Source organism: Haliotis cracherodii, unplaced genomic scaffold, assembly GCF_022045235.1.
Source record: "Haliotis cracherodii isolate W230 unplaced genomic scaffold, xgHalCrac1.p SCAF_5, whole genome shotgun sequence".
Classification (NCBI taxonomy): domain Eukaryota; kingdom Metazoa; phylum Mollusca; class Gastropoda; order Lepetellida; family Haliotidae; genus Haliotis; species Haliotis cracherodii.
In genome coordinates, this window is record NW_027266308.1 from 48,876,455 (window position 1) to 48,993,349 (window position 116,895).

The 116,895-nt window shown below is 39.8% G+C and overlaps 6 protein-coding genes across 13 annotated transcripts; 2 read left to right on the plus strand and 4 right to left on the minus strand.

The window, feature by feature from the left end:
* Positions 1–33,388: 33,388 nt before the first annotated feature.
* On the minus strand, positions 33,389–39,159 carry LOC139443524 (lysoplasmalogenase TMEM86A-like). The gene is made up of 2 exons (XM_071224511.1): positions 39,090–39,159; positions 33,389–34,205 (listed from the first exon to the last, which is right to left on the minus strand). Exons 1-2 carry the CDS (start codon positions 39,101–39,103, stop codon positions 33,491–33,493), a joined length of 729 nt encoding a protein of 242 aa, XP_071080612.1. The 5' UTR covers positions 39,104–39,159; the 3' UTR covers positions 33,389–33,490.
* Positions 39,160–43,159: 4,000 nt separating this feature from the next.
* On the plus strand, positions 43,160–46,643 carry LOC139443231 (lysoplasmalogenase TMEM86A-like). 2 transcript variants are annotated; one of them, XM_071224203.1, is made up of 3 exons: positions 43,160–43,284; positions 43,522–43,638; positions 45,175–46,643. In XM_071224203.1, exons 2-3 carry the CDS (start codon positions 43,610–43,612, stop codon positions 45,848–45,850), a joined length of 705 nt encoding a protein of 234 aa, XP_071080304.1. In that variant the 5' UTR covers positions 43,160–43,284; positions 43,522–43,609; the 3' UTR covers positions 45,851–46,643. The 2 variants fall into 2 exon arrangements, with proteins under 2 accessions (XP_071080304.1, XP_071080305.1); XM_071224204.1 differs by having other exon boundaries at positions 43,525–43,638.
* A 2,524-nt stretch (positions 46,644–49,167) lies between these two features.
* Positions 49,168–59,016, minus strand: LOC139443437 (mitochondrial amidoxime-reducing component 1-like). 2 transcript variants are annotated; one of them, XM_071224427.1, is made up of 7 exons: positions 58,328–59,016; positions 54,760–54,936; positions 54,434–54,608; positions 52,199–52,339; positions 50,498–50,562; positions 50,224–50,298; positions 49,168–49,838 (listed from the first exon to the last, which is right to left on the minus strand). In XM_071224427.1, exons 1-7 carry the CDS (start codon positions 58,561–58,563, stop codon positions 49,727–49,729), a joined length of 981 nt encoding a protein of 326 aa, XP_071080528.1. In that variant the 5' UTR covers positions 58,564–59,016; the 3' UTR covers positions 49,168–49,726. The 2 variants fall into 2 exon arrangements, 1 of the variants encoding a protein (XP_071080528.1); XR_011651730.1 differs by having other exon boundaries at positions 49,750–49,838; positions 50,498–50,557.
* A 151-nt stretch (positions 59,017–59,167) lies between these two features.
* Positions 59,168–68,783, minus strand: LOC139443439 (mitochondrial amidoxime-reducing component 1-like). The gene is made up of 6 exons (XM_071224428.1): positions 68,470–68,783; positions 67,350–67,526; positions 66,121–66,295; positions 62,945–63,085; positions 61,969–62,105; positions 59,168–61,491 (listed from the first exon to the last, which is right to left on the minus strand). The coding sequence occupies exons 1-6, from the start codon at positions 68,709–68,711 to the stop codon at positions 61,386–61,388; spliced, it is 978 nt and encodes a 325-aa protein (XP_071080529.1). The 5' UTR covers positions 68,712–68,783; the 3' UTR covers positions 59,168–61,385.
* Positions 68,784–75,181: 6,398 nt separating this feature from the next.
* On the minus strand, positions 75,182–96,299 carry LOC139442273 (serine/threonine-protein phosphatase 4 regulatory subunit 3A-like). Of its 6 annotated transcripts, none has more exons than XM_071223066.1 (16): positions 95,804–96,299; positions 95,205–95,260; positions 94,639–94,737; positions 93,700–94,323; positions 86,379–86,528; positions 86,116–86,160; positions 84,344–84,460; positions 83,093–83,147; positions 82,636–82,724; positions 81,100–81,202; positions 80,517–80,675; positions 79,882–80,051; positions 79,373–79,470; positions 78,275–78,468; positions 77,701–77,957; positions 75,182–76,793 (listed from the first exon to the last, which is right to left on the minus strand). In XM_071223066.1, the coding sequence occupies exons 1-16, from the start codon at positions 95,952–95,954 to the stop codon at positions 76,695–76,697; spliced, it is 2,466 nt and encodes an 821-aa protein (XP_071079167.1). In that variant the 5' UTR covers positions 95,955–96,299; the 3' UTR covers positions 75,182–76,694. The 6 variants fall into 6 exon arrangements, with proteins under 6 accessions (XP_071079167.1, XP_071079166.1, XP_071079165.1 ...); XM_071223065.1 differs by having other exon boundaries at positions 78,275–78,483; XM_071223064.1 differs by having other exon boundaries at positions 79,325–79,470; positions 82,636–82,712; positions 95,804–96,298.
* Positions 96,300–107,082: 10,783 nt separating this feature from the next.
* Positions 107,083–108,729, plus strand: LOC139444143 (uncharacterized). The gene has a single exon (XM_071225044.1). It carries the CDS (start codon positions 107,083–107,085, stop codon positions 108,598–108,600), a length of 1,518 nt encoding a protein of 505 aa, XP_071081145.1. The 3' UTR covers positions 108,601–108,729.
* Positions 108,730–116,895: the final 8,166 nt, after the last annotated feature.

Genomic DNA, 116,895 nt, shown 5'->3' on the forward strand with positions numbered 1-116,895 from the left:
TTCAACATTCAATGCCTCAGCAAATCTTTCAAGAGGTTTAATGGAGACATGTGGACGAAATTTCCAAATTTGAGGATGTCTGAATCTATCTCTAATTTGACTTGTACCAAAAGTTCCCGTCTGTTTTCCCGTGAACAATTGACTTGCCTTCGCATGTGTTTGTGACGGGTGACACCAGTGGGCAGGATACGTTCACCTTTTCGCGAACACCTGGTATCGTCGCTATTTGATACTGGTTCATAAACCGACACACTTCTCATATAGTCGGATTCGTGCAATGGCTGAGATGTCTTATGGTGATGGAGTCTTCAGCAACCCATGCTTGCCGTGAAAGGCGACTATACTTGTCGTAAGAGCTGACTAACGGGATCGGGTGGTCAGGCTCGCTGACTTCCCAATTTTATGGATCGATGCTCATGATGTCAAACACTGGATTGTCTGGTCAAGACTCAACTATTTACAGAGCGCCGTCATATGACTGGAATTAATATTGCTGAGTATGGCGTGAAACAACAAACAAAACTTATGGTGATATAAAATATATATATAATTTTATTTTGAAAGAAACCCTTTCCCTTGGGGGATCGAAACCTGATCATTGGCGTAAGGAGCGAAGGCTTTAACGACTGGGCTACCCCACGGATCCTTTTATGTAGAAATAGTATATATGTACTATCAACCATGCAAAGACAAAACATTTCATGTACGCTGCTTTAAACAGAATTCCAGTTATATCACGATCCTGGGGGAGATAGAGATTTGATTTGAGGAATTTGATCAAACATTAATTAAAATGGATATTGTCGGTTGACATCACGTCTTACAAAGGTTTCAGTTGCTGGTGGATTGATTAGATAATTGGTGAGACATTCTCTTCCCGGTTGGGAATAGCTGTCACATATCAATAATACATGTATTTCACCCTCAAGATTATCACGGACCCAAGCAGCATAAACAGTGACGTTCTTTAATTTATATTATGGGGTCTTTATACGACGGCAACGTTCAACTGCAAGTCTGAAGATATTACACCGAAACATGATTTCCGTTGACAAGGAAGGTCACAGGTTAAATAGGTTTTCACATTTAGTTAATATCAAAACTGAAAATAGTAATTGTATTTTGATGAATCCCAGAGGGAGTGATAATGCCAATATTGAAAGAAGCAGTCATAAAATCTATGTTTATAGATTACCATAAAGGATGAGATGCAACAATGTGTTGAGTCAGCCATGTAAATTCAAAACCAAATTTCAAAATATAGTTTGTATATATACTACTCAAAACAAGTTAAAGAACACCCGATTCTTTCATATCACCGTAATTAATCTGTCATGACATGACACAATAACGATGGTCATATGAAAGAATTGGGTGTTCGTTATCTTCTTTTGAGTAGTATATATGTTTACCATTATCATCAAAAGTTCAGTGGAAGCTGAATCAATCTGCACCAGCCCTTGACTGCTCTGAATGTTCAATGATATTGCCGATTCTGCCACATTCGTCCAGGGCCACACTGTTGTTGGTATAATTGTGAACTCTCAGAAATGGTTTGCAAACATGTCTGAACAATTGTCCATGACACGATAGGTGAAAAACAAAATATACCAAGATCTGTACATGTTGGCAACTTTTATTTCTTCCTCATTTAGGAGCCATTTTCATTTCTGCGGAGAGGACAGCACTAAATACCATAATTTTAGTCTTGTTGATATTTACTTCCATTTCAGTTTCTGCCCCAAAATATTTTTTGAAGCTGTAAAGCAGTGTAAAATACAGATATTACATCACCTGCAAAATAATAATGAAAACACATCAGAGATATGAGGACATGTAAAACACCTCCCCTACCTTCCTCTCCCAACATTGTCGTAAGCTGTTTGATGAAAATGATGAAGATTTGCGGGCTTAGGATACACCCTTGGGGGTGCCACTGTTACATTTGAAGTGTCTTGATAAGCCAGAATCAGCTCCCAATAAAGCACACAGTGATGAATGCAAGTCCACAAGAAAGATTTTTCCTTTAACACCAAAGTCTTAGAGGCTTTTGTAATAGCTCATCATTTATACTGTCAAAGGCTTTGGAGAAGGCAATAAAGAGAAAATATGTTGATTGACCTTCCATTTTCTTGGCAATATGTGTGTTGATCAAGGCTTGCAATGTAAATATATGGTCAGTGGTGGAATTATATAAGCTATAATAATATAGTACAGTCCGGGAACTTGGTATTTTATTGTTGCAATGTTGCAATCTACTGTTTATAACTGAAGTCGAAATCTTGCACAGGGAGTTGATCAAAGAGATACCTCGAAAGTTGTTTGAGTCTAGTTTACTGCCAGGTTTATGTAGAAGGCAACTAAAGCTTCTTCCCCAACTCTCACTTTTCACTAAAACACATTCTCTTTGTCTCCAAAGTTTAGTGAGTGAGTGAGTGAGTTGGGTTTAACACCGCTTTTAACAGTATTCCAGTTATATCACGGCGTGGCAGCTTAATGTGGCAGGATAGCCCGAAGTGATGCAGGTTTCTGACGTTTACCACTTCGGTGAAACGCATAATTATATTATCATATTATTATAAGCGTTCCCCTCCAAAGTTTAGCCATAGCCGACTTTTGCCATGCCATTGAGCACTCGGGGATCTATGTCGACTAAGATGAAATTTGCTTATTTTTTTAAATACAAAATATTTCAAAATATATAGACTTTTGGGTAGTGCTAAGAGGTTTGGGTGGCATGGGACTTTAACCCTCACTTACACATATGTTGGTCATCGAACATGAGCTATGTCGAACTATTCATATGTTGACTGATCGAATTTGAATGAAATCCCATTGAATCTGTTCACATAAAATTCCGGAAATAGAGGAGACAATAGGCGGATAAATTGTGCATCAACACAAAGGCTTCGCCTGAAGGAGATAAGCACAAGACGATCTTAAATTACGAATTTATTAGACTTCCAGTGGTCAAGAAGGCTTCAGTGTTTCTGTCTTATCCTGACCTGCCAGCTTAATTTGATTCTGGCCTAACATGTTTAACACTTTAGTGGAACCAGGGATAACGGAAGAGTACCGACAAACCAAGGATCACAATCAGGACGAATCTAGCGAATATTGGATGCCGTTGTAGAGAGCGATCTTAGCGCTAAGATGATCGTGAAACCATAGAAAAAGTGTTTTTTTTAATCCAGACAAGTTGACTCAGTGGCGACTCCGGTGTAGGAATGATCCCCCGTATATTATGCTTGTTATAAGATACGGCTCCCTAAGGATCAGCTTGTTGCAATGTCTGCATCACAGGTTGTGGTCACAGACTGGCATGATGGCACTCTCAAAGGGAGGTGTATAAGCTGGATCTACTTTCAATTTAACCGTCCCGTCCAGATAACACACAACACATCTTCCTTTACAAGTTCCCTCTATGATGCGATGATCCTCAGATACCGTGACGTTGATGGACCCTTCCCCTGAAACAACCCATTTTCCAACAACAGCAACAATGAATCCAGTTCCAGAGAGATTGAGCTTGAAGAAACTTCGGTCAACATCACAGATGGCTTTCTCATTGCTGCAATCCCCAGTGATCAGAGGTGGATACTTGCCGTTGCCATCATGAAACATATTGTTGACATAACTAGATACTTTCATATGAAGAACAATAATCTTCGATATATTCTGTTGTCCAGACACAACTGTGCCGGTTTTGTTGGCTTGACATTGGTCTGGAGGTCCTGCCACGACCGAGTTGTAGTTTTCTAACAAACTCACATATGGTGTCCATTTCCCAGCTTTGTTGATGCAGTACACCTTTACTGTGCTATCCCCATTGTTCTTCATGAATAGCCAGTATTCACCGTCTGTGTAAGAGGAATTGCAGTCAGGTAATTGATAACAATAGTGTAATTTACGACATTTAAAACGTGACCAGGTTTCATCCTCACGACATTGACGTTTGCCAACAGGTAGATGCCCGTCGTTGCACCTGTACTCCACCACGTCACCAACCGAGTAATTCAAAGCGTTGTTTTCTTCGAACAATGGATCAGAATCTTTTACTGAATTTGGGGGTGGGCATTGAGGTGTATAACAACTGTATCCGTTTTCATGAGCCTGACAAATCGTGTCCAGTGGACAGTCATGATGAGCACATTCACCAGCCATCCTTTGCGGCCAGGAAGTGACGCTACTGAATACGTCACCGTTCTCTTGGCCTTCAGCTATTACAGCATCTGACTTGTGGAGAGCACATGTAGCAGTCGTGGTATTGTAGGAGATATTCCCACAATGTGCCCTCAGTAGGCACTCCTTGACACACGTCAAAGGACCAATATCTTCAAATGTTCGAAATGGTTCACTTGCAGCCATCACATTGTCAGTAAACTGCGGTAAGCGTCGTGTGTCTGTACACACCAAACAAGCTGATGAGAAAAAATGACATAAACCAAATATCAAAACTTGAAGGCTTCTTAATTCCATGTTTCCTTATCTTAATTGAGGAAAAGGCAAAGGCGTTTTGTCTTCTGTAGCCAACCCAGTGAATAAGGTTTTCGCTGGAAACTATTCTACACCAATGCGATTTATGAGTGCTCTTGAAGGATAACTGGTATTTATGTAGAGATATTCAGTTTGTTTGTTATGACCGTGGCTCTGGTTACCAAGGAAACGAAGCGCAAAATCAGTATTTACTTGTTGATACTCGTTTTTTATACAAAGAACTTTTGTGAAATCGAAAGTGGCCTTATTTGGTTTACAAAAGCAATTGTCAAATAATAAACCTAATCATTCAATAATCTTACAATTCTTAAATGTTTTTGTCCTTGTTTAAACATCTGCTATCATACGATCTTTTGTTGGGTCATTACCTATTATTGACTGATTCCTGTCAACGTATCGTGATAGATTTTTAATATTTCCATCGTCAGCGCAGGACGTAACTGGATAGTGTTGAACACATAATACCTCCGTACGTTTTGCGTTTATTTGATCAACTGTTCAGCTCATGTCTCATGTCTTGTTATCCAATTTAATATTGCCCAGTTGTCACTTGTAAACATCATTCCATTTGAGGCGATCCCTTGGAGGTGAAACTTGTGAGATGTGTTAATGTTTTTTCATCTGCCCTTCATTAAATGAGGATATGCAGAATAATTATACATATATTTTATTGGATATGGGTTCCAGTAAACGACATTGATCAAATATATAGTTAATGGTCATACGGACCAGTAGCCGTTGAAGTACAAGACGACTGGCGCTATAGTTTATGTTATGTTTACACCACACTATTTCAAGTGCCTCCAATTGAGAAATTGTTTTTTTCTTAAAAGTTGCTTTAATTACCAAAGCTACAATGATTTTGTTACTATTGAACTGGACACTTTGTCAATATCCTAAAAGTAATATCACAAGTTCCGTGTTTTAAATCGATTTATTTCGATTATTGCTTCTACCATACCAGTGTTAGTAGTTTGCGCCGTAACAAAGTAACAAACGTCTGATACATCACCCTCTGACGTTCCTCCCACAGTTAACTGCCATGACGTGATATAACTGAAATACTGTCCAAAGCGGCGTTAAAACCAACCAACTCATTCACTCACTCATTCACTCACTCAACCCACCCACTCACTCGTTCATACAAACACAGTTCGGACGATTACTTTATAAAACTATCTGACATACAAAACAGTTTCATATCATTACTGCAGTCAACCCATTATATTAATATTCATGCTTCTCACGAATACTTAAGCAGTAAAAGTCAGCTTAATAGTTTGTATGAGTTTTTAAGGTGTGCGTGCTTGTTAGGACAACTACATTCTTTTTTAGAAACCTCGCTTATTTAGATGTATTTATTGAGGCAAGTTTGACTTAATTGGTTGCCGAACAATAGATCAATATTATGCCTGTCAATAGATATGTGTGCACTCGAATCGCATTATCAGCTCCCTGTGGAGAATGCAAACCATGCTGTCTTATATATAAATTAGATTAGAGCTGGAGGAATTTATGAAGATGGAAATCACAGCTTGATCGCTTGATCATTGTACTTTCGGTGACAGATTAGTAATCTAAAACATTTTTGGGGTATTTAGTTTAGTATTACCTGTTTTTCAAGAAGAGGAGATAATCAAAAGAATGTTACTGTGTATATAGTTTAGACTAGGTTAGACTATTTCTTATAACATGGCTTGTGACAGGATACGCTCTTCAGTGATCTTCTTCTAGACCATCAAAAGTATATTTGTTTACACCCTGAAGCACACTCATTCTAAAGTATAAAATTAACAATGCCAGCTGGAAATCACAATTACTCAACACCACAATTGCTGTCAGTACCAGTTTCAATTAATCCTCGTAATCTCAAAAATGTATTGTTCGTTACAAATCCTTTTTTTCAGAATTACAAAATTAACACGACAGCTGATTGTATTGACCATTGTTTTCAACACACACAAAAGTCAGTTCGTTATAATGATAAAAATACATTCGTGATTAACGCTACGACGTTATGCTCATCATGTTATTAATTTTATTGACTGATTGAGCAATATATTGTCAGTAACAGCTGCGAAGCTGTATCAAACGCAGTTGCCATGTTGAGGAAGTACATGCGGCAGTGTCTCGTGCTAGATGTTCACAGTGAAAATCTATTTAACTCAACCCCTTGCTTTGATGGATAGAATGTGGTGGCAATATAAACTGAGAGGACACATAGGAATCTCAGAATCGACTCAAATTTGTCCTGTATCATAATGCCAGCCCCCCTGAAACTTTGACATGAAAGGACAACATTGGGGACAACGTATGAATTAATTCCAAAACGATGTGAAGTATAATTGAAACATTACCTGGTGGCAACTGACACGATAAAGGATATATGAATAGCTTTCTGGACACTATATAAACAGATAATGTCTTCCAGTTATTAGTAATGGGGTTTATTGACTGTTCGCTCTGAATGAACATGACCGAGAAAGACATTTTGGTCTCTCGGTGATGATCTTGTAGAGCGGAAAGGAACAAAATACATGTAACTCCATCAATGATAACTGGAAGACATAACATATTTAAATAGTGTCCAGAAATGTCTAAGTTACAAGGGTACTGACATTTGATACAAAACCACACTAATGTGCCGGGCAAGACAAAGTATAGTGAGTGAGTGAGGGAGTTGGGTTTAACGCCGCTTTTAACAGTATTCCAGTTATATCGCGGCGTGTCAGCTTAATGTGGGAGGAAAGCCCGAAGTGATGCAGGTCACAGACGTTTACCACACGGGCACGGGTAGGGTGCTGACCTAGAAACATAATCGGGGCGAACCGGGATTCGAACCCACAATCATAGATTTCTGGCGTGCCAAAGGGACGCAACTCTGCACATCGAATCGTGGCGCCTTAGACGACTGGGCCACCCGTGCCCCCAGACAAAGTATAAATGATGGTGGCTAAAATAACACAAACAAGAAATTATTATTAGATTGTGATGTATCGAGGTTTTACACCTTAATATTGCAGTGTTTCAGCGACGGTTTTCAGCCTTTTTATAACGTTTGTATATGTTCAGTCAAATTCATTTTTCAAGTGTACACTTTCTTGTTCTTGGAAGTGTATTACTTCTATAATATATCAAAATCATAGGTTGAGGAATATAACTACACTGGTCAGACGTGCCAGAAACTTATGATCGTGAATTGGAATCCAAGATTCGCAGCAATTATGTTCTAGCCTAGTCAGCACCATGTCCAAGCTCGCGGGTTTCACCCGTGGTACCACACAGACCTGCATTTAGCTGAAACGCCGTGATATAACTGAAATATTGTACAAATCGATTTTAAACAAAACTCACTCGCTGAACATGCTGAATGCATCTGCTTCTTGTTATATTCCTTAGGACTTCGGAACGGGGTCATACTGGTGCTATTCTGATGTAATAAAAGAAACCCCCAAATATTGTTTGCATATATTATATGTTATTTATCGTCGTATTAAGTATGTATGCATTAATATTCATAACAGAAATATGTTGGTTTTCAGTAGCTACAATTATGTTTTCTACCATACAATGTAACTATTTTTGTGTGTTAATTATAATTCCGCTGTTGATGAGGTGTACGTCGGCTGATTATATGGATAAGTGAGTAAACATCATACAAAAGCATTCCTCACATTTCTATAGTACTATATATACAATTGTATAAGGTAAAACAAGTTGGCTTCATCACCTTTTATTTGTGGAATTATACAAAAGTATATGTGAACATTTAACACGAATTTACTTCTGGAACTGTACAAAAGAATGTGCCAAGATATACATATCACAAATATGTCATAATGGTACGCAAATCCCCAATATTTCAAATAGTCACATACACTTTGGTGGTGCTAAGCTGCTTGTGCGATGTGCGCCATCATCATGCGGCCTTTACCCTTCTTCACACATGTGTTGGCCAGTGTATCACCACAAAGGCCTAACCTGAACGAGCTGTTTTTCAGTGTGTTTGAGGGTTGAATATCACAGTTCTAAATGATAGAGCTGAAAGTTAGATGACTAAAACAACTGCTTTTTATGTGAGCTATAATTTTTGTCTCAATACAGGGTTTCCATTAATTTAAATATCGCTCGGGTGGTGGAGTTTCCGGACACCTTACGTCCGGATAAATGTAAATTGATATTCACTTCATCAGGTTTCAGTGTTAACAACACTGAAACAGTAGTCTATTTGTCTTTAATATTTGTCTTAAAATTAATATTTTGCCACGATGAATCCCATTTTTAATTAATCGAGAACACGTTTGTACTCACCCACAGTTGCCAAGAAGGGCTAATGAAAGTACATTATAACAGTATGCACATTGATAAACAGCTTATCGTGGTTCAACAAAAACAACACATAGACAGACTATTTGTGAACCTTATCACCTACTGTTGTAATATATGCAAACATCCCACTATTGTCCTCATTTAAATGAAAGCGACAAAACCCTTTCCATAAGCAAAAGAAATATCTTCTAAAAACAGAGCCAATTGTGTGCTTCCGACGATATATATATATATATATATATATATAGATATAGATATAGATATATAAAGAGATATAGATATATAGATATATAGATATAGATATAGATATATAGATATAGATATATATAGATATATATATATATATCTTTATATATATCTATCTATCTATCTATCTATCTATCTATATAGATAGATAGATAGATAGATAGATAGATAGATAGATATAACGTCAACGCCAGAGGAAAACTAGTCTCGTCTACCACCCAAAACAGATTCCGTTAGGTGTAGACAAAATAGCGGTGAAAATAATATGAATATATTACTGAAAATCAGTGATAATACCAGGTGTACGCGAAAAGGATAAACACACCCTGCCCTACAGAAAAGCATGTGTTTATGTGATCACCGTCAGGAGGAACCGTCATAAAGACAAGTAAAAGGCAAGTATTCAACACGGGGAACATAGTTCAAATTTGGATATTGCATCGGACATTTTTTTTATCGGATACCAATCCATTTATATCTACAGTAAAATTCTTATTTGTCCTGGTTCATTGATTGCCACTCAAACCTTGCTCAATCATCAGTACATATAATGCACATTACAGGAATACATCACCACTTTAAACAGCATGTCTGTCCTTTATCTAGTGTGCCATCTTAATCTGATGCTGTTTACCACCAAAGTTAAACCAACGATAATGGAATAGTACTGACAAACAAAGGTTCACAATCAGGACAAATCTGGGATTCGAACATGAGATTAAAGTATCCAAGTATATCAATTACTGTTCACAGTGAATTGCGGTACCTTAGAATACTTGGTGTAGTTGTACAAAGATATTCTACTGCTAAGATCATCGTAATTGCCTTACCTTCACATTGACCTACAACAGTCGTAGCGCTAAGCTGGTTTTGTACAACGGCACCCTGGCCACCAGTGCCCATTCATAAGCCATACAGAACACAAATCGATACAGAAAGTATCCAGACAAGTTGGGGATTCCGGCGACGGAATGATACCCTATAGATTATGCCTCCTACAAGAACTTCCTAAAATAAGGATCAGCTTGTTGCAATGTCCGCATCACAGGTCGTGGTCACAGACTGGCATGATGGCACTCTCAAAGGGAGGTGTATAATCTGGATCTACTTTCAAATTAACCGTCCCGTCCAGATAACACACAACACATCTTCCCTTACAAGTTCCCTCAATGATGCGATGATCCTCAGATACCGTGACGTTGATGGACCCTTCCCCTGAAACAACCCATTTTCCAACAACATCAACAATGAATCCAGTTCCAGAGAGATTGAGCTTGAAGAAACTTCGGCCAACATCACAGATGGCTTTCTCATTGCTGCAATCCCCAGTGATCAGAGGTTGATATTTACTGTTGCCATCATGAAACATATTGTTGACACGAATAGATACTTTCATATTAAAAGCAGAAATCTTTGATATATTTTGTTGTCCAGACACAACTGTGCCGGCTTTGTTGGCTTGACATTTGTCTGGAGGTCCTGCCACGACCGAGGTGTAGTTTTCCAACAAACTCACATATGGATTCCATTTCCCAGCTTCTTTGAGGCAATACACCTTTACTGTGCTATCCCCATTGTTCCTCATGAATAGCCAGTATTCACCGTCTGTGTAAGAGGAATTGCAGTCAGGTAATTGATAACAATTGTGTACTTTATTACAACTGAAACGTGACCAGGTTTCATCCTCACGACATTGACGTTTGCCAACAGGTCGATGCCCGTCGTGGCACCTGTACTCCACCACGTCACCAACCGAGTAATTCAAAGCGTTGTTTTCTTCGAACAATGGATCAGAATCTTCTACTGAATTTGGGGGTGGGCATTGAGGTGTATAACAACTGTATCCGTTTTTATGAGCCTGACAAATCGTGTCCAGTGGACAATCATGATGAGCACATTCACCAGCCATCCTTTGCGGCCAGGAAGTGACGCTACTGAATACGTCACCGTTACCTTGGCCTTCAGCTATTACAGCATCTGACTTGTGGAGAGCACATGTAGCAGTCGTGGTATTGTAGGAGATATTCCCACAATGTGCCCTCAGTAGGCACTCCTTAATACACGTCAAAGGACCAATATCTTCAAATGTTCGAAATGGTTCACTTGCAGCCGTCACATTGTCAGTAAACTGCGGTAAGCGTCTTGGGTCTGTACACACCAAACAAGCTGATGAGACAAAATGACATAAACCAAATATCAAAACTTGAAGGCTTCTTAATTCCATGTTTCCTTATCTTAATTGAGGAAAAGGCAAAGGCGTTTTGTCTTCTGTAGCCAACCCAGTGAATAAGGTTTCCGCTGGAAACTATTCTACACCAATGCGATTTATTGATGAGCTTGATGGATAATTGGTACTTCGGTGGAGGTGATCAATTTGTTTGTTATGATCGTGGCTCTGGTTACCAAGGGGTGATGCGCAAAATCATTAATTTGTTAACCCATGTTCTCAGAACTAAGAGCTTTTGTGAAATCGGTAGTTTAATTTTTTAGTTTTTATTAGTAATTATCAATTAATTGACGCCTGATTATTCAATAATCTTTTCTTAAATGTCTATAATTTCTTTTGAAAAACAGAGGCTGTAGTACGATCCATAATATTTCAATTGTAAGCGCACGACGTCACTGTAACAAATAATAATTCTGTACACTTTACCTGTCAGTGATCAGTTCCTGATGACAGACTGATGGATGACAACTTCTGTATTTGTTAACTACAGCCTCTCGGTGTTGATTGAAACATATCCAGTCATGTTAGCTATTTTAATATTATTCAGTTGTTTCTTATATCATATGCCATTTGAGGTGATCCTTTGCAGGCGAAACGTGTAAGAAGGTTCAGGTGTCCTTGATTAGATGAGTATATGCAGAATAATTAGCTTCTGTTGTTGAAATTACACAAATATTTTATTTGATATGTGTTCTTGTGTACGACATTGCTCAAATATGTAATTTTTTTGTCATACGGATCAGTAGCCTTTGAAGTCTAGGACGACTGCTTCTATTGTCTTTGTTACTACACTATTTTGAGAGTACCTATACTTGAGAAATTTCTCTTCTAAAGAAATGCTTTCATTCACACAATACACAATGACTTTGTTACTTATAACTTGCACTCTAACAATCATGTCACAATTTAGTGCTTTACATCAATTAATTCATTTCGGTTATTTAACTGCCTCGAAGTGATACAGCTGAAATACTCCTCAAGCGATGTTAAAACCATCTCACTTATTAAACCAATACACTCACTCACTCACACACAAATAGGCCGAATACTTAATAAATATCATACACAAGATAATAATCATAATTTGAGTGAGTGAGAGAGTGTGATTTTACGCTTTTAGTAATATTCTCGCAATATCACGGCGGGGACACCAGAAATGGGTTCCACACATTTTACCTATGTCGGGAATCGAACCCGGGTCTTCGGCGTGACGAGCGAACGCTTTAACCACTAGGCTACCTCACCGCCCCTTTTTTCATAATTTGACTGCAGCATACCTAATACATTAATGAAGCAAATTTAGAATACTACTAGTTTTAAAGTTGTTGGTGCTTCTTAGGACAAATACATTCTTTTTTTAAACATCGTTCATTTACATGTTTCTGCTGAGACAAGTATGAATAATATGGTTGTCGTAAATAGATCAAGATGTTCAAAGCTTTACATTATTATCCCTATCACTCGATAAGTGTGTACTCGACTTTCATTCTCAGCTCTTGCTTGACAATAGTGTAAGGATCTATACGGTAACGTTGCATCATAATAGAAAAAAGAAATTGTCATTAGTGGTACATTGGTAACATCTCACTGTGTTAGCTGATATGACCCCCTTGTCAGTTCAGTAAGATCTGGAAAAACACAATAGTGGAACCAGTCGATTGTATGTGGTATACTGAGATGGCTGCCTGACCAGGTTGGATGGCTGAAAATTGTGTCGTACAAAAGTGTTCGCTGGATCAGGTTTGTTGTGAGAAGAGAAGCGGATTTTATTGCGAAAGTGTCGCCACCTGGAATCGGCAACCCAAATAGTTACCACTGGATAGTTATAATGAAAACTATTGGAATATTTGGCCAGCCATTCTTTGCGGCCAGGAAGTGGCGCTACTGAATACTTCACCGTTGCATTAGATTGTCGAATAACATTTATGTGAAATTTGCGGATAGAACATAAAGGTGAGTATCCCCATGGGCTCCCCTTCTTGCTGATTTGTTTCCTTATGAAAAAAATCGGTATTTCTACTCGGATTGGCAAAATCAAAATATGGGAATTCTTGTCAAGAAGAGTAACATTAGCTTCGGGTATAATTGTTATCTGATATTGTTCAACAATGGTCAAATAGCCAATTCCCTTCAGCTGATTTATCCATCTGAGTTAACAACAAAGGAGAGCATAAATATTTATTTGTTTAGATATATGCATCAGGATTCAGAGTGACAAAACAAATTTACAATATTGTTTGACAAGCCTTTCCAAATTTGACGCATCAGTGACCAAAGTGATGTTTGATACAAGTCCTTACTCTGACTTGTACTGTATGTTCCCGTGTTCCCGTGTTAGTTGGACGCTTGACTGGCCTTGGCATGTGTTCGTGATCCTGCCATCGGTGAGGCAGGATATGCTAACCTAACCGAGAACACCTCGTATTATCAGTATATCGTAGTATTGTAGTTAAAATCGATAGAATTAGGAGATAAACATACTGTGTTTTCAATGTAGAGCTAGGTTACCTGTAGATTTAACCCCGCTAAATTGAATTTGGAACCGAACGCGCAGCGTGAGGTTTCAAATGTTAAATTTAGCGCGGTTAACTCGAACTCGAACTCGAACTCTTTGGTGTTAGCAAATATACTGAGTGAAGCGGCACGGGTTAAGTTCAGTGTTTTGAGTGGGTTATCGATCTGAATTACAGAATCGCCGAATATAATATGGTGATGTATATACTCAAGCAGTTTGTTTACACCGTAATACTTCACTCGAACATATGACAAGGCATTGAAAGCATATGTAACCACAGCAACTTGGTAAGCTAACATGAGGTGGGCATCCCTAAAGAAAACAAAGCAAGCTTTGCAAGGCTTTCGCACCACATCGCACGTCACTATTATGACGTCATATCGCTCATTGTGACGCAAAAGATATGACATCACGGTCGTATATAGAAAAGAGCCAAAATTCCAAGCTCTCTGTTGTCTCCAAAATGTAAATACATTCCCTTTGTTGATTTCTGTCGTGTTTTTCTGCACGAAATGTATTGCCACACATCCTTTCAATATTGTAGTAACCGCATCTGTGCATTTTGTAACCTGTAATTTTAGATATAATTATTTAAATATGCCTACCGACAATGACTGAAAATAGTACTATTCTATGAATATTAGCTTCCGCGGTGATGCGGCCGTCAAACCAGCTGTTTCAATCAGAGGGGGTTTATTGTGATTTAATAGCCTCTGATTGACCAATCAGAATCGAGTAAATTCCAAATTCATGGTAGAATTATCATTAAACCGCCCGCATGTTTTCAGAAATGAGCGTGCCACTATAACTTGATAATGCCCTCATATTGTTTGATGACGGGCGATTATCACGCCCATTGTTAGGAGACGTCAAGTGGATAGTGACGTCACGTTCAATAGTTTGTTCTATGACGTTTCTATATTTGCAAAAGTGGGTCAGTGACATTCGTGTTGATTGCAGTAACTGTTTCAAAACCGTAATTGTTGTTTATTTTTATTTGATAACAAATTCTATCCATTTTAGCTATAATAACGGTAACGGTATTTTTTCAGGGCATTATCATTTGCAGAAACCCTAGGTCATTTGGAAGACCTCGGGCTTATGCAAATGAGAATGCCCTGAAAAATAGCGTAACCCTTATAATAATTATTCATGAATACATGTTTATGATATACATGTATTCGGAACCATACAATTGTCTCTGTTATTAGCAAAGGTTTATGACAAATTATTTGTCGTTTTTATTTGTATTCGATGAATTTTCATTCATTTAGATTTGATTTACAACATAATTGTAACAGTGGTTGTTAATTTTATATATATATATATATATATATATATATATATATATATATATATATATATATATATATATATATATATATATATATATATATATAATATATATATACTTAAATACTTAAATATACACCTAGTCTGAACAATCATGAGTCAATAACCAATTTGTAAAATCCAATTTTAAAGTGTATACAACTTTTTCCGGCAGTTTGTTACTTCTGTGATATATCAATAAGTGGGTTAAAAAATAGATTTACACTGGTGAGACGTGCAAGAAACCTATGGTGGCGAATTCTAATCCAAGATTCGCAGCAATTATGTTGTCGGCACCATGCCCAAGCTCGTGGGTTTCACTTGTGGTACCACTCAGACCTGCATTAAGCTGACACGCCGTGATATAACTGAAATATTGTACAAAGCGGCGTTAAACCAAACTCATCTGCTTCTAGTCATATTCCATGGGACGCGGAACAGGAGCATAATGGTGCTATTCTGATGTTATAAAATTGCTGTTTACATACTTTATATTTTATTGATCTTCGTATTCACTATGTATGCATTAATATTCATAATTATAGGAAGGTATTTTAGTATTCAGAACTCACAATAATGCATTCTATCATACAATGTAACTATTGTCGTGTATTTATTATAATTGTGCTGTTGATGAGGTGTACGTTGGCTGAACATATGGATAAGTGAGTAAACATTTTTACAAAATCATTCCTCACATTTCTATAGAAATATATATATAACTTTATAAGGACAAACACGGTGGCTTTATCACCTTTTATTTGTGGAATTGCACAAAAGAATGTGCCAAGATATATATCACTAAAAACTCTTAGCGGTACATAAATTCCAAATATTTCAAATTATTCCCAAGCTCTTTGGTGGTGCTCAGCTGCTTGTGTGGTGTGCGATCTTGACCCTGCTTTACAAATGTGCTGACCATCGAACATGAGTTATTTTGAACAATTCAAATATAACGGAGAGGCGAGAGAATGGATGAATGGCGCATCACCACAAAGGCTTCGCCTGAAGGAAATAGGCACAAGACAACGTTACATTACGAGTTTATTAGACTTCCCAAAGCCAAGTCCGAAAAAGCTCATTAATGCCATGGTACTGTGGCTCACCTTCTTATACATATAAAACAGTTATTTCCTTGTAAGGAAGCAAATAATTGGGAGCTGTTTTAAGAGTATTAGGAGTTGAATAACAGATTAGCACGATAGAGCTCGTTAAAGTAAGATGACTGAAACAAATGCTGTGATTAGTTTCTCCTCAGACCTCCCGTGTTGGTAGTTATTGCATAAGCACTGGCTCTGTCTGAAGTGAGTCAAAAATTGCTTGTTATTACTTTAAGGTAACTAGTAGATGTTTCTAGCAATTAATCGATATTTTTATATTTATCTTTAATTAACAAATTTGGTGTGTTAACACTGTTTCCATCAATTTCAATATTACTCGGATGGTGCAGTTTCCCGGGCGACTGACACTCGAATAAAAGGGGGTTCGCGGAAATATGATCTTCACTTCAGCAGGAGTAAATTAAGAAAAGAAATATGCTTACATAAGTATATTTGCTTTAAATATCAATAATTTGCTTCGATGATCCCATTATACCTTCAAATGAGAACAAGTTTGTATTCACCTACAGTAGAAGGGTTGATAAAAGTACATTATTACAGTATGCACCTTAATAAACAGTTTATCGTGGTTCAATAACAAAACAAAGAATATTTATGAACTACTGTGGTAAAAAAATTGCCCAATTTGAATAAAAAAAACCATAAGAAAAAGAAATATTTCTTAAAATCATTGTATGATTCCGATGATATGTAAACATGGACTTCTCCCTGAAGATAAAGCTGAAACATATTGGAGAACAATCCGTGTCGTAAATTTGTGAAGGCTGCAACTGCTGGAATATTGTCCGACATATAGGAAAAGTGACTGTTGCAGTTGAAATCTGACTTGTCCTGATTGACGGATTACTACTCAAACCTTGCTCAAGCATCGGCACATTACAGGAATTGCGTTTGTTGGGTTCAACCTCGCTTTGAGCAGCTTAATGTACTGCATGTCCTACAGGTTTACCACTATATTGAAACCTATATTGAAACCGATAACGGAATAGTACTGACAAAATAAGGATTACAACCAGGGCGAATCTGGGATTCGAACATGTGATAAAGGTATCTGGCACGCCATGGAACGCAACAATTACTGTGCGCAGTGAATTGTGGCACCTTGGACAGTCATGGCGCGAAGCATCCTGACAACCAATGCCTCAGCATACATCACATACACCGAACACACATACATGTAAATACAGAAAGTATTTCTTGAACCCAGACACGATATGACACCCAGTGTATTGTGCTTGCTAAAGAAGAAGCTAAAATAAGGATCAGCTTGTTGCAATGTCCGCATCACAGGTCGTGGTCACAGACTGGCATGATGGCACTCTCAAAGGGAGGTGTATAAGCTGGATCTGCTTTCAAATTTACAGTCCCGTCCAGATAACACACAACACATCTTCCCTTACAAGTTCCCTCTATGATGCGATGATCCTCAGATACCGTGACGTTGATGGACCCTTCCCCTGAAACAACCCATTTTCCAACAACATCAACAATGAATCCAGTTCCAGAGAGATTGAGCTTGAAGAAACTTCGGTCAACATCGCAGATGGCTTTCTCATTGCTGCAATCCCCAGTGATCAGAGGTGGATATTTACTGTTGCCATCATGAAACATATTGTTGACACGACTAGATACTTTCATATTAAAAGCAGAAATCTTTGATATATTTTGTTGTCCAGACACAACTCTGCCGGCTTTTTTGGCTTGACATTTGTCTGGAGGTCCTGCCACGACCGAGGTGTAGTTTTCCAACAAACTCACATATGGTGTCCATTTCCCAGCTTTGTTGATGCAGTACACCTTTACTGTGCTACCACTATTGTTCCTCATGAATAGCCAGTATTCACCGTCTGTGTAAGAGGAATTGCAGTTAGGTAGATGTAAACAATTGTGTAATTTATTACAACTGAAACGTGACCAGGTTTCATCCTCACGACATTGACGTTTGCCAACAGGTCGATGCCCGTCGTGGCACCTGTACTCCACCACGTCACCAACTGAGTAATTCAAAGCGTTTTTTTCTTCGAACAATGGATCAGAATATTTTACTAAAATTGGGGGTGGGCATTGAGGTGTATAACAACCGTATCCGTTTTCATGAGCCTGACAAATCGTGTCCAGTGGGCAGTCATGATGAGCACATTTACCAGCCATCCTTTGAGGCCAGGAAGTGACGCTACTGAATACTTCACCTTTGCCTTGGCCTTCAGCTATTACAGCATCTGACTTGTGGAGAGCACATGTAGCGGTCGTGGTATTGTAGGAGATATTCCTACAATGTGCCCTCAGTAGGCACTCCTTGACACACTTCAAAGGACCAATATCTTTAAATGTTCGAAATGGTTCACTTGCAGCCGTCACATTGTCAGTAAAGTGTGGTAAGCGTCTTGGATCTGTACACACCAAACAAGCCGATGAGAAAATATGACATAAACCAAATATCAAAACTTGAAGGCTTCTAAATTTCATGTTTCCTTATCTTAGCTGAGAAAAAGACAAACGCTATTCGTCTTCTAAAGCCAACGCAGAGACGAAGGTTTCCACTGGAAACTTTTCTACGCTAATGCATTCTATTGATTCACTTGATGGACCATTGGTACTACGGTGGAGATATTCAGTTTGTTTATTATGATCGTTATTTTGGTTACCAAAGAGACGATGCACAAAGTCATTCATTGTTTTTAAATCTTTCCATTTTTGTGGAAACGGAAGCATCGTCATTTGGATTATAAAAGCTTTATCATACAATAACCTGAAAAGCCTTAAACGTTTTTTGATTTTAAAGAGAGTGAGGCAGTAATTGGATCTTCTGTAATTAACTTATAGAGACCGATTCAATATTATCTTAACATCATGATTGATTTTAATACTTCCATCGTCAGCGCAGGACGTAACTGGATGGGTTTAGAACCAAAATAAATCTGTAGTGTTTGCCTGTCAGTGATCAATTGACCTTGTTTATGTCATGTGAAATACATTCCTGATGACAGACTGATGGATGATATCTTCTGTATTTGTAACAACATTATTTGGGTGTTGATTGAAACATATTCAGTCATGTTTGCAATTTTGATATTGGAACTTGTAAGAATGTGCATATTCTTTCAGCTGTCCTTCATTAGATGAGCATATGCAAATAATTACCTTCTGTTGTGATAATGATGCGTACACTGTATTGCATGTATTCCAATGTATGACATTAATCAAATCTGTAAATATTGGTCATACGGACCAGTAACTTTCGAAGTACAAAATGACTGCCGCTATTGTTTTTGTCATGTTTGCATCAAGTATTTCAAGACTACCTACCTACACTTGAGCAATTGCTCTTCCTTAAGAACTACTTACATTCACACAATGGCACAATGACTTTGTTACTTATTACTTGCATACTTTGTCACTCAATCAATCCACCCGCTCACTCACGCACACACAAAAAGTCTGAATAGCTCAGAAAACTATCTTAAATACAAAACATTTTCATAAGTTGACCACAGCCTACCCAGAACAGTAATGTAACAATTTTATTAATACTAAAGCATGACTAGTTACAATAACAGTTTGTTGTCGAATGTAAATCAAGATCAAAACTTTACATTGCTATCCCTATCAATTTCATTCTCAGCTCCCTAGCGAGTATACAAACCATGTTATATATATATAAGCGATCGCCTCAATTGGCATATATGAATAAAAACTGGGCAATATTAAAACAGGTAACATGACTGGATATATTTCAATCAACACCGAAAGGCTGTAGTAAACAAATACAGAAGTTGTCATCCATCCGTTTGTCATGAAGAACAAACAATACTGACTATTATTTGTTATTTTCTTTCAAAACCCATACAGTTACATCATGTCCTGACGATGGAAATATTAAAATCACTAAACTTGATATGGATTTGTCAGTATTAGGTAATGGCTCAACAAAAATCAAACTACGTCCTTAGTTTTTAATAGTAAAAGACGTTTAAGCATTTTAAGATTATTGAATGATATAGGTATCGGTTTTTAGAAATAAAATTTTATAGACCCAATAATGATATATTTTTATAGACCGAATAAAGAGCCAAGACTCGCTAAATACAATGCTTATTCCTTATACAGCTTATTTACCATCGCCAAACATACTCGCGTGATAACACCTCTCTCTCTCTCTCTCTCTCTCTCTCTCTCTCTCTCTCTCTCTCTCTCTCTCTCTCTCTCTCTCTCTCTCTCTCTCTCTCTCTCTCTCTCTCTCTCTCTCTCTCTGGCGAATTATACGTATATTTTATTTGGAATGTGTTCCAGTGTACGACAAAAGCTCAAATGTGTCATTATTGGGCACACGGACCAGTAGCCTTGACGTACAAGAGTGAGTGAGTGAGTTGGGTTAAACGCCGCTTTTAACAGTATTCCAGTAATATCACGGCGTGTCAGCTTAATGTAGGAGGAAAGCCCAAAGTGATGCAGGTTTCAGACGGTTACCACTTTGTTGGAACCCACGAGCTCGGGTTTGATGCTGACAAACCTAGAAACATAATTGGGGCGAACCGGGATTCGAACCCACAATCATTCGAACTCTGCACATCGAATCGCGGCGCCTTAGACGACTGGGCCACCCGTGCCCCCTTGAAGTACAAGACCGCTATGGTTTATGTTATGTTTACACCACACTATTTATGTGAGTACCTACACATGAGAAATTGTTCTGCCTTAAGAATTGCTTTGATTATAAAACACAAAGCTCATAATTATATCTAAATAAGTCAAAAAAGTCTCGACCGCAATCTGGCCTCAAATAACAGTATTCCTTGTGCAAATCCATAATCTTTGACATCGAGACATGAGCGTGGTAGACAGAATCACTGTGTTGACAAGGCTATTGACTCCACCTGTTCCGCTGGGATATGGGTGAAACCATTGTTGGCTGTGATCTGGAAAATGTCCATCAAGAATCATTCACCGTTATTTGGAAACAAATACAACATATATTGTAATAACCAAAACTGACGAACAAAAGAATCGTTACCAACCAACATTGTTTGTTCCTGAAAACAGTACAAATGTCAAGTAAGATACTTGTATTGTAAAAAGACAAGAATTATGAAAATCATGCATGTTCTGCCGTGAAAAAAATATGGTATTGTGTCAACAGTTTGTAGCCTGGGATCAGTTGTTCAGTAATCTAACAACCATCAATGCTGAAATCAGCACATGAAACACCCTTATATTTTTCAGAATGTCACAAATGTCAGTATCGTGTATGCCTTCTATGGGCACCAATGCACGACCCAAGTCGGTGACGAGCAGAAGATGTGAGACGTCTGTTCACAAGAAATGGGATTCGACGCCATCCTTTACAGAGGGCCACAGCCAACTGATCCTTGTTTTTAGGGCAACCTGGCCGTGCTCTAATTTGACGATCAGGGTGATCCCACAAGTCTTTTATAGGTGATAATATTAAATCTGGCGATTGTGTTTGCCAAGGAAAGATGTTGTATTGGGCCTTGTGTTACCTTATTGATACATGACATGGTCCTGAGATGGGTGATGTTTCCTTACAGTATCATCAGACCTGTCTTTACTTGTATACATATGCCGCGTTGACTTGGCTACAGATGTACGGTGTGAATGAACAGTGCATCGTTCCTTTTATACCCACATCTTTGTGGGTTGGTAGCCAAAGTTTCACTTCAAACACAAGTTCCTCTGTTCTGGCTACTGTAGCATGTACATTCCTCAGCAAATTATGTTGGTTGTGTTTGAGCGATTGATTGTCAACCTTGTCGTAGCACTATTCAGGGTTTGGACCCAACGTGTCCAAATTTCAGTTTGTTAACTTTTCTTCGTCAGTTTATATCAAAAGTTATGCTATCCATAAGTCCATCATTCACAATTTTAGTAATTGAAAAGTACATTCCTTCAACAGTTGGGAGTAAAAACATGTCAAGTTGACCAGGTTTCTGTCATTTGGAAGAAAAATACATACTCACCTTTTGCTACACATGGTTTTGTAAATATAAATTGTCAATGCAAGAGAATAACCAGTCTAGCCATTCGGCGTGAAAAAGTGCAAAACGGCTGTGAAACTTATATGAATGGTAAAAATGACATGCTTGATTATACTGCTATTCTCATTGTTATGTTTTAAGAACACCTACATCTGCACTGTTTTAGTGATCATTGAGAAAGTTTTAACTTTCTTTCCATCCATATGTTGAAATTTGAATGTTAGGCCAAAAATCTTAGTCCCTAAAAATGAAGAAAAACGAACATGACTATGTTTTCAATACACACAAAAGTCCTTTCGTTTGACGTCATAATAGTACATGCATGGATAACGATAACGCTATAACGTTTGTTATGATCTTTATGTCATCGATTTACTCAAATATTTCATATATGTAATAATAAACAAAATATCGTCAGTAATATACATCAGTGAATCTATATTGAACGCAGTTGTCATGTTGAGGGGGTAAACGCGACATAGTCTCGTGGTAGAGGTTTACAGTGAAAATATATAATAACTCTTCAAAGTGTTTTGTGGGATATATTATGGTGGCAATATAACCCGAAAAGACCCGAGTAAAGAGAGTCATTGGGATCACACAATCGAAACAAAATTTAACACATGGGTCAGAACGCATAACGATAAGTGCTACATAGAAAATATATTGACACCATAACCGTTTAAATTATTTTTTGAAATTATACAAGATGGGCTCCCTGAATGGCTTGATGATTTGGTGATCGTTTTCGTCATATTTGGATCACTTGGGTGTCGAGATATACAGCAGATGTGTACAAAGAGTCCCGACTATCTCTCATTGTTTAATAGGATGCAGCGGATGTCTTCGCCAGAACCAATCCTGATTCTTGAAACTGAAGGACCTTTGTCCTGTGTTCTGATATGTCTTCACTATCTGACTTGTCACTCTGTGTCATACAATGGTGACACTTCGGTTCTGGGGGCTACTGAAGTCATGTTAATGGCACAATTATTGGTGACTATATTGTACAAACTCACGGTCAGGAAAAAACAGTCATTTTATTTAGATATGACAAGGAATGTGAACACAGGTCTGAAACTGTACCACCAAAACAATTGCTGCTATGGTTCCTACTGTATCTGTTCCAGATGAATGTTATTCTGAATTTACCAGTGAGCATGTTAAGTTTGATGATTTGGGTGAGAAGGGTAGCCCTGTCTTAAACATTTTGAGGTGTAAAACAATCTTGATGTGAATGTCATTCGCCTTACTCAAGAACAACAGACAGTTGCCAGATGTAATTCACGACCTTGTCCATTTGTTTCTGGATGCTCTTGGTCGTACTGACTTCGTTAGTCATGACATACATGTAGGTGATGTATTGCCTGTGAAACAACATCTGTCTTGCATGAACCCACTCAGGTCGGAGCATCTCCTAATAGAAGTATATGATGGAGAATCAGCACAACATCATCAAACAGTGATAGGGGTTCACTATGCATCGCATGTTGTGTTATGGTATTACTAATGTAATGGTAATTACATTATGAATGGCTGAGTCAACTTTGTAATGTTGACCACATCCTCCAAAAAACAAGAAACTGGCTTAGTACTGAAGAGAAGAGAGAGAGCAAACTCGCTTTATACTCATTATTTAGGCTTCATATTATTGTGGGGTAGCCTAGTGGTTAAAACGTTCGCTCGTCACGCCGAAGACCCGGGTTCGATTCCCGACATGGGTACAATGTGTGAAGCCCATTTCTGGTGTCCCCCGCCATGATGTTGCTGGAATATTGCTAAACGCGGCGTAAAGCCATACTCACTCACTCACTCATATTCTTGTACAAGTGTGTAGTGTAGGCACGACAACATAAGTTGTCCATGATAGTTGAGACCTAGAGCCATACGTCAGCCTGCAGCATCTTTACCGTGTATGCGTAGATCAATTATGTACCGCCCGTGGATATTCCAGATTAGGATATGTCCCAAGAAACATATTGTAAAAGGAAACCTTATGAATCAGGTGGTCCAGCTGGGACTCTGCTGATGGGGTGCCATCGTACACCGTGGATCGTTGCTGATAATATTAACCACTCGGTTATTAACAGGCCGCTGTCATATAGCTGGAATATTGCTGGGTGCGGCGTAACATAACATACATGTACATTATGCATCTTAAAGAATAAGTAGGAAGTGAATAAGTCACTGAAATGTAAATTACTCCGGGTATATTTTGACGCGCACATGAACTACATCATACACGCGTTTCAAATTGCATGTATTCATCAACATCCAACAGATCTACATGTTTGTTAACTGGCATGTGTTAATTAGTTGTCCTGACCTTGGCTCATACAATAGCTGGCAACTATGAAAAGAGAAACTACTTTTAGGTTAAATAGCAAAATAGGAATAATGTTTTAAAAAACAAGTTAAGTGACAGAATGTTTTGCAGAATAACCTCATACGAGTGTTCTAGCTCTTTGATTGAAGAATAAGGAAGCCGCCAGTCAACGAAGGCTATCATCGCACGTCTGAATATACACATCGATGGCGCTTGAAGCGGTCGCTGTTGACGCCAAGACACAGACGAGGATGTCTTCATCATAAATGGCAACATTGCTACCTCCGCAGTCAGCATCTGGTGTGGTTTATTAACGCCCGCAGGGGCCAATTTACAACGTCTAGACAAGGAATAGCTCGTGAGGGCATAACATACACAATGTCCCGGTTTCCCCTCATTTCGTTAGAAATGACAAGCTCTCATTTTGAGATCTTCCAGTGTTAAAGTAGCTTTCGTCCATCAGAACCTCTGTGGGATATCGACTAAGTATATAGGTTCCCAAAAGCCTATGCTGGCCGTAAGAGGTGATTTAAGTCGTTGCTCACAATTTCGATGACTGGATTGTCTGGTCTGATTCTCAGATATCACATCCCACCGGTGGTACCCGTCGCAAACACATCCGAAGGGAAGTCGAGTTGTCATCTGAAAACAACACCTTGGAACTCTTTAAGTATCGGATATATTACGCCACGTGAAGCGACTCGGTGCTGCAAGCAAGGGTTGCTGTGCTGATCCATGGCACCACTCCTACTTTCCTTTATCAATGCGAACATAATGCGACCATAGGCAGCTACAGTAAAGTACGGTTATAACGAACTCAAAGGGACTACTAATTTTAGTTCGTTATAACCGTAGTTCGTTATAAGCATATATACAGCATAACTACAGCAAATAGTCGGGACCAAAAAAGTAAGTTCGTTATATCCGTCAGTTCGTTATAAGCGTGTTCGTTATAACCGTAGTTTACTGTTGTTCCAACCATCGACCCCGGTGAGAATCCTCGAAGGATGCACTCAACAAAGAATTATGTTTAAGGGTTAACAACACAGACAATGTAGTGCTTCAAATTATTTATTATTATGTATTGATTATTCAAATGACCAGAGGGTATTTACAGGTATGTAACGGTACTAAACTTATGTCTGAGGGAATAAATACTATGATTTTGTATGACATGTTCCTATACAAACTATCGCAAAATGATGTTATTTAATCATTACATTTGGTAGACCGCTTTTTTAGTTGTGATTGTTGTCAGCACCAAATATTGTTTTCAGTCACTTTCTTCACGATATAAAAAAATCCAACAATTTGTTTACAACCCTCTCTTGATGATATTCAGCATGTCCAGAAAACAAGTTTCTTTTGGGTACATCATTATACCTCCACGCAACCCAGTCTTCAGAATAGATCTGGCAGCCCATGCTTGTCGTGAGAGGTTGAGACCATGGTTGTGAGAGGAGACTAAAGGGATTGGGTGGTCAGACTCGCTGACTTGGTTGACGTAATCCCAATTGCGTAGATCGATGCTCATGATGTCAATCACTGGATTGTCTGGTCCAGACTCGATTATTTACAGACCGCCGTCGCATACCTGGACTATTGCTGAGTGCAAGAAACGATAAGAAAGAAACGAAAGGAATATCAAATAGTCGGTCCCAGAACAAAAGGAGAACATCCCCATCACTGCTAACTATAACACATTATTAGCCATGGTCACACACTGGCATTGTGGAACTCTCCAAGGGAGGTGTGTATGCTGGGTCCAATTTTAATGTAGCCCACCCTTTCAGATAGCACACGACACAGTCTCCTTTACAAACCCCCTTTATAACGCGCTGATCTTCGGACAAAGTGACATTGATTGATCCATTTCCGGTAGTTGCCCATTCTCCATTAATGTCGACAATGAATCCAGTCCCAGTGAGATTGAGTTTGAAAAAGCTTGGTCCATCATCACATTCGTCATGCCGCTCACTACAATCCCCAGTGGTAAGAATAGGGATGAAATTGCCTACTCGGAAAGCAGGATTAATTAGGCTGGTCACATCTGAACCCATTAAATTAATCTTCCATGCTATCATTTCACCTTTAATGGTCACATTGTCTCGGTTTACCCCAAATTTGTCTCGAGGTCCTGCCACGACCGAAGTGTAGTTGTCCAACAAACTCACATACACTGACTTTATAGAAGCCATGTTGAAGCAGTAGACCTTCACTTTTCCAAACACAGCCCCATTCCTGAATATCCAGAATTGCATCTGTATTTCACGACGTTACCTACTGCGTAGGTCAAAGTGTTATTGTGAAATGACGGCTCCGAGTTTTTTACAAGATCGGGAGGTGAATATGTAAGCGTTTAACAACTGTATCCGTCTTCATGAGCCTGACAAATCGTGTCCAGTGGGCAGTCATGATGAGCACATTTACCGGTCATCCTTTGCGGCCAGGAAGTGACGCTACTGAATACTTCACCGTTACCTTGGCCTTCAGCTATTACAGCATCTGACTTGTGGAGAGCACATGTAGCGGTCGTGGTATTGTAGGAGATATTCCTACAATGTGCCCTCAGTAGGCACTCTTTGGCACACTTCAAAGGACCAATACCCTCAAATGTTTGAAATGGTTCACTTGCAGCAATCACATTTTCAGTAAACTGTGGTAGGTCTCTTGGGTCTATGCATGACCACGCCATGACAATTGGGCACAGGCTACATATGAAAAACGTAAGCATTATGAAATTCATATTTTGTGACGTTAAATCAGTTTCCCTAATAATCTGGCACATCTTCTCACATGAAACTTTTATCAAGCGTTTGTTTGGAACGACAAACTGTACCCTAACAGTGTTAATTGATTACATTGTTTAAATTTCAATTAAATTGTAAAATAACGATCGACGTCATTTTGATAATTGCAACTGATGGTTCCTGTTATCTCAATATAAACAAACGTGATTACACAAGGAACGCCGCACATATAATCAATATATGACAATGGAGTTTGGATTACTGGATATGGTAATCGTAAAACATTATAGATTTATTTTTAATTCAGGTGTGTTTTATACAGCAAAAATCATGGGGGACTAAGAAGGGACCTGGGCCAATTTTCACAAAGCGATCTCAGCGCTAAAACGATGCTTTAAACGAGGTAAGCTTGTAACGCTAAGATTGCTTCGTGAAACGGACCCGGAGCTCGTTCAGCAAAATAACCTTAGCGCTAAGTCGAAGGATTGTACCCTTAGACCTTTTGTAAGTGTCACCGGGTCGTAAAATCAGTTTAGTAGTGGTCTATTGTCCACACTGCTTGGCCCGGTTTGGCCTCTTCTCGTTAGAAATGGTGCACGGGTGGCCCAGTCGTCTAAGGCGCCGCGATTCGATGTGCAGAGTTGCCTCCCGTGGACACGCCAGAAACCTATGATTGTGGGTTCGAATCCCGGTTCGCCCCGATTTATGTTTCTAGGTTTGTCAGCACCATACCCGTGCTCGTGGGTTTCACCGAAGTGGTAAACGTCTGAGACCTGCATCACTTCGGGCTTTCCTCACACATTAAGCTGACACGCCGCGATATAACTGCAATACTGTTAAAAGCGGCGTTAAACACAACTCACTCACTCACTCGTTAGAAATGACAAGCTCTTGTTTTGAGTTTTTCCATTGTTGAAGTAGCTGTCTTCCATCATAACCTCTGTGGTAAGTATATGAGGCTCCAACAAGCCTGTGCTGGTCGTAAGAGGCGAATTAATGAATACGGTGGTCAAACTCGGTCACGTGGTTTATTATGTGTCATTGTACCGTGCATCGTTTCTGACTATTTCGATCACCGGATTGTCTGGTCTGATTTACAAATATCCTCCCCCACTGGTAGCACTCGTCAAAACACATGCAAAGGGAAGTCATCTGAAACAATACCTCGGAACTATTTGATATAATACGCCAACGTGAAGGGATTCGGCTCTTCAGGCAGAAAACAAGGATTGCTGTACTGATCCCCGACACTTCACTTCATCAAAGCTTTTATGTGAACAATGGGCAATTAATTCAGCGCTTTGATCGCCATTGACCTCCCAGTAAGAAGCCCTGAAGGATGACACTCAACAAACGAATATGCTAAGGGTTGACAACACAGACAATGATGTTCTTCAAATCATGTATCATTATACATTGTTCTTCATTTATATGGCCATGACCAGAGGGTATTTTCCGATATGTGGAACAGTACTTAACTCATGCCTGAGTGTAAAAGATTATGACTTGTACGACATGTCCCTATGTGAACAGGGGGCACGGGTGGCCCAGTCGTCTAAGGCGCCGCGATTCGCTGTGCAGAGCTGCGTCCCTTGGACAGGCTAGAAGCCTATGATTGTGGGTTCGAATCCCGGTTCGCCCCGATTATGTTTCTAGGTTTGTCAGCACCATACCCGTGCTCGTGGGTTTCACCGAAGTGGTTGACGTCTGAGACCTGCATCACTTCGGGCTTTCCTCCCACATTAAGCTGACACGCCGTGATATAACTGGAATACTGTTAAAAGCGGCGTTAAACCCAACTCACTCACTCACTCCTACGTGAACATGTAAAACAAACTATCCCCAAATCGTGTTATTTCATCATTAGAAACGGTTACCGATTTTTAGTTGTGATTGTTGTAAGCGCCCAAATATTGTTTTCAGTCACTTTCTTCGAGACATACAAAAAATCCGAGGAGTCCAACACTTGTTTACAACACTTTCTTGACATTCGGCATGGCCAGGAAACAAATCTATTTTGGGTACATCATTATACCCCACGCCACCCACCCACCAGAATATATCCGAGTTAGAATTGGTCTTCAGTAGCTCATTCTTGCCGTAAGAGGATCGGGTGATTAGGCACACTGACTTGATTCACGCATGTCATCGCATCAATATTGCGTGGATCGATGTTCATGGTATTAATCACTGGATTGTCTATTGTTTATTTACAGACCGACGTCATATAACTAGACTATTGCTGAGTGCAAGAAACAAGAACCAAACAAAAATGTTGGGTTCTCAGGCAATAACGACTTACGCGGAAGTAGGGAGACCGGCCGTTTATTCAAGACTGTGACATAACAACACGTGATTGTGCTTACCTGCAACTAATCACATTACAAAAAAACGGACATCTGTTGGCCTATCATACTATCAAACACTTGCTAGTTTACAACTACTGTATTTCAATTACAGAAATAGGAATATCAAATAGTCGGTCCCAAAACAAACGGAGAAAATCGCCATCACTGCTAACTATAACACATTATTAGTCGTGGTCACACACTGGCATTGTGGAACTCGCTAGGGGTGGTGTGTATGTCGACGACGAATCCAGTCCCCAGTGAGATTGAGTTTGAAAAAGCTTGGTCCACCATCACATTCTTCATGCCGCTCACTACAATCCCCAGTGGTAAGAATAGGGATGAAGTTGCCTACTCGGAAAGCAGGATTAATTAGGCTGGTCACATTTCAACCCATTAAATTAATCTTCCATTTCACCTTTAATGGTCACATTGTCTCGGCTTACCCCACATTTGTCTCGAGGTCCTGACACGACCTAAGTGTAGTTGTCCAACAAACTCACATACGCTGACTTTGTAGAAGCCACGTCGAAGCAGTAGACCTTCACTTTTCCAAACACAGCCTCATTCCTGAATATCCAGTATTCACCGTCTGTGTAAGAGGAATTACACATTCGTACACCCACACAAGACTGTACTTTATTACAGAACTTTGTCCAGGTTCCATTTTCAAGACATTGCTTTCTTCCGACTGAGCGGTGGCCATCATTGCATCTGTATTTCACGACGTTACCTACTGCGTAGGTCAAAGTGTTATTGTGAAATGACGGCTCCGAGTTTTTTACAAGATCGGGAGGTGAACATGTAGGCGTTTAACAACTGTATCCGTCTTCATGAGCCTGACAAATCGTGTCCAGTGGGCAGTCATGATGAGCACATTTACCTGCCATCCTTTGCGGCCAGGAAGTGACGCTACTGAATACGTCACCGTTACCTTGGCCTTCAGCTATTACAGCATCTGACATGTGGAGAGCACGTGTAGCAGTCGTGGTATTGAAGGAGATATTCCTACAATGTGCCCTCAGTAGGCACTTTTCGACACACTTCAAAGGACCAATACCCTTAAATGTTTGAAATGGTTCACTTGCAGCAATCACATTTTCAGTAAACTGTGGTAAGTCTCTTGGGTCTATGCATGACCACGCCAATGAGTCCGACGCTACAATTGGGTGCGGGCTACATATGAAAAACAAAAGCATTATGAAATTCATATTTTGTGACATTACCTCAGTTTCCCTAATATCTGGCACATCTTCTCACATGAAACTTCTATCAGGCGTTTGTTTGGAATGACAGACCTCGCCCTATTTATTGATTACATACAATATCAGTAAAATTGTGAACTACGTCACACTGATAATAGCAACTAATGTTTGCCGTTATTTCAGTGGATCAAGGAATAAAGTATTTTCCTTCAGTTTTTCATGGGGGATAGTGGTGTACAAAGTTTAAAAATCATCACCAGCCGTCTATCCAATTCATTCCCCAGGTGCTCTATCGGGTTCAAATACGGGAATCTGGAGGGCCAGGGAGAACATCAACGCTGTTGTGTAGACAGGTTCTTGTGATCCGTGCTGTATGTGATCGACCGTTGTCCTGCTGGAATACACCGTTGCCGTTGGCTGCAATTAGGAAGACGGGTGGTAGGAGAATTTCGTTGATGTATCGTTGAGCCGTGACGACACCAATGCAGTTGTTGATGTTGTCGACTCAATATGACGCGTCGAAAGGACGCCTTGCTCGTAAACCTGCCGCTCTTAAACGTTTTCGTACAGTCTGGCCGGAGATTCGGTTGAGGTGGCTCTGGTCGTCCTTTCACGTTGGTGGCGCAGTCGGATGTAGCGATCTTGGGCGGGGCTGGTTACTCTTGGTCGTCCAATCCTTGGCCGATCATGTATTGACCGCTGCTGTTGAAATAGATCCCATAGCCATGTGATGGTGCTAGGCGCTACATTGAAAACCCTGGCTTCAGCTGATCGGGATTCCCCTGCCTGCAAGCGGCCCATGACGTTGTTTCTTTGCACTTCTGTTAAGCTTGGCATGTTGATGAACTGTCACTGTTCGATTGACGCAGATGCCAGGCAATCAAAACCTCTGCACTTTAATACCACTCGTAGTGCTGCTGCACGTGCAGTACGTGCAGCTCCATGGCCGTTTCGTTAATGCACTAGGTGCGTTTTTTCCCGATTCGTACGAGTTTCCCGACTAATGGTTTGCATGTCCTTGTTGTGATCATTTGGATCCGGGAAATTTGTCACTGACACTATAACACAGTAAACCTCTTCATTTTGCACATCTTGGTCCGCTAATTTTGCTTTGGCCAAAATATCCTTTTTCTTTTTCTTTTTTGGAAGAGTATATGTGGCACTATTTGATATGTCATTTATACCAAGTTCTTTCATCAAACAATTAATGCAGTGGTGCTTGCATATAATGGTTATGTTATTTGCTAGTGGGACCAACTACATACTTTTCATGTTGGGCAGCCAGATGACAGCTGAAACTTTGGTAGACAAGAGTGAAAACATTTCTGTTGATGCCAGATCTTTTCTGGCTGACTCGTGTCGATAATTTCCCACATAAATCAATCCACAATCTACATTCAATGACGTAAATGACCTTTTTAGTTTGACATGATAGGTTATAACATTATTTTAAAAGAGTCATCAAAAGATGACAAATCTCCCCGGCCCTCACAAATTCGAAAGAACAAACTATCTGATTGTGACAGTAATGTTCTGCAAGGGTGATTTTAGTTATACGACGATCGTAACATACACGTTAGCTAGGCGTAGCGCTGAGATTGCTTTGTGAAACGGAGCCCAGGGCCCCATTCCACAAAACAACCTGTCTGTACCATGTTCATTATTCCTTGCTACCGAAACGCCGCCCTCGTTGTAAATAAAGAACCAGTTGATGTTCTAATCCTTATACGGAAGCAGGTCCGCTTACGTGGAATCTCATATATCCAGATGGCCACTTAAAGATATGAAGAATTCTTGAGTTGCATACATCCGAGGTGCAAGACAATATATAGTCATATTCGACCAAGCGAATCAGCGTAAGGTTTCGATCGTAACTTAAGGTTAACAACCTCAGTTGAGATTGTTTCGTGAAAGTGGACATCAATGTTACCAAACGTCTAAGGTTAAAGCCTTTCGACTTAAGATTACATAAAATGTGTCTCCTTTGTCATATATCAACTTCTGTGTAATGCTTATCAAACAATTGATTCGAGGTTAAACCCAAGACCAACGTGTTTATCTCGTTATAACTTTGTGCTTGCGATTCGTTAATCTGGAAATTAAAGCCGATTTTACAGGAAAAAATGCCACGTGGATCAACTCAGTTTGGCGGAAGAACCTTGGTTCCTCGTAACACGACCAAAACTGTCCTCTGATTTGATGAACCGTTCAGGCATAAATTTGTCCGGTCCAGAGATTTCATTACTTACAGGCCGCCGTGACTTACCTTCAATATTGCGGGCCGCAGTGCTACACACCGTTCACTCGCTCAAATGCACATATTCATGCTGATTCGGTAAGATTGACGTTTGAAATCTGATAACACAAAAAAAGTGTTTCCGATGCTTCCGTCTCCTCAATCAAAACTTGGATAAATATTATCAAACACATTTAAAAAATTAAATTTACATTATGTTGACTTTTCGTGGGTGAAATTAATACATAGTCAAGAGTTCACAATCGTGCTTTATTCTTTAATCTTGATATTTTAAACAAACTGAAGAATTATCATCTCTCAGATCTAGTGAATCCTACCGGGTAAACAAGTTGTATAACCATAAATTATTTCTCTTTCGTATCCTTGTCTTCGGGTGAGATTTCGGTGACAGTGCTGATGGCAAAGCTAAGCTGAGCGCCATAGTAGAGGATCATCACGAGACACTCAAGGGATCCCCCACCAAGGGAATATGTATCGATAACAATGAGAGTATCTGATAGGATGAACAAGGCAGCGCCTACTATTCCCCACAAAGCAGAAACAGATCTCTCCTTCTCGTAGCGACATGACGTCATTGCTCCAACGGTCATAAGCAGAGCAAAATATCCAACAAGGGATAACTTCGTAAAAATAGAGTCAATTGATTCGTGGTAGCCAAGACACATTACAACGAGGAGGTTTACAAAGAGGTACACGGACTTCCGGTTGTCCGAGTCTTGCTTCCCGCTCAGGCCAACAATGTACATGAAATGCGCTATGGAGAAGACGAAAACACCAAGAGGAAGAAGTGACGAACGAAACAGCATGAACACGTCGCCTAAACTCGACACCAGCAGACCAATGAGCACTGAAGGGATGTAGTGGTCGTCAGTTCCGTTTGGGTGCAGGTGTTTCTTGTACACGAAGCCGGCTAGACACAGAACCGGAAGTGCTTTGAAGAAGGCGGCCACGACGGATTCCTCAGGCAGGTCAACAAATGGTTGGAAGACGACGAAGAAGATGGACGCTGAGAGATAGAAGGGAACAAGCAGAAGGTCGGAGGCCCGCGCAAACACTTCCCTGTAAAGACAAAAGGACACACTAATAAATACAGGTACTATAACAGTGGCAAAATTACTAATATTTCTCTTCAAGTTTTTATCAAATTCAAATATCAAATATACTTTATATCTAACATTGCCGAGTCAGTAAATGCTACATAGTTTTCGAACTTGTATAATAATACGTAACGCTGCAAGATACAAGCTGTAACAACCGGTCAAACGAGCTGGTAGGCACTTATCAGATGAGGCTATTGACATTCTAGACCCGGCTGACCAGTTCTAGACACGACTGACCAGCCTAGAACAACTAACAAAGCAAACCAGCACATCAAAACCTGCATAATATGACCAACATGTGGTAAGGCATTTGTAAAGATTCCAAACTGAACAGACGGGTATTGACTTGCTTTCAACCGTGGACAGAGGGTCTAAGGCATAGATACGAGAATGGCGAGTTGGGTGATTCCTGCTGTTTGCCCGAGAACCTGAAGGCGTGGAGATCCCGGAGTTAATTCCTCGCAACAATTCTAGGTATACGTGGTCCTTAAAACAGACCGTTTCAATACAAAGTGGGTGGTTCTGACGCTGTGTTACAGCGTTGTCACATGTACATGCAGCCAAAAAGGTAACTACATGGAATTTTATCCGCCGGATCTATATTCTTGGGGTAGGTGTAGAGCAGTCAGGCTCGGTCCTGAGTTAGTGCGCACGTCAAAAACGTCACCGGCGTATACGTAAAAAAACGTTGGGTTAACGGCATTGCATGAAGTCAATTTCGTGTCATTCTGGTGGTTGATGAAATGCAGTCTATTCCTGGAATACCCTTGAAAAACGTCGGCTGCGTACACGTCAAAATAGTCATTTGGGTAAACGACAATGCATGCGCCCGTCTGGTCAGTGATTAAACATATTTAGCTCTTTTTATGACAAACTAAACTACTGTGTAAGGAAAGAAAACACAAACATTACCAGGTTGAAAACAGTCAAAACACAACTTTGATACCCGTACCAAAACATAAAGCACAATATAATAAATATTTCTTGTTTGTTTCATTTTTAGCCACCATCAAACAGGGTTGTGTGCTTTCTTTCGCGCGGCGGTCTAGCTGAAGGTCACATGAAGTATAAGATTACAAGATCCGTGACGATCCGGGTTAGAATAAGTCGTCAGCAACCCATTCTTGCTGTAAAAGGCTTGAAAGAGGCGACTAACGGGATCGGGTGGTCAGGCTCGCTGACTTGGTTGATGCATGTCTTCGTATTCCAGTTGCGTGGATCGATGCTCATGATGTCAATCACTGGATTGTCTGATCCAGACTCGATTAATAAAGACGTTAAACAACAAACAAACAAACATAACTGTATGTTCTGGTCAAGCACTTGATTGTGTGGTTTGTTTACAGGCCGTCGTTATATAGCTTGAATATTGCTGAGTTCGGCGTAAAACAACAAACAACAAACAAACAAAGAGAGTAGAATAAAATAAACCGCAGACAGGTTAGCTACAAGCAAGTTCGGATAAGAAGAAGGCTTCGTCTGATGTTATTTATCTCACGAGAATCAATTACGCCCGTAAGTGAACGGGCACACCTCAAGTTAATGATGCAGGAGAGCAATGTGGTGGTGACTATGGTTACGACCTAAACAATCCATCTTCGTGTTTTCCTTCTAAAAAATCCCTGAGGTCGGAAACACAGTTGTGTGCATAGTGTACGAGTTCGATAGCGAAAATGTATAAGGGTAGGTATTCATGCTGTAACTAAGTAAACAATATCATCTGAACATCCCTGAACATCTTTCCAGGATACATTTTAAGCTAATGTGGGGGTATGATTGGCTCTGACGGGCCGCAATTCGCTGTGCAGAATTGCGTCCCTTGGGCACGCCAGAAACACAAATATGATCGAAGGTCCGAATCCCGGTATGCCCAGATTATGTTCTATTTTTTCCAACATCAAACTGACACGCGCTGATTTTACTGGAATGCTGTTCAAAGCAACGTTAACCCAACTCACTCACTCACTCAAATAAATCAGTACCGTAACATCGTAATATCGTAATATCAGTATCGTAATATCGTAATATCAGTATCGTTATATTCAGTCACGTATTAAGTGACCTGTAAGTGACATTTGCACTCGCGAGTGCGCCACTCATATCAGGTTCACCCAATGAGATACACATGTAATTAGACAAGAAAAGACAAATATCCTGTATTCGATGTCAGTAAATCTAAATATGCTGTCAAGATATAGGTGAAGTAATATCTAGAGGTCATATGAATACCGTTAGTTCCTGAACTTATAACAAATGTACATTTATATGACCGCGTCACCTATTAAGACACCATAACGACACATCAATCTAGCTCTTGTCTCATATTTCGGTTTACGAATGTGACCTACCGCTCTGTTGTCAATGGTGAGGTGAAATGGAGTCTAACGTCACGTTCAAGATTCCGAGCCGACAAGTTCTTGTGTTATCCCTTTAACAAGTACCATACTATGACGTCCTTTAGTATGACGCGTCCCAGTAACGAACCATCAACCATGCAGGCGCTCTATCCACTAGACCATTCACTTTAATGAGTTTACAAAATTAAAATATACTATCATACTTTTAAATTATATTGATATAGTTGCTTCAGTCGAATACGCTGCAAAGCGGGGTTGGGTCAGGGGGTGGGGGTGGTTGGGGTTGGTGTAAAATGGTGTGCATGCGATGGATGAGTCAGGACCCGCCTGTTTGGTTTGTACGAGTCTCTTATTGGTGGCAGAGGTGCTGAAGCTGCCAACGTGACCGCCTGGATCCCAGTGACGTAGTGCATGTTCTCTGTGTACGCTGGATTTAGATTCCAGAAATTGAAATGACGGAACATGAGCAATCCCTGGGCAACGATTACCCCATCGGCCTGTGCTTTGTCGCCGCTCTGAGCAAATTCCCTTAATTTATCAAACCCAAAATGCATTTTCCCAATAGTCAAAGGGGCTTCTTTAATAAATATGCACGAACTAATTCATATTTGCATACGACAAAATCAACACTCAACATGGTAGCTACGCTGTTGACATGAACTGGCTGGACCGTATGATACATGCTTTAAACAATTTTATATAAGTCGATGAGGATCGAGTGCTTATTTTCGAGTCGTGTCGAGTTGGTTTCATATTCGAATGATGATGATGATGATCCTTGTTTTGTCAGCAGCATCTCCGTGCTCATGGGTTAGCATCTAATGTCTGCCTCACTGTGGGCCTTGCCCCCAAATAACACTGACACGCCCTGATATAACTGAAATACTGTATATACCGATGTGTAAACAAAACGTAAAAGATATATATATATATACTATTTTTAATGTAGAGCTAGGTTGCCCGTATACATGTAACCGATAAATTGAATTTTGAACAGAAAGTGCAGTTTGAGGTTTCAAATGTTACATTCAGCGCGGTATAACTGTAGTGCCTTAACACTGCATTTTGTAACCTGTAATTGTATATATCATTATTCGTACTATTGAATTACAACAAATGCCCGATATCCATGATTGACCTAGTGGTTTCAGAAGCTGCAGAGGGACATGTAGTGCGCCTGTGAATATCATCATTTTGGCGTACACAAACCAGTGAACAACAACGTGAACATTTATCCAATTTGGGTACGATGACACACCAGTGCAGCCAGCTGCAGTTGGTGTTTTCATTTCTAGTACTGTTCACATTCAGTACCACCCAGTCCACGTTCACGACGTTGTCCCCTGTCGATATTCTGGTTAAGGGTAGGTTCGCAATACAATGTCAGTTTAGCATCAATTACGTAGCAAAAAAATTAAGTGCTTACATACTGAAATCGTTACAACAATTAAATAAACAGCTCGCTTGCTACAAGTTTGAAAATGTCCTACATTAGTTGGTTCGATATTGTTGTGTTTGCTTGCTGCATTAGTTGTTGATGATATCAAGGTTTGATCAACATGATTAAACATGTTCTACACATGTTGAAATTGTTGCTTCTGTTTGGGCTGTATTTGACAAGCCGCATAAGTTAAGAAATACATTTACTGCAACATGTTTGGTTACAATTTAAGTTAAACTAGACTAGACTAGACTAGACTAAACTAGACTAACTAGACTAGACTAAACTAGACTAAACTAGACTAACTAAACTAAACTAGACTAGACTAAACTAAACTAAACTAAACTAAACTAAACTAAACTGGGGAACGGTGGTCAGACTGTTTGATTTTATGTCATCGTGACCTATGGTGTGAATCATTGCTCGTGACTTCGATCACTGGTTTGTCTGGTCCAGACTCGACCATTGCCAGGCCGCCGTTATTTAGATGAAGTATTACTGAATGCGGCAGAAAACAACATTCACTCGCCTTTGCCTATAAAGCATATGGGACACGGGTATTTTCCTTCTCCGTATCCTACAGTGGGACTGTTAGTGTTCAAAATACCGTACGCCTGTTAAAACAAATGTATGTATGAGTATTTATATTTCTCATTCTTTTTGTAGGTGAGGTTATAATGGTCGTGTCAATCAGTTTGACAGATGAGTTCCTTTGTTAAACGCTGGGTGAAAATACGTGATGAATGTAGGTCACACATGCAGCTATAGGTTACAATGAAAATCGATATGTGTGAAAGTAGCCGAGAGAAACTAACTATACTACGAAATAAGCAGGCCAGCTGACTAGGAAACAGCCACGTGTTAACTCTATGTACACACTATGCCAGTGAGAACGAACAGCTGTCATATCGCATCACACATCTGTCAACCCTTGTTTTCTAATCGTTTTCGTTATTAACCTTCCTGCCATGAGCAAAAATCATTATGTATGTCTACCAATCAATATATCAAGTAAAATAGTTTAGACAATATAAACAACACTCACTTTAGGGAGAACATGTTTCCAGTAATGCGACGCCCGTCTCACTCCCGACTACAACTGGCCTGGATCTATTTTTAGCGCGTAAACTCGTCACAGCGACCCGTCAATGACCCGGTGTTTGCAGATAAATATCTACCTTAACATGTACTAATTGTGGCCTCTGGACGTCTTGTGTAACGGAAGATCACTATAACTGGTATGCTGACCTGTACTGAGGCAGTGAAATGTCGGCTCATTTATATCCAAATATTAAGCTGGACACGGACTCAGCTCAAAGGTCATGTTTAGAGGCACAATTTATTTCCTTTTTCGGTTTCAGAACATCCTATTTTCTGTAAAAAAAATAATTACAGAGAAGAAAATTTAATATGTGGTTGGGTTTACAATTTTAGTCAATATGTCCTAGGTGCACTCGGCTTTAAAATATAACACTGCGATAAACGGTGTAAAAACTAAGCCACCACACACCCTTAAAAAGTGGCACCGGGTGGTGTGCCGCAATGCTGTACAGAGTTGTATCCCTTACATGTGATAGGATCCGCTGAGCTTGGTTTCGAATCCCCCTGGTTACGATCCTTGGTTTGCCCGCATTATACCCATTTCACCAAATGGTAATTTAAGCGTCTAAGACCGGCATCACTTCGGACTTTCCTGCATTTATCTGCCACGGAGTGATACAAATGGTATACTGTAAAACACACAGTTCAAAGCGGCATTAAACCCAATTCACTCATTAATAATATAATTAGCACGACTTTGTGTAACATGTAAATATGCTCTTTAATCGATGTGGGGCGGTCGGGTAGCCTAGTGGTTAAAGCGTTCGCTCGTCACGCCGAAGACCCGGGTTCGATTCTTGACATGGGTACAATGTGTGAAGCCCATTTCTGGTGTCCCCCGCCGTGATATTGCTGGAATATTGCTAAAAGCGGCGTAAAACCATACTCACTCACTCACTCACTCACTTAGTCGATGTGTTAAGCTTCAGCTCGAAAAAATCAAAATATATTTATTATTGTGGGTCCAATGTATAGATCCCTTGTTCTGTATATGGAGCTATGAAGGAATGTGGACGAACAGGACTGAGCGAGTTTTCCTGCACATAATGATATAATGTGGTACCACGACATTTTCTGTGTGGGTTGATATGATTGTACATTCATTAATTACACAAAATTGTTTGTAAATGATACCATAATTACGTTGTTGAATGTCAAATATGCAGTTGGATATCCATATATCATGGGTGAACAATGTATTCATAATTAAAACATCTCGATAATAACGTACATGTAACGTCAACAATGGTGTCAGAGTTTATAAGATTTATACACTTCAGCTGCCCCCTAGATCATTTGACTGTCCTTACTATTGCAGACATATATACGAAAGTTCAAATTGTTTGTTTTGTTTGTTTGTTGTTTAACGCCGCTCTCGCTGTCATTCCAGCTGTAGGACAGTGGCCTGTGAACAATCGTGTCTGGCCTAGACAATCTAGTGATTGATATTGTGAACAACGATCCACACCTTTGTTGCTGGGGACCTATTCTAATTTGAAACCTTCAGGGAGCTACGAAATTTCAAAACTGAAAACACCAATTATGTGGTATTGTTAATGTATTCATGTGGGAGGACATTCCGAAATGATGCAGGCCTTAGAGATGCTATCCTCTTTGGTGTAACCACGAACGGACATGGTGCTGACAAACCAAGAATAATAATCAGGGCAAACTAGGATTCGAAACCACGATCCACGGATACAGGCTCGTTTAAGGGACGCAACTCTGCAAAATGAATTGCCGCGCTTTAGACGACAGGGCCACCCGACCCCCGAAATTCTTATTTCAAATATGCTACTTCATTCATGTACTGAATTCAGTGTGCAAACAGCAACATCCCATCTATATGACGGCGTTCTGTAAATGATCAAGTCTGGACGAGGCAATCCAGTGACTGACATCATGAGCATCGATCTACGCAATTCCTACATCATTAACTTAAGATGTGCCAGTTCACTCACGGGCGTAATGTACATATAAGAGCATTATTGATTCTTCGTGAGATAAATAACATCAGACGAAGCCTTTTTCTTATCCGACTTGCCTGTAGCTAACCTATCTACGTTTTATTTGAGCTTCGTACTCACTTGTTTGTTTCTTTGTTGTTTAATGCCGCACTCAACAATATTCCATCTAGTAGTATATGACGGCGTTACTGTAAATACTCAAGTCTCGACCAGACAATCCAGTGACTGACATCATGAACATCGATCGACATGCAACATGCTCTTACGCCTCTCACGACAACAAGAGTTGCTGAAGACCAATTCCAGACTGGATTTTCACGGTGAATAACTGTGAAAACACAGATCTTAACACGTTAAACGCCTTTTCCCGAGAAACCGTTATAACACCACTATTGAGGTTATCTTCTAAGCATTTAAGGTTCTGACAAACTATTTGAAAATATTCAAAATATCCGTAGCCGAGGTCAATTATTAGTGGAAACTCGACTTTTATAGTCAGTTAACGCCCTTGCCTCGGGAAGTTGTTTTGAGTGAACAAACAAAAATATTTCCGTCACTTCCAAGTGTACACTACTTGGAACACGATTCAGTATAATGTGGGTTTGTATAATTTACAATAACCTGTCGATTCTTGTAAATTATTGAATCGTTAAAACAATAGTGACGTCCCATGCATCTTTTCATTCCGTTCTCAGGCCTACTTTCTCTATCTGTTTATGTTCGATGATTACGGATTTGCAACATCATCTCGGCTGAAAAGTGGCGCAAAGTTCATTCAAGACATGCAACGTGCAGTGCTCTCAACATATACTCTTCAAAAAAAGAAACGCACTGGTAGTATGAGAAAGTGAGTGAGTGAGTTGGGTTTAACGCCGCTTTTAACATTATTCCAGTTATATCACGGCGTGTCAGCTTAATGTGGGAGGAAAGCCCGAAGCGATGCAGGTCTCAAACGTTTACCACTTCGGTGAAACCCACGAGCACGGGTATGGTGCTGACAAACCTAGAAGCATAATCGGGGCGAACCGGGATTCGAACCCACAATCATAGGTTTCTGGCGTGCCCAAGGGACGCAACTCTGCACAGCGAATCGCGGCGCCTAAGACGACTGGGCCACCCGTGCCCCCACTGGTAGTATGAAGTTCATTGAACACAAAAAATTCGGTATATAAATTGGATATATGTTAATGGAAAATGTTGGTCGCCTGTTAAACGACAAAACGCAGCCATTGTTGATTTGCATTGTTTTCAAGTTCTAAAATGCCGGACTCGGCGATGCCGATCGGAACATCGCCATTGGGCGTATCCAAAGAGGGGAATCGCAGTCTTCTCGCACGCCACTTCAACGTCCACCACAGCGCCATTATGACCGATACACACAGTTCAATTCCACTGCAGACCGTCCGAGAACCCAGATGACCAGTTTTCGTCCCTGATTTGTAACAGATCCATCGACAGCGACGTTTGCGTTGGTGCCATACCTTACAGCCTTTGAATTTGAGGAGCGGTTTAGCGATGAATCACGATTTCCTCTTCACCGGCGAGATGGAAGACAACGTGTTTATCGTCGTGCAAATGAACGTTTTGCCCCACATCGTGAACGTGAATTCGACAAATTCGGTGGCGGTAGTGTCATGGTGTGTGTGTGTGTGTGTGTGTGTGTGTGTGTGTGTGTGTGTGTGTGTGTGTGTTGGGCGAGGGGGGGGGGGGGGGGGGGGGGGAGATATCCTACACCAATATTCCAGCAATACCAGAAATGGGCTTCACACATTGTACGCATGTTGGGAATCGAACCCGGGTCTTCGGCGTGACGAACGAACACTTTAACCACTAGCCTACCAAAACCGCCCCTGTAACACGGACGGCAAGATAACCTTGGAGAGATAAACATCACTCAGCCGTCTCATAATCAAGTGAAATGTGTGTCAGTATATGTGAAATCCGTTCCCACACACCAACTATCAACGCGTTCTATTGCTGTTGATCAGCAGCTACACACACCGCCTACACTGAAATGTACATGCGACTTGTCCATCATTATGTTGATGAGCGCCAGTATCACAAGGGACATGCGCAACCCCGAGCTGCTAAAACAACACTCGTCTCCGGTTTTCTGTTGAACTCCAGGATCTATTAAGACAATGACGCTGTCACTTACAGGCTGTATGTTGGGTATGTACTGCACGAGAAGGCTTTATTCCAATCGTTAAATGTACAAAGTGCTATTTCGATGGTGGTAATGGTTGCAGTGTTTAATCAATACCACGTGTGGATGGAGGTATTGATCAGTGTAGGCATTACCTTGTGTAGAATCGTCTTGATGCGATATTACACAACACTAATTGGTGTGTGCCCTTGGAGTTAACATGTAATGATTGATAGTGTTATTGTTTTTAATTCCGAGGTCAGCAGACATTTAACCTTCGACCTGAGTGATTGGCAAGAAATCAGAGGAAAAATATCATACAAGGGAGACGACTCTTACAAGCTTATTGCCATGGGAGCTGGTTCGCAGATCGTTTCAAGGTTGGTTGAAATGGTCAATAAGTGTTACAGGTTTAAAAATAAGTCGAACTTCAAATGGTATCTCGATACTGATTAATATGCATGTCGAAACTGTCATTAATGGGTTTTCAAAAGCAAGTAGCGATATCATATCAAATCGTTTACACTCCAAGAACGAGTGCGCAAAGTGTAGCCTACTGGATTTATACCCGGAACCAAGGTCGGATGTAACAGCGCTTTATCAACCGGACTGCTATAACGCACTGAGTGTCCACCTTTAATGTTGCAGTTAGACATTATGTCATAACTTTATCAAACAGGGCACTAGGAATATAACTAAACATATCGCACGTTAGTTCGGCTTGACCTATTTGACGTGTATCTAATGTCAGGCATATTTGATTAATTCTCAGAGAACACGCCAGCCTTGTTTCTCTAAATCGATTCCAGAGTAATGAGGTTGTTGGTTGATGAAAAATATAGGGGTTTTTTTATTTTCTTGATTGCACGAACATGTCCAAATGAGTAACTAGAAGTGTTCTTTTTATTTTAAATATGTTTTAATCACATGCATAGGATGTTTACAAGTTATCACAATCGTCCCCTCTCCCTCTCTGCCCTTTGTGGATTTTCCGCCAAGCCTAATGAAATAATGTTGACGAAACATACAGCCATTTAGACATTTCGCACTTTTATTTACACGTGTCAATAGGAAACACAATTGTTACTTGTATCACGGTTTAACCGGACCAACAAATGCTTATTCACAAAATCCCGACTTACTCCCAGTATTAAATCATCTAAGGTTAAAAAAAAAGTAATGCTTTTTATTATTTTGTCCTCATCTAAATTAGTGCTGATTTTACGACAGGATATTAGTTGTTTGTTTTAATCGTGGAATTCGGTATGGCGGGGATACGGAGGGTGTAGGAAATGGGACTGGATGCTGCTGTGTACAGTAGGTCAGTTATATGATAAACTGCCAAAAGAAAGTACAGTAAACTACGGTGATAACGAACTCAAAAGGAACACTAATTTTACTTCGTTATAACCGTAGTTCGTTAGAAGCATATATACAGCATGTATACAGCAAATGGACAGGATCAAAACACATTTCGTTATATCCGTCAGTTCGTTACAAGCGTGTTCGTTATAAACGTAGTTTACTGTATACACCCATGAGTGATGGTAGCTAAAAATACAACCAACAAGAAATGGTTATCAAGTGTGAAGTGTTTCTGCGACTGTTTTCACAAGTATCTTTTTCATAAAGTATGTAAATATTTGGTCAAAACGAATGAGGATTCTTCTTTTGCCGGACAGTTCATATATGTCGACGACCACCACCCGCCAACATCGAACTACTTGCGCAAAGCTGTCTTAGCTCTAAGGTTTGATTACAAAGCTCCCCTTTCTGTCATTTAAAAGAAAAATCTGCTATGTCAAAAAAAAAGAAGAAGAAAAAAAAAGCGGAGTTTACCCCTTCAGTTTCACAATTCATATCAATTGACAACAAATACCAGAGTGGCTTTTATATTCAACAATTATCTTCTCCAGGGCAAGAATGGCGACTAGTCTGATGGACATCCGGCTCATTCCATTCTATCTAAGCGTGGGGGCGTATTTCGCCCTATACCGACCCTACCTGCAGTACCCACCGGAGACGATGGACGCGGCCATAGTCAAGGCCATCCCCATATGGTCGTTAGCATTTTTTATCCACACAACCAAAGATTCTCACCAGACGATATATGCCAGGCACTTCTTTGTGGGCCTGTTCTTCTCCAGCCTCGGGGACATGTGCCTAATATGGCGCGAAACGCTGTTCATTCCCGGCATGCTTTTCTTCGCCGTCGCGCATGTGTGTTACATGCTTGGACTAGCTACTGACTTTAACTTCAAGAGAACCAGATGCGGTGTGTTCTTCACGTTGCTAAGTATGTGTCTGTACCTCTTCATCTCAAGTGGTATCAGCTCCATTGTCATGAAAGTCTTAGTGCTTGTGTATCAAGGTCTAATTTTTGGGGTTGGGTGGCTGGCTGTGGAACACTTCGTGTATGATCGGACAAACTCGGCTTGTTTCGGAGCCTGCGGTGCTGCGCTCTTTATGTTTTCCGACTGTTTGATAGGGCTGGACAAATGGAAGTTTCGCGTTCCTTTGGCTGAAGTGGTAATAATGGCCACCTATTATGCTGGTCAAATGTGCCTTGCGTTGTCTACTGTAAGAAATTGAGGTTGCGAGTTCCGACTAGCTGCGACATCGTAACTGTACTGCCCAGTTTTTACTATTCGACATCTACTGGTCGCAAATTAATACGTACGAGGGTTGATTGATAAGCTCTGAACCTCACACGGAAGGACTTGCGTTATAGCGAAGCCTTTAGTTATAGACACTATATGATGCCATAGAGACTTGTGCGATCTTAGGAAAATGGACAAACTTGAGGGACGTGCAGTGATTCAATACTTGCACAATTAGGGGTAAACACTTAAAGTCATCCATTAAGATATAAGTACAACACTAGGAATGGGTGTCCCTCCCTATGACACCGTAAAGAGGTGGGCAGCAGCGTGGCAGAAAGAGCCTTGAAGACGACCCCCGTCCTGTGACGTCAACAACACTAGAGATGATCCAGTGAATCCACGATATTGGGATGACCGAACGACGAATGACTGAGGGTAATATTGCTAGATGGCCATTCTCAGGAGAGAGTACATCTCATCCATAGAAACCTTAGCAATGAAGAAAGTAACAGCTCGTTCTGTTCAATGGCTGGTGCCATCTCATCCAAACGCACCACGCACAACACGTCTCTTGGTAACGTAGCTCTGTTTGAAGCTGATCCATAAAGGTTCTTGCAGCAATTTGTGACTATTGATGATACCTTGGCTCACCACTTCCAGTCTGAGTCCAAACAGCATTCAAAACATTTGAAGCACTTGACATCAACACCATCAAAGAAAGCAACGACTGTCCCATCAGCTTGAAGGGTTATGGCATCTTTTTCTGAGATGCCATCATAAGAGATGTCATCATAATGGTCTACAAAAAAGACACTTACAGATTGTCGTTAACACTTTGTGTCCCCTAGTTATCCAACCATTTTCTTCAAGGACACCCGATCTTTCGACTGAAAATGTAATTGGTTAAAGGTAATGACTGTGAACACGAAGGTATCGCATTCACTGCCTCGGCCGCTGTGTCTACTAATGTCCACGATTTTCAGTAACTTGCACTCTCATGGAGCTTGTGTCCACGATATCCTGTAACTTGCATTCTCACGCGTGAATCGTATCCCTTTATTAGCGACCAGAACATATGTCGGATAATAAATGCGAGGCAGGACACAGCTACGGCTTGGCCGCTAGAGCTGGAGGCAATGCACACACATGCTTGAAGTCTTTCAACCTTTGCCTTATTGTGATTATGCACAGTTGTGAGCTTATGTGTGGTGTCAGTGTGCAAGAGGACGTCATACGGCGATTTCACATGCAGCAGCCTACAACTAACAGCCTACAGTGACGTACATCACCTGAACTTAAGGGTCGACATTTTGGGGGTTGGGTGGGAGATTCGGGGTCCTAGGATATAAAGAAGATTGTTTTTCCGTAAATGCTGGGGTAAATATCAATTGTTGTCATTTTTTGTACCAAGATATTAATCGTTATAAATAATGTTTGTTCTGAAAAATTTGCTGTTGGTATAAAATGAATTGTGATTAGATAAAGAATAAGTTGTACAATAAATAGTCATCCCTTTCAAGTGAAACGATCATGGAAATCGCCTTTGTAAAATGACGTCTTTCATGTTCCCTTGGCAATTTCGAGATCGCCTCCACGAAAACAGTTCATTTTGTTGACAAGACGATAGTGCTCAATAACACAAAATTACCGATTAGTAATGTATTAATTTTTGTTCTGTAAGAGGAAGAGTGGCTGCTTTGAGTTGTTGGTAGTGAATCCTGTTTGTTGTGATCCAGCAAATGTTCATCTCCCCGAGTCCATGTTGTGCCAGAAAGGATGCATGACTGCTAGAGATACCGAACCATCATCATTGTCAATACTTCATCACCCGTGAATACGGCCGCTATGCGGGGAGTGAGAGAGTGAGTGAGTTGGGTTAAACGCCGCTTTTAACAGTAGTTCAGTTATATCGCGGTGTGTCAGCTTCATGTGCATTCGTCAACACTCGCCCCTTTCCGTAACCTGCAAGAAGACTCGTCCCCCTATCGATGAATGTTATGTGCGAAAAAAAGACAAACCAATCAGAATGCGCGTATGATTTCAAGTTCTTCGTCAAAGAATCCCTCAGAAATAATTTTTGATTTTACATATGTCTTGCATCTAAAAATATACCAAAGACACAGTTTAATGTATGCAATCATACTGTATAATTCTGCACGTCCCGATGTGCTTTAAATTGCATCTAAAATATAAATAATATATGGGGAAAATGCGTGAACCATTATGCAACGAGTTGACAATTGTTTTAGGTATGCCCGTTTGCGCGAAGACGGAACCCGGTCGCAAAAATGGCCACGAGAGGGGCACGAGTCGCTATTCGGCTTGTCCCGGAATAACACGAGTTGGTCACGAATGCTTCATGTGGGAAGAAAGCCCGAAGTGATGCAGGTCTCAGACGTTTACCACTTAGGTGAAACCCATACGCACGGGTATGGTGCTGACAAACCTAGAAACATAATCAGGGCGAACCGGGATTCGAAACCACAATCATAGGTGTTTGGCGTGCCAAGGGACGCAACACAGCGAATCGCGGCGCCTTAGACGACTGGGCCACCTGTGTCCCCTGCTATGCGGGGAAATAGTGACGCATGTCAACTTTATGTCAGGTACTGACATGTGTCAATGTGTGACTAAGGGAATCCAAGTATGCTATACTCTTTGCATGGAGTTCCTGCGATCACAACCGTCACCTGATACTGAAACACGTGTTTCGTATATGTCTATGGCACATGTTGCATGAGAAATATTGCCCATGTGATCTGAGCGTTCAATGGTGGTTTTTGTTTGTTTCTTGGTTGTTTAACGGCACACTCAGCAATATTCCAGCTATATGACGGCAGTCTGTAAATAATCGAGTCTGGACCAGACAATCCGGTGATTGACATGAGGATCGATCCACGCAATTGGGTGGGATAAACAGCCAAAGGCATGATTCGACGGTAAATAAAGCGACTGCACCGCACACTGGCCACCTGTATTCACGGGGGGGGGGGGGAGGGGGGGGGGAGGAACGTATAGTGTAAGAGCCGTGAAGTATTGACACATGTTAGAGTGTAACGAGAGACCATGTAACTGTTCAAGGAATAAAGTTTTAATGTTGCTAATACATAACGTTGTTGATACTTTCACGTGCATAAGTGGACGGTGGGTTAGCCTAGTGGATAAAGCGATGGCTCGTTACGGCGAAGGTCCGGGTTCGGATCCCCACATGGGTACAAGCTCATTTCTGAATGTTATGAATATGTGTTTATTCATAATACTGAGAGGCCACAGGCCTATAGTACATGTTATAAAGTAATGGGTGTATATACATTTATGAGGTAACACGTTTGGAACTTCTTAGCTTCATAGCATGCAATATGTACATTGACAGTTTTTTCGTTGTTATTACATTCTTACTTGACATTAGTGAAACACATTTCTGTACACTTGATTGTCATAAAAACGAGATATGACGGACGGAAGACACTCTTATGTCAACCACACGGAATGGAAGGAATGGTAATGTAAATGCAAAACCTAAAGCGCATGACAGGCAGCTTGGTTTTGTTTGTTTGGTGTTTAACGCCGCACTCAACAATATTCCAGCTATATGATGGCGGTCTGTAAAAAATCAAATCAAGTGGATCACATCATGAGCATCGATCCAAGCAATTGGGATACGATGACATGCATCAGCGAGTCTGACCACCCGTTCCCGTTAGTCGGCTCTTACGACAAGCATAGTCGTCTTTTCCTGCAAGCATGGGTTGCTACGTTGTTAGTACTTAGTATTTAGCAAGAAACAGCGTTAATGTTAAGCCTACGTTTGCTTACACCGCTGGGCCAAAATAACATGTCCCTAACCAGGAAATATGCCCAATCTTTATTTTCTCAAAGCATATACTTGGTCGCCCACGTTGATCTGTCCTTCCACGTCCACGGCACAGTTAACACCGAAAATTGGAGACTCGCCGTATGTCGGGAAACATCGAACACTGAAACAAGCAGGGTATTATTAACACACACATACACAACCAGTGCCGTAGCCAGCCGGGGGGCAGGGTGGGGGTGATTGCCCCCACCCGCGGATTTTTTTTTATAGAAAACAGTTTTATTTGAATCATGAAAATACAAGTTGGGGACAAGTGATACTTGTACAAATACTTGCCAAGGTCCAAGTTACCAATGCTTGTCGTAATTGTTTATTAGGATTTTAACTTAGGATTGGGTGGTTGCAACGTCATCTTCCCCAGCTAGCGTCGAGTGTTGCTCATAATATCAACCATTGGTTTGTAAAACGCAGACTATGATTTATAGACCGCCGCGATAAAGCTCGGGTACAGATCAGAGCGGCATAAATCAACATCCATTCACTCTTACCGTTTAAGAGTCGCTAAGGGTTCGCGGTCTTTGGATTTCTCTCCCACTTCTCCGTTAACTGTTGTCATGGTACACCTACAGAACAAAGATCAAAGATGAAACGAAAACCTGCAGGATGTCAAAATTCAAAAAGAAAAATCTGAGCAGTGGGTCAAAATAATTATAATATATATGGCTGTCGCGGCCGCTTCGAATCGGATCGGAAACGTTATGACCAACATTAACATCCAGTTCAGGTGAGCTAACAACGGATCCATGTGGAGATCCCACTTACCTCGTACACGGGTCCAGCATTCTCATGAAGGCTGTGTCCCCTATCTTGATCTCGTGCCAGCTGTCCTGAACAGAAAGTCACATCGGAATGTTTGTTTGTTTGTTTGTTTGTTGTTTAACGCCGCACTAGCTAAATGACGGCGGTCTGTAAATAATCGAGTCTGGACCAGACAATCCAATGATTGACATCACGGGCATCGATCTACGCAATTGGGATAGAACGACATGCATCAACCAAGTCAGTCAGCCTGACCACCCGATGGCGTTAGTCGCCTCTTTCAACAAGCATAGTCGCCTTTAACGGCAAGCAAGGTTGCGGAAGACCTTTTCTACACGGATCTTCACGGGTGACATCAGAATGTACATTGTTAGGAGAACGGAGAACATCTCAAAAGGTATGCGTGTCAGTCTCGACATTGTATTGTCAACCACACATCCCGTGCATTATGAAATGTGAGCCTTGTCGGTGAGGTGTTTGTATTTTTATGACCGCTTCCTTGGATATTTAAATTTTACTCCGTAACTTGACTATGGGTGGGCGGGCTTCAATGTTAGAACTAAACGGCGATTGGTATTTCACGTAAACATGCCACAATTTATCATGGCGATACAGTTTGCGTCTTATAGCTTTTACGTGTTATAAACTACACGCCTAAAGAATGAGTGAGTGAGTTAAGCTTGATGCCGCCTTGAACAATGTATCAAAATATGTATCAGTGTGTGTGTGTGTGTGTAATGTAAGACATACACCACTTTGGGGAAACCCGCCTGCACGGGTATGGTGCTGACAAACCTAGAAACATATTCAGGGTGAACTGGATTCGAACCCACAATGTTAGGTTTCTGGTGTGCCTAAAGGACGCAATTCTGCATATTGAATTGCGGCACCTTGGACATTTTGGCCACCCGTGAGCCCTCTCCCATATCTCACTAGACATCCCTGGGGCGGTCGGGTAGTCTACTGGTTAAAGCGTTCGCTCGTCACGCCGAAGACCCGGGTTCGATTCCCGACATGGGTACAATGTGTGAAGCCCATTTCTGGTGTTCCCCGCCGTGATATTGCTCGAATATTGATAAAAGCGGCGTAAAACCAAACACACTCACTCACTCACTCACACCTCCTAGGCATTGACATTACTAGCAATCTTTGCCTAGACTGTAGACCCAAGAGCTACATATTCTAGTGAAATCGGGAACTATGTGTTTTCCCAGGATGCGTTTCTTAAACTGGTTGGGCCTAAACTACACATGTGCTGAAACTATGGCCACGCCACGTTTCTACCGACGTCGTCCATCCAAAACCAACTATAACATTAGTCCTAACGTCGCATCTGCATTTATGAGTGAGTGAGTATGGTTTTACGCCGCTTTTAGCAATATTCCAGCAATATCACGGCGGGGCAGCATTTATGAAAGGTTATAAACGTCGCGGGCAATAGTGTGCCTGCTATATTTCTCCAACCATGTACAAACAAACCATCGCTCGAATAAGGACGCCGTGCAATATCGGTACAAATATTTATCCTACATTGTCAGAGCTCAAAGGTGGTCGCTCAGGGGTTGCCCATTTTGACCATACTCAGCAGCCATTTCAGTCATCGATCATTTAGTCATCATCACCGATCATTTTAGTACTCGGTCAGTATGGGAACCGTGATCTGTGGTGGGTTTGAACCTCATTTTCTGGTGATCATGTTCATACCTCATCGAATGCTTCTTTGGCGCTGACGACGATGTTGGGTCTGAAATTCCGCATGGACACTGGCTTGCTGAGCTTGGTATTTAGGAAGCCGAGAGACTCATCCGAGAGAAGCATGTAGGCCCCAAAGTCACTGTAGGCCGCCTGTAACAAAAATGAGTGAGTGAGTGAGTTTGGTTTAACGCCGCTTTTAACAGTATTCCAGTTACATCGCGGCGTGTCAGCTTAATGTGGGAGGAAAGCCCGAAGTGATGCAGGTTTCAGACTGTAACAAAAATGAGTTTTTACGCCGTTTATAGCACTCTTCCGGGAATATCATCGCGGTCTGGACACTATAAGTTGTCAACCGATCTCGAGGGGTATACGGGGCACGGGTGGCCCAGTCGTTTAAGGCGCCGCGATTCGCTATGCAGAGTTGCGTCCCTTGGGCACGCCAGAAACCTATGATTGTGGGTTCGAATCCCGGTTCGCCCCGATTAGGTTTCTAGGTTTGTCAGCACCATACCCGTGCTCGTGGGTTTAACCGAAGTGGTACACGTCTGAGTCTTGCATCACTTCGGGCTTTCCTCCCACATTAGTGAGTGAGTATGGTTTTACCCTGCTTTTAGCAATATTCAAGCAATATCACGGCGGGGGACACCAGAAATGGGCTTCACACATTGTACCCATGTCGGGAATCGAACCCGGGTCTTCGGCGTGACGAGCGAACGCTTTAACCACTAGGCAACCCGATCGCCCCCTCCCACATTAAGCTGACACGCTGTGATATAACTGGAACACTGTTTAAAGCGGCGTAAAACCCAACTCACTCTCTCACTCAATCGAGGGGTATACGGTGTGATGTTTGTTTGTTGTCTAACGCCGCACTCAAAAACATCCCTGCTGTATAACAGCGGTCGGTGAAGAAACGAGTCTGAACCAAACAATCCAGCGAGTGACATCATAAGCATCGATCAATTGGAATACAATGACATGCATCAAGCAAGTCAGCCAGCCTGACAACCAAACCCGTTAGTCGCATCTTACCACAAGCATAGTCGCTTTTACGGCAAGCATGGGCTGCTGAAAACCTATTCTACCCCGGATCTTCAGAGGTCGGTGTGATGTACCCTGTGTGTGAGACTATGTACCCGAGCCGGGCTCACACACAGGGTACATCACTCCATATGCCCCGAGGGATCGGTTGACAACGAGCTTATCTTACCGTCATTCATTCATACAGGGTCACGAATGCTTGAGTTACTTCCCTTTACACAATGCTTTCGAATAAACATCGGTTCATTACAACTGAACGATACTTATTCGAGATATGCATGTTATCTGATAAAGGCCAAGCGGGACCACATGAACGGGCTACACGTTCAATAATTGCCCCCTCCTCAACCAATCAGAAGCTAGTGTTTTAAGGTGGGATAAAGAGAACTGGCTTCATCAATTGTACCTGTGTGATCGAATACCGGTGTTTTGTTAACATAACGAGACAACTCTTTAACCCCAGCGCAGTGGTCACTGCATGTAAATACCGTGAGTTGGTACGCTTTGAACAGTATTTGAGTTTTATCACGGTGAGTCAGCGTAATTTAGGAGGAAAGTATCGCAAGTCTTAGATGTTTACCACAATGTTGAAAATTAATTATCTCAGCAAATACCTTCCACATATGTAGTTATACCTCTTTATCTTCCCTCACATGTAATCTGCTTTGGTTATATTGGCCAATGACGTCTTGTTAAAATTCCTATGAACCCCGCTATAGCGTGTAGTACTGGAAAACATATTCCCCACCGTCAAGGAAACATACATTTTCCGATCTCTGTAAACTGAAGCTCCTTCCAGCTCACCTGGCAATATGGCATCAAACACACGCCTAGCATTTCAATCTTCAATCAATTTTCAAATTGTAATAAATGATAACCATGCGTACACACGGAGTCAAATAGCACCCAAGTCGTGATAAGCCAACAACTTATTATATTGCAACTACGCCTATCATGGCCATTACATACGTCAGTCTGTGAATGAGTGAGTGAACACTATTTCAGTTACATCACCGTGTGTCAGGTTAATTGGGAAGGGAAGGTGACGCAGGTCATTTAAGTGTGTTTTTAAACCAAAGAGTGAAAACAAAGGAAGGAGCAGTGCCAATCTGGAATTCGATACTAAAATCATCGGATCCTGACACGCCAAAGGGAGGCAACTGCACAGCAATCGACTGGGCACAATGTGAGGCTCAATATTACCTGGTCGCCGAGAAGGGCAGGGTTTCCCCATGGCTTGAACTCGTCGCTGGATTCCCTCTTGTGCATCCCCGGGGCCGAGAACAGTAGCCGGAGTCCCTCCAGTCCCAGGAATGAGCTGACCCAGTCTGCGGCCTCCTGCCCACAGTCCAGCCCCTCCGTCCTACACTCCCACACACTGCAAGCAGGAAGGGTGGCTGTCGGGTATGTGTGTGTATATACATGTGTTTGAAGTTAACAATTCAAATGTGACACACTGAACCCTCAACTGAAGTCAAGAATCTTACTCCCTCCTAACTGTAATACCCCCAAAATGCATTCATACAAACCGACATGTCTTCACTTGGGACGGGATAACCGGGGGATTGATGGGTACTTTCAGTGTTGGCACTCCTGGTCCGTCAATAAACACCTGGTCTCCATGGATACTGACTTTTAGCAACGACATCTTCGGGGCCTGCCTTTGAGACAGGAAGTCGCCATTCGGCCTCGTTACCATCCAGTGTCTGTGAACACGATAGACGAACACGTGTCATGATGTATCTATCGTTTGTTACCATGGGTTGCATCATTTTAAGAACGAGGAATAGAATGAGAGACAAGGGCACTTTTCGGCACACTCGAGCTACATAGTTCAGAAAACGTTTAGGAATCGCCATGAAAGTTATCGGATGTGTTCAAATAGAGTGAGTGAGTGAGTTGGGTTTAACGCCGCTTTGAACAGAACAGAACAGAAAGCCCGAAGAGATACAGGTCTTAGACGTTTATGACTTTGATGAAACCCACGAGCTAGGGTATAGTGCTGACAAACCTAGAAATTTCACCAGGGCGAGACGGGATTTGAACCCACGATAATAGGTACTAGCACGCCCTTTTTAAAAGGGGTGCAACTCTGCATAGCAAAATGCGGCCACTTAGATAATAGGATCACCTCAGCTCCCGTGTTAGTATAGAAGATGTTAAGATTAATTTCAGACTATAGACAAAACAAAATACAGAGAAAAGGTTAACATGTGTCAAACAAGTCGATATAAGGGCTTTTTGGGGAGCGTTTTTAACATTTGAACACGAGCAGGTCCTTGACGAATAGGACAAGTACAAACAGTATTGTTCGATTTTACCCAGAAGCTTGAAAAATCGCGTCCAAATCATAGTTGTGAAAACAAACGCGATAGAAGTCTAGTTGTCGGTCTTATAAACATTTGTAACACGCCCCAGACAATGTACTATAAGCCTTAGGCCTCATCAGTACCATGAATAAAGACTGATTGATATGAACATTACTACGACTTTCATGGAAATAATCTTAAGTGTCCCCTAACTTTAGATGGTGAGTGGGACTGGGTAGTCTCCTGCATATACCCCAGCGCATATATTTAACAAAACAATCACCCTCATTTCATGAACCCTCCAGTAGTGTGGACCCCTTGAGCTGAAAAGGGGGATGAGTATATGCTGCTTGAGCTGTGAAGGGGAAGAGCGGGAAACTGGTGAACGTAGTATTAAATAATTATATGTTCTGGGGTCTGTAAAAGAGACTACCTTCTCGGCTCTGGCAGCCTATTTACCCATTCTATACTTAGCTCTATCAGCCTATACTTATCCCATTCTCAGCTTCTTATAAGAAATACTCGAGGTTCTCTTAGAATTATAATTTAAGCAGGTTCGACTCAAATTATTCATTCACCCGTTGTTTGTCTGCTAACTCAAAGTTTTATCAATTTAACAGGTAATGATTGCTCTACTAAACAGATACAATACTTTAGTTTCACAAGCGGTATGTATTACAATGTCCAGGTCGCTACTGAATATGGGCGACAGACCGTCGAGCGGAGTCCATTTAATTGTGTCACTTCGGGGGGCCAAAGGACACATTTCGTCTTTCATTATCAGTTGAGGTGAAATGGGTTTTAACGTCGCGTCTGCTGATGTAATGTGTGTGTGGCTGCTTGTACTAGTCCGGACTAATTTATGGTGCTAGTACACTGAGACACCATGACGCAGTTTAACATGAATACCACACTCAGACACAGTATACTGACTCCAAGTCTACCAGTCCTTGTTTCGGCCCCATAATACCCCTTAAACCGAGCGCAAGACAGGATAACAACAAGTACTATCTTTTAACGTCTCTTGGTATGACGCGGCCGGGGATCGAACCCCGGACCTTCCGCTCTTCGGGCGGATGCTCTACCACTAGACCACGAAGCGCACATTATCAGGCAACAAGGTTATTTGTTTTCACATTCTCATCATTCTGATTCTGTGTTACCAAATTTGAGGCATTTTCCTGGATCGAATCATAACAATCTAACAAAAACATTCATTCAAATATCTACAAAACATTCAGTCACAATTTTTCAGGGAAGTGTTAATCATTGTTAGAGGTGAATTCTTTTCGTTATTTGTTTCACCATAAATATATTTATTTGATCCGAAAATGGTGCGGTGCTTTCTTTCGTGTGGCTGGATAATATTTCTGTTTAAATCATCTACCTAAACCTTCAGTATACTAAATAAATAAGTGATATGTTTATCTGGAGCGCTAGGTCAGCTGCTTAGACCAGTAGAATAACACTGTTGTCGTCTATTTCAGTCGACATCAGCAATTGACTCCACAATGTAGGACGAGGACACCAGGCCATGATGAAATAGACATGAAATAACAACACCGACATAACTCAGTCGTTGACAGAAATGCAGATGTCAAATAAATGGAACACAGTACAAATAAGAAAATTAAGTAAACCCCACTCTTTAAAATACTGAACAAAAGGTAAGACTTTCGCCCGTATCCCCCCTGAAAAATATATCTGCTTATAAGGATTGGGCGGCAATGCATACATATAAAACAGTTAATCCTACAAAACTTACTGACATCATAATCTGTTTCCAAGTTGTGGCAGGACATTTACAAGTCCGACAAAGCATTGACATAGATACGGCAAAACATGCACCTAACCACCAGGGTTATACATGATGCAGGAACGCGCGGCCAGTATGCACACATATATGGAATGGATCAGAGACCATATAATCTATTATATGGTCTCTGGAATGGATGCAATAAAAATGTGTCGCATCCAAAGGGACGCACAATAATATTCATTGTACCAAATTCTGGACACGAACTATTAAAGTCCAGTGATTTTAGTAAATATCAAATCTTGCAGTACACTACACCATTTCATTACATTGATCACGGGACCCTCATATTCCAGTGAAACCCTTGAAATTTAATATTTGGGGTTCCCTTGACCACTGACCTAAATAAATATATATTTAGATCAGTACCTAGTCTGTCTTACAGACCTTGATACAAATATATCAAATATAGCCCATGCAAGTCTATAAAGTTTGGCAAGTCTAGATTACTACAGTATCGGGAAATGAAGAGAGTCTCTGGGCTCCATTCTATTTTTATTAAGATATGTTAAGAACTGCTTTTTTCTATACGATATGTTCATTACAGAGACTAGATGTTAGTCTAGTCAGTGCCTAGACCCCTGATTTTGTTGGTCAAAGTAAAACCTTGTGCCACCTTGACACACATAAAACACTGTCTTTCTTAACTGGTTAATGAACCAAAGCATATCCATGTGGTGATACCATTATCCCTATTTATTAGCGTAAAGAAAACAGATTATTTTAAATAAACAACGTCCTTTGCTTTAAATTTAAGCAGCCAATTTCCAGCTGATGTGACACGGCTGACAAGTCAAATACAAGTATTTATATCTTATTAATAAAATCTAAATATTAATTTAAATATGAGATACGTTACATGATCTATATCACACGACAATGAATTACCATAAATAAATAATAAACAGTAATTACACAATGGGTATTGCAACAGAATCATGCAATCCATTCATAAAGTTCAAAGACTTTCACCTGTCTGTGACCCCTTGAACTTTCAACCCGAGGCGACTGCACAGCGCGCGCTGAACTGAGATTCCTCCGCACGATTTGACTGGGAACAGATTCAATGCGGTAACATGCCCCACCAGCTCAAACCGTTGTAATTTCTGCCATCTTGTGTAAGCGCCAAATGCATATTTTGCTGCGGAGGAGACGGCCAATGTTCCGAATATAAACGCTGACTCGCTGATCTGATCTCCCGAAACCATCTTCGAACCATAAGCCTCGTTATGCGTCTCTGTAAAATCCACGTGTCCAAGTTAGGAGACTGATCGATAAGTCCTATCTGTGTTGAGAGAGGGGCTCGGTAAATATGGGTTACAGGTGAAAACGCTGTCGGAACCCTGTGTGTGTTTGAAAGCTGAGCGGGTTGACCACGTGGTGTAACAAAGTGGGGTGGCGGATGTGGAGTTGGGGGATTGGGGTCAAGCTGACTGAGGGTAAACGTACTTGTGAAATGTAGGGCATAGGTATCATGATGGATTCCTAGCAACCTGTGCCTTCCATACGAGGCAACTGGTGGGTGGACAGGTTCGGTCACATCGTACGCGGGCATCGTGGGGGTGTTGCTCAAAATAGCTATCACTGGTCTGGTCAAGACTAAATTATTAACAGATTGCCGTCATGTATGATCATATATATTACTGCAATATTGCAGAGAGTGACACAAACAAACAAACTCGATAAAGAGGTGTTGTAGGTGTATGGGGTGGGTGCAATATCGCGATTGATCGATTAACAGGCATTATAGGTGGATAGGGTGGGTGAGTTTATCATTCATCGATAAAAGGTATATATACATTGAACAGAATCGAAAAAATCATAACATCAACGACTCCAAATATATATTTGTACAAGAGATAGTTAAACTTCATCAGAATATACAAACATCCCATCTGCTAAAATGTAAAATATTTAAAATAACAGCATTCACATATTGGTCCAAATCTCTGTCTATGTCACTTTGCTGTGAAGATTTCAGAAGCAAGCACCTTGGCTGTGGATCAAGCGTTGAATGTACACTCAGTTTTTCCTGCTCTTTATTTCGGCTTTATAATCATATGACATCACATACGAAGTAAAACATGCATAGCAGACGACATATTCCCCACCATTTTAACCGTAATTTCTGTCTTCGTTCCACGTGCATTATTCGCAAATTGTGAGATGAAATCCCAATCCAATTTGCACTTGTGACTATTTGAAAGTTTAGGAAATTATGTTCAAGTGAAATGAATATATATTTCAGGTTCTATAAGAATCCAGACTGATGTTCGTCTTTGAACATGAAAATGCATCGACATCGACGGAGAGTTGTGTGAGTATGTAATGAATGAGTGAGTGAGTGAGTATGGTTTTACGCCGTTTTTAGCAATATTCCAGCAATATCACGGCGGGGGTCACCAGAAATGGGCTTCACACATTGTACCCATGTCGGGAATCGAACCCGGGTCTTCGGCGTGACGAGCGAACGCTTTAACCACTAGGCTACCCGACCGCCCGAGTATGTAATGAACAAAAAGAACTAAACATGCACAGGACATGTTGTTTTTGTTGTGATGTGAAATATGTCAGAGAAACAGACTCACGTTGTTTTGTTGTTTTATTACAGAGTGCATTGCAGAAAATCTGTACCATGGACATTACTGAACACAGCACACGTCTACGCAAAGGAGGGAACGAAACAAGGAGTCAGTTTTGTAAATCAATTAAGGTACTTGTGTATATTTTGCTCTAGTCTATATCCCAGTAAGGGATAACTTTGTTAGTCAAATGTTGGCAAAACATTTGGCAACTTGTAAATAATGAAACAAATGTCATTGTCACGGTAATCCTTAGTTTACTACCGAACATTCATTAGAATAATGTCTTATGTTTGTTTGTTTGGTTGGTTTGTTTGATAAATAAATGACTGACAAAATAAATGTTTGGTGTTGTAGTAGAATGTTGCGGAGTCATATTTGGCATGAAGTTTCCTGAAGAATGCTAGGTCATGTCGCTGTTACGAACATCGTGTTTGGGGAGATTTACACACGAAACATCTGCGAAGTGCATGCGCTAAGTGAAAGACTTGAAAGTATGGAAGTATGTTTCAATTTGCTACACGACAGTTTGTAATGTTTCATGAAGAACTCTGACTAACATATTTATATGACTTGAATATCCACATGATCATGACAAATAAAGATAATAATGAATTCGTGGTTACAGTTCAGAATTTTGTCCGTGTGATTTTATGCCATAGAATATGAATGGATGTGAGGCTATGGTTTGAATTCCTACGCCTTGAAAAACCCTTATATTCGACACGCACGATGATTTGTCATTTCACTATTGTGGAAGCACGTGTCTGAGAACGTGGAGTGTTCTGAATCTCGGTCTAGAACACATTACAGGCGTTCTTAAAGTGTTACACCGACATAACACGTTGAAACGTTCTAAATATGTTTGTAGAACACTCCCATTCTGGATCGAGAACATGCCGTGATGGGCGTTCAGAATATTTTCAGAACACATGAACGCGTTCTAAAAGTGTTACATCCATGTGTTCTGTCTTGTGTTCTGAAGTAGAACACCTTGGTTTAGAGTGTATATAAAGCAGAAGAAAAAAATGATTAACTGTGAAATTGTTACACACAAAAAAAACCTTCTCTTGAAAAAATAATTTATGGTACCAATTCTCGATCTCTCGTATCTCTAAGATAAGCATGCAAAGTTTCATTCATGTAATGTCAGTAGATTCTGAGAATACGTGTGCCCATTGCAGACACTATGCACTAAGTTGAAAACATGTAGCAAGGGAAGTACCTCTGGAATAAAATAATTTACGGGACCAATTTTCGAATACAGTCTTGGATAGGAAACAGACGAGGATAAACACAAATTTGTAGGTATGAAGGGACACGGTTATCCTTCTGGTAGAAGACCTGGGTGCCATTACACAAAACAACCTTAGCGCTACGACTGTCGTAAGTCTATGTTAAGATATTACTTAAAGCATCCTTTGAGATTGAAACAAGGAAAGATAACTCTAAAAAGCGTATATCGGGTCCCCGACCCGGACCACGCCTGGCGTGACGAACGTGGCGTTTACACCAAAGGCAGGCTTCACTCCATATGGCTCCTTCCTACGGAATCTGAAACAGAAACAGACTGGACCTCATCTTTCTGAGCCAAAAAATAATACATCTCTTCGCTTTCAAGGCATTGATAACAACCGTCGATTATACGGCCACCTGTGAAGATCCGGATTAGAATAGGTCTTCAGCAACCCTTTCTTGTCGTAGGAGGCGACAAACTGGATAGGGTGGCCTGTCCCGCTGACTTGGTTCATGGATATAATCGTATCCCAACTGGATGGATCTATGTTCATGATATCACTCACTGGATTGTCAGGTCCAGACTCGATTATATACAGACCGCCGTCTTATAGCTGGACTATTGCTGAGTGCAGCGTTAAACAAAATGTACAGCCAAAACCAAACTTTTAGGTTCCTTAAAAAGGTAATAATAAATTCAAATTGAAAATATCGTTATGTTTCTCTATTTTGCTGATATTAATAATTAACTCACAAGGTTATTTTTAAACATATGTGTGCGATCACATGACTCACGTTCTGAGCGTTTTAAGAGGTTCCTCGTTTTTGTCCTTGACCCCTTTTATCTGGTCCACCGTGGTCAGGATACAGCGCGTGCAGGCGTCCAGCGTCCGCAGTCTGGCCTGACCAATACGTATCTCCTTCCAGTCATCCTGTTACAGATAGGTCATTATCACACGTTGCCACAATGGCATCAATGGCATGGAGGATGAGTGAAGAGGACTTCAGGCTTGAGTCGTCAGAATACCATCCTCGATTAGCCAGTGCATTAAAGTGAGTGAGTGAGTGAGTGAGTTTAACGCCGCCTTGAACAGTATTATATCAGGATCTGAATCAATGCTATCCCTAATGTTAAACAACAGTAACCCGCAACTGGTTCTACTGGAAATTGATGAATTTGGACATACAGTTTCACATTTGGAAATTTTGACTTCAAGTTTAAGGAGTTTCCATATGGATGGGGATGTCACATTGCAGCTTGTACATTCAGCCGGGGATCACTATTGTATACTATTCAAAAAGCTAAAGGCCACCAGGGTCTTTCATACTGCTATAGTTAATCTATCATCGCATGACTGATTAACTTTAGTGGTATAAAAGAATCGGGTGGTACTATTCAGTAGTATACATGAGTATTTCAATGAAACGAAAGTATCTTTCAGGTTGATGTTTTCTGTCATTGGGGTCTCCAATCCGACATGAGTGAGTGAGTGAGTGAGTATGGTGTTAACCTGCTTTAACCTGCAATATCAGATCGGTGGACACCAGAAATGGGATTCACACATTGTACCCATGTGGGGAGTGACGAGCGAACGCTTTAACCACTAGGCTACCCCACCGCCCCTCCCACCCGACGAACCCCACCTGGATTCCCCTGAATCCCCCGGTGAAACCGGTACAGGTACACATGGAAACTTGGGAACCACATAGGCACTGTTGCATCTTATTCAATCTCACGCTGTGAAGTACGTTTAGTATCTGCCTCAAGTACCTCTGCAAACGGATCACAGTCGTCCACGATGATGTTGGCTCTGAAGTTGAGGATGGGCACGGGGTTTGCCAGTCTGTCGTTGAGAGCTCGCAAGGAGGCGTTGGAGAGGACCATGTAGGAGCAGTAGTCCGAGAAGGCTGTCTGGAATACATTGAGAAAGACCGTTGTTAACCTCACAAATCGCATCGAAAACGAAATAATGCAAGTAGTTCCACTGTCAATGATTATTGAGCTCCAATACAGAAGAATTCTCTTGATATATATATCAATGAGTATATGAGTCATGCAGATATCCGCAATAATTGAGTTGAGATCTGGAGAGCATATTTCTCCTCGATAACCCAGTCACCATATCTCCACACTGACCCCCTCTAACAAGATCTTTAACAAGCCCAACCTCACCATAACTCCACACTGACCCCTTCTAACCAGATCTTTAACAAGCCCGACCTCACAATATCTCCACACTGACCCCTTCTAACCAGATCTTTAACAAGCCCAACCTCACCATATTTCGACACCGACCTCCTCTAACCAGATCTGTAACAAGCCCAACCTCACCATATCTCCACACCGACCTCCTCTAACCAGATCTTTAACAAGCCCAACCTCACCATATCTCCACACTGACCCCCTCTAACCAGATCTTTAACAAGCCCAACCTCACCATCTCTCCACACCGACCCCCTCTAACCAGATCTTTAACAAGCCCAACCTCACAATAACTCCACACCGACCTCCTCTAACCAGATCTTTAACAAGCCCAACCTCACCATATCTCCACACTGACCCCCTCTACCCAGATCTTTAACAAGCCCAACCTCACCATATCTCCACACTGACCCCCTCTAACCAGATCTTTAACAAGCCCAACCTCACCATATCTCCACACTGCCCCCTCTAACAGATCTTTAACAAGCCCAACCTCACCATATCTCCACACTGGCCCCCTCTAATCAGATCTTTAACAAGCCCAACCTCACCATATTTCCACACTGACCCCCTCTAACCAGATCTTTAGCAAGCCCAACCTCACCATATTTCGACACCGACCCCTTCTAACAGATCTTTAACAAGCCAAACCTCACCATATCTCCACACCGACCCCCTCTAATCAGATCTTTAACAAGCCCAACCTCACCATATCTCCACACTGACCCCCTCTAACCAGATCTTTAACAAGCCCAACCTCACCATTACTCAACACCAACCTCCTCTAACCAGATCTTTAACAAGCCCAACCTCACCATATCTCCACACTGACCCCCTCTAACCAGATCTTTAGCAAGCCCAACCTCACCATATTTCGACACCGACCCCCTCTAACAGATCTTTAACAAGCCAAACCTCACCATATCTCCACACCGACCCCCTCTAATCAGATCTTTAACAAGCCCAACCTCACCATATCTCCACACCGACCCCCTCTAACCAGATCTTTAACAAGCCCAACCTCACCATTACTCAACACCAACCTCCTCTAACCAGATCTTTAACAAGCCCAACCTCACCATATCTCCACACTGCCCCCTCTAACAGATCTTTAACAAGCCCAACCTCACCATATCTCCACACTGGCCCCCTCTAACCAGATCTTTAGCAAGCCCAACCTCACCATATTTCGACACCGACCCCTTCTAACAGATCTTTAACAAGCCAAACCTCACCATATCTCCACACCGACCCCCTCTAATCAGATCTTTAACAAGCCCAACCTCACCATATCTCCACACTGACCCCCTCTAACCAGATCTTTAACAAGCCCAACCTCACCATATCTCCACACTGACCCCCTCTAACCAGATCTTTAACAAGCCCAACCTCACCATTACTCAACACCAACCTCCTCTAACCAAATCTTTAACAAGCCCAACCTCACCATATCTCCACGGCGACCCCTTTTAACCAGATCTTTAACAAGCCCAACCTCACCATAACTCCACACTGACCCCCTCTAACCAGATCTTTAACAAGCCCAACCTCACCATATCTCCACACTGACCCCCTCTAACCAGATCTTTAACAAGCCCAACCTCACCATATCTCCACACTGACCCCCTCTTACCAGATCTTTAACAAGCCCAACCTCACCATATCTCCACACTGACCCCCTCTAATCAGATCTTTAACAAGCCCAACCTCACAATAACTCCACACCAACCTCCTCTAACCAGATCTTTAACAAGCCCAACCTCACCATATCTCCACACTGACCCCCTCTAACCAGATCTTTAACAAGCCCAACCTCACCATATCTCCACACTGACCCCCTCTAACCAGATCTTTAACAAGCCCAACTTCACCATATCTCCACACTGCCCCCTCTAACAGATCTTTAACAAGCCCAACCTCACCATATCTCCACACTGGCCCCCTCTAACCAGATCTTTAACAAGCCCAACCTCACCATATTTCGACACCGACCCCCTCTAACAGATCTTTAACAAGCCCAACCTCACCATATCTCCACACTGACCCCCTCTAACCAGATCTTTAACAAGCCCAACCTCACCATATCTCCACACAAACCCCCTCTAACCAGATCTTTAATAAGCCCAACCTCACCATATCTCCACACCGACCCCCTCTAACCAGATCTTTAACAAGCCCAACCTCACCATATCTCCACACTGACCCCCTCTAACCAGATCTTTAACAAGCCCAACCTCACCATATCTCCACACTGACCCCCTCTAACCAGATCTTTAACAAGCCCAACCTCACCATATCTCCACACCGACCCCTTTTAACCAGATCTTTAACAAGCCCAACCTCGCCATATCTCTGAATGACCCCAACTCATCAGATTTTTAACTGACCTAAAACCAGGCCTCTAACTGACCCAAACCCCTACTCGCCAAATTTCCAACCATGCACGACTCACCAAATATCCAAATGACCCCCTTTTTACCAGATCTCCAACTGACCCCCCTCACCAAATATGCAACTAAGCACAATTCGACACACTTCCAACTGATCAAAACTTATCAGATCTCAAACAAAGCCCAATAGGCCAGGGACCCGTTCCTCAAAGCGATCTTAGCACTAAGGCGATCGTAAGGCCCATACTTTAACATAGGCTTACCATCATGGTAGTGCTAAGATCGCTTTGAGGAACGGGGCTCATGTCTTCAATTGACCCCAGTTTATCCGATTTCATAATAAAATCAACTCACCAGATCTCCTGGTAATGCCGGATGCTCCCATAACTTTTTGCCATAGTAGGAGTCTCTCTTCTCCAGTGAGGGCGCAGAGAAGTGGAGCCTGAGACCGGCCCTGTTCAAGTACTTACACAGCCATTGGGCGGCCTCCGCCCCACAGTCTAGGGAGTCAACGGTGTCCGTCTTTACACTGAACATATCAAACGAATCGGCCGTAAGTTAATGCAAAAGGTGTAACTTTTTATCTTGACCCTTACGTTTGATGATAAATATCACATTTGAAATGATAAAGACATATCTTTTTCTAAACCACGCCCCCAAATAGGGTTCGTTTTGGAAGCCGATTTCCGAGCGTGTGATTTCAGCCCTTTCACTTGAGCAACTGAATACTTTCTATCAATGTTATGAATTATTTCCTCTGAAATGATCTTATGTATCCAGGAAAATTGGTATACCAATCAGTGGATTTTCTGGTTCAAACCTAGTCCTTGTGTTTTATAACGATTTCGTGTTATGTTTTGTGAGAGTGTTCTTTAAGGCCGCGCTCAGCCATATTAAAGGTAGATGACGCCGGCCTGTGGAGCCTCGAGAATGAAGTGAGGTGAAATGGGGTTTAACGTCGCGTCCAAGATTAGAGCACTTATATAGCGACGTACATGCACGTGTGTGTGTTGCTGCTTGTACTAGTCCGGACTGATGCCGATTTATAGTGCTAGCACACTGAGATACCATGCCGCAGTTTAACATGAATACCCCACTCAGACACAGTATACTGACTGCGAGCTGACCAGTCCTTGTTTTAGCCCCTTTATGCCGAGCGCCAGACAGGGTAACAACAAGTACCATCTTTTAACGTCTTTTGGTATGACGCGGCCGGGGATCGAACCCCGATCGAACCTTCCGCTCTCCGGGCGGACGCTCTACCACTCGACCACGCCTCGAGAATGATATGAGCAACGTCCCACGCCGTCGATGTCTGATGACAGGCGATGTGTGACGTCCCCGAGCAGCATGTCCGTCAGATCCAATTAGTCGCCTATGACGATCCAGGTTTCTTGGGGCCCATTCTTATACCGATTCCCAAACAGGATGTTTTCATGTTAAGTTATAGAGGAACTTTAAAATGGATGTTTTGAATGGTGGCACAGGTCTGATTCCTCACTAATAATGCACCGCCACCCACCCTCATAGCCACCTCCCCAACTACCAGAACAAACAAACACCACCTTCATCGGGTTACTCACGTGACTTTCTTGACCATAGTTGGCGTGACCTCGGGATTCATGGGTACTTTAAGAGTGGACATCCCCGGTGCGTTCAGGTGCATTATGTCGCCATGAATACTCGGCTCAATGAGCGCCATGGAGGGCACTTGCCGCTGTGTGAGGTACATGCCTGCCTCATCGGCCACCGTCCAGTGCCTAGAATAACAATCAAACTGACCAGTCCACGGACGTCTGCAGGAATAGTTGAGGACATTGTGCGAAGTCATCAATACGACGTTTAAGTCCTGACCCCTACCCCTTTTTGAAATTAAACTGAACTTTTTGCGTCATAAGTGACGAATCTTTTGATGAGAAATGAATGCCTTTGTTTAAGAGGAAAAGATGTGTGTATGCACCATTTGTGTTCTTATGCATAGTATGACATAAAATAGGAATTAACTTCCAGCATCCTAACCTCGATTAACCAGTTTATTATATCTACATTTATCATAATAATGAAGACGTTATACATTGGATGTATTATGAATGACGGATGTGCCTAACTCGAATCAGCTTAGTGTGCTTTTAACATATATATATATTCTGAAAAAAAAGAATTTTCATTTAACATTACATAAATACCACAGAACTTGCATGTGCATAATTCGGATAATTTTTGAAGCATGTATTAATCACGTATGTACAATGTGGTATAATATATTATATCATATTAATGCTAAAGGGGTCGTTGTCGGCACAGGTAGTACAGATATGTACCCTTCTGTATTCTGATTTTGGTTAGGGTACATTTCTGTATACAGAAACGTACCTGGGGTACATATCTGCAGTACCTTGTGCTGACAACGACACCTTCAGGCATATTACCGTTTCGTTTCATATGGTCTAGTCATGGGCCTTAATGACTTGGTCCCCATGACAACCACTCAATATAAGCACAACGAGATCGTGGCTTATCTTGAAATGTCAAACAATAAACACCAGGGCCCTTCGCGTGACCGTGAATAAATAACAGCACCCTCCTGGGCATGACCCACTTCCCCAAGCGCCCCGGTTATATTAAATAATTTGCGATTAAATATTTACAGAACGTAAAGAGTATCAGTTACATGAAAGTCTGCATTGGTGTAGAAGTATATACCTGTCGGTGAGGCCCTTGTACTTGAGCCCAAGACGGGTGCACTCAGCCTCCATAACATTCAGCCCCCGGAAGGATTTCACTGGGTAGACATATAGAGCGGACACCGTTCCGACTCGTCGAAGTTGATGGCGACGGTTGTATTGAACCCAGTAACCGATGGCGTATTTTAACGCCGCCCCAGCTGCTAGAGTTAGGAATATTCCTGATGAGGAGTCTGATGATATGCTGTCCAGGAACGTCATTGTCCAGATGCTGCAGGGAAACAAAACAAACGGCCAAACAGCCAGGTGCGCAAGCAGCGTGTGTTTGTTGAGTCCCCGGTGAATTAGTAAATAATTCCTGCGTTCTTATGCAGTGTCAGCGAGCAGCTCGGTCACGGATGATGAAGCGTGACTCATCACGTGACATTAAGGTTTATATGATCTGCTCTGAGTGAATGGCTACGTGTCAGATGTTTCGCAAATAAACTATCCAAGTTGGTTATTCCATATACTGTAGGGTGGGCCTTAGGAAGGGATTTTATTGTGCGTGTGTTGGGGGTGGAGGGGTGGGGGCTTTTCCTGACCCCATATTCATTCGTGTGGGACGTGTGGTGTCTGTGTGCACGTGTGTGTGAAGCCAAATCTGATGCCAGATCAGTTCAACTGACTTATCATTGAGAGTAGATCGCATTCGCTCTTTGGTCTCGTTTGTTGGTTAACGCCGCACTCAGCAGCGCGCTTTAGCTTTATAAGTGTCTCTGTAAAGAGTGAGTGAGTATTGTTTTACGCCGCTTTTAGCAATATTCCAGCAATATCACGGCGGGGACACGAATAATGAGCTTCACACATTGTAGACAAGTGGGGAATCGAACCAGTGTCTTCGGTGTTACGTGCAAACGCTTTAACCATTAGGCTACCCTCATCGCCCCTCTCTTAAAAGAAACGGTGTCTAAAATGCTCGGCTGGTTTGTCTGTCCCATTCTCTTTTATTTACAGACAGCTACCACATTTAGTCTACTGTCCTTGGCGGCGTCGAAATAACATGCACAGACCAAATAACCCAGTGAAGATTATGGGTTAGAATTGGTCGCCAGCAACCTTGATAACTGCATACTTGACCCCGAAGAAGAAGCTCATTGCTACAAAACAGTCGCTGGCTTATCTGGCATAGACAGGATTATTTGCGAGTCTCGGTTATAACGCCGCACTCTGCAATTTGCCACCGACGTGACGGCGACCTCTACCGGGGCTTCTAACAACTGCTGTATTTCAGTCAAGCTACGGTGGTATTTCTTTAATAATTGTTTAATGTAACATTTACACGGTACACGGATTTTCCATTGGACGAGAAGGCGGTCACGTGACCGTTAACTGACAATTTGACGTTCATACGTTTTCCTTTTTCACGAGACTTCTTAAAATGACAAACACTGATCGACTGGGCCTACTTTCACATTCGTGGGGAAAACCCAGGGAATTCCCTAGCACGTATACATACAGAAGCGTTGTTACTGAATCGTCTTGAATTTAGCGTTTTAGAATACATTTGTCAGTCTATCGGAGAGTTTGACAGCATGCCTGTGCACGAATAGCCTCGCTGCGACCGATCCTAGTGAACAACACGAAGAAACGCACACCCAAACTATCAACTTGATCCCTGCCTTGACTGACAGCCTACAACAGCTTCTGAATTTACCTCAAAATTATTTGACACAATTTTAAAATCACCTTTCAATGATCGGCCAACTGATCCATGACGACTATTTATAAATACCTAAATACAGGTTCATTACAATTGAGAAGTGCCGTGAAGATCCGAGTTAGAATAGGTCTTCAGCAATCCATGTTTGTCGTTAGAGGAGACTAACTGGATCGGGTGATCAGGCTCGCCGACTTGGTTGATGCATGTGATGTGTCCCAATTGCATGGATCGATGCTCGTGATCACTGGGTTGTCTGGTCCAGACTCGATTATTTACAGAACGCCGTCATATAGCTGGAATATTTCTGAGTGCGTAGTTAAACAAAACAAAAAACAAAAACAAAAAACAATCGAGAACATTGCCCGTCACTTTGATCTTGTCGGCCATCTTGACGTCCTGTGCCAGCATGAACTCATGTTGAAGAAGGGCGGCGGGGGGGGGGGGGAAGGGCTGGGGATTATGTTAGTCCCTGAATGGGCGATCTTTTTGTTCCAAAGGGCAATAACTCTCCTTTTGAAATGATATAAGCGACGGTCCCAAACTGTCGCTTCCGGTCTGGTTCCCGGATCAATGCGCGCTGCGACAACTACTGACATGTAGAGACGGAGCCAAGCTAAAGAGTTGTCCTGTTGCACCTTCGTTCAAAAACGGTCGTTTACAACTGAATATTTTTAACTAGTACATATTTCGTAGTGATTATTAGTTTATAATATCAACATTTGTTGGGTCTTCAACTACAAGACGAATTGTCACTCTGGAATATAGCGGGAAACACGTCATGAAAAATGGTATATTGCCACGGTATTTTCTACGTCAGAAAACAGCGAGGCATTAGTCAGTCTGGGCTTACATATTGCATCGATGAAATAATGCAAACTCATTTTATTTATCAGCCTTTGTGTTATTTCCCACAACAATTCAAGCATTCAAATCACAACAAATACTACCATGGACTTCAATTTAATAAAATTAGTGATACGCCAACATTTGCAGCACACAGACATCTTTGACAGGCCTTTACCAATGATCTATATAGTTTACATTCGTGCCTTTACAAATAATTTAAGAAGAAATAACGTTCAATATAATAAAACAACTGATTTTAAATGTTACTTTTTATATCAAAATTAAAGTTGCATCTGAATATTTAAATTTATGTTATTTTTTTTAGAAATAGGCCAAATGAACATCTATCATGCATCTATTAAGCACTCAGTTACAATATACATACCGCTCATCATACTTTGAAATAAGAGATTTACCCATATTATTCTGCCCCTATAACATGTGTTCCACCATTAAGCGCTTTGAGTCATCACAGGTGTTAATTCATTCATCCATCATTTCTTACAGAATTCTGATACTCATGCTCTTAAAATAGTAGTAAATTACAGAGCTACCCCACAAAATGTGTATGATGCATAAATAGATCTAAATCATAGTTTTATCTTCTTGTTTTAGTAACATAATATTTATTTTAATGTTGACAAATTATTTCCCATACAAACTCACACACTACCCTACTGTATCCAAATATCCTGATTTTCATTCAACAGTGCCTCAAGACACCTGTAGTATTAAGTATATTTTGTAGATATTATTATCATCTAGCAAATATGAATTTAGAAAGTTTATCATCAAATCTTCTGATGGTTAAATAAATGCAAATTGAACCCCACAGTCATTCCATGTAGATAAATAGATTTATTTGTGTTATTTGGTTTTGAATATAACAGATTATACTTACACATGTTACAGTCAGTGTCTATAATCAGGCCCAATATGTATTTTGACTAAAAATTTCAGCCAATATGCATATTGACTGATTCACTCAAGCAAGGTATATATTCTTTCTTAAATTTTCATTAATTTATTATTGCCTGAAAAATAGGACTGGATTTTAGACGGACTGGCTGAAATGAATTAGACTGTATAATTTAATCTCCTCAATTTAATTTGGATCTATTTTGATCTTATCAAGATCAAAGTAACTTATGTAAGAAATTAAAAATGTTTTCACAATGAATTGATTGATTCTCCAAACCTGAAAGTATACCAGAGTCCTTTTTTTATGTTACTTATCTTTATTGGCATACTATTCAGTTCAGAAACAGATGACTGCTAAAAAGTCATGCATGTGTAATCAAATACTAGTACACATGCACAAGTGTGCCAAGATATTAAATAAAATAAGAGTCATTGTGCAATGCAGATATCTTTTGGTGTGAAGAGAAAAAAGAATAACATTAATCATTTGTTTATGTTGGAATTTGAAACATCAGATTAGAACAAGGAAACATAAAAAGAAAGGCCTAATGAAGTTAAGAATCAGTTTTAACTGTGTCACAATCATATGATTATTTTCAATGCAAACTGGATGTAGACACTGCATTGTTAATACAATCAACATTATAGAGATTGACAATTAGTATGAATATATTGTTTTATTTTATAAAAATTGTAGTTGGTACAAATACTCTTGAATATGTATTTTAACTGAAATATATAGGGTCCTCTGTGTCTGAAATCTTTCTTTCTACTTTGTAAAATTCAAAAAAGGCCAAAATAATATATATCATTAATTGATCATATTGAAATATGATCATGGTAGTATTTGGCAACAAACAGCCACCGTTCATACATAAAATCCTTTTCTACAACATGCACCAACTAACCCTTAAATATCAAAACAGATTTCAGTTATTTCCATTTCTTTTATTTTGAACATTGTATCATGATATCTAGTTGATGACGTAATTTTACAGTGCCTGTTACTCTTACAATTTCTTGAGAACATTTCCCATTGCTCTCTGTTATATATCTGACAAATACTTACATGTGTTGCTGTCAATATTCACAACATTGAGGCAACGGGCAACGTTGCATGAGACCTTCACATTTCGCGTACCGTATCGCCTCACAGCTGTACTTACTGAAATTCATGCATATGATGTAGCCTGCTCGGCGATGCTACAACATAGATATAGGAGGAACGTATACAAAATTAATTTTTAAAAGTGTGATATTCATACATCAAGGGCAACACTTTCAGTACCGATTGCAAAACGTCAACAAAGCGACCTGGGATGAACGATCAGCTGATCTCACCGCATCGCTTCGAACGCCTATCTAGGAGTTAACTATACAATATAATCAGTCGTGGTCATCCCTGATGTATCATTAAATCAAAGAACATTTGTTTCCGGACATGGCAATAGATAATATTTTTTTAGGCGAAAAGATATACTGTCCACACACAAGCGTGACCGTTGCCGACAGAGGTGAAGGTTATACTAGTTAACTGTCTATAGGCGTCACAGTAACGTGTAGTGCTCGTATCGCGCATACCACATGCGCCGTCAGTTTAAGGTTGGACCGTCCGGGTCAGCGCACCTAGCGGGTTAGTGAAGGGAAGATAAATTGAAAAAGATCGCCCAATCCTCAAGAAATATATACAACTTCCAGTATTAAAACGATATATTCTTCAATGTTGTTGTGTCAGTATATAATTTCAGATGTTTCGACAGACCGTTATGTTTAACTGTGGCACTGCGAGGTGGAACAACTCGGCACAGATGCTTCCAGAGTACGGACATCGCCAACATTTTTTTCCCAAGGACCGTTCCAAAACATTCAAAACTGCATTGCATACACATGTTATTTTCACACTTATTGAAAATAATTTGCCATATAACGAAAATCCAGTATCTGTGTATATCCGCTGTCAAACAAAACAAGCGAGGAGTAAAGGGAAACAACTCCGCTTCGCTTAAATATTGGCATTTGTTTCGGCTTTCCATTCGAGAATTTGCCATGGATCACAAAACATTGCTTTTGTCGTTATTGTTCACAATTAACCAGACTGTTCCAAAAGAAATATTTATCACAGATCACAATTGCTACGAGACATGTTTCATATAATTTTGGTTGCCTTAATCAAAATCTCTCTGAAACATACAAAATGAGGTTTGTACAATCTTATTCTTTCGTGAGGAAAGGTGCAATACAATTGTTGTTAACAATGTTTCTGCAACTCAACAGAGGTGGATTTCGGAACTATCGAAATTCTTCTTTCTATTCCTATGCTTAGGTAGTTGACTGAATTTACCATTTTGACAGATGACCAAAGTAACGCGCACGGTTTACGTCAACGGCATCGTGGGAAATATTTAGGGAAACCAGAATTTAATAGTACGTTAATGAAAACACTTGCATTTAGCCGAGGTTGGGATTTTGGAGATAAAAGGTTCTTCGGAGGGGGTAGACATAATACCCAAGGGCGCAGTTAATATGTAAGGAGTCTGATAAAAACTGGGGGGAAACTGCGCAATCGCCCTTGTAACCAACATCTAATACACCAAGGGGTTTACTTGATGTGATACCTGCCGTTGTAGCGATTGTAAAGGGAAATATATTGCATTTCATCAAATGGGAGAGGAAGTTGTCGACCATATTGAATGATTTTATGAATGCTTTCTCTGCTGACTCGCACATGCAGTTGGTTCCTTTTAAGTCTGAAGTATGTTTTTGGCTTGTTTCGCCATAAATATTCAACTTACATAATAGATAAACTGCTGCCTTTGCTTGTATCACAACAGAACGCGACGCTTTCTTGATGGAACTGATCGCATGGAGATTCCTTGGCCCTTGATTCAAACCCTGGTCGTGTTTGTTGCCAGCAAATTTAATCAATAATCACTGGGTTGGACCTATTACTTTCAGAATCATATCTAAACGCACTAAATAAGCTTATTTTTTACCCATTCTTTAATCTGATGGCCACTTATGATGGTCTTTCCAATCAGCAAAAACCTCATGACATGATCTTGAAAAAAATTCTATCAATCCTTCCAAAACATATGTGTAAGATTGATCTTCCTTGCAAAATCTTACTCGTTTTATTTTTTTAAGTAGACGTACCCAGTAACCAAGTTGCAGATGAGAGGAAAAAATGACTGCAAATCATAATTACTTCACAGTAATTAACATTAGACCATTATTCCAATACAATACATGGCAGAAGACAGCAAAGCAAGATGTATATGAAAATCTGTTTATTCAGCCTTCAGCTTTTGATTGTTTCATTGTGGGTCAGTGTCCAAGTCATGAGCGTTCATTAAGAAGACCATGCACTTAAAATAACTAAACCACGCCTTCAGCATGGCATTTATTTAATTAAACATGAATATGTTACATGATAAAAATTTCAGTCAGCTAAAATGGATTTTCTACTTCACATGTATGGGGATACTCATCACTTTGAATTGTATTGTAATAAATTCTTCCACAAATCTGTATCCGCACTCATAATTACCCATTTGACTTCATTCCCCTGTCACAAAAATATATGTACAAAGACTTCATTCTCTCTGCAAGAATTAGGGACGCCGTCATCCCCAGGATATCTCATCCCTAAAATATGTTGTTGTCTTTTTACAGCTGCCTGGTCAAGGATCTTGGATTTAAGTAGCTACATCAGAAAGAGACATCCTTGCATGATTAGCCTCGATATTTCCAATATTTACCTTGCAACCCAGAAAAGAACAAATCCATATATATATTTCAAGAATATACACACAACCCTTCAGGTAATTTTTACATGATTCGAATGCCATTTCTACATAAAAATAAATCCTTTGTTGTACTGTAGGGTGCAAGTATTATCGTTGAAACAAGTGAGATTGAAGGAATTGGTGATGTCTGCTTTTCTAGGGCAACGTTTTGAGAAAATGTCGGGGCTGAAGAAATATAATTTTTGCTAATGCTAAAATTTGAGAAGTTAAGGATTATGTCGTCATACTTTGCATCTCTTGAAAATGGAGAACACTTATGCTGTATGAATGGTATGGATTCATATAAATAAATTCACACATTCCATTTACAACACATTTCAATGATGATGGCTGTTTCAGTGAATACAATGACAAATGCTGTAATCAATCACAATATAATAAAGTCTCTCCTTTAAAAAACAAAAAACAACGTCTTTGTGAATGGTCCGATCTTACAAGCACAGGTTTCAAACCTCAGAATCTGCATATCCTTTGATTTCTAAGACAAACCATTTTTATACAATCTATTGACATGTCTTTGGTTCACAATCACATTAAACACATGCACTATTTTGACCAAGTTCTACAAGTCGGATTCAGCACAGGTATTCAAACAGCTGGTCATGGAATTCCTGAGGCATGATCCTGATGCACTAGCAGCCTTCAGCAATATGATTGGTGGAAAACTTGTTCTGCAATGTTTCATCATGATTGGTTATGAACAGCTCTGCTTGTCACGCGCACCAGGATTGTTCAAGTACTACGTATACTCCCATTTGTCTGGTGTGGGAGGCCATCCAGTGAGGGATTGTGGATCTATCACCGACTTGTCTTTTCATCTGTGGAATGGTTGGTTGAGTGAGGTCAAGCAAAGGTCAGACAGGGCCCTCCCTCCATTGCGAGCAGGGCTGCGAGGTTGTGCATCATGCACGCAGTGACAAGCCCAGAACACAGTGTAAATCAAGTCCTCGTACTACTCTACTACAGAAGTTACGTCCCTAACCGCGCTCTCTTTGGAGAGGGTAATATTGTCTCATCTTCCTCCTCATCTGAATCTTCATCTGGGTAGTCAACAAGACCAACCAATGGCTGAAACACAGGAGTTCAACATCAGGTCTTGTAGTCATTTGTTAATGTGAAAGTCTTAAATTAACATCAGCTACAGCGAATTAAAGTCAGCATAGTATGTTTTATCCCAGCTATATCATGTAAGCAGTAGCAACAGGTAACATTTTCAACTACATCTCTGGCCATACATCCATTCACTTGCGTCATCTTTCACAATAATGATTCAGGATTCATTCTGTCAACCTCACATGAAGCATGATGATCTAACATTTCTAATGGTCAACATACTTTTAGAGCGTGTACTTCTACATTTATCATAAAAAAACTGGCTCCCACAGGAGATATCACTAGGGTGAGACCAAGCGAAATCTACATTGTAGATATCACTGCAATAAAATTGCATCACAATGCTTTGTAGACCATTGTGACATCATTGGTTACCATGATGTCACAATCAAACGACATCACTAATTGCTCTGCTACTGAAGCTGTTACCAGTACCTTTGACACTAAGACACTGCTTATTACTGTCTACAAACTGAAAAGTTGGAAGAATATTGGATGATAAATAAAACCTCACCCTTGTGTCTTTTGATATCAAATGTATTAACACTCATAACATCAACACTCATTAATAAAAGTGGAAAAACTCCTTCGCAAGCCTCAGACTTTTTCCACTTTTATCAACTTATGTTGATATATTTGATATCAAAAGGCACTTGGGTGATATTCTCTATATCTTTTATTGATACACAAGTGTGTAAGGATTTAAGCAGAATAGTCACAAGAGAAAAACAAAGAAATTGGCATAAAATATGGTTTATGTGGGATTCAAACTTCCAAAACCATACCAAGGAAAAAATGTACTTAAATACAGATGCCTTTTCAAACAAAGAAACCTGACAAAATAACAGGCTAAGTATAGTACCTTTTTGGCGATAGCATTTGGTTTAAGTTGTGGCGATGAGTTAGGTGAACAGTCTGGTGTGGGTGGAGGTGCTATCTTGGGTGTGTTAGGACTGCCAGGGCTTCCAGGTGGGGAGTAGGCGTTTTCGGGCGAGCCTGGGCTGCCTGGGGAGCTGTTGGGACTGGAGAGGGGACTACCACTGCGTAGATTGATGTTGATAGTGGAAGTCTTGTTGAGTAGTCTGGGTGGAGACTCTCGGAGCTCTGCCTGTTCTTTGGCTGAAAGGTGAAAGATATTTTCAAATAAAAGTCAGTATTCAGATACTATGTTAAAAACACATTTGTATTTAAAAAATAATAAATTACATATATTTTTTTAACCTCAATATCATTCAGTTCGATTGAAGCATAAAAGATTGACCACACTTCAAGCATGTTTTCAGTATAATTTGAATACATGAAGAATATAGAGAGAAAAGGGGATCCTCAAAAGCAACTGGTCAAACATACATGTCATAAAATATTGGTATTTTTAAACAAGTCTATTCACACGCATTACAACCTCTCCCTCGAGTCAAAGTCAATTTCTCTCTAACCTTTTTTATTTTCTAAAATTCTATTTATTTGGTCAAAGTCTGCATCCAGTTTTGTCCTGAGGATGTCTGACATGGGAGCATGGGCCTCAGAGTCATCCATTTCCTCATCTTCATTGAACCACATTTCCTCTTCTTCATCCATGATCCGAACATCTCGGCGGAAGCGGTTCATTCGCCCCAGTGATCCTGGGTGACTGAATACAGCAAATCTGTACATGAATACAACTTACATAACTTTCATACTCGCGGAAACCCTTGTATGCACTGTAAAACCATTTCATATTTTCTTTATTTCTCTTACTCATCATACAATTTGTCTCAGAATACATTCTACACTCATGTAAATTATGTTTTGCACATTTATATGATACTGTCCAAATCAATCGATTACACAGAGTTCACTTGTTGATTGACGATAAATTCATTTACCAGCTAGGATTCTTTGACAGAGTTTACACGTGAGCATGTGATAAGAGATTAGGGCTGGGACTATACACCAACTATGCGATCCGATACGTATCACAATACCTTGTTCACCATCCAATACGTATCACGATACTTGTATGTGCCCTTATCTGTGGTTCGTAAGACATCTTTTTCATAGATAGGATAGTCAAATACCTAGCACACTGACGATTTACAGTTGACAGTGTCAAGTATGACGCAATGGATGACCATATATACTTTTTCAACACTAATTTTCAAGACTAATTAAAGTTCTGTGTAACAGCCATTAAAGTAAACATTTAAGGTATGAATCGATAGTTTTCACTTAGTGTGCGACTGTGATCTATACTTGTATCGGGAAGAAAAATATGCATCGGTGTATCGTCCCACCACTAATAGAGATCAGTATTTATGTTACTGGGTCGTTTACATAACATCAAGTGTCTCTACAGCATGACCTTACATAATTACTTTTACCAAAATTAATTCACTTTTTCAGATCAATGCATGAAACAATATTTCCATCAAAGGACTTGACATGCCAGGTAATGCTGCATGATACACTTGCAAAGCAACAAAGTTGTAGATATCTGAGCAAATTACCTCTCAGTATTTGCCCTGTCTTTCAACCTGTCTTGCTGTTGTTCGTACCTCAGTTTTAATGATTCAAATGTCTTCACATACTTCACACCATCTAGATCTTTGATGAAGTTCTCTACTATATGTGAACACAGAGACTTCACATCCTCCTGTACAAATACATACAATTTATCAGTAAAATCACATTAGAGGCAGGCATCAGGGCTCTGCCCTCCATGTCCTCAAAACAAGGCATTAACTGATTTGCTACAGAATTACAAATACATGTACTTGAAAATGTCTCAATATTCATTATTTGTAGTGATATTTATAAATAGCGAATGAACAGTCACAAGGTAAACACGTTTTGAGGCTGTATCAGATGCTTTGTATTACAATCAATTATACTTTTGATTAAGCCATCAAATATGCTTTTCCAAATCAAACCAACAAAAGATAGAACAGAAAATCCAGCACCTTTAACTTAGTTAATCTTGTAATAGCTGCTATTTCTTCATTTTTGAAAATTGCTTACAGTTGCATAATGTTTGAATGTTAAATACCAATGTCCAAAAACTTACAGCTTTGACAAATTCAAACAATTCAATCATTGCAGAGTTAAGCAGATTATATCGGTCTCCATTGGCAACAAATGCCTCAACAATAGGTTTGAACAGGTTGCCCTTGACAATATATCGGTTGTAGAACTCTTCTTTCAAGCCAACAATCTTTCTCATAAACCTTAAGGCACCTGCAAAGAATAAAGAAATAATAGTCAGCATATATCCACTCAAGACTTTGCTGAGCAAAAATAATACCTGACCTGTTATCCTGATGACTATGTGAAAATGAAGAATATCAGATAAAGTTGAAGCAAGAAACCAAGTATTCTCGGGTCAGTGTTCATACAGATCTATAATCATCTGCAGTGTTTCGAATTCCAGCTTGAAAGTTGAGGGGTTCATGACAAAACTGAAGCTGTATGGGTTATCTTGATCCAATTTATTACAGCAAGAACCTCATGGACCCCCTCATTTGGAACATTTTGACTATTGATGTAGGGTATTCTGATTTCATCCAGTTGTCAGACACATTTCAGACAATTTACTCCAGAAATAAGCACTACAACAGTCAAATCCGCTTATAGCAATATTCCAGCAATATCATGGCGAGGTACACCAGAAGAAGAGTCAAATTAACATTGTAAACAACTTACAAAGAGCAAGAAAAGAGTGTCTTGACTTGAGCAGTACGAGCACTCTACCAAGGAGGTCCTTGCTAATAACATAGTTCTTGATGTGGTACGTGTGATGCTCCACACAGAAAGATAGCAGCTCCAAAATCAGGCCTAGCAGCTGAGCAGTCTGGTAATCATCTAGAAAACAAACATCATTAAATAAGTGACAAAGATAATTTAGATTGATGTGTTTTTTTGTTTAATGCTGCACATAGCCATATTCCAGCCATATGACAGAAGCAGAGATTTAATCAAGACATGTTCAGAGGCCAACATTTGACCCAAAGTTTGCAGCAGATATCTTTAAAAATTCCCAATTTGGAACTTAAAATTTCCCAATTCACATTACAATGTATTAACTAATAACTAATCATATTGCTTTGTACTTACTTGTAACAATACCATTAAATAGGGACAGGGTTTAATGCTTTGTTTTATATCATTGCATTAAAGGATGAATAATCCCAGAAAAATCCTGGAGAGGCCTATAAACAATCTAGTCTGGACCAGATAATCCAGCAATTGATAAAATGAGCAATTGAATAATTCAAATGTTGTTTACCTTTACTTGGCCTCTCATCCACTGTGTTGGCAAAAAGGGGAGCTGTCAAGACATGCATGCTGTGTTTGTAGAAGAAGCTCAGAAACTCAGTCTTCTCAGTCTTCTGTAATGTCAAGTGCAAACATTACATCCTACTTAGCCACCCCAAGAAGTACACTGGTACTTACATCTGGTAAAACATCTTTGTTACTGCATGTCATACACCATTTAACAGGTCTATTCCTACTGTTTATAAATACTGTTTATATAATTTTAATAATATTACTTAAATAATTCACTTACAACTTAAATTCGTTTTTAATAAAAATTAAGTTAACACATTCATAATGTCCAGATTAAGCAAAGAGGAAGCGAAATATTCAGCCATTGTAAGATTTTACAATATCCACTGATCTATTTCTTTTTAAATGTCATAGTTTCTGTGTGGAAAAGAATTATAAGAAGAATTTTAAATAATATCTATCAGCACCTATTTCCCGATACATGCGAAAACATGTGAAATACCTCGATTATCGAAGCCTTGTACAATAACATGTGTGAAGATTCCTTTGATGTTTGGTATTGTGCGAAAGCTCTGAACATCCACAATATTAAAGTAATCTCGCCAGGGGTATATTTGTAGTTGCAACATGCATTATTATTTAATTGAAATTGGTTTCTAATTGTGCTTTTTTGCCGTAATCTGCTACCAGTATCGTGATTGGCTTTCTTAGGTCACATGCTTAAATTTGACCAATCAAATTGCAGCAATGGATACCATCCTCATGTATGATGATTTCAGATATAGACGAAACATTTTGGTTAAATCGTGTTATTCTGAAAGTCTAAAGCATAGAATTGCGATCTACACTTAAAATATGGAACTTCGTGGACATATCGTGCTAGGTTATGAACTGTGAAAAAGATTTCTTATGTACATATTTTGTCATTAAACATCGTGTCCGAGCATGAAAATAGAAGCGACAAATGCCAAGATGTTGTTTGACTTAAAGAGCATCATCGCACAAAATGATGAAAATCTTCACTTAGATGCAAGTTTCACAACTTTAATAGATATTTTTGTTGATCATATATTGAATATATATAAGTATTTGCTTGAAATGTCTTTATTTTTCTCTTGACTTGTTCGAGAGGGATCTGTTGTCGAAGCATGTGTGCAGGAATTTTTTTTCAATAACACTGTAAGAAATCTATTGATAAAATATGATGAATAGATATGAAATATATGTTTTTTGACATTGAGAAAAGTGATCGATTTAATAAATGAATGTTATGACAGGTAAGTTCATAAAAGTTCATATTATTGTGACGTGGCTACGGCATGGATGTTTACCGGCCTGCGGTATCTGGGGACTAGTGACGTTGTGGCCAGTACATCGGCCTGCAGTGTTGAAAGGAGGCTGAAGAGAATATTACAGTTATTGAACCTTTCTCACAATCCATTTCACTTAAAAATAGTGCATAATGAACAAATTATCACATTTTTCATACTTGTCAACCATATCCAAATCAATGCATTAAGGGTATAAGACTTACATTGGCTGTTGGCATCATATTCTCGGGATCAAGCAGCAGCCTGATTACTGTCATGAGCTGCATGGCACCCCCCAGTTCTAGATAGCAGTCCACAATGATGAGAAACAGTATCAGATATAGTAGACAGAAGAATCACAGACACAACATACAACACTATTACTATCCCACCTAAGGGGGATTTACTTAACAACTTAATTCCATAATATCATACTTTCCAGATCTAGTATTCAATTGTGTATCTGCTTCATTCAAGTATTTGTTATTTAAACATTTGTCAGTACAAATTCTTACCCAAACAAAAACAACATACTTCAAAAGTTATATGAAACTATACAAACCTCGGTACCAAAAATGTTTATAAGCCACAATTATCCCAAGATTACTTGTGGTAAAGCATGTTAAGGCAACATTGGTGCAAGCTGATTATAGGTCATTCAGTCTCTATTATTCTACTCACCAGGATCTGTGTCATTGACCATCTGTTCAATGACTAGGTTAATCAAGAGTTCATCCTGCAACCAGAAGAAAGATGTAATATGCTTATTGCATTGAAACAACAGGTTCAAATCAACAACAAAAATTCCTACACAGCTTTCATTCCCTTTGCAAACAAAGATGATTCTTGGGGATGCGTAGCAGGGATTTAACTAGGACTCCACGGCAGGCAAATTGTTAAAAATAGTGTTATGGCACTGGCTTATCTGGATGTGAAGTCAAAAAATGTCAACAAAGACATACACTTTTTATAACAAGAAAAAGTAAGCAGGGTGGGTAAGCTCAAAACATGAAAAAAGCAATATTTTCTCAGAAAGTCCACTTATCAAAGTAAAACAAATTTCAAAGTTCACAACATGAAAACATTTTCTCAGAAAATACACATTTCAAAATCAAACGTTGCACTGTACCTCTTCAATTGGTATGGAGGCTGTGCCCTAATTTTGAAAAGGATCCATGCTGTCGTTTCAAGTTATATGTCGCACAAATGTTTAAGGAAAACAATTCAAGCAAATCCCCAGAAAATCAAAATACTGAAATCACACCGACAAAACTTCACACTGTGCCTCTCCTTTAGGTATAAAATGTGTTCACCAAGTCTTAAAAGAATCAACTCGGAATACCTTGGCATAACTCTTTACCTCCTGCAATTTTAGGTTGGTAGTATAAAAAACCTTGCTGTCAGCATTGACATTCAAACAGTTTCTGCATAAATACTGAGGACTAAACACTTAACGCCATAATATATTGACCTCAACAAAACATGTCATCCTCATAAGGAGAAATAGCCAAATTTGCCTTGTGAGAGAATTTAAAGTGCAAGTCTCATGTGTATATACATCTTTGCAGAATTGAATAAATCATAACATTTGTTAACGATTCATGACTGACACCAGATTAACAGGCCATGACAAGGGCTCATTTGCCTTTTAGTCAGTTCAGTTGAAAAATTGGATTTTTTTACATTCTTATTTTCTTAAATTCAGAAGTATTTTAACTTATTTTTTTTGTCCTGATATCATTACATTTGGGAAGTCATAACATTACTTTTAGAAACAAATATTTGCTGACATTTACTGCAGCATTCGAGCAGGTCTAGATAGATCCTTGGACAGATTCCAACAAGGAGAAACCTCAACACTCCCCTTAATTTTAAACACTGTTTTATAAGAGGATGAAGGTAATTCTACAAGTATTTTCAAACAGGACTTACGTCATCTTGATTCTGGCTTTCATGAAGTACAAACTCCCGCACCATGGACGGACTGAATTCCACTATGTAGGAAAATATGTCTATGGCAGCTGTCTTCATTCTAGCATCATCTAACCCCTGAAACAAGAAGAATGCAATTTTCAGGGGAAAAAACTACATTCACTAAAGCTAGCATTACATGAACAGATTACAGCATTCAAGATATAAGAGAATATAGTTAAATATGTTTAGGTGGCATTTTAGGAGCTGTAGTATCAATGAAGACAAAGTTAACTTACCAAATTTAACTACTACATTCTTTCAATATGATGATTCAGTACAGATGCAGTACAGATCGGTAATACCATCTGTACCAAAACACCGCATTGAAAGAATAAAGCAGATAAAATCCATAATTCAAGCCTGTCTTTAACATAGTTTATGTATTTACCCAGGTCTGTCTATTTTTGAGTCCATGAAATTCTCAGTAATACATTTTGGGTGTCTAAGGCATGAATACTGGGGTCCCAGGCTGGCAACATGCGTCACATGATTTCCAAGAATAAAACTAATGCCTTATAATTGCACCATCTTCCCGAGGCAAGGGAGTAAACTTGCTATAAAAGTCCAGAGTCCACCCTTGCTGAACTTTCTGGAATTATGGAGTAATAGTTTGGCTGGAATAACAAGTCTATGTTTAGTGCACTCAAATTCGCGTAACCAAATCAACATCCTGTTCACAAACTGCTGTGTATGTTTCGATCGATTGCAGGATTTGCAAAGAATGTGTACTGCCAACACAGCGTCAACAGATATTTTCCAAATCTTTTCGGGTTTTTATTCAAGGTACTTAAATGATTTGATGCACATCACGAAGTTAGACCCATTTTTATCAAAATATAGATTTTGAATATCGACCAGATCATCTTGAGTGGGCGCCACCATTTTCTTTGAAGCAAATGCAAGTGATTTAAGAGGTAGAATCAGTAAGGAGGGACAAAGAAGGGACACAACTTGTAATAGCCACTGGTGGTGCCATGATCTAGCCCAAAAATTCCGGCCCTGTTCAGCAAGGGTGGAAACTGGATTTTTTACAGTCAGTTAACTCCCTTGCCTCAGGAAGATGATAATAGCACATGTTCAGAAGCCTAAGTCTGAAGACTACAAAGTTGGATTAAAGAAAAATCAACCATGGACTCTTCAAACCATCTGAGATATTACTTGTTAGTTTGAACTTAACTGTTTGTATACCAAAGAGTGTTAAAAATACTGTTGCATATTCATCAAATACTGGGAGGGTTTACATCTTTTTAGAATAAAAGAGCAGTCTGTTATTCAAGATTAATCCAGAGAAAGCAGTTTTACTCAGGTTACATACTAGTGTCTCAAGTCGCAGATTGTTAGACTAGTTATTTTGCTGTAACAAGATTCACTTATGGTCATATCTTATTTGAAAGTGCAATGAATCTGAATAGTAAAATAACCACATCATATTGACTTAAGTTTATTTTATACATAAAACATTAAATTCATGTGAAATATCAACATCCTGCATGTTTCTTTCTCCAGATATTTTGATGCAACAAAAGAACATGGTTTAACTGAATGTCAAACATTCAGACAAAAATATTTCTATAATGTTGTACATACTTATAGATGTATTAATTTATATCTGAAAACACAATAAACATTGAATGTGTCATAATCTAGTTTCATGCCAAACATATGATGCTAAACAGTAATATGTATTGCATCTCATTTGAACTTAAAATGTGGACATAAAATTGGCTTACCAAAATGACTTCTATTGCTGATAATACCCCAAGGTTCGATAGTGTCTGCAAAAGCAAAAGGGTCATTATAAAAAAACATAATGAACATGGCCTCAGATATCATATCTGCCACAGTTTGAAAACATTCAACACATATTTATATCATTTGTTGGGTGTTTGTTTCTCAAAAGTATTGTTTTCTGTTATAATGTACATTGAATTAACTTAATTTACATCAAATATAAGATAAATACTTCTAACACAATTCAAAGTAATTCACCAACCTTAAAGAATGTTTCTTTACTGATAGGTTGTAATGATTGTGAGAAAGTGCAGAACTCTTTCAGAAATAAAATGAGATCTCGCCGATGGTCATCATCTGTTTCGTCGTCAGTTAGTTGAGCAAATAGTGTTGTCAAGTACTTTTCATCATCCTGGAAAGAATAACACTTTCATAGAGAAATAATTAATACGTACAATAAAGTATAACATGCTGAGTGAAGGCACAGAATTGTATTTCTTTTCCAGGGTGCCATAGAACACTCAAAAAGATGTTTAAGTGTGCCCTTTGGACGTTGGGAAATGTGCCAATAAGCACGCAGAGGGAGAATCCAAACTGGCCACACCTATGTCTTAGAGAAAGTAATACCCTACTTCTTAGTATTTGACGTGTTTGTTGGCTGCATGTAAATGATAAGCTACATTGCGATAGGGTATTTCTATATAAAACCTTAAGATTTATAAGTGTGCCTTCAAGGTACCGGGAATCTTATTTAACCATGCTATAAAGATTTTATCTCCATGGCCTTGCATTCAAATACAGGGAAACTCAGACCCTGGAATGTGATGACTGAATTGCTAATGTCTGAAAGACATATAGACATACAATGTAGAGCTGTTCATCACTTTTTCAGATTATCATGTTTCACTTGAAACCTAAATATCAGAGCAAGAGTTCTTTCCCCATATCATATGCTGTACAGCTGGGTTTCTTCATTTATATTTATTGATCTGTTATTGAGTCAGCTCGGACAACAGAAGCAGCTGGCAACATTCTGCTTAGGGTTATTTTGCTGGTCAGAGAATTACCAATCAAAACAATTCCTTTATGTTCTTGCAGACAAAAGAGCCAGTGAAGCAAAATCCATAAACATATATTCAGTAAGGAGACAAACCACTGAAACCAGACATAAACATGATCACTCAAATGTGTCGACATTACAAAAACATAAATCCTGTGTACATGGTGTAAGCCAACCAATCACACAATGTGTTGGTGACCTCTTTTACCATGCTTGTAGCCCTTGCAGTTAACCTATCAAGAATTATTTATATTACATCAATCATGCTCTATACTTGGCCCTTCCAAAGTATTCTGCTAACTTAATAAACAGAATATGATATACCAGATGTTTGAGCACTTATTTACATAGACATGATGAATGCTTAATGTGAGGAGAAGGCATCACTTTAACTCTAATTGTGAGTACTTTTAAGTGTTTGATGCATTAAGCATGTTAACAAGCAAAAAATACCCTGACCTCAGCTCCCAACATCAGCTGAAGAACAATTTTGATCTTGGAGATATATTGATCAGATGCCTAAACTTTTGAGCCGGTTTCTCATAAAAGCACAACAATATAACATAGTAATGGCATGAATCAAAGATGTTCATTGGCAAGCTTTGCCGGATACTTGACATGAAAAAAGCAATATTTTCTCAGAAAATCCACTTATCGAAATCAAACTTTGCGCTGCACCTCTCCTATTGGTACAGAAACTGTACCCCGAATTGGAAAAGAACCCATGAATTAGTTTTCATGTTATAGGTTGCACAAATGTTGAAATAAAAAAAAATATTTAAGTTTTAAACATGAAAATGAAAATAGACTGAATTTCTTGGTTTATCTCTACCCCTGCCCTTTAAAATACAGATGAATGAAAGGAACATAAATTATTACCACACATATAGCTTTACATACATACATGGTCTTTGACATCATTTTCAGTAGAACTTACTCCTGAACAAACGACCTGTCATATACATAATAAACAAAGCTGCAAAATCAAAACACATTTTACTAGACTTCATGTACCAGCTGCTAAACTTGAATGCTGGTCATTCAACCATCTCACAGAGAAGCAATGAGCAATCTACCCCAGACTGTTTAGTGTACAAGACTAAATGTGTCTATTAGCATCATTTTCAACAAATATCACCTTCAACATGTAGGCTTTCACTACAAGTCTGAGACTGACATTTAGTCCCAGAAAAATAGTTCTCTTATTTAAATAACTATATCTACTAAATATAACATATTAAATTCAAATGGAGCCCAGAACAATCCTAAATTTTAGCTGAGTCATTCTAGGCTTTCCAAATCATTATAGACTTGAGTTGGACACCTTTTTCACTTTATTCTCTAGGGTCTGGAAACAGGCTATACTAGTCTCAACTCAGTTTACTGATGTTGACAAGACTAGCTGTTTAAGTGGTATGTGTTTATTATCTTCCTAGGTTGACTGGTCTCCATGGTCCCCTACCTACCTTCAGCTCATATACATACACCTGAGTTTTATTGATTATTTATGACTTGGGCCACCAGTTGTTTACCAGATTGGAGTAGTCCATGAAACATAACAAGAGGTAGCATTTGGACAACTTTCATGATCTGTAGACAATATGTCACATTACAGAAATACTAGAATATGACATAAGTCCAGTCTGGCAGTAAACAGGTCATGCATACTGTAACAGTTACTGTAAGCGAACATTGAATATAAACGTATCTATATAGGCTGGTGTGTTCTGTAGTGATCATTAAGGAAGAAATAAGATACAAGATGTCTTTTGTTGGTGATTATCTTAATCTCTCTCCAACCCCTATTCCAACTCAACTACCAAAAAACAGAGCTAGACGGGTCCAGCATTTCAAAAGACAGTGAGATAACAAGCTGAGGAGATATTTCTGATAACTGTCAGTAGTGGGAAGTAACCTAACCATTTTCCACAACAATCATGAAAGGAACTTTCTTTTGATCTGGATGATAATCTTGAATCTGAAGATCATTTCCTTTTGTTTGGTCTAAGTAACCATGGTAACAGTACAAACACTTGTATTTACAGGTGATGACCACAACATGTACAATTAGTTCCAAAACTGTTTAATTCTGCTTGCCAAACATGGTTCTTTGCAATATCTTCGGGATATTTTGTGAAGTGAGGATATAGACTATCTTATTAGCTGTGCTTACAGAACCAAACAGAATTTTACTTGACTGACTACAGACTAGTGGATTAAGTTGCCTATTTTGAACATATCAGAAATATGGTCATGGGAACTTATTTTAATCCTATTGATAGCTGTGGGACAGTGAGACTATCCCTTTCAACTGGTTGATAATCGTGAAAGTGAACAGCATAGTCATTGAAATTAAACAGAAATAATCCTATTGATGATGTAACTTTCAAATATCAAAAACTTCTTAAAAAATGATTGAGAATGTGGGTAAATGAGCAATGGTCCTAATGCTGGTTTCTGACACTGCATACATGGAAGTGTCCATCAATGTAACACAAAATCACGGTCAGAGCTCCAGGTAAGCTGCTTATTTGCAAAATAAAGCACCATCACCAAACGAATTTGGAGCTGCTTGCTTACTAATATACCAGAAAATCGTCAAAAAGCCCAATAGTGTGACAAAACTCTGCATAATCATGGTAATTATGACATTGTAACCTTTCTACTTGCGCACAATGATGATTTGTCAGTAAAAACTCAATGGCTCAAATGATATGGTGCCCCGCACGGTTGTCTGGTTTATCTGTTTCAGTAGCCATCACAGTACAAAACAACAAATGTGACCCCTGCTCACTCCCTCACTATGGGAATGTCCTGTGTTATCAGCCATGAGTCACTGCCCTACTGACACAGAAATCACAACTGTGCTCTACAATACCCCTACAACTTTTCTTGGGAATAAAAATTTCAGAACAACTGCACCGACTGTCATTGTCCTACATTGAAACAAATCCTGCGAAACATTACATAGGCTTAGCTCAGGTTGAAAATAGGCTAAGGAGGTCACTGTAACACCATGAGCACAAGCTATCATATTTCCAAGCTTGCTTCAGAACATGTTTGCACTAGCCCAAGACACCATATGGCAAGGCAGAAGGAAATGTTATATCTATCTAAAAAGAACAGTTAGCATCTACTTACAAATACCTAAAGCTGAGAATTGTCTGTCAGGTATCTAGGATTCCAAACTAAGCGCCCTTGGCAAGCAAATAGGGGGAAAGCTTTGTTTTGTTCAAAGTGCTGATTTTCATCAATTCAGAGGTAATTTAACATTGTAATTCAAACAATGTAAAACTAGGCATTAACATCATTCAAGCCTCTTCCTCTTTATCGGTACAAATATTAGTGAAATACAAGTCACCATGACAGAAGCATAACATTAGTGATAACTATAACATGAACTGGGACATTTTATTTCCAATTTGAGAATTAGTACTGACATTTAGCTGCAGATGTGGAGCCGAATATCAGTCTTGGAGCAGACCCAGACAAATCCCTGTTTGTACAAATCAAATCATAGCTTACAAAGACAACACCTAAAGACTGATACAAAAATAATTGAATAGAAAATAGGGTAAAGGTATTACATTAACATTTAATCAATTTAATAAGTGTCGCGACTGGGACGATTGCAGCAGGAATTGAAAAATAGACAGTCTGCTAGTCTGAGACTAGTAAGAAACAGGAATGACTGTTGACATTTCCTCATGGACTAGAACTGTTAGCTTTAAGAAAAAGACAACTCTTGCAGATCATCACCTCAGACAAGTGAAAATAGCAATTAATTTCTAATCTGCCTTGACTCAACATACTCAACACGGCGTTAAAAATATATTATCAAGATCTGGATACAAAGTGGGTTCATAGATTCCAATGACTTAATGTTATCAATCTCTGACACCAGTCAAATCTTACTGTTCTCAACAATGAAGCAAAATGTCAAGCTACATCAACTGACCAATCAGCATTAAAATCGCTAAAATGCACATGCAAAGACCAAAAGAGTAATTACACTCAATCTTCCTACCCTCATAGATAACAGGTGAGCAGCGATGAAACTTTGCATTCAAGAATATTTCATTTATCACCTATACAGTGATGTGCATGCAAGTGTGTGTGGCTGCTTGAACTAGTCTGGACTTATGCTGGGTTTGTATTTCACTATTTATAAACAGAACCAATAAGAACATGAAGGATAGAGGCTTTTATCATGTTTATGCTTAGTTTCTAATCACAATGTTTGACAAAGTAATGTTTTTTTCCCAAATTTGCCAATGAAGGGCACTTGATTACTGATTAGGAACCCTAGATAAATCCCAAGCTCTGAGACTCAATAGAGACAGTGACTTTACAAAATGTCTAAGTGCTGAACACTCACACAATTGTTTGCCCCGCCCTTCACTTAAACATGATCTAGATAAATGTGATTGGTGTCATGCTTGTTGGGTCAGGGGTAGATACCATTAGTAATATCCAACTAGTCTGACTTATAGCTTCAGTAAAATAAATAGTCCCTCTAGATTTTCCCTAGTTTCCAAATATCGGACTAGTGGCTATGTCTATCCCTGCTGGGTGAGTCATCACTGTTCTGCAGTCTTGCCGTAGTGGGAACACTGTTTATATGATGTGAATGACATTGACATTGCAGGCAATACTTTTGCAGTACTTTTGTACCTAATGATAACCCAGAGTCAGGCATCTCTTAACATAAGTACACGCAAATAAAATGCAGCTGTGCATGCACCATATAGACATCAATGACTTGACTGTCACTATCTGTAATTTTTTTTTCATGAGAATCTACTGTTCACAACTGTCCCACAAACCTGTGCATGAAAGAACACAAAGACAATCTGAAAAGTAAGACATGGCCTGTCCTAAACTGGACAATGTAGTGCATTGTATCTCCATTACAATATAATTAGCATCATTGACCTATTCAGTACCTTAGTTTTATTTGGTAAGTGATGTCATTATTCTCCTCTGTTGGAGAAAAAGGGAGGTCCTATGGTCTTTGAAGTTTTCTGCTATTGAGAGTAAATCTTTCATACAAGTTGGCTTTCATATCTGTTGTACCACCAACATATAAAATATAAAGTATTGATGAAGCCTTACACTATGGATTGGGTTATCCTTATTTGAAACCAACTATAGTGATTGAGTGAAGAAAATTGGACGGCGACAGTAATTCATGTAAAATTCATGTGCTTACTCATTTCAATTGGTTCTACTGACCTAAACAGCCATGCCTTTTTTTTATTTCATGGATCTCACACAAGTTATTTGTGTCCCTTCTCAATACTCATGAATCTTGGATGCAATATTTCATGTCCAGTAAAACTCTGCATGATTAAGTATAGAAGAATAAAAAACACAAATGGCATAAAATTTCCCAGTCCCTTACAATGTCATTACATGTCCCTCACTTTCCACTCAAATGTTACTTAGCTTGTAGTGGGCAAAAGTAACTTTATGTGTGATCAAAGGGTCAATCCTTTATTTTTCATATATATAGTTGTCTTCATGGTCAAAAGTCCCTTAAACCAACTTAAGGTTCGAAATTCCTTGTATTTTTGGGTCTTTAGCAGTTAAAATCTAAATGGCGAAGATTAAAAAATTACAGATGCCAGGCAGACACACATAGAACTTGTATCCTTTTTAAAATGCCAGTGATAAATGTTCTATGGAAAAGTAATACATGTATGTGCAAACAGTTTTAATGAAAACACAAACACGTTAACTGAACAGCAAGATTCAGAAAATAAACCTAAGGGTTCAGAAATTGAATAGCATGTTATCAATCTCAATAAAAAGGAAGGGCCAAACCTCTAATTTAGAGACACTTATTATCTAGGACATGCTGACATGACATTTACCGTGTATGAAGATACACCCAAAGTAAACATCTTTGTGAACTTGAAAATAAACATACAGTTTTATCCCTGCAATTCCCAGGACCTCTTTTGTCGTCCTTGTTCACTGATGTAAATATTATATAAAAAAGTATGGTTAGTACTTTATCCTCATGACACCTTTAGAAACTTTTACTGTCTGGCGAGTTTCAGTATAAGCATGCAATTTATGTACAGCAACTATGCACATACCTTCAAAACAAAGTAAATTACTGATCAGTTGCTTTATCTACAGGGCTTGATTTACTTATATAAAACATGCACCAGTGCAATACCTATTATTGAAAAATGCAACGTAATATTTATGTCAACATGCTCCCAAGTACATGTCAAAACATTTTAACCCTGACATCACTTAAATGTCCACACAACATTATTCTTTGAACACACACAATGGCTTTATATATAATACTACATCGCTAATCCCTGTGTTGTGTGTAATTTGTCATGCTTTCTTGGTTTTCATATCAATATGCATTTAGTGCAAGTCAAATCAAGTTCCTTTAATAAAACCCTCATATATGACTCCCAATTCTTATACACATCCAATTAGTGACAGTCATGATGACCTGAAGATGTCATCATATACCATGTGTAGTCTGTGTACCCACCTGAATCATACTGACAATTTCCACTTTGTTGAAATAGACAAATGATGCTAGTGATGACAGCATGTTGTCATCGACCACTGAAGGAGTAGGTAATATCACATCTTGAATGTACTGTACACGGTAAGTCTGGTGGATTTTGTTTTCCAACTCCTGATTGGTAATTGGAACAACTTCTTTAAATTTGGCAGTACTTTTGAGATATTCCCTGTGTTTCACTGGTGATGGGGAGGAAGGATCATACTCCAACACACCAACAATGTCAAAAATCAATTCATCTGAGAACATGATCTCAAACAAGGCGTTCTTGTTCAGTAAAAATATACTTTTGAATATGTCAAATAAATGATGTAGACCCTCCATGTTTTCCAAGTCTTCACATATGTGAAAAAGTTCCACCAGTTTTTTAATGTATCCTTCATTCTCTATGGCCACTGATAGTTTTTCCCGTCGTATAGGTGATGGAAGAACACTACTGAAGATTTCCGAGATATATTCCAACTTGCTGAGTTCACAAGGGGGCAGTTCAATTGGTGGTGCAGCATCAGGCATGTCATCAAACCTTTCATCTTCTGACTCCTCAACCACATCTTGTGTTATATCAACCGAGGGGTCTTTACCTTGAACCTGCATATACAAATCATGTAGTCAGGAAATCTAAAAACTGTTTTTCTTTTTTCTTTGTCTGACCAATTGCAAAATTAACCCACATCATATATTCACCATTCATGGTAAACGAACATCATTAATGTCAGTTCTTTAGGCCTTAAACAAATGTTGTGGTTCTGATCAGATGGATCAATTGTTAAAGGCAAAGATTGCAATCCATTTATGTTTCCCAGATACCGGTAGTCATAGGATAAGATAGATAAAAGAACTACAACATCTTTTTACATTGCACATTTTTGTTTGATTCGTATGACAGTATCTTGTTTAATTCACCTGGCAGATTTTCTCCCATATCTCATCACAACCAGCTTTTTCTTGGAAACTAAGCGCAAGATCATAGTTGTCAGCTTCAGACCACACAATCAAGGTTTCCTGCAAATATTGAACATAAGCTGCACAAATAACAACAAAACTTTAGCAAAGTTCTTCCCTTTCAAACTGGCTTAACCTGACAAACTAATAGCTTGGTAGTCACATCCACCAGTCTGAAAGTTATACAGAATTTACTAAAGCAGATAGTTTCTCAAAACAGTTTTTTTATCAATGCCATGTACATGGCCAGAATGTATACAGTGTTCAAAATTAAGAATGCAAGATACGGGATGCAATGAGCCAAATGTTAAAAAATTAAGACTATGAGGGTCCCTGATTCAAATAGATTTTGGCTACCCTCAAGATAGTTTTATGTTCTAATGATTTTGATAGAATTTTCTTGTTTAATCCACTGGTAACTTTCACAGAGCTTTCATTAGAAATGGTTATATCTTGACACAGTGTTAACATCTAGCACATTTAAATCCCAAACATGCAAGAAACACAAATTCTTTTACAAGTCATACCTGTTGTTTCTGATATGCTGTATCGGGTTGTATTTTAGATTCAAGCAATATTGACCCTGAAAAATAATATTAGCATGATCATATGAAGAAAACATTTCAATTAAATTTCAACCATGGTAATAAAAGATGATATCATCAACAGATGCTTCACAGCCTGCATTTCTGCACATTAGAAATCTCATAATATGTGCCACAACAGTACTGGACAAGCTTGTTCTTGTAAATTTTATTCAATGTTACGCCATTTTGATTGACATCAGCACGTTTTCCATAAATAGATAAGCCATGTCTATATGAGTACTAGTTATTTACGTATCCAGGTACAAGATCCACCAATATTCAACATATTAAGTGTGTGTAGGCATAAAATAATCACCAAAATGACATTGATGGCCCTGACACGATGAAATCACGGTGTCTGCTGAGACAACAGCGGGTGAACGGATTCGAGCCAAGCACTTCAAAGAATGACCCCAGAGTATGACCCCATTTCGAGTGCACAATAAGGACAATGTGGGTTACAGGTAAAGCTTACAACGTGCGGAAAATATCTCTTCATGTTAATTGCACCTGAAAAAATATATTTTATTCATACAAACCATCAGTTTCCGATCGCACTAGCAATGCCATTCCCTTGAGTCTCTCAACGTACGCCGATGACACATGCCCTGTCCCTCGATCATCCCACTGGCGATCCTCATTTAGCATGTATAATTTTACACGTCGTCGGGTACTTGTATTATCCGCCATTTTAATTTCCTGTTGGTAGGTTTCTCACCAGAGATCCAAGAATATATGTCGCGCTAATTTCAGCTGGCGATCATCAAGGGTGGTTTAGTATCACCCAGACGCCATGAAGTTCACACATTCAAAACACCGCCACACATCGGCCCGTAAAAATTCCGGAAAACGTCTAAAACCCTCCGTTGGAAATTAATTTTATGAGCCACACATTTTGGAATGGGATAAAATCTGTTGTGCGCTAATAGATGCGCTCATAGTTAAATATTAATCCTAATATTTCCAAATGAAACTTCAATCTCGATACAGGTTGAAGTCTACAATCGCCGCCATCTTGAATGGTTGATAACATGGTACGGGGGTTACACATCACATAGCACGGTTTCCCGCCAAACTCAAATTTGCAAACTGCATGTGAAACGAAGTCGGCACGGGACCGTCAAAAAGTGTATTTAGCTCTAATTACAGTCAATGTAGACATCCAGTTTCGATTTTAGTAAATATAATTATCTAACCTGACACACTGGTATTATGGGAGGGTTTCGGAAACGAGCTTTGAATGGATTAGACCGACTTAGCAAAGCCGGGCCTCGTTGAATAACAGAAAACGCAAATGAACAGCGAAGTGAAAACGGATCTCTTAATGGAGGACGACACAGTATCTCGTACACCTCACGTGAGTCGGAAATACAAAATGAGTCCCTCGGATCAGGTCTTTATTGTAAAAAATAATAAAATTGAAAAAAAAAGAATATTTTATCTAATTGTTTTATATAGGTCTGCATACATTTACATAAACATACATGTATACAAGTAAGGCGCATCTGTCATACGGTGACATGGGCCTAATATTCATTGTGCTTATACATAAAATGCTTGTAATATGGTTTTGTTTATGTAACAAGCTAATTTGTCTGTTGGTCGGAATTATTTTATATATGATAGTAGTAACAGTATATTTCAATATTATTGATTTCAATGTTTAATATTTGCACTACTGTCCGCTATCTGTATATTTGTTTGTCCTAAATGTGCCGTGAGTGAGGCAATTTTTGACGAATCCATTTGACCTTTTAATGTGAATAAAATATGTTTGAAACATTAAAATTGAAACCAGCAGATAAAATAGGTTCTGGGTTATCTATCAAGCGACGAAAATGTTCATATATACTTGTTCATTCATAAATTGTTTTTCTTTTCAGCATTGGATCTTAGATGTTATTGTGGATCGTCCGTTAATAGACAGGATAGTGTATCAACAGACATTGTGGATTGTGTATCGATAAACATGACAGATTATTGTGGATTATGTATCACTAGATTTGACGGGTTATCGATGATTGTGTATCAACAGACATGAATGATTATTGTGGATTGTGTATCAACAAACATGAACGATTATTGTGGATTGTGTATCAATACACATGAACGATTATTGTGGATTGTGTATCAATAAACATGAATGATTATTGTGGATTGTGTATCAATACACATGAACGATTATTGTGGATTGTGTATCACTAGATTTGGCGGGTTATCGATGATTGTGTATCGACAGACATGAATGATTATTGTGGATTGTGTATCAATAAACATGAAAGATTATTGTGATTTGTGTATCAATAGATTGTGGATTGTGTGTCAATGGACCTGATAGCTTATTATGGATTGTGTACAACATACGGGAAGGATTTTAGCACTGCACAATCCCTATAATATGTGTATTAATAAAGCCACTTTACAATAACGATCAATGTTTACTGATAGACATAGACGCAATATCCCTTTTATGTCTATTGATAGACAATCCAGACTCGATTATTTACAGACCGCCGTCAAATAGCTGGAATATTGCTGAGTGCGGCGTTTAACAACAAAGAAACATAACCCATTATAAAGACAATTCACAAATGAAGCGTGTTGATATAGAATCTACATGGTAATGGTTTATGCGTATTGATAGACTGTCCACATTAACCCTTTCCATTATATTTATATATACAATCCCTACATAATAGACTTTCAAGTCTAATGACAATCGACAATAACATTTTATGTGTTTGCCATACACAACCCACATCTAAAACTAAATTTATCCGCACAACAATCGTGTCTGTTTATTGAGTATACAAAATAACACAATATTAGCAATATTAAAAGATAAATACTACAATAAAAAATATTTTATTTATCGTTTTTAATAACCTGCGTTTTGGTACCAGAAGTCCATTCAGGTAAAATAGTTTTCAAGTTGCAATTCAGTCAGTATAGATGTATTCAAGCCGACAATTCGGTCAAGGAAATATTTGAAGAAAAAAATCATCCAATGTTGTCTTGCATTTTGTATCCCAGTCATGTTGGTTGAAATAAAGAGTTTCTAAATGACGATGATACTCCTCATGCCACGAACAATTCACACCATGGAAGGCCAGCTACAGCCAACTGCACCCGTATTTGCTTGTATATGTTGTGGTTTGTAGTAAGTCGAAACCGATCATCAGTCATATGCAAGTTGTATTATCTCGACTTGGGATTAGTTGGACGTTCAGTTTCCAGTAGGGGGTGAGTGAATGAGTATGGTTTTACGCCGCTTTTAGCAATATTCCAGCAATATCACGGCGGGGGACACCAGAAATGGGCTTCACACATTGTACCCATGTCAAGAATCGAACACGGTTCTTCGGGGTGACGAGCGAACGCTTTAACCACTAGGCTACCTCACCGCCCCTAGTTTCCAGTAGGCCATGGGGTGGGTTTCATCTAGGATTGTAGACTGTTCTGTCAGGAGATGCTCCAAGCCAGGAACAGAGAGGGAAACACCACACCTGAACACATTCACGGTTGTATCTTGCATCTGTAAAAAATGATTTGTATAAACTTTATACTTGTGGAATTTGAATGTTATAATGTATATATTAAAAAAAATGTAATTAAAATTTTCACATTGTCAACACATGTCAATTTAGAAAAGGAATTTGCATGGCAAGTTTCTTCGGTGCTGTTGTGAGGTTTCCAGTATTCAAGAGTGAGTGAGTTGGTTTAAACGCCGCTTTTAACTTTATTCCAGTTATATCACGGCGTGTCAGCTTAATGTGGGAGGAAAGCCCGAAGTGTTGCAGGTCTCAAACGTTTACCACTTCGGTGAAACCCACGAGCACGAGTATAGTGCTGACAAACCTAGAAACATAATCGGGGCGAACCGGGATTCGAACCCACGATCATAGGTTTCTGGCGTGCCCAAGGGACGCAACTCTGCACAGCGAATCGCGGCGCCTTAGACGACTGGGCCACTGGGTAATATTAAACACCTTTAGTGACACGAGTAGGGTTGTCAGTGTCATACCCTTGAACAACAATATCATCTGACTAAGCTCCCTTAAGTGTTTCTCCTCTTGGAAGATGCCATGTTTTGGGAAGTGAAGTTTTGTAGACATCGTCTTGAATGTCAGTTACGCAAAAAAACTTGTAGTTTGTTATCTAGTGCGTAACACAAGTGATGTGGCCACAATTATCACTCTGACCAAAGGTACAGGAACATCTAGCCGTCTTCACAGCAAGTAGATGACAACCGAAAAATATATGGAGAAAAAATGAAGTAAATACTTAACCTCGAACGCTAGCACAACATTTAAGCACCTAAGGTGTTTAAATACTGAACGCCAATATGCCTTCAGTAAATGATCTCATAAACGTTGTAACACTTTTTCAACATTTGAACATGATTATGATTTGTTTGTTGTTTAACGCCGCACTCAGCAGTATCCCAGCTATATGACGGCCGGCGGTCTGTAAAAAATCGAGTCTGGACCAGATAATCCAGTGATTGACATCATGAGCCGTGATTATTGAAGCAAGTGTTAAGAACTACAACACTATATACACACCGAGTGTGACCAGTTTCTAACCTGCCCAGGAATTCCGTCTATCATTACCTGCAGGATTGATCTACATCATGATATGTCTGGTTAATCATTACCTTCAGGATTGATCTACATCATAATATGTCTTGGTTATCTGGGTAATCATTACCTCCAGGATTGATCTACATCATAATATGTCTGGATTATCTGGGTAATCATTTCCTGCAGGATTGATCTACATCATAATATGTCTGGGTTATCTGGGTAATCATTTCCTGCAGGATTGATCTACATCATGATATGTCTTGGTAATCATTACCTTCAGGATTGATCTACATCATGATATATTTGGTTAATCATTACCTTCAGGATTGATCTACATCATTACATGTCTGGGTTATCTGGTTAATCATTACCCACAGGATTGATCTACATCATAATATCTCTGGGTAATCATTACCTGCAGGATTGTTCTACATGTCTGGGTTATCTGGGTAATCATTACCTACAGGATTGATCTACATCGTAGTATGTATGGGTTATATGGGCAATCATTACCTACAAGATTGATCTACACCATGATATGTCTGGGTTATATGGGCAATCATTACCTACAAGATTGATCTACATCATAATATGTCTGGGTTATATGGGCAATCATTACCTACAAGATTGATCTACATCATGATATGTCTGGGTTATATGGGCAATCATTACCTACAAGATTGATCTACATCATGATGTCTGCGTTACATGGGCAATCATTACCTACAAGATTGATCTACATCATAATATGTCTGGGTTATCTGGGCAATCATTACCTACAAGATTGATCTACATCATGATATGTCTGGGTTATCTGGGCAATCATTACCTACAGGATTGATCTACATCATAACATGTCTGGGTTATCTGGTTAATCATTACCTACAAGATTGATCTACATCATGATATGTCTGGTTAATCATTACCTGCAGGAATGATCTACATCGTAGTATGTCTGGGTTACATGGGCAATCATTACCTACAAGATTGATCTACATCATGATATGTCTGGGTTATCTGGGCAATCATTACCTACAAGATTGATATACATCATGATATGTCTGGGTTATATGGGCAATCATTACCTACAAGATTGATCTACATCATGATATGTCTGGGTTATCTGGGCAATCATTACCTACAAGATTGATCTACATCATGATATGTCTGGGTTATCTGGGCAATCATTACCTACAGGATTGATCTACATCATAACATGTCTGGGTTATCTGGTTAATCGTTACCTACAAGATTGATCTACATCATGATATGTATGGTTAATCATTACCTACAAGATTGATCTACATCATGATATGTCTGGTTAATCATTACCTGCAGGATTGATCTACATCGTAGTATGTCTGGGTTATATGGGCAATCATTACCTACAAGACTGATCTACAACATGATACGTCTGGGTTATCTGGTTAATCATTACCTACAAGATTGATCTACATCATGATATGTCTGGGTTATATGGGTAATCATTATCTTCAGGATTGATCTACATCATGGTATGTCTGGGTTATCTGGTTAATCGTTACTTACAAGATTGATCTACATCATGATATGTCTGGGTTATCTGGTTAATCGTTACTTACAAGATTGATCTACATCATGGTATGTCTGGGTTATCTGGTTAATCATTACCTACAAGATTGATCTACATCATGATATGTCTGGGTTATCTGGTTAATCATTACCTGCTGGATTGATCTACATCATAATATGTCTGGTTAATCATTACCTTCGGGATTGATCTACATCGTAATATGTTTGGGTTATCTGGTTAATCATTTTTACTGCAGGATTGATCTACATCATAATATGTATGGGTTATCTGGGTAAACATTTCCTGCAGGATTGATCTACATCATAATATGTTTGGGTTATCTGGGTAATCATTTCCTGCAGGATTGATCTACATCATAATATGTTTGGGTTATCTGGGTAATCATTTCCTGCAGGATTGATCTACATCATAATATGTTTGGGTTATCTGGTTAATCATTTCCTGCAGGATTGATCTGCATCATAATATGTTTGGGTTATCTGGTTAATCATTTCCTGCAGGATTGATCTGCATCATAATATGTTTGGGTTATCTGGTTAATCATTTCCCGAAGGTTTGATCTACATCATGATATGTTTGGGTTATCTGGTTAATCATTTCCTGCAGGATTGATCTACATCATAATATGTTTGGGTTATCTGGTTAATCATTTCCCGCAGGTTTGATCTACATCATGATATGTTTGGGTTATCTGGTTAATCATTTCCTGCAGGATTGATCTACATCATGGTATGTCTGGGTTATCTGGTTAATCATTTCCTGCAGGATTGATCTACATCACAATATGTCTGGGTTATCTGGTTAATCATTTCCCGCAGGTTTGATCTACATCATGATATGTTTGGGTTATCTGGTTAATCATTTCCTGCAGGATTGATCTACATCATGGTATGTCTGGGTTATCTGGTTAATCATTTCCTGCAGGATTGATCTACATCACAATATGTCTGGGTTATCTGGTTAATCATTTCCCGCAGGTTTGATCTACATCATGATATGTTTGGGTTATCTGGTTAATCACTACCTTCAGGATTGATCTACATCATAATATGTCTGGTTAATCACTACCTTCAGGATTGATCTACATCATAATATGTCTGGTTAATCACTACCTTCAGGATTGATCTACATCATAATATGCCTGGCTTATCTGGGTAATCAATGCCAATCATTATCTGCAAGATGGACCGACATCATACAGTTTGACCCAACAGACAACGAAAGTGGCGTTTCAACGACTGGAATCATATGTGCCAGAGTTTCTTCTCTCCCCGTGATAACACGGCGGGGTAGTCCACAAATGGGACGAGGTTAATTTCATAAAACAGTATATAAAGAACACCCCAAAACCCCTCATAAGTGCCACAATTAATTTTAAGTGGATTAAAATATCAACGCATAGAACGTATGAATATAGTATGTGTTAAATGCCAGTGTGGATGTATCATTCGGATGTATCAGCGTCATGATGCCAAATCATTCAGAAAATATAACATGAACCAACACCGGTACCGTATTTTCATATATATATATACGTAGCATACATACACCTCGGACAATCATTGTGTTCAGCTTCGAGAAACAGGAGAACGACACCGTATATACTACTCCTAAGACCTTAAAGAACAATCGATTCTTTCATATTACTACAGTTAATCTGGTTTACATGGCGTGAGTGAGTGAGTGAGTATGGTTTTACGCCGCTTTTAGCAATATTCCAGCAATATCACGGCGGGGGACACCAGAAATGGGCTTTACGCATTGTACCCATGTCGGAAATCTAACCCGGGTCTTCGGCGTGACGACTGAACGCTTTAACCACTCGGCTACCGACCGCCCCTTTTTATAAAACTAAATGGTGTAGGTGTTATGATAGACAATGAAAACATGTCTTTAAAATTTCATATCTTTTTTTCTTCGAAGGAACCTTTCCTCTAATGCTGTTATCATAGGTGTGGAATCAAGCAAACTAGACTTGGTTAGTTTAATCTAGACTTGCCAAGGCTTTCAGTAAAAATATAATATTTTAGAAATATAAATTCCACAGTCATGGTGCAGGACTAGTGTTATGACCATAATACTTTTCTCATCACATGTAAATGAATCAACTTCAGCATATTCTGAAATACAATCAAGAATACAGTTAGCGAGACGGACCGATCATAATGGACTGAGGCAATGTTGCGTCGAATAAATTAACACGCATCGGTATTGTATTACTATAGTCCCTTGCTGTTATATCAACTGTCAGGTTATTAATACAGAACGTGCGGCACTTACCGTCATAATAACCACCTTTTTATAGGTGGTTTGCGTGTACAAAATGCAAGGCCTTGCACATGTATTTGGTAGTTCGTAGTTAGTTTATTGTTTAAGCCGCACTCAGCATTATTCCAGCTATATGACGGTGGTATGTAAATAATCGAGTATGGACCAGACAATCCAGTGATTGACATCATGAGCATCGATCCATGCAATTGGGATATGATGACATGTATCAACCAAGTCATCGAGCCTTGACCTCCCGATCCCGTTAGTTGCCTCTTATGATAAGCATATAGTCGCCTTTTATGACAAGCATGGGTTCCCGAAGACCTATTCTATCCCGGATCTTCACGGGTACCTTGAAGCACATATATACTTGGTTTAGACGGATCTGCCAGCCTTAAATTCGAAAATTGGGCAAGAAACCGTTTAAAAGGAAAATCCGTCTATTTCAAACAAATTAATCCTCGAAAAAGAAAGCAGCGGGTGTTTAATTCTACCTACTAAGTAACATTTAACAGAAAACCTCACTTAATACTGTCGCAATCAACTAAATAAATTATATAAAATATTGAAAAAATGAAAAAAAAAACCACAAGGACACTCTATAAGTTTCCTACCTGCTATTTTAAGCACATAAAATAATAATTTGAAAGTAGAATTTTAATGTTTTAAATATTGGGGCAATATCCATGTGTATTTCGACATCCCGACCAATTATTTCAATAAAAGAATCCGAAAACCAACACAAGTAATTCTATATAGTCACATCATTAGCACGTATTCGAGAGTGTTTGATAACTACTTGCAAGGACTGCTGTTAATTAGATATCTATTGTCCTTTCAGTCAGACCACCCTACCTACATGCCTGACAAATCGATTGCATTGCCATGGTAACGCAAATGTAGTTATACACAAAACCAGCGGATTCGCAGCAGATTTTCAACTTGGCTGACAGACAGACATGGCTATTTGACTGAGTGGACAACCAGACTTTCTGGTAGGATATCGATGTGTGTGTGTACTTAGACCAGTTTTATTAATGAATATTATTCACGAACGATGCGTACATGTAGTGATTATTGTATGTTGAAGGCGTGACGGTGAATCAACGAGGATTCAGTGTCGAGGTGTTGTTAAGGGAGATTTTTAACAGTACCCTTGTTCAAGGAAAAGCAAATGGATAACTGCGTTGTTGGAGAACAGGTGTGTATTTCTTTACGATTTGTTAACCAGCCTGTGATGTGAGAGTTTACTGTTTGTGAAGAAACAAATCGCCCATATGGCTTTGTCAGCATGAAGGACCCGTGAAGATCCGGGGTACAGTGGGTCTTCAGCAACCCATGCTTGCCGTCAAAGGTGATTATACTTGTCGTAAAAGGCGACTAACGGGATCGGGTGGTCAGGCTCGCTGACTTGGTTGATACATGTCATCGATCCCAATTGCGTGGATCGATGTTCATGATGTCAATCACTGGATTGTCTGGTCCAGACTCGATTATTTACAGAAGGCCGTCATATAGCTGGAATATTGCCGAATTCGGCGTTAAACAACCAACCTATCAGAGCGGCGTTCGTAACAGTTTCATCTGAGTGGTAAGCGATCAGACAACATCTATGTGTTGAATAAACGATTCTACCTGGATTAATCTCATTGTCCCAGCGATCGACCGAAATAACGCTATTTTTGTGATTTCTGTTATAATTTCTGTAAACTTGTGATATTTATTTAAAGTCAGGTAATTGATAAAAACGACGAACTATATTCACGGAGGACGCGACACCTCTGTATGGAGTTGTTCGTGATGTAGATGTGGGCTGATTATTACTGCTACTGTGCTCATAATGCTGTGGAGCATTGGGCTACGAGATACGAAGTGTTTGCTGTGATATACTGTTCATATACCTATCACACCCGTCATGGAAACCAACGTTGCACAAACAAGGACTTTGTGAAAAGCCATATAATGTTTTCCAATATTTCATGAACCAATTGCACCATCGACTGTATCCCACAAGCATCTAAGTATCCAAGCACAGGGAGAGATGTTGTGTGGATGATTTTAATTAGGCTTCTATAAATCGGAGTGGTGGGTAGTAATGGGACTATAATTCCTCTTTGTTAGGCTTTAAACGCAGGCGGGTATTGATCGGTAACAGTACGCTGACTTCAGTAATGGAGGTATGTGATCATCTATATGAACCGGGTGAATGTGATGGAGAGGGTGAGTGTATTTGATCATTCATGTGAAATGTCTGATTGTGATGAAGAGGGTGTGTATGGGATGGTAGATTGTGCGGGTATGTGATCATCTGTGTCAAATGTCTGATGTCTGAGGGGCGGTGGGGGGGGGGGGGGGGGGGGGTCGGGGGTATGTGGTCATGAGTATGTAGTGTATGTAGTGTGTGGTTGTGTTGCAGAGGGTGGGTATGTGAGCATGGGTATGTAGTGTGTGATTGTGTTGCAGAGGGTGTGTGTATGTGATCATAAGTATGTAGTGTGTGATTGTGTTGCAGAGGGTGTGTGTATGTGATCATGAGTACGTAGTGTGTGATTGTGTTGCAGAGGGTGTGTGTATGTGATCATGAGTATGTTGTGTGTGATTGTGTTGCAGAGGGTGTGTGTATGTGATCATGAGTATGTTGTGTGTGATTGTGTTGCAGAGGGTGTGTGTATGTGATCATGAGTATGTTGTGTGTGATTGTGTTGCAGAGGGTGTGTGTATGTGATCATGAGTATGTAGTTTGTGATTGTGTTGCAGAGGGTGTGTGTATGTGATCATGTGTATGTAGTATGTGATTGTGTTGCAGAGGGTGTGTGTATGTGATCATGGGTATGTAGCGTGTGATTGTGTTGCAGAGGTTGTGTGTATGTGATCATGAGTATGTAGTTTGTGATTGTGTTGCAGAGGGTGTGTGTATGTGATCATGTGTATGTAGTGTGTGATTGTGTTGCAGAGGGTGTGTGTATGTGATCATGGGTATGTAGCGTGTGATTGTGTTGCAGAGGTTGTGTGTATGTGATCATGGGTATGTAGCGTGTGATTGTGTTGCAGAGTGTGTGTATGTGATCATAAGTATGTAGTGTGTGATTGTGTTACAGAGTGTGTGTGTGTATGTGATCATGGGTATGTAGTGTGTGACGTAGACACGTCATGATATAACTGAAACACTGTTCAAAGCGATGTTAACCCCACTCACTTACTCACTTACTCCAAATATGTCTTCGTCTGTTTCAGGATTATACACAAGAAAGGGCCTGGGACAAAAAAGGCGGACACTCATGACCCATTAAGTGTGCACTTACCTGTAAAGAAATATCTATCCTGTGTGGATACCGGCATTGCTTTCAGGAGGATTTATTAAAATGAGAAGTTGATACATAAATTTTTAATGACGTCTGAATTTGTGCAAAATCTTGAAAACAGAATGAATTTTTACAAGCACATGCAGGACCGCCGCCGTCGAAAGTTGCCTTACGTTCAGCGGCATAGGTCCCAGCAATTGCATAGCTTCTGGCCCACATTTCGCGGAGCGCTAGCATGGATGCGCAAGAACCAGGAGACTCTGAACACGGCGATAAGCCTCCTTGACATCTACCCAAGTCTTATACAGGACAGTTGTATGGACGTATTCTGGGAGTTCCTCAAACCCTACGTTGTATCCGACGACACCAAAAAAATCAAGAAAGTGCCTCTCGACAAAACGGACGACCGGAAGTCCCGTAGGGGTCAGAGTACAGCCAAGGTCAAACCTCCACCTATTCCGATCATTTCTGTTACAAACGACCTTGATGATGATATTGATGATGTGATAAAAGATTCTGATTTCAATCAGAGAAAAACGAAACTTTATATCAGTGGTCAGTCGCAGTCTGATGTACTTATGTCCCCATTTTCTAAACTGACATCTGAACTGAAAGAGGAATACAGCATTCAAGCTAAAGTGCCCAGCAACTATTCCGCGCACAAGCTTTGTCAATCGTTGTCAGACTGTGAAATCTTCTTATTTTTAATGAGCCAAGAGAGTGTTTTTAATCCATCTAGCTACCGCGATCTCTCCGCTGCCTGGACAATGGACATTCCGACAGTGTTCGTGAAACCGCCAGGGTTCAAATTGCCGAGCCCTCTGCCCGATTCTGTGATCCTGTACACATTTGAAAATCAAATCAAATCAAACAGACGTAGATGTGCTGATAAGTTTTCGCATAGCGTCACGCCATCGTTGGGAAGTAATTTGAGGCCGGACCAAAGACAAGCAAGCGCGTTACCAAGTCTTCGGCCACTTTCCGCCCAAGAGGTCAGTTCTTACAGGAAGCATCCGCTCGTCCACCGCGATTCCTGTGACATCGTTCTCATGCTCATCAACGGCTATCGGAATGCCACAGTGTGGGATCCCATCAACCAGGACCAATCCTTAAACGACATAAAAAGGAAAATTGAAAAAAATATTTATAAAATGGACACACCAGTTCCATCCCCCACTCCAGATGTTACTTCCGCAGGTATGTTTGTGGTCGGGGAAGAAACACGCAAACATGACCTAAAACACAACGCTGGAAACCTTTTAGCGGTACCAAACTATAACATTCATTCTCCTCTTAACATCAGCCTCGATGACCTGTCTGTCGACCATGACATACAGACACCTATCAGTCCGTCTCCCTTGTACCAAAGTCTGTCCGACCCCGAAGAGGTCACAAGTCCTGTGGAGAAGGAGACGTTTTATGTCGTTTTCAAGGACAGCCATTCTCCTGGAAATGTTGTGAAATGGCCACCTACCGACGATCAGGTCATGGTGGATGACGTCTTCGCTGATTCCCCTCTCAGTTTCAAAGATGTCGATCTAACTCTGGATATGAGGAATGAACTTGAAACATCAGACTGCGACTCGTCAGCAGGGGCCCTATAGACTGTGGGAAGGAGGGACGATGATAGGCACAATTGCCAGGATGTTCGCTTGTCACGTGACAACTCGTTAATCCGGGCGGTAATCGTCCGGATTAACGAAGCTCACGTTCCAATGGTACAGAGAAATGTTCTTTGTATATTTTTAGATGTTCCAACAGTAATCGCTTGGAAGGCAGGCTTTTTCAGACTAATGAAGGTCCCATGTTTTTAGTGCCTTGTGTGAAAATGAGACATTTTATCAAATCATGAAACGGATTGATATACCTATACAAGACTTAATGTTCGAACATCTTCCCGAGACAAGAGAGTTAACTGACCAGAAATCCAGTTTCTACACTTGCCGAACTTGGGTGGAATTTCGTGGCTCGATCGTAGAACCACCAGTGACTATTCCGAGTTATGTCCCTCCTACTGACTAATCACAATTCACCTATAATATTATTTGTATTTGCTTCAAACAAAATGGCGGCGCCCAGTCAAGACTACCTGATCGATAACCAAGACCTATATTGTAACAAAGGCGTCTTACCTCGCGAAGTGCATCAAATTACATGAGAACCTTGATTAAAAATATGAAATAATTTGGAAAATATCTGTCAACGCAGAGTTGACGGTACACATGCCTTTGAAATCCTGCAATCGACCGAAATCTGCATGTCAGCTTACGAACTCGATGTTGTTTTCATTGGATTATACATAGACTCGTTAGTCCAGCCAAAATATAACTCCATAATTCCAGCCAAGTTCGGCAAGGGCGGAAACTGAACTTTTATAGTCAGTTAACTCCCTTGTCTCGGGAAGATGATGTTCGAACAATTTGGATCAACAGTGCTGGGACTGCCAATATAGCCGAACTCCAATTTAAATGTTCCTAACAGGATTTAGAAGCTAATGACATTCAGTCCACATTGGACATAGTTATTGCGAGAGTAATATTATAAAATAAGAATGTGTGTTCGTGTCTATGCAACCGTTCTGTGATGGTTATCTAGGTTGTGTAATGAACATGGGTTTGCTCTTATTCATTTTCTCATAGTCTTCTATTCTATTCTTATATTATTAATATAAAGTAATGATTGGTGTATTGTAAGGACTAAATTGTATAAAAGATTGATACACGTAATAAACAAATAGCTTGTGTATAAACAAAGTGGTAAGCTGCTACATGTTTCCTTGTTCTGTAAAACCTACACACGACATGGCGACAACTCGGTGTGCAGTTACACGCTCATGCTAAATTTCATTATTTTGACTTTGCCAATCCGAGAAGAAATTCAGATTTATAAGCATAAAAACAAATCTGCATGAAGGGAAGCACAATTGGTGCACATGGGGAATGCCTATTTCTTGCCTAAAGGTCTTACTCTGAAAGTTTACATGTTACAAGGTGAAATCCAGCATTTCAAATAGTGTTTTCTCAGTAAAGTTCACATGGCATTTGGCCGGTAGCGATATGTAACTCGATGTTAAGTTACAATTACATGTTAGATTTACTGGATTTACTGGATTTACTGGATTTCACCCAGGCCAGTGAATTCAGGCGACAGCAATGTGCAGTTACACGTACATATTACTCTTTACTTAAACACTTTTCCTTCATACAGCCGTTTCACCTTCGTCAAAACAGTTGCAGCTACTCGTTTTAAGCACACCCCTATATTTTCATATATTTCCAACTTCTGTGTTTATTTTGGAAATATCCAATATTGACCTTATTTTTTATTGTCTAAAATGCCACCTATAACTGATGGAAAGTTGACATACAAACACTGCATGATCCTCCACATGGGCACGGGGTTAAGATCACCTGATATATCAGATGATGGAGAGGGTATGATGCTGAATAGTTGTTATAAATGTACACCTCAACGATAGCTTCATTCAATTAATTAGTTCCTTTACTGTCGTTAGTATATATACAAAATGTAAACATGTTATTGACCTCACTCTATAATGATAGTCATTCAATTAAAAGAAATAATTTTCCTCATTTTAATCAAAGCAATGCCGACAGGAATCCCTAACTTTTTTTTATTTCTATTGCAAAATAGGTACATTAGCATTATGTTGTTGTATCCATAGATCATAATAACGTACCTGCATCATTAAACATAATTACTGAAATGTATATATCATGTACGTAGCTACACAAACACGCATGTATTCCGACTGTACAGTGAGATGATCGATGTCCAAAACCTTGTCGTGCTGAGACTAACAGAGGATCAATCGAGCATGCTTGTCAGTATCTATCTCACTCTCATCACTAATGGCCAGACAACGAGGATAAATGCGTATTATGATAGTGACGCGCTCATGTTGCCAAGGTAACCAACAAATATTGTCGGTGCGTCACTATCATTTCAAATATCATTTTATAATTAAGGGTGATGGACGTCATTTACAGTAACTATAGTTTTCCTCCTTTCAGAATGATGGTATGTTATGAAGGCATGATTAAGGATAATTGTGTGTTTTTACGGTAATTATTGATATTCTGTCCAATTAAATACGACATATACAGGTGTGGGTGTGAAGAAAGCTAAATTGAAGGTAAATTGAAGGGCGTATATATATATATATATATATATATATATATATATATATATATATATATATATATATATATACCCCTAACATCATATCCAGGTGTGTAAACCCCTAATCTCATATCCTGGATATGGGGTTAGGGGTTAACACAACTGGATATGATGTTAGGGTTTACACAACTGGATATGATGTTAGGGATTTACTCACCTGGATATGATGTTAGGGGTTTACACACCTGGATATGAGATTAGGGGTTTACACACCTGGATATGAGGTTAGAGGTTTACACACCTGGATATGGGGTAAGAGGTTCACATACCTGGATATGATGTCAGGGGTTTACACACCTGGATATGATGTTAGGGGTTTACACACCTGGATATGATGTTAGGGTTTACACACCTGGATATGATGTCAGGGGTTTACACACCTGGATATGATGTTAGGGGTTTACACGCCTGGATATGATGTTAGGGTTTACATACCTGGATATGATGTTAGGGGTTTGCATACCTGGATATGGGGTTAGAGGTTTACACAACTGGACATGATGTTAGGGTTTACACACCTGGATACGATGTTAGGGGTTTAAACACCTGCATATGACGTTAGGGGTTTACATATCTGGATATGGGGTTAGGGGTTTACACAACTGGATATGATGTTAGGGGTTTACACACCTGGATATGAGGTTAGAGGTTCACACACCTGGATATGAAGTTAGGGTTTACATATCTAGGTAAGATGTTAGGGGGTTAGACCCCAGGATATGATGTTAGGGGCTTGCATATCTAGATATAATGCCTGGGGGGGTTAGACCCCAAGATATGATGTTAAGGGTTTGCATATCTAGATATGATGTTAGGGGTTTACACACCTGGATATGCTGTTAGGGGTTTACACACCTAGATATGATGTTAGGGTTTTACACATCTGGATATGAGATTAGGGGTTTACACACCTGGATATGATGTAAGGGGTTTACACACCTGGATATGATGTTAGGGGTTTACACACCTTCATATGAGGTTAGGGGTTTAGACACCTGGATATGAGGTTAGGGGTTTACACACCTGGATATGATGTTAGGGGTTTACACACCTTGATATGATGTTAGGGGTTTACACACCTGCATATGAGGTTAAGGGTTTACACACCTGCATATGAGGTTAGAGGTTCACATACATGGATATGAGGTTAGGGGTTTACATATCTAGATATGATGTTAGGGGTTTACACACCTGGATTTGCTGTTAGGGGTTTACAAACCTAGATATGAGGTTAGGGGTTTAGACACCTGGATATGATGTTAGGGGTTTACACACCTGGATATGATGTTAGCGGTTTACACACCTGGATATGATGTTAGGGGTTTACACACCTGCATATGAGGTTAAGGGTTTACACACCTGCATATGATGTTAGGGGTTTACACACCTGGATATGATGTTAGCGGTTTACACACCTGGATATGATGTTAGGGGTTTACACACCTGCATATGAGGTTAAGGGTTTACACACCTGCATATGAGGTTAGAGGTTCACATACATGGATATGAGGTTAGGGGTTTACATATCTAGATATGATGTTAGGGGTTTACACACCTGGATATGATGTTAGGGTTTTACACGCCCGGATATGCTGTTAGGGGTTTACACACCTGGATATGATGTTAGGGGTTTACACACCTGGATATGAGGCTAGGCGTTTACATACATAGATATGATGACGGGGGTTTACACACCTGGATATCATGTTATGGCTTTACACACCTGGATATGATGTTAGGGGTTTATACACCTGGATGTGAGGTTAAGGGTTTACACACCTGGATATGATGTTAGGGGTTTACACACCTGGATATCATGTTATGGCTTTACACACCTGGGTATGATGTTAGGGGTTTATACACCTGGATGTGAGGTTAAGGGTTTACACTCCTGGATATGATGTAAGGCGTTTACACACCTGGATATGATGTTAGGGGTTTACACACCTGGATATCATGTTATGGCTTTACACACCTGGATATGATGTTAGGGGTTTATACACCTGGATGTGAGGTTAAGGGTTTACACACCTGGATACGATGTTAGGGGTTTACACACCTGGATATGAGGTTAGGGGTTTACACACCTGTATATAAGGTTGGTGTTTAGACACCTGGATATGAATGAGGTTAAAGGTTCACATACCTGGATATGAGGTTAGGGGGTTACATATTAAGATATGATGTAAGGGGTTTACACACCTGGATATGAGGTTAGGCGTTTACACACCTGGATATGATGTTAGGCGTTTACACACCTGGATATGAGGTTAATGGTTTACATACCTGGATATAAGGTTAGGGGTTTACACACCTGGATATGAGGTTAGGGGTTTACAAACCTGGATATGAGGCTAGGGGGTTGCATTTCTAGATATGATGTTAGGCGTTTACACACCTGGATACGATGTTAGGGGTTTACATATCTAGATATGATGTTAGACGTTTACACACCTGCATATGAGGTTAGGGGTTTATATATCTAGATAAGATTTTAGACGTTTACCCACCTGGATATGAAGTTAGGGGTTTACATATCTAGATATGATGTTAGACGTTTACACACCTGCATATGAGGTTAGGGGTTTACATATCTAGATAAGATTTTAGACGTTTACCCACCTGGATATGAAGTTAGGGATTTACATATCTAGATATGATGTTAGGCGTTTACACACCTGGATATGATGTTAGGGGTTTACACACCTGGATATGATGTTAGGCGTTTGCATACATGGATATGATGTTAGGGGTTTACATATCTTGATATGATGTTAAGCGTTTACACTCATGGATATGATGTTAGGGGTTTACACACCTGGATATGATGTTAGGCGTTTGCATACATGGATATGATGTTAGGGGTTTAGACACCTGGATATCATATTAGGGCTTTACACACCTGGATATGAGGTTAGGGTTTTATACACATGGATGTGAGGTTATAAGTTCATATACCTGGATATGAGGTGAGGGGTTTACACACCTGGATATGAGGTTAGGGGGTTGCATATCTAGATATGATGTTAGGCGTTTACACACCTGGATATGATGTTAGGGGTTTGCATACATGGATATGATGTTAGGGGTTTACACACCTGGATATGATGTTAGGCGTTTGCATACATGGATATGATGTTAGGGGTTTAGACACCTGGATATCATATTAGGGCTTTATACACCTGGATATGAAGTTAGGGGTTTATACACCTGGATTTGAGGTTAGGGTTTTATACACATGGATGTGAGGTTAGGAGTTCACATACCTGGATATGAGATTAGGAGTTCACATATCTAGATATGAGGTTAGGGGTTTACACACCTGGATATGAGGCTAGGGGGTAGCATATCTAGATATGATGTTAGGCGTTTACACACCTGGATATGATGTTAGGGGTTTACATATCTAGATATGATGTTAGGCGTTTGCATACATAGATATGATTGTAGGGGTTTACACACCTGGATATGGGGTTTGGAGTTTACAAACCTGGATATGAGGTTTGGAGTTTACAAACCTGGATATGAGGTTTGAAGTTTACATACCTGAATGTGAGGTTAGGGGTTCACATACCTGGATATGAGGTTAGGGGTTCACATTCCTTGATATAATGGTAGGAGATTACACAGCCTCTCTTAGAGTACGAGCAGAACATTCTTGAAAATACTGCAGTGTCCTTTTGACAATTTTTATAAAGACTTTTATGATTTCGTCCAGAACTTTAAGGAAGCAAATCAGTTTCATAATATAAGCTAGACGTACGTGCAAATGTAGGTAAACCTGTGACAGTTCCTATGCTTCTAATTGAACTATTCCAAGTTTATCGCTGATTAAATCACGAAACTCATGAGGACATTAAAACATGTGTTTCAAAAAAGTATATAATGTATCATATTTAGAATATGTCTCCGATTTCTTATGCATATTTTAAATACACCTAAAATATTTAATTTTTTGAAACACGTGTGATAATCTTCTCATGGGTGAAAATATTTTTTAAACTTCCTCTATAATAGAGGTTACATGGTTGGACCATTTGTGTTATCAACTAACTGTTTGTAAGAATTTACAAGCTCTAACGGATCGCGATCGTAAACAAGATCAGGTGTTTGACAAATTTCGTTGTGACTGAAAGAGATAAGCTTAGTTATCTTAGGATTAAACGTACCGAGCCACATTATCAGATATTTCAGATAACTGTATAAGATCATTGTTCATACTATCTACTGTATTTTGTGTAGCAACACAAATATATGTGTCATCCGAAAAAAGCCTATGCATATATTGCAGATTATCAGTTGAATCATTTACGTAAACAAGAAACAATAACGGTCCCAGCAAATACCCCTGAGGTACCCCGACGGTAACTGTACGTTTCGGTGAACAGCTTTAATTTACAAATACACAAGACTACACGTTGCTTCCTTTCTGAAAGATAAAGCTCCATCCGAGCCAAGAAATTACCTCGAAATCCATATTTTTTAAATTGTTTGATTGGCATTCCAGGAGGTTGGTGGGTAAATAAGAAAACATACAATTTTATGGGAAAGCTACGTTTCGATGTACATTCTTACACCGTTATCAAGCCCTGATAAACGTGATGTGACATAAACATGGCTGTGTAAACATTTCGACACTATTCTTTCAATTACAATGACAAACACAGAATTCAAATTGATAGATTGCAAATTGTAATTTGCAGCATTTGATTTGTCGACTCCCTTATAAGTAGGTAGAACATTAGATATTATCCACTGAGCTGGAAAAGTACACTCAGCTAATGACCGGTTAAATAACATTCAACAAGGAAAGAATTGCAAAGCTGTTTGAGTACTCTGAACCACTCTCCTACCCAGAGTTCCATGCGACCAGCATACTACCTCTTCCAAAGGCCAGCGCCATGTCAAGATTCACCACATCTTACACAGTCCATTCAAGATATTTCATACGTTTTTCATCTGTTTCATTTTTAACAAGTCTACAAATCTAGATACACATATGTCATAGAATGGTTAACTTACATTGAGAAAATATCCAAAATCGTGGAAAACTATTTCCATTTGCTTAGTGATCCTATGTTTACATTAGTTGCACGGCTCCACGTGCTGTCGTCGAAGTCCTTCGGAGAGCTAGCGATACGGTCGCTTTGATGTGTAAATATGTATTCTCATGCAACTCACTGTCGCAGTTGTAGCCGCATATCTATATAATTATGCAATACAATACATAAAGCGCCCCTAAATACTTGCATTAGTCCGATTTCTGAAAAAGCGCGTTTGTTTACCAACAAGAGAAAAGTCCGGTCTAGTGATATGCAAATTAGCCTGGGCAGTGGTGTAATGCTAGAACATTGTATGGCTAAGTCACCACTGCACCGGAGTGTGTTTTTGGACCACAGGATGTATTAGTTCAATTTAGATGGTAATGAAGTTATTATATCCATGATACCTTTTTTGGTTACCAATACCTGTGTGATACGATTCTTACAACTAGCATACACAGTACCATATTTCCCCAGGTGTGTGTTACTTTCAGATACGCTTTACCCCCGGCGTTTATAATGATGGGGAGACATCCGTGCATAAAGCTACCCGGCGTGTAATCGGGCTTAACTTAACCTTCTGGACATCTGTGAAAGCAGAAGGTATATTTGTTGAATCGTTGACGAGATGGGCATATATGCTGATAACTGGTA

What these genes read in the sequence shown, in the direction of transcription:
- LOC139442273 (XM_071223061.1), bottom strand. Translation starts at nt 95,954, where the DNA reads ATGGCGGATAATACAAGTACCCGACGACGTGTAAAATTATACATGCTA. An exon ending in AAATTGTCAGTATGATTCAG is followed by an intron (nt 86,529 to 93,699) that starts GTGGGTACACAG and finishes TATTCTTTCCAG; the next exon opens with GATGATGAAAAGTACTTGAC. An exon ending in ATATGATGCCAACAGCCAAT is followed by an intron (nt 81,203 to 82,635) that starts GTAAGTCTTATA and finishes TTGACATTACAG; the next exon opens with AAGACTGAGAAGACTGAGTT.
- LOC139443231 (XM_071224203.1), top strand. Translation starts at nt 43,610, where the DNA reads ATGGGAGCTGGTTCGCAGATCGTTTCAAG. An exon ending in GGTTCGCAGATCGTTTCAAG is followed by an intron (nt 43,639 to 45,174) that starts GTTGGTTGAAAT and finishes TATCTTCTCCAG; the next exon opens with GGCAAGAATGGCGACTAGTC.
- LOC139443437 (XM_071224427.1), bottom strand. Translation starts at nt 58,563, where the DNA reads ATGGTTTCGGGAGATCAGATCAGCGAGTCAGCGTTTATATTCGGAACA. An exon ending in GTTCAAGGGGTCACAGACAG is followed by an intron (nt 54,937 to 58,327) that starts GTGAAAGTCTTT and finishes TCGTGTTCACAG; the next exon opens with ACACTGGATGGTAACGAGGC. An exon ending in CCAAAGAAGCATTCGATGAG is followed by an intron (nt 50,563 to 52,198) that starts GTATGAACATGA and finishes CTTTCTGTTCAG; the next exon opens with GACAGCTGGCACGAGATCAA.
- LOC139443439 (XM_071224428.1), bottom strand. Translation starts at nt 68,711, where the DNA reads ATGACGTTCCTGGACAGCATATCATCAGACTCCTCATCAGGAATATTC. An exon ending in ACTATGGTCAAGAAAGTCAC is followed by an intron (nt 66,296 to 67,349) that starts GTGAGTAACCCG and finishes TGATATGTTCAG; the next exon opens with TGTAAAGACGGACACCGTTG. An exon ending in ACTGTGATCCGTTTGCAGAG is followed by an intron (nt 62,106 to 62,944) that starts GTACTTGAGGCA and finishes TATCTGTAACAG; the next exon opens with GATGACTGGAAGGAGATACG.
- LOC139444143 (XM_071225044.1), top strand. Translation starts at nt 107,083, where the DNA reads ATGACGTCTGAATTTGTGCAAAATCTTGAAAACAGAATGAATTTTTAC.